At 42.6% G+C, this 144179-nt stretch overlaps 1 protein-coding gene across 1 annotated transcript; it reads left to right on the top strand.

Annotated features, from left to right (window-relative positions):
* Positions 1–13477: 13477 nt before the first annotated feature.
* CABCOCO1 (ciliary associated calcium binding coiled-coil 1) lies at positions 13478–113220 on the top strand. The gene is made up of 7 exons (XM_040437333.1): positions 13478–13540; positions 15924–16030; positions 30271–30440; positions 32270–32414; positions 33106–33178; positions 80964–81092; positions 113017–113220. The coding sequence occupies exons 1-7, from the start codon at positions 13505–13507 to the stop codon at positions 113089–113091; spliced, it is 735 nt and encodes a 244-aa protein (XP_040293267.1). The 5' UTR covers positions 13478–13504; the 3' UTR covers positions 113092–113220.
* Positions 113221–144179: the final 30959 nt, after the last annotated feature.

A 144179-nucleotide genomic window follows, 5' to 3' on the forward strand; every position in this document is an offset into this window, starting at 1 on the left:
GTCAATAAATACTTCAATTCCCACAGTTTTGGAGTCTAGCGCCACCTTGGCAGGCAGGAGAAATCGGGTACTACCAGCTAAAGACAAAAGGAATTTCTCAGATTCCCCACCCACACCACGAAGAGTGAGATGAGGACTAAAAACATTTTTTTCTCTTTTTCACCTTGACGTTTAACATAAGGACATACATTAACAAAATGTCCCCCTTTTTCACAGAAAAAGCAGAGTCTCATCTTAAGCCTAAAGTTCTTATTACCAGATCCAGGGGTAGCTCCCCCCAGCTACATTGGCTCATCACCAGACATGTGCTCAAGTATCTCTTTACCCAAAATGTCAGAAGAGGCCGCCAGCTTATATGATAGTACGTCCTGAGTGTGAGGAACCTTAGATCTCTCCCTCAAGCGTCTATCAATACTTACAGCAAGGGACATAGCCGCCTCCAATGACTCGGGATATTCATGAAACACCAATGCGTCCTTCAGGCCCTCGGATAGCCCTTGGCAGAATTGACTACAGAGAGCAGGATCATTCCACTCCGTATCCATAGCCCATCTCCTAAATTCAGAGCAAAAGGTCTCCGCAGAACGTCCTCCCTGCCGTAAGCCACGCAGACAAGCCCTAGAGCTCTGAAAAATTAATCTACCGACCAGAGGTACTGTGATCTGGTCGGCAACTAAAAAGCCCAAGACTGAGCGTCACCTTTTAGCAAAGAAATGATTATACCCACTCTTTGACTCTCGTCTACAGAAGAGGGTGGACGCAGTTTAAAATATAATTTGCATGACTCCATGAATCGACTAAAATTGTCACTTCCCCTGGAAAATCTGTCCGGAAGAGCCACCTTGGGTTCAGGGCAGACCTGGTTCCCGCTGTCGGAACCAGCCGCCTGTGGGATCTGTGAGACGTTCATGCAGAGGTCAGCTACCTCCAGAGACAACCCCTGGAGTTGTCCAAACAGTGCAGAAATAGGATCCATTGCAGCACTGATACAAACAAAATGGCAGTTATTTGGCGGTTGATAATGTCACGAATAATGGGAAGAGGTGGGACACCAGAAAGACAACATAAGGGAGAGGACAAAGAACTAGGTCTCCAGGCTAGGGAAAGGTCACCTCCTAGGAAACCCCTAGATATAGCCCTGACTCCTGTCAGTAGGTATGGGTGGAAAGGTGGGAAAATACATACGCCGGAACCTAAACCCTAGGAGCCCAGGTGAACAAACCAGCACCTCCCTGAGGCCTAGTAACAACAAGCACAAGGGAACAACCAAATACAAGAGCAGTACAACTTATCTGATAGAAAATGGATGAACAGGAACACAAGCAAGGTCCACACACCAACTCCTCCAAATCCAAGCAAAGAATATCAACCGCATGGTATGAAGTGTGAAACCAAACTAAATAGGGAAGCAGTAATGATCGCCAGATGCACCTGACAAGAGGTTTGGTAATTACAAAACAACAACACTGAGAATCAAGAGACTGTCAGTAAACCTCACGTGCAGTCAGTCTCTCTGATCTTCTAACCTCTGTAAAAAAATGTACCGTGACAACATCATTATCTACATTTGTTTGGTCGTCATCACTTGTGCCACCCTCACCTGTCTCTTGCGCACATTCCTGACCTCTCGCAACATGTACTCCCACCCAAATTAAATACAGGTGAGGGCACACAGGCAGTTCCTTGGCCATGCCAACTAAGCGTGGTGTCAGAGGAACCCACCGATTCCTGGCTGTGTTTATCTGTTGCAAGAAAATTTATACTAGCACATCCATAGTCACAGGTGCACATCCCGACACATGTTTGACCAAAAATGCGCGCAAAGATGTTTGCATGTGTAATGGTGTGCTGCCATACATGTGTGTATCTGTTGTCACTTAAGATTATGTTGAGATTATGTTGAAAAGCTAGTCAACCATTCCAGTACAGCTGGATTGTTGGTCAAAACACGACCACTGGATAACAGTGGCAGTTCTGGCCTGTTGCTGCGGCTGCTACCAACCCCACTTCTGCTGCTACTTGTGCCAGCTACAGCAACATTTTTGCACTGCATGTTCCTTTGGAGCGCCCAGGCAACTGTCTATTGGCCATAGTCTACAGTAACTGGATAAGTAATGTAAGAGATTAACTAAGAATGTGGCAGCAGTTGAGCAAGATAAACGTGGCAATATATTAGACCGCTCTTTAATACTGAGGCACAGTATGTCTATGTATAAACTAACAGATTAAGGGTCCATTCACACGTTCGTGTGTGTTTTGTGGATCCACGGATCCGCAAAACACGGACACCGGCAATGTGCGTTCCGCTGCACTGTCTTGGCAGCTCCCGATCCAACCAAATGTTTTCTTGTTCACACAGACGCTTCTATGTTTGGATTGGGGGCAGTGCTGAGCCAAATCAAGGCCGATGGTGGAGAACATCCCGTGGCTTACATAAGTCGGAAGCTGTTACCCAGAGAAGCTAAGCAGCTATCGAGAAGGAGTGCCTGGCTGTGGTGTGGGTCCTGAAAAAATTACAACCCTATTTGTATGAACAGCCCTTTTCTTTGCTCATGGATCACAACCCAATGGTCTGGCTAAACCGTGTGGCTGGGGACAATGCCCGGCTGCTGCGCTGGAGTTTGGCACTTCAGCCATTTGACTTCAACATCCAGTACCACCCGGGAAAACAAAACAAAAACACTGATGGGTTGTCAAGACAAACTGACTTCGAAAAATGATCCGTGAGCAACCCCGGACATCCCCAAGCCGATCCGTGATGGATCAGACTGTGTATGCCGGCTTGTAGGCAAGGGGGAGCAGTGTAGCGGATTGCATTTTACTACTATCCACTGTCCATAATCTTGGCAGTCCATAACGTTTATTGTTGCAATATTATGTTCAATTCCCTATCGTTCGTTACTTGTAAGGGAAAAAGTAATTAGTGACCTGCTGAGCATTCGTCTGGTTGTTTGGTAGAAACACAGTGGCTACAATGTATGTTTCAACTGTACTGTGGATTGGATTACTTCTCAGGCTGAGGGGAGGGGATGTGTGGGCTGTAACCAGTTTGTGATTGAAGAATGTATAATTTTGCATGGAGAGAGTTGATATAAGCAGGGTATGTGGCATTAAACAGGGTTCTGCTCCTAATATTGTGTGTCGTCCAGTTATTGGGAAAAGTGATGGGATATTCGTGGATGTTTTTTTTTTTACTACTGATGCTATTGTTCCTGTGCTAACTACTTGATCTCGAAGTAACCCTTGGAATACCGGCAGAGAAAGCCTATGTCGCAATAGTGCTCCGCTACAATAATATTATAGGTTATAGCTACTAGAGATGGGTTGTTGATCCAGGGAGTTATTCTAATTGCCCGATTGGAGTCGGGAAGAAATCTTTTTCCCCTAAAGTGAGGAAAATTAGCTTCTACCTTACAGTTTTTTTTCCCTCTGGATCAACTTGCAGGATAACAGGCTGAACTGGATGGACAGATGTAATTTTTATAAACTGTGTTACTATGTTATATATGACTATAACTCCTCTCATCCTTAGGAAAGCACCCATGTACTGCAGTGTATTATCCGCATATCTCCCCATAACAATGCGTCATCCGCAAATCCCCCCATAACAATGCATCATCCGCAGATTCCCCCATAACAATGCGTCATCCGCAGATCCCCCCATAACACTGTGTCATCCACAGATTCCCCATAACAGTGTGTTATCCACAGATCCCCCATAACAATATGAAATATTATTTTGTTATATAATTTAGCACACTTTTAAGTTCAAAATATTTTTTCTTTTTTTTCTCCTCTAAAACCTAGGTGTGTCTTATTATCAAGTGTATCTTATAAAGCAAAAAATACGGTATATGAAACAAAATTGACTGTTGCATGCCAAAACTATGACCTGTAAGGCTAAATTTTTTCAGCAGCTTCTGGCTGAAACTACAATCGTGTGGCACAATTTACCAAATACAGAAGATAATTTTCCGCTTCTTACAAGAAGCTCTGTTTTGTGCTCTCTATTTTTGATGATCTGCCAGTGTATTCTGGCGTGTTGATGATCAAATTGTTAGTCTGGACGACTGATCACATTCCGGGTAGAGATTAGTGATTTGATTCTAAATTAATAAAAATTTTCTTGATTTTCCCCACAATTCAGATTACATTAGAATCCAACTCTTCTACAATTTGATTTAGATGAATCTCTCAAAACACTGGCCACGGTTGTACAGGTCAGAAGAGAGAAAAGAAGACATCCACCACCAAAAAGAGATCATTTTTGGGTCTTTTTTTTATAAAAAATAAAAATAAAATAAAAATAAATGAATTTCTAGATTCTGGCCAATGAATTTCTAATTCTGGTTAATCATATGCTGATGTGCATGGAGGCCTTAAAGAGATGGTCTCATCTGAGAGATTGATAGGATACTGCTAGGACATGCCACCAATGTCAGATAGGTGAGGATCTGGCATACACTCCATTCAGTTATATGGAATTCCAACGATAACCTAGCGAACGCACTGGACTATTTTAAGAAGTCCCATAGGAATGAAAGAACACTGCACAAGTGCGTCCACCACTCCATTCGTTTCTATCGACTGCCGGAGATAGCAGTTGGGCTATTTTTTGTCAGTCCCATAGAAATGAATGAAGGACGGCCGTGCATGCGTGGCTGCTCTCTGGTTCTGTTCACATTAGGGGTCCTGTTCTGGAGATAGGTGCGGGTCTCAGAGGTGTCACCCACATATCTTACCTGCTAGTATATCTAAGTGATGTGCCACAGATGAGACAACCCCTTTAAGAATGAATTACATTTTACCCATACTTGCCACCTCTCCAGAAATGTCCAGGAGGATCCCAGAAAACAACGAGACCTCCTGTACTCCGGAAAAAGCTGGCAAATATTGCAGGAACAACACAGAGGGACGCTCTCTTCCATTAAGCACAAGTGAAGAAGGGGAGCAGTAACAAATAAAACTTAACTTTTAATATGTCTATTCTCCCTGGGTAGGGAATAAAAGACCCCTTACAAACAAAAAAACACACAATGACAGATGTAGATCCTGGGTTGGTGTGCCGCAAAAGTTGTCTTGCACACCAAATCAGGTGTCGTCCTCCCTAGGCCTACGAATGGTGTCGCAAAGGCCCATGGGACACCATTCGTAGGCCTAGGGAGGACGACACCTGATTTGGTGTGCAAGACAATTTTTGCGGCACACCAACCCAGGATCTACGTCTGTCATTGTGTTTTTTTGTTTGTAAGGGGTCTTTTATTCCCTACCCAGGGAGAATAGACATATTAAAAGTTAAGTTTTATTTGTTACTGCTCCCCTTCTTCACTTGTGCTTCACTCCTTCGAGCGGTATCCAGGAGAACTGCACCCGCAGTCACCTATCCTGGAAAGACACACACCATATATATTTTCTCTTCCATTAAGGCCTCCTGCACACAACAGTATTTTTTCACGGTCCGCAAAACGGGGTTCCGTTGGTCCGTGATCGTTTTTTGACCATGTGGAGCCAAACGGATCCGTCCTGACTTACAATGCAAGTCAATGGGGACGGATCCGTTTGACGTTGACACAATATGGTGCAATTGCAAACGGATCCGTCCCCCATTGACTTTCAATGTAAAGTCAGGAGTTAATATACCATAGGATCTGAGTTTTCTCCAATCCGATGGTATATTTTAACTTGAAGCGTCCCCATCACCATGGGAACGCCTCTATGTTAGAATATACCATCGGATTTGAGTTAGATCGTGAAACTCATATCCGACAGTATATTCTAACACAGAGGCGTTCCCATGGTGATGGGGACGCTTCAAGTTAGAATATCCAAGAACTGTGTACATGACTGCCCCCTGCTGCCTGGCAGCACCTGATCTCTTACAGGGGCTGTGATCAGCACAATTAACCCCTCAGGTGCCGCACCTGAAGGGGTTAATTGTGCTAATCATAGCCCCCTGTAAGAGATCAGGGGCTGCCAGGCAGCAGGGGGCAGACCCCCCTCCCTCCCCAGTTTGAATATAATTGGTGGCCAGTGTGCGGCCCCCTCCACCCCTCCCTCTATTGTTCTAATATCATTGGTGGCCAGTGTGCGGCCCCCCCCACCCCTCCCTCTATTGTTTTAATATCATTGGTGGCCAGTGTGCGGCCCCCCCACCCCTCCCTCTATTGTTTTAATATCATTGGTGGCCAGTGTGCGGCCCCCTCTATTGTTTTAATATCATTGGTGGCCAGTGTGCGGCCTCCCCTCTCCCCCCCCCCCCCCCCCCCCGAACATTGATGGCAGTGGAGAGTTCCGATCGGAGTCCCAGTTTAATCGCTGGGGCTCCGATCGGATCACGGATGCCAATCTTGTGTGCATCCGTGTTCTTTCACGTTCCCATTGACTTGAATGGGTCCGTGAACCGTTGTCCGTCAAAAAAATAGGACAGGTCATATTTTTTTGACGGACAGGAAACACGGATCACGGATGCGGCTGAAAAACGGTGCATTTTCCGATTTTTCCACGGACCCATTGAAAGTCAATGGGTCCGCGAAAAAAAAAACGGAAAACGGCACAACGGCCAAGGGTGCACACAACGCTCATGTGCAGGAGGCCTTAAGCAACCCTCCATGTACTTTAAATGTATACAGCCCATGTATAGAGGTGGCCTGACACTTTAACGCCTTCCCGACATATGACGTAAAAGTACGTCATGGCGGTAAGTGACTTGCTGCATTTTGAGAAACTATTACGTCATGGTGATCGGGCGGGCACCAGAGCTGTGCGCGCCTAATCACTGCAGGGGCCTGACAGTCCCTGATACAGCAATGCCGGCGGAACTCCTTCTATGACGCGGTCAGCGCTGATCGTGGCATAAAAGGTGCATGCGGCAGGTGAGGGAGCCCAGCAGCGTGGGGACCCAATGGGTGACTGACAAGGCATGCCATGCACAGGCTGCCCAAGGTGATGCCATGCACAGGCTGCCCAAAGCCTTGTGCGTCATCGGGACCTGCCTTCTACGGTGGCCGAGGAGATCCAGGCCCAGGCTTGCCTCCTAGGCAACCTGTTAGTGTATTACTCAGTGTAATACACTAACAGGTAATGCATTACAATACAGATGTATTGTAATGCATTGCAGAGGGGATCAGACCTCCAAAAGTTGAAGTCCCAGAGTGGCACAGAAACAATTTTTTTTTTTTTTTAAAGTGTTTTTAATAAAAAAAATAAAGTTTCAAGTAAAAAAGAAAAAAGCCCCTTTCCCCTGATTTTATAATAAAAAATAGAAAAAAAAGGAAAAAACACACATAATAGTTATCACTGCATCCGTAATGACTGGCTCTATAAATATATCACATGATCCACCCTGTCTGATAAACACCATAAAAAAAAAAATTGTAAAAAAAAGCCACTTTTGTCACCTTACATCACAAAAATTGCAACACCGAGCAATCAAAAAGGTGTATGCCCCCCAAAATAGTACCAATCGAAACGTCACCTCACCCCGCATAAAATGAGATCTACCTAAGACATATGATCAAAAAATTTAAAAACTATGACTCTTAGACAATGGAGACACTAAAATATGATTATTTTTGCTTCAAAACTGCTATTATTGTGTTGAAGTCAAATAAATAAAAAATAAGTAGATATATTAGGAATTGCCGTGTCCGTAACAACCTGCTCTATAAAAATATCACATGACCTAACCCCTCAGGTGAATACCGTAAAAAATAAAAACTGTGCCAAAAAAGTATTTTTTTGTCACCTAACATCACAAAAAGTGCAACACCAAGCAATCAAAAAGGCGTATGCCCCCCAAAATAGTACCAATGAAACCGTCACCTCATTCCGCCAAAAATTTGACCCTACCTAAGACAATCAGTCAAAAAATAAAAAAGCTGTGGCTCTCAGACTATGGAGACAATAAAACATAATTTTTTTGGTTTCAAAAATGCTATTATTGTGTAAACTTTAAAGGCGTAATTCCCATCACAGACAATGGAGGCATATCGCTAGGATATGCCCCCATTGTGTGATAGGCCACCAAAAATAGCCACCAAAAATAGCCGAGCGCTGGCTCGGCTATTTCCATCGGCCCCATAGAAATTAATGGGAGCAGGGGCCGCACGTGCACGGTGCGCTCCAATTTCACTTCTATGGGAGCAGCAGGGAGCAGCGCTTAGTGGTGAACGGACCCCGCGAAATCCAGGGTCCACAAGCCACAGCGCTCCCTCCGTTCTCGTTGTAGGTGCGGGTCCAAGAGGTGGGACCTGCACCTTTCAGACAATGGGGACATATCCTAGCGATATGCCTCCATTGTCTGTGATGGGAATACCCCTTTAACCCCTTAAGGACACAGCCTTTTTACACCTTAGGACCAGGCCATTTTTTGAAAATCTGACCAGAGTCCCTTTAAGTGCTGATAACTTTAAAACGCTTTGACTTATCCAGGCCGTTCTGAGATTGTTTTTTCGTCACATATTGTACTTCATGACACTGGTAAAACGGAGTAAAAAAAAAATTTTTTTTGCACCAAAAAATACCTAATTTAACAAAAATTTGGAAAAATTTGAAAATTTCAAAGTTTCAGTTTCTCTACTTCTGTAATACATAGTAATACCCCCAAAAATTGTGATGACTTTACATTCCCCATATGTCTACTTCATGTTTGAATTGTTTTGGGAATGATATTTTATTTTTTGGGGATGTTATAAGGCTTAGAAGTTTAGAAGCAAATCTTGAAATTTTTCAGAAATTTACAAAAACTCAATTTTTAGGGACCAGTTCAGGTCTCAAGTCACTTTGCGAGGCTTACATTATAGAAACCACCCAAAAATGACCCAATCTAAGAAACTACACCCCTCAAGGTATTCAAAACTGATTTTGCATATGTTGTTAACCCTTTAGGTGTTGCACAAGAGTTATTGGCAAATGGGGAGGAAATTTCATTTTTTTGTCTAATTTTTCATTTTAACCCATTTTTTCCACTAACAAACCAAGGGTTAACAGCCAAACAAGACTGTATCTTTATTGCCCTGACTCTGCCGTTTACAGAAACACCCAATCTGTGGCCGTAAACTACTGTACGGCCACACAGCGGGGCGTAGAGGGAAAGGTGCGCCGTATGGTTTTTGGAAGGCTGATTTTTATGGACTGGTTTATTTACACCATGTCCCATTTGAAGCCCCCTGATGCACCCCTAGAGGAGAAACTCCCTAAAAGTGACCCCATCTAAGAAACTACACCCCTCAAGGTATTCAAAACTGATTTTACATACGTCGTTAACCCTTTAGGTGTTGCACAAGAGTTATTGGCAAATGGCGATGAAATTTGAGAATTTCATTTTTTTGCCTAATTTTCCATTTTAACCCATTTTTTCCACTAACAAAGCAAGGGTTAACAGCCAAACAAGACTGTATCTTTATTGCCCTGACTCTGCTGTTTACAGAAACACCCCATATGTGGCCGTAAACTACTGTACGGCACACAGCAGGGCGTAGAGTGAAAGGTGCGCCGTTTGGTTTTTGGAGGGCTGATTTTGCTGGACTGTTTTTTTGGCACCATGTCCCATTTGAAGCCCCCCTGATGCACCCCTAGATTATAAACTCCATAAAAGTGACCCCATCTAAGAAACTACACCCCTCAAGGTATTCAAAACTGATTTTACAAACTTTGTTAACCCTTTAGGTGTTGCACAAGATTTAATGGAAAATAGAGATACAATTTCAAAATTTCACTTTTTGGGCAGATTTTCCATTTTAATATTTTTTTTCCAGTTACAAAGCAAGGGTTAACAGCCAAACAAAACTCATTATTTATGGCCCTAATTCTGTAGTTTACAGAAACACCCCATGGTGACGGTTTGATTGTTACAATTTTGGCGTACATGCGACTTTTTTGATCACTTTTATTACCTTTTTTGGGAAGTAAGGTGGGCAAAATTTCAATTTCATCATAGTTTTTTATTTTTTATTTTTATGGTGTTCACCGTTCGGGTAAAGTAACATGACCGTTTTATAGATCAGGTCGTTACGGACGCGGCGATACCAAACATGTGTAGGGAATTTTATTTTTTTCATTTTTTATCAGTGATAAATGTGTTTTTTGATTTTTACTTTTTTTTCACTTTTATTCACTTTTTTTTGACCCAGACCCACTTGGTTCTTGAAGATCCAGTGGGTTTGATGTCTGTATAATACAGTACAGAACAATATATATTGTACTGCACTGTATTTTACTTACACTGAACAGATCTATGCCTTTCAGCACAGATCTGTTCAGCACCATGGACAGCAGGACGCCTGAGAGGCGTCCTGTTGCCATGGGAACCTTCCCCGTCTGCTCAGAACTTCGCAGACGGGGAAGGGTAAGGAGGGGATCTCTCGGGGGGCTGTCTGGGGGCTCTCTCCCTCTCCATCGGGGGGCTGCAAAGGCACAGCAGCCCCCCGATGGGAGAGGGAGGGAGCTCCCTGCGCTGTTAACCTTTTCCATACAGCGGTCCGTACGGACCGCTGTATGGAAAGGGTTAAACGGCTGACATCGCATCTCAGATGTCAGCCGTTTATACCAGGGTGCCAGCAATGTGCTGGCACCCTGGTATACCCACTGAACACCAATGAATTTTCAAGGGGAGGCGGGCGGGGGATCGCGATCCCGCCTGCCGCACCGCCCGCCTCCCGCACCGCCCACACCGCCCGCAAACCTTCCCCTGCACCTCCCGCCACCATAAAAATCATTCGGGGGTGCAGGGGGGGTGAATAAAACTTTTTTTAGGCATATAAAGTTTCTGATCCCCGCGGTCAGGGACCGCGGGGACCAGAAACTGCAGAAATCGCAGCAAACCGCAGGTCTGAATTGACCTGCGGTTTGCCGCGATCGCCGACATGGGGGGGTCACGGGACCCCCCCGCGCATTTAGCCTAGGTGCCTGCTCAATGATTTGAGCAGGCACCGGGTTCCGATCACTGCCAGCCGCACGGCAGTGATCGAAAATACACAGGGCGTACATGTACGCCCTGTGTCCTTAAGTACCAGGGCACAAGGGCGTACCTGTACGCCCTATGTCCTTAAGAGGTTAAATAAATAAGAATAAGTATACATATTAGGTATTGCCACGTCCTTAACGACCTGCTCTATAAAAATGTCACGTGACCTAACCCCTCAACTCTTCCTGCAAAACACAAGCCCCTTCCCAAAGACGATCGGCAGAAAAATAAAAAAAATATTGCATTCAGAAAATGGAGACACAAAAACATAATTTTTTTCCCAAAAATGCTTTATTATGTAAAACTGAAACAAAGAAAGTAGACATATTTCATATCATTGCATCCGTAACAACCTGCTCTATAAAAATAGCACATGATCTACCCTGTCAGATGAATCTTGTAAAAAATAAAAACGGTCCAAAAACAGCAATTTTTTGGTTACTTTGCACAAAAAACTTAATATAGAGCAATTAAAAATCATATGTACCTGAAAATAGTACCAATAAAGCTGGCACCTTATCCCTAGTTTCCAAAATGTTGTCACTTTTTGGTAGTTTGTACTGTAAGGGTGCATCTGGGGGCTTCAAATGGGACATGGCATCTAAAAACCAGTCCAGCAAAATCTGCCTTCCAAAAACCATATGGCGCTCCTTTTCTTCTGCGCCCTGCCGTGTGCCCTTACATCAGTTTACAACCACATGTGGGGTGTTTCTGTAACCACAGAATCAGGGTAATAAATATTGAGTTTTGTTAACCCTCGATGTGTTTAAAAAAATAGATTAAAATGGAAAATCTGCCAAAAAAGTGAAATTTAAAAATTGAATCTCCATTTTCCTTTAATTCTTGTGGAACACCTAAAGGGTTAACAAAGTTTGTAAAATCAGTTTTGAGTAACTTGAGGGGTGAGGTTTCTACAATAGGGTCATTTATTGGGGGGGGGGGGTGACTATGTAAGCCCCACAAAGTGACTTCAGACCTGGTGCTTAAAGTGTGGGTTTTGGAAATATTTTTGAAAATTTTAAGGCGCCTTTCACACGGGCGAGAATTCCATGCGGGTGCAATGCGTGAGGTGAATGCATTGCACCCGCACTGAATCCGGACCCATTCACTTCAATCGGGCTGTGTACATGAGCGGTTACTTTCACGCATCACTTGTGCGTTGCGTCAAAATCGCAGCAAGCTCTATATTATGCGTTTTTCACGCAACGCAGGCCCCATAAAAGTGAATGGGGCTGCGTGAAAATCTCAAGCATGGTTGCTAGGAGACGATCGGGATGGGGACCCGATCTTTATTATTTTCACTTATAACATGGTTATAAGAGAAAATAATAGCATTCTTAATACAGAATGCTTAGTAAAATAGTGATGGAGGGGTTAAAAAATAAAAAAACAATTAATAAACTCACCTTAATCCACTTGAAAGCTCAGCCTGCCATGTCTTTTCTTTTTTGATGAAAAGTACCCGTGGTGACATCACTGCGCTCATGATGAGTGCAGTGACGTCATCAAAGGTCCTTTAGCCAGATCCTGAAGAAAGTAGAAAGAAGAGGAGATCCGCTAAGCGATCAAGTGGATGGGGTGAGTTAAATTTGTTTATTTTTTTTAATCGCTCAATGGACATTTTACTTTGCATTCTGTATTAAGAATGCTATTATTTTCCCTTATAACCATGTTATAAGGGGAAATAATAAAATCTGCACAACACCAATCCCCGAACTTCTGTGAAGAAGTTCCGGTCTGGGTACCAAACATGCCGATTTTTCTCACAAGCGTGCAAAACACATTAAAACGCTTTGCACTCGCGCCGAAAAATTGCGTATTTTCCCACAACGCACCCGCATCTTGTCTGGCCCTCACACGCGACGCCCGTGTGAAAGAGGCCTAATAATTGCTTCTAAAATTCTAGGCCTTCTAACATCCTAAAAAAAAAAAATGACATTTACAAAATGATGCCAACATAAAGTAGACATACGGGGAATATTAAGTAATAAATATTTTATGAGGCATCACTTTCTGTTTTAAAATGAAGAGAAATTGAAATTTTAAAAATTACAAATATTTCTACATTTTTGGTAATTTTTTTTTCATAATATAAAGGTGAAATATATTGACTCAAATTTATGACGATCATGAAGTACAATGTGTCACGAGAAAACAATCAGATTTGCAAAAAATGGCATGGGCAGGAGGGCGAAAACTGGCCAGGGGTAGAAGGGGTTAAAGAAGAGATTTATTTATTTATAGGCTTTATTTATTTGTTTATTTTGAAAGGATATCTCATTTAAAAGAAAACAAACCATAAAAGTAGCAGGAACTGTAGAAAAACGGCAGCTAACAAGTCGGACAATGTCCCTCAGCCGTCCAGGACCGGTCATGGCCCTTCTGCATCTTCATGACACCGGGCAGTGCAGCCACGAGCACGGACAGTTCCAGGTGGAGAGGACCACAACTTGAGGCGCTGCGAACGCGGCTCGTCACGTGACCAGTCACGTGGGCGGCGCCGTCTGGTCACTGTTGGCAACAGAACGCTAAACCGGGAACATGGCGACGCAGGAGGAGAACGTGTCCGAGAGGCAGGTAATGCTGGTCTATGACGGCTGCTGTCGGATCGTCTTCAGATATATTATAAAACTGTTGCTCGTGTGTGTCTTTATTCTTAGAGGATTGCGCCTCGCCCTATAATCTGCAGGAGATGCTGGAGTTTGTGACCCATCATCTGATGAGCTGTAGAATTATGTTCAAGGGGGTTTATATCTCTTAGTTTTCTCTGAAGTAAGGGCTTATTCACACATTGCAGACCAAGAACTTGCTTTTTGTCACCACAGGCCCACAATGCAGCCGCACTGGAGCGGTTTTATTGCACGTTTTTCCTTTTATGTTTTCTGACACAAATGTTGTTGTTCTGCTTAAATAAACCTCCACTCTACCCCCCCCCCCCCCAAAAAAAAGTGCAACTGAACCGCAGCATGTGAATGAACCACATATTCTGTTCACTGCTGTGATTGGTTTCTAATATGTGAATTTTGAAGCAGATTTCACCCTTTACAATGCAATGTATAAATCTTCAATAAATACAGAAGAGATCTAGGGGGCATGCTGTCTGTGTACCCTGTAATGCTGAGTTCACATCAGCGTTCAACCTTTCCGTTCTCCTGCTCCGTTATAGGAGCAGGAGAACGGAAAGGACAGATTCGGCACATAACTGAGCCTACAGACCTCATAGACTATAATGGGGTCCGTTAGGTTTCCGCTCAGAAGATGATTTTGGAGCAGAGACATAATTAGTTGTGCGCGCAGTACTTTTGTCTCCGCTCCATAATCATCTTCTGAGCGGAAACCTAACGGACCCCATTATAGTCTATGGGGTCCGTAGGCTCCGTTCGGCTCAGATTGTGCCGAATCCGTCCTTTCCGTTCTCCTGCTCCTATAACGGAGCAGGAGAACGGAAAGGCTGAACAGCCCCTGTTGATGAATGAAGGGGTGAAGTATCAGTCCATTGTACTGACGAGGCTAGCGTTGTATGAAACAGGCCCTCTTTAGAAGGGTAATGGACAAGAGCCTAATCCAGAAAACCATGGAGCAGGTGAAAGAAAATTTCCTGGCTGTGGTCACAATGACCAAAGAGAGGTGGCTGCCTGATGATGACTGGGCCACAGATAAGCCACAATGACCAGGCCACAGACTGGGACTACAATAAAACCACTGGGCAGGTCTATGACATTGACCAAAGTGGCCGGTGAGACACTGAGCTGCAGGAGAGAGAAGCAGCACCAGGGTTATTCCTGCCAGGCAGGCTCGGACTGGCCCACAGGGGAACAGGTGAATCCCCCAGAGGGCTCCTGATAAACGTGGGCCCCCAGTCCTTCAGCACAACAATCAAACTTTTCATAAATTCGCTCATCTCTAGGAGTGACAGACGGCCCAGGTAGTGACAAGCTGCAGGATACCCCAACCAAGACACCAACTATGTGGCTGTCTTGTCATTTACATAAACTTATGTGGGCTGTGTGACTGATGGGACTGTCTCCTACATGGATGGTGGCGTTTATATGGACTGTTTAAATGGTCCCCATTAGCGGGAAGAACTGATATGTGTAAATATGGCCACCATCTTGTAGGGAATGGACTAATAAATATAAGTGTGGTTATGATCGCCTCCATATGAGAGACTGCTAACCCTTTGGCTGTAAGACCTGTTGCATTGTTGAACTGTTTATGTGATGTTATAAGTGATGTGCCCTCTTGTGAAGAGAAGACATATATAATATGTACAGTAAAAACTTAGGGTCCATTCACACATCCGTGTGTGTTTTGTGGATCCTCAAAACACGGACACCGACAATGTGCGTTCCGCATTTCGCGGACCGCATATCGCCCGCACTTAATAGAAAATGCCTAATTGCGGACAAGAATAGGACATGTTCTATTTTTTGGGGGAACGGAATTGCGGACCCGGAAGTGCGGATCCGGGCAGCACATCATGCGGCCCCATAGAACTGAATTGGTCCGCAATTCCGTTCCGCAAAATGCGGAACAGAATTGCGGACGTGTGAATGAAGCCTTAAAGAGGTTGTTTGGCCTTGGAGCCAAGAACCTCATGGGTCCTAAACTGTAACCCTTAACATAAAAAAATGACTCACTGCGGTCCTGTCGCTACTCCATTCCCAACAGCTTCCGGTTCCCGCAGTAACTGCAATTGCATCTCAAGTGTTGACTCCGCCTACCATTTTCTGTACCATCAAAAGGACCTGGGGTTGCACGTCCGTCTCCCACAACTCTTATACCCTAAACTCATGAATGGGATTTTCTAACACTCCATTCACATGCATGATACTATACTCAGTAAGAAATCATCCCCTCCCCATTTTCATTTTGGCCTTTTGGTGTTTTCATTTAGTATTCTTTGTTTTTGTCTCTTGGATTTTTATTCAAGTGAAAGTTGTTTTCTCTTCTTGGTCAGGATGAAGTCCCTGCAGATCAGCTGGAGAATTTTTCAATAGGAGAGTTCCTGTCTCCTTCACAAATAAATGCTCTTATGGAGGTTGAAGATGTGGATGAAATACAAAGGTATAAATCTTTGCTATATTTGTTATGTAACTAATAAAAATTGTTATTAGTAATCTCCGTAAAAGGGTTCTCCAGTCCAAAAACTGTACTTTTGCCCTATAGACCTGTTTTTCATGTCATCAATTTCCTTCCCCTGTTCTTGGCATCACTGCATCCTGGGAGGTTGTTTACATGACTTCCTTCCTGTTTTCATCAACTTTCTCTTGGTTTTGCTAACCAAACCCAGCATGCCTTGCTCTGTAATGTTTCAGAGGGCTTTCTCCACCTAACATGGTGAGGGGAGGTGTAGAGAGCGTGACTACTGCCGAGGGAACAGTGTGGCAGGGGGAGCAAGCCCTGGGAAACATTACAGATCAAAGCATTTTGGTTTTGGTTAGAATACCCAGCAGAAAACTGATGAAAACCAGAATAAGGCCATGTAAAGATCCAGCCAGGATGCAGTGATGGCAAAAAAAAAAAACAGGGGAAGGAAAGCGCTGACATGAAGAACAAGTATATGGAGCAAAAATAAGCAGTGTTTTACACTGCTCATACCTGCCCTCCTCTCCTAATTCATCCTCCTCCTCTGGCCTAGATCTCGTGCGTGTGCCTGTCACCTCTTGGCCCGTGCGTGTGCCTGTCACCTCTTGGCCCGTGCGTGTGCCTGTCACCTCTTGGTCTGTGCATGTGCACTGCTCTGCCCACTATGCGCAGAGGCACTGATCTTAACAGTGCGCATGTGCAGGCCCGGTGTTGACCGGCGCGCGCACGAGATCTAAGCCAGAGGAGGAGGATGAATTAGGAGAGGAGGGCAGGTCAGAGGACCCCAAGGGGAGCGGTTATGCCAACATATCAGAGAGGGGCCTGGGCACTTATGGCCATAACACCGCCCCTGGGGATTTGCGGAATCTAATCTGCATATCTTTATAAAGTGTTTTCTTCAGCTTGTGGACGTGGGAAAGACACAATACAGGTACTATTTTTAGGTTGGGCAACTGTGCTATAACGTGATATGAGCAATCTAAAACGTTGGTCTTAGTAAATGACCCACTATGTGTTTATGACTTTGTAACTGCGACTTTTAAAAAAATTATTGTATCTCTCGTCTTTTACGCCACTTTTGGCACTTTATTTGAAGGGGTCGTGGCAAGGGTAGGAAGGGAGCGTGGTCAGCTACCACAACAAATTTATCTTTATTTATGAAGCCAGTGGCTGACCACCATGTTATAAGGGAAAATAATAATGATCAGGTCTCCATCCCATTCGTCGCCTAGAAACCATGCGTGAAAATCGCACCATATCCGCAGTTGCTTGCGGATGCTTTGCGATTTTCACGCAGCCCCATTCACTTCTATGGGGCCTGCGTTGCATGAAAAACGCACAATATAGAGCATGCTGTGATTTTCACGCAACGCACAAGTGACGCGTGAAAATCACCGCTCATGGGCACAGCCCCATAGAAATGAATGGGTCTGGATTCAGGGCGGGTGAAATGCGTTCTCCTGGGCATAAAATTTTCAATAGATGGTTCCGCAAAAACGGAACGGATACGGAAGACATACGGATGCATTCTGTATGCATTCTGTTTTTGCGGAACCATTGACTTGAATGGAGCCACGGAACGTGATTTGCGGCCAATAATAGAACATGTTATATCTTTGAACGGAAATGTGTAAATTCGGAAACGGAATGCATACAGAGTACCTTCCGTTGTTTTTGTGGACCCATTGAAGTGAATGGTTCCGCATACGGGCCACAAACGGAACACAAAAAAAACCAAACGGAAACGGAAAATAATATGCCTCTTGCACATGACTGTATGGTTTAGCGGTCCCTTTTAAATGGACCAGTTTTTCAGTTTCTTTTTTTTTCAGTAGTGTTTCCGTTCCGCTTCCGTTCCGTTTTTCCGTTTGGTTTCCGCTTGTGAACGGAAGCATGCAATAATGTTTAGACAGTAAGTACATAAAAAAATTGGGCTGGGCATACAATTTTCAATAGATGGTTCCGCAAAAACGGAATGGATACGGAAGACATACGGAGTACATTCCGTATACATTCCGTTTTTTTTTTGCAGAACCATTGACTTAAATGGAGCCACGGAACGTGATTTGCGGGCAATAATAGGACATGTCCTATCTTTGAACGGAAAGGAAATACGGAAACGGAATGCATGCGGAGTACCTTCCGTTGTTTTTGCAGACCCATTGAAGTGAATGGTTCCGCATATGGACCGCAAACAGAATCCGCATGAACGAAAGCGGAAAAAATAAACGTTCGTGTGCAAGAGGCCTAAGGCTGTATTACACAGATTTTTGGGCCGATAATCGCTAACGAGCTGTAATACTGCCGCCGATTGCCTGATGAACGAGCATGCTTAAAAATCAGAGCTTGCCGGCGGCAAATCGTGGTGTCTAATTACGGTCTGCCGTCGGCCAACCACTTGACAGCATGGGGACAAGCGATGGTATAAGCAATTGCTCCTCCCCATGCTGAGGAGAATATAGCTGCAGATAGCAGCTGTTTCCTCTGCTAGCTAGCAAGCGATTGCCGGCTGGGAACCCTTCCCTCCCGACAATCGCTTGCTCAATCGGCCTGTATAAATCAGGCTTTGAAGTCTCTGTGTGTATCAAATCCGTAAGGATCACTGTATTGATGGATACTCCTTTAATTGACAAAGATATGCATGGGCAGTGGCATCTATGAGAGAGAATCTGGAATGTGTTCATGAAGCCTGACAGACACTGAGGAATGACTGCTGGAGGTTTATGATCATCTAGTACATAATCCATAATTTATATAGTGTCTAGAGAAGCTTTCAAAAACCCAAAGCTTTGGGCACTTTATTGTGCCGGGAGCAGTTACAGCTCTGCTCATCTCATCATGCTTTATTTAGTTGTTGTACTTGATTTCATATGGTTGGATCTAACATGTTCATATTCACATTTGTTTTGTTTAACTTTAAAGGGAATGTGTCATCAGAAAATTACCAATCGCTTAAAAAAAAAAAAAAAATCACGTTTTTCTGTTAAGCGTAGTTTGTTAGAGATTTTCATATTTTTTTTTTTTTCAGTGCCAATGTCTATATTAATACTAGGGTTGTTGCGGGTATCGAAATTTCGATACCCAATCGATACTTTTGTCCCGGTATCGATACGATACCGGGATTTCCGTTTTTTCGATACTGGGCTGCGCTTCTGCGCAGTCTAGTATCTCTGAACATGAGCGCGCTGCTATCGGCGCGCTCATGTTCTCTCTCAGCAGCACGGGGAGAAGGAAGCTGTCCTCCCTCCCCCTGTGCTGCTGCCGCTGCCACCAATGAGAAGAGAGGGGCGGAGGAGGGGCGGCAATGAGAAGAGAGGGGCGGAGGAGGGGCGGCAATGAGAAGAGAGGGGGTGGAGGAGGGGCGGCAATGAGAAGAGAGGGGCGGAGGAGGGGCGGGCGCACTGCGCCACCAATGATAGGATTACTATCGGAGCGATGGGAGGAGACATCAGCTTCACTAGTGGGCGTTCCTTTTCCCTGCGCTGCGATTGGACAGCGCTACAGCCAGGGAGAAGGAACGCCCACTAGTGAAGCTGATGTCTCCTCCCATCGCTCCGATAGTAATCAGCAGCATGTGGAGCAGGAGAGGAGACAGTAATGGGGCACTGCGGGCGAACGGAGCGGCGCCCAGGACTAAATGGTGAGTGCTGAGACATCGCTGGGCGCCGCTCTGTGTGGCCTAATAGTGAAAGTCTGGACTCATATACAGTAGTCAGTCTTTAACACATACAGGAGGCGGGTGCCGGCAGCAGAATCGCATTGCCGGCACCCTGCCCCTGACAGGGAGCTGCGATCAGCGGCAGTTAACTGCCGCTGATCTGCTAGTACCCGCCTCCTGTATAAAGGGGTAAAATCATTGGTGGTGCAGTGTGCCCCCCCCCTCAATCCCCCCATCCCATTAAAATCATTGGTGGCACAGTGCGCCGGCCCCTCTCAACCCTCCAGTATTAAAATCATTGGTGGCAGTGGCCACAGGGACCTCTCCACTCCCCCTCATTGGTGGTGCAGTGGCAGCTTCTGATCGGAGCCCCAGCTGTGTAAGCCTGGGGCTCCGATCGGTTACCATGGCAGCCAGGACGCTACAGAAGCCCTGGTTGCCATGGTAACATCCCTGATGCTGTGTGCACAAAGCACAGAGCAGCAGGGACAGTGTGGAGTCCTATTCACCCTGAGATCTATCAGGGTGAATAGGAAAAGGGATGAAAGATCCCAGGTTCTAGCCCCTAAGGGGGGAAATAGTTATTAAATAAAAAGTGAAAAAAAACCCCCCACTAAAATATGAAGTATAAATCACCCCCCTTTTCCCAATTTCACATATAAAATATATAAATAAACATATTACATCGCCACGTCAGAAAAGTCCAAACTATTAAAATATAAAAAAAAAATCTAGGTGGTGAATGCCGGAACAGAAAAAATAAAATAAAAACTGCGCAATTCGCCATTTTTAAAAATGAGGAATGCACGTGGCTTTTTTTGTTTATTTTTTTCGCGTGGTATCGAATGGTATCGAGTATCGCAATACTTTTTCATGGTATCGAAACCGAATCAAAAATTTGGTATCGCAACAACTCTAATTAATACATGTATATAATCCTGCAATGTTCACACTGGTCACTTGGCCTAATAAAAGGTCATGGTTTCCGGTTCAGTAGAGGTAACTTTTCAGTAGCTATTAACATTATCACTGCAGGAAGAATTACAATGACAAGTAACACCTCTGTATAGATAGCACAAGGACCACCAGTCACAATAGGCGATATCACATCTTATCTGCTACCTCCTGACTTCTGCACAGGTCACAGAGCATGCCTAGAAAACTGTCCCATACAGTCAATGACGTCCCCTCCTGTCCAGTGTGTCTATGGTCCGTGTAGCTTCTCTCAAATACAGGAAGTCTTAACATACTGTAGCCTAGTGACCAGTGTGAAAATTGCAGGATTATATACAATTTAAAGAAATATAGATAATGACATGGAAACATAAAAAAAAAAAAATCACCCAAAAAAAGTTTAACATAAAAACGAAGTGATTTTCTGATAACACATTCCTTTTAAATGTAATAAAACCATCCAGACTCTCATAGAATCCCAGATTGTAATGAAATACCCAATAGCCTTAGGCTACTTTCACACCTGCGTTAGGTGCGGATCCGTCTGGTATCTGCAAACGCTGGTATCCGTTCAGAACGTATCCGTTTGCATTACCATGAACAAAAAAAAAAAAATGCGTTTTGGTGTCCGCCTCCAGAGCGGAATGGAGGCTGAACGTAGGCAAACTGATGCATTCTGAACGGATCCTTATCCATTCAGAATGCATTGGGGCTAAACTGATCCGTTTTGGGCCGCTTGCGAGAGCTCTGAAACGGATCTCACAGGCGGACCCAGAAACGCCAGTGTGAAAATAGCCCTAGGCCTCTTTCACACTACCGTATGGCTATTTCAGTGTTTTGCGGTCTGTTTTTCACGGATCCGTTGTTCCGTTTTTTTTGTTTCCGTTGTGTTTCAGTTTTCTGTGCTGTTTTTCCGTTCCGTTTTTCCGTATGGAATATACAGTATACAGTAATTACATAGAAATAATTGGGCTGGGCATAACATTTTTAATAGATGGTTCCTCAAAAACGGAATGGATACGGAAGACATACGGATGCATTTCTGTATGTGTTCAGTTTTTTTTGCGCACCCATTGACTCCATCTTTTAATGGAACGGAAATACAGAAACGGAATGCATATGGAGTACATTTAGTTTTTTTTTGCGGAACCATTGAAATGAGTGGTTCCGAAAAACGGACCGTATACGGAACGCAAAAAACGGCCCGCAAAACGGAAAAAAAAACGGTAGTGTGAAAGAGGCTTTATTGAATCTAAACTATGTCATCTACTACAACAACAATATATTGTGTAAGGCTACATGCACACGACCGTATGTGTTTTGTGGTCCGCAAATTCCGGATCCGCAAAGAAAACGGATGACATCCGTATGCCATCCATTTAGTTTTTTTCGGATCCATTGTAACAATGCCTAAAACGGACAAGAATAGGACATGTTCTATTTTTTTTGCGGGGCTACGGAACGGGCATACTGTTGCCGACAGCACACGGTGTGCTGTCCACATTTTTTGCGGACCCATTGAAACGAATGGGTCTGCATCCTATCCACAAAAAAAACGGTACGGAAACAAACAACGTTCGTGTGCATGTAGCTTAAAGCTGGCCATATATATTAAATGGGAATCACCTGAACCTGCAGAGTTTGGTGCATTCGTCCACCATCTAATGTGTATGGTGGCCTCCTGACTCTCTCCCCCAACCGCTGATGTTGGCATGGATAAGGATTGAGCACATTGGAATCACTTGCTCCTTTCTTTTGCTAGCGGGGTGTTAAAGAGCACCTGTCAGCAGGATCATCATACTGTTTGGTAGGATCAGTTCTGCTGATTAAAATGATACTTGTCTTGTGAAAATCAGTTGCAGTTTTTCAAAAAGACTTTTATTCTTTATGAAAATAAGCCCTTTAATTCAGGGGTGGGGCCTAGCCTCTCAGTGTACCTCACCCCCTCAGTTTTCTAGTGCTGGCCCCACCCTTCAGTGCTCCAAAGCCCTCATTTACATAAAAAATAAAGTATTTTCTTAAGGAACGCAACAACCAATTTTCTCAAGACAGGTATTATTTTAATCAGCAGGATTAACCCTACCCAGCAGCCTGCCTAGTTTAATAGGTTTGATCTTTAAACCACTACTGTAGGAGTCTGACATGCCAATACCTTTTAAATCCCAAATGTATGTCTAGAGGAGGTGACCTTTTCGCATATGTTTAGCCAGTAGATGAGAGGAACCTGCAGCCGCAGCTGTGTTGAAAGACACAGTCATCTGCATTGTTCAGTACATAAAATACCATGCAGTGTGCATTTTCTTAAGGGCAATAAGTAGCAGACATTTTCATCTGTATAGGCCTGGCCATACGTTTAGTGGGACCATCTCAAAGTGTCCAGCCGAATTTCGAACACTGTGTGAATTTAGCCTTTCTAAGTTTGGCATAACACACTCCTCCTTCTTGAATAAGTGTTTCAGGAGGCCTTAGAGGTTGCAGCCATAGATTCAATGTTACTACCATTATCTACCATGATATATACCGTACAATTTCAACTGACTTTTTTGTTGCCATCCATGAATTTCCTTCCATTGCCTGCTGCACTCTCCTAAATGGACTAGACATCTAACTGTAGTTCAGGTAAGGCCTGCTGAGCCAATCACTGGCCTTAGCTGTGACCCTTCTCACCAGCGATTGGCTGATTAGACCCTTCTCTGCACTTCTGGCGTGTCGGCGTACGGTATGGCAGGGGTACACAGTAACTGAACCGGTCCGATATCTGCACAGAAGAGGATGCAGCGGGGAGAAGCCTAGAAAGTAGTCATGTGAGTAAATCGCGTGACCACTACCATCCTGCTACCCATGGACGGGACGACCTAGGCCATAGACGGGCAGCCAGGGCCTTCTGACCAGCCACTGAGGGGATATACCAGCATTCCACCTCAGTGTGCCATAGCATGCAGTTTATTGGCATTTATGAAAAATTGTTAGGAAGTGGCCAACCCCTTAAAAGGGATTGTCTCACTTCAGCAAATGGCATTTGTGTATCATGTAGAGAAAGTTGAAGGGCATCTGTCAACAGATCTGTACCTATGAAACTGTCCGACCTGTTACATGTGCTCTTGGCAGCTGAAGACATCTGTGTTGGTCCCATGTTCATATGTGGCCGCTGTATTACTGGTTGGGGCGTGTCTCTGCCCTGTCTCACACTGTCCAATCAGTGTTGCTTGTGTCAGACTGTGTAAGGACACACCCCTTTGACAAGAAGAATGGTAACACCCAGGGTTGTCAATATTGATTTCTATGATTGGCCTATGACCTTAAGGTCCTTTTTGGGGGCAGCAATAAAGGCATACAACTCGTATGTCGTATGTAGCCTTCTGTATTCATTTTTACTGAAAAAGCCCAAATGACATTGCATAAAGATAAAGTTGAAATATGGATGCATACTCTAAAGTCGTTTTTAAACCTTTATTTAAATGAATCTCCGAGCTCTCCACTAATAATTATGTGTAGTATAATGATTTCATTGAATGAATCATGTTGATAAGGGAAATTAAACTCCAGCTGCAGCCAGGCTTTAATAATGTTTAAGTCATAATTTATTAATGCAGCCAAATGTTTAGATATTGATTTTTATTCAGGTTACAATTTACATTTCATTGAAATGCCATCTTCACAAACAATACGCTCAGTAGTTTAATAAATGTCATATTCCTTTCATGTCCATTAAAGTCTTCCTCCAATTACATTGCTGCCAAATCAGTTTTAATGCTCTAAAATAGAGGAAATAGTGTCTGTCTCTTCCACCAGTCTCACAGCCATTTGTCCTGTACGTTCTGTAGACCTCATGCACACGATTGTGATCGGCCCGGGAAACATGGTCCGTGTATCTGCTGGATTTCCTGGGCCAACAGCAGCTCCTCTGAACTGACTGTATCATAGTGTTTTATAAAGCAGTCAGTTCATATCTGATTGCGGATCTCTTGTACTGAATTCACAGGGGAGCCGCGGTCAGCCCAGGAAATCTGGCATACACATGGACCATGTTTCCCGAGGCGATCACTGTCATGTGCATGAGCCTTAGGGCTCATTCAGAAGGCTGTAGTGGGGTATGCGGTCTGTAAATTGCGGATCCACAAAACACGGATACCGGCACATGGCTGGCACTTTGAAAGAGATGGCTATTCTTGTCTGCCATTGCGGACAAGAATAGGACATGCTCTATCTTTATTCCGGGGCTGCGGAACAAAACTACGGATGTGACACCGTGTGCTGTCCGCATCTTTTGTCCGCATCTTTTACGGCCACATTGAAATGAATGGGTCTGCACCTGTTCCGCAAAATTCATACGGTCATCTGAATAAGCCCTTACTACAGCCATTGCTGTAAATGGGTGTGCATTTCTCTGTTGAGCGAGCCCCTGAGGAGCCGGTGCAGAGGTTGAGAGTGGTAGTGGCCCTGATGAGATGTTGTGTCACAGTGTGCTCCCTCAAGCCGTTGCTCCCTGGGGTTCGGTGTAGTAAATAAGTGATGTGATGGAACCAGGCAGAGATTATAGGACAAAGTACGTCTTTCTTTACTGAGTGCAACGACAAATAGCAGCAGTTCATACAAAATGCAATTTCTCCTCCCAGATAATGGGGTTTGGCGGTTGGCAATTGAGGAAAAGATGACACTCAAAAGTTTCCCTTCCCTATGGCTGTGCTCTGGCAATTGTGGCTGTAGGTGTCCACTGTATGATGCAGGCTTCTAGCTATGCATGTATTGAAATCCAGTGGTGGTGTCTTAGTCTGTTTCCCACCACCTTGCAGCAGAGTCTTGATAGCTTGATTGTGTGATCACTCTACTGACACAAATACACCATAGTTTACATAGCATCTGTAGCCTAGGACTCTGCATGCTTTCTGGGGCAGTGTTCCTCCTAGATGAGCTGTCTCTTCGATCCTCAGGGCCTGGAGGAGTCGGAGCTGAATTGCAGGCTCCCTCACTCCTCACTCTATACTTTCTAACTCTTCCCCTCCCTTGGCAGGAAGTCGGACCTGCCCACTCCTACTAAGAGGGGGACAAAATGGGTTGGTAAGTCACATTCCTGTCTCCAGACACTGCCAACCGTACCCTATCTGCTGGTGAACAATGTGTATAGCATGACATTACATTACCTTGCATTACACTACAAACCATTTACAATAGTAGTACCACCAGGTCTGGGGTACTACACTTGTGTGACGTTCAGTTCCCTTAGTTATCAAGCAATTCTGCTATTATGGGGTGTGGGGAGTACTTTATTGGTATTCTATGAAGAACACTGTTTGGCACTATATATGGTAGTACAACTAGCTTTGCTAGCATTAATTGTATTAGAATAATTGTAGCTGCATTACAGCTTGCAAACAGATATTTAGATTATGATATGGTGAGGATTGTATGCTTTCTCCATCTGATCTCTAGCAGTAAATAATGACATGCTAGCAACTGGGTTAGTGGTCTGGTTTCACAGAACAGAACCTCAGAAGTGATAGGGAGAAGAAACTTCCCTCCAGCAGCAAGAAGTTCGGACGCTGTTAGCCAGCCTCTCACAGCACTGGATATGGAAAGAGAAGGCGTGCAGGGGGTACAACTGAAGGTTTAGCCAACAACGGCAGGCTGCAGTTAAATAATTTAATAGGGAAAGTTGTACAGGATGACAATGCCTGTTTATTAGGCTGTTTAATAGTTTGAGTTACAGATATGTAGAAGTAGTGGATAAGTAGAACGCCTACTAGACTGAGCTAGCAGAACCAATATATTCATGTGAAATAACATGAGTTATCTCATCTACAGCCATCCTTTTTTTCACAGTCCACTCTCTTTTTATCATAGACCTCTTGTGTGACCCACCCCTCCCCCATGAATGTCTGTTTCGGTACTGGGGCTGAGTCTGATGGTGCAGCATCCCCATGCTACGGCTAAAGTTTATGGAGGACTGCTTTCCATATGTGGCTGTAACAAATGTTTAAAAGACTGTAAATGGAATTTCACCCATAGCAATCACCTGGGTACCACTGCTGTCTCCTGTTACTCAAATACCCGCAGAATTTATAATTGGGCTGAATTGTATAACAACCAGAGGGTCACAATAATAATAATATGACGCTTGTATCAACCCTGACAAGTAACAAATATATAGAAGTAGAAGCTCACTATTAGATGACAGGTATCAAATGATGATGGTAGAGGCATGATGGCTCAAATAGATGGAGGAGAGCAGAGGCGGACTGGGAACTTAAAGTGGCCCTGGAAAAAATACTAAAAGTGGCCCCGTTTTGTAGTTGGGTCCAAATTGATGGAAGGCAGGGCCAGCAATACCATATTGTGGCACATTATACCGCCCCAACAGAGCCAAATACCACAATGCATCATCAAATACTTCCCCAGGAGCACAAAATACATCCCCAAAAACTTCTACTGGCCGGCCATAAGGAGGGCCCAGGTGGCCCCCTGGACATCGGCCCACCAGGAAATTTCCCTGTAAGGTCCGTCTCTGGAGGAGGTCAGTCAGGTAATGAAGCCGAGAGATGAAGATAACCAAGAATAGCAAACAAGCATTAACTGACCCTGATTGTAGCTTTCTCTGAAACTTTCTATAAATCTATCTTAACTAAAACTTAGCATAGCTGAACAAGGAAAGGCTAAAACAAAAAAAACTACAAACTGCAAGAAAAAGGACTGGTTAGGAATACTCAACCCGACTACACAAGGAACTGGATACTAGAAATACACAAGGATTTACTGAATAGAAATGCACTGGAAACCCATGGCTGATGCGAAACAGTTTTAAAGAGAGGCTAAGGCTAGTTACTCACTAGCGTTTTCCATCTCTGGCAGACTGCCGGATGCTACATGGCCGCACCAGGCAAGCATGCTGAGATCTGGTTGTACAAGAACCGCTGCGTGCAATGGTTTTTGACATGCTGATTCTCAGCATATTTTCTGGGTTGCTGCTGGATTTCCGCCAGTCCCTATTATAGTTATTGAGGCCAGATGATGATGCAATAACTTATGGCAGTGGCGAATCCAGAGATCTCCGGCTGGCTGCTCCCTGCTGGAACAGCCTGCCTGAGATGGTAAATGCTAGTGTGAAACTAGCTTTACCAATCAGGAACTCATTCTAAATAAGGTCAGCTGAGCCCCAGTGATGCATAACATCTGCCCCAAACAAGCAACAACCCAATATTTTATTCACAGTAGATCATAGAACACATATCAGATGTTGACAGTGTGACATTTTACCATTTCACAAAAAATAACTCATTTAGAACTTGATGGCAGTAACGCATCTCAAAAAAGTTGGAATGGGCAGTACTAATAAAGAAGCACCGGGAGAAGCAATTTGCAACTTAAAGGTTAACTGTCATATTATTTATTTTTTATGTAATTGGATTGGTCTGACTAAGTTTACCTTAGTTCCCTAGTTAATACTTTTACTTTTGTATAGGTATTGAATTACCTAGTAATTGCAGCATGTTCTTTCCTCCCCCAGGCATTTCAGTGGTGCGGCTAAAACAGCGTTGCCTGGTGTCCTCTGTGTCTTATCTTCTATATACAGAAGACGGAGGACGTAGTAGTGGGCATTCCTGAACGCTGTGTGTGCGATCCCGTCGGACCGGGATAGTGCCGATATTCGCGATAAAAATTAGCGATTAGAATATTTGCGATCAAAATTCGCTATTAGAATATTCGCAATCAACTACTCAGGAGGAAGAGGGCGTGTTTAAGTATGGAGAAAGACGATTGGTTGGGGTGAGGCTGCACGTTCCCGAGATGAGCCAAATGAATTCTGGGTAGTTAGGGAGGGAGGTCTTAGCCTCAGGGTAAGGGCATATGCGGCCATGTTGAGAAGATAGTCAGAAAGAAGTCTTGTGAGGAGCGGTTGCTATGGACGGAATCTTATTAAACAAGTGGTATGTGAACATAATAATTAGTGATTATGGATTATCAACATAGCTGCAACAACATATATGAAAATTGAATTTTGTGTGAAAATATGACAGTTATCCTTTACATGAAGTGATTATCGTGTAAATTATCGTTAAATCAAGCAGAACTGCAAGATTATCGAGCAGTGTAAAAGCAATGAACGATAGAGCAACAACCAACAATCGGTAGATGTCACGTCGGTTCAATCGTTTGTGGGCACAAAAATCATCTTCGGACATTACCAATTTCATACGTGTGTAGGAATTGTTCACTGCACGCACAATCACAGACAATAACCATGCCACTCAAGTTATCTCTTTATGTAAATGCAACAGTTACAAACAATGGAATATGCAATCAAAATGACAATTTTGTGAACGATAATCGGCGCGTCTAAAGGATCATTGTTGAAATGTTCACTATACCAAGAAATGACTCGTTTGTCACTCACTTGTACCAATTACAGTATCTACTCGCACATGACTCAGTATAAAAAGAGCATGTCAGAGAGGAAGAGTCTCCCAGAAGCAAAGATGCGAGGAAGTTCACCAATCTGCAAAGAACTGTGTCTAGAAATTATAGAACAATTTCATAAAAATGTTCCTCAACATAAAATTGCAAAGACTTTGACTATCCCACCATCTACAGTACATAATATCGTCAAAAGATTCAGAGAATCTGTAGGAAACCATGTGCGCAAGGTCAATATTGAATGCTCGTTATCCACAGGACCTCAGGCGGCACTGCTTTAAAAACAGGTATGACTCAGTACTGGAAACAAGAAAGCAATGTGTTCATTTTTTTGCAGATTGCCGCAAAATTCCAGTTGAAATGAATGAAAGGCCTAAAAACCACATTAAGTACACTTCAAAAAAAAACAGACTCAATAGAAAACCGCATAATATTTTGATAAAGTATAAACGTACACTAAAGCTTCCTACCAACTTTCCAGCACTGGTTGGGTGAATGTGGGCTACACAAACAACGTAGCACAGTAAGCTACGCTGTTTCTGTAACTCCTGTAAGTTGCTGGAAACAGCATAGCTGGCTGTGCCACATTGTCTGCGTAGTTCCCATTAACTGCTGGGGGAATTATGGAAACAGTAGAGCACTGACTTCGGCAACTCCAGCCACCACTTACTATAGACTTCATGATCCATTTAGACAATTTCTGTAGGATTTGTAGCCAGCAATAAAGCGTGAAAAACGAAAACAACAAAAAAAATATATGCACCAGGAGCATTTATCTAGATGCATTGGCTACCGAAAAAGGGCTGATCATAAAGGTGTGACTTTGTATCTTCAATATGTTTGTTCTAGGCACCTGGATGTTTTTCCAAATTGCCAGAGCCATTCTCTTCAGATGAGCACGGGGGCAGTCCATGGATAAAACGGGCAAAGCCCTGTTCACATCTACACCATAGAGGTGTCCATCTTTTTTGCTATTTGCTTGCGCTATATATAACAATCGGTGATGAAGTCTACAGACAGATGTGAATATGAAAATAGTAGTTACTAAATACATGTGTTAGGGGGAGAGATTGTTTTCAGGGAGGGGTGCACCAATGTATTTGTATCAGGTTGTTGTGTATGCCTTATTTCTCTTTAGCACTTTGTGTTTTTTGGAATGATGTTTTCACATTACTTGTTTCTTCTTTATCTTTCTCAGGCTAATGGAAGGGTGTCTTAATGTTGAAGACCCTGAGATGAATTTGAAAGAAGCCGTCTTGGTAGATTATTATGTGTCTGGACTCTGCTGGGGAAAAGACAGAAACTTTAACTTACAGCAGTTGAGCGGTTTAATGGGACTATTACATTTACTAATGGAAAATCTTCAAGGTAAATGCTTATTAGGTGCAGTGTGTATACTGAGATCTATTCATCAGTAAATTACATATATTTTAATAATCGTAGACTAAATAATTGGTATTACACCACTGACGATAGCATATGGATAATATATGGTGCTCTTTATACTGGATTATATATTATATACAAAGGACAGTGATATGTGCACCTTCCAGTGATGCTTTCTGATCTTGGGGATAGAAACAACTCTTTTCCTCCTCAAGATGAGAAGGGCTGGACACCCTTTTTTGGGCTGCAGTAAATCACTCACATCCTGTCTGTACAGAAAATGCTGTAAAGATGTGATTATCTCTAATAGAACTATAGTTTTAAAAATCAGATACATATTTGTCCTCTTCCATATATAGCTATTATTTATTCAAACTATATGGTAATGTACACATCCACCGATTGCACATCCAGATTGTAAGATGTGCAATAGCACTCTAGATTAACGCCCACCACCTGGAAGCCTAAACGGTGTCTCCATCCGGCCCGTTGGAAATTTACTGGTACTACTCAGAGCAGATGCCACTTAAGCCCCCACAGTTGTAATCCTCCATTTCTAGTCCCAATCCCTACTTAGCCCCTACCTCCACTCACTGAAATTACTACTTTCTGCACGTCTGCTATAAGCTCTGCTCACTTAGCAGTGCTCAGAGACTGGACTACCTTCTCCTGTGGTGCTGCAGACAGTTGCTGTACACTGGAGTAGCGTTCAGTCTGATTTAGGCCTTGAGGAGTCATCGCCTACATCAGCGCACACGCACCCAGCACTCTTCTTATAGGCCGCAGGCCTGAGACAGCCTACGTTTAGTGCGCAGGCAGTAACTGAGTGAATGCCATTCACTCTGTCTCAGACAGTGCACTGCATACGTCCTGTTCAGTGAATCATTTAGTGAATGGCGATGGCGGGATGCGTGCAGTGTGTTACCTGCGACAGAGTGAATGGCATCGTCTGTAATTGTGCCTTGGCGGTGGGTGCTCCCTTGCCCCTCCACTTGTTACGGGTGCAAAACAGGAGATGTAGATGCTGTGGCCGGCGAATGGTGCTGGAGTCAGTAGCCAGGCCAATTGTAGAAAATAGACAAGTCTCTCTTTGCTAAAGTGCAGAATGGGAGTTGTAGTACATCCAACAGTATCAAACACAGTTCCAAACAATTTACAGTGCAAATCTTTCCCGATAGCAATATGGATATGAGCTATAATGGGGTTGTTGTACTCCTTCTTTCTGTCTTTTCCAAATCTCTTTCTCTGCAGAATATAAGGCTGGCAATAAGGTTCTTGCAAACTTGTTTGTAATTCCCTGATGAGGGGTACAGAATGAAGATACTGCTGCCCATGACCATGTCAAAGTGTGGAAGGGTGTATTAACAATGTCAGACAAACATCGAATACCTTACTGACTGACTCCAATTGTCAGCCATGCAGATTCTGGAATTTTTCGTTATTTCTTTCTTCCTCTCTCTGTACAATAGAGTACTGTAGAATAGAGATGGCTTTCTTGATGCAAGTATCTCAAAGATAGTGATTCTCTGAGACTTAGGTCTAGTCTTCTGAGGAGAGAGCACATGTAGCTAACACTAGACAGATAGTGGTGTATCTAGGTCCACCTCCTGGTCTTCTACAAGGGCAGAGTCAGAATTGTTAACCCTGACTGATCCATACAAAAGTATGCAGATACAATACAATGCATTATAACATTAATATTCTAACATTAATTTATATAATTAAATATCAATAAACAGTTTTGTAATTACCCTATTCTGGGGTACTGCATAACCACCAGTGTGCTAAGCTGTCTTTGTTCTATGTTTCAGATAGAAGGTTGTCACTTGAAGAGAACATATTACAGCTAACAAGAGCCTTGACAGGCATAGGGGATAGTATGCTTAAGGATAAAGGAAAATTAACAGTTTTGAATGTCGACCAAGCTAAAGATATTATCAGCTACTTTAAAATCAGGTATGTTTCTGTGCACCCTGAAGATACGATGCAAAATTATTAATTTGAAACTAGTAACTTGATACTTACCACCTATGTTGAAAACATTCCCTCTTAGACTAGACTGTGTAAAACTGATCCAGATGTATCACAGTGGCTGATGCTGATTGCACTATAGTCTTTTCTAATTTTAAACCAGTTATTAGTCCTATTTTATACCAGAATCTTGCAGCAAAGTTTTGTCACGTCTTAAGCCTTTTTCCTTTCTGGCAGGTCATGTCTTTTTCTTGCTGAGTCATGCCTCTTTGTCAGATGAAGCAGAAAAAAGTGTCTTAAAACACTTTTTTCGTGCATATTACACCAGAATTCTGGCACATTTTGATTAGTAAATGTTACCCTGTATGTCCCAACTGGAATGATTGCTAATAACCTAACATTTTCTACTAGATGACTACCTAGCATAGCACATGTACAGTAGATGGCGTAACTGATGCACCAGTTTTATCACAGTGGCTCATGGTAGATGATAAATGTGATGTATGACTAGACACTTTTGACTAACTTTACTAACTTGAGATGCATTTTACGCCAGAATTGTGGTGCACTTTTGGCACAAAGTGTTGCATAACTGTGTTTGCCTGTTAAATGTAATCTATCTTTCTCGATTTACATAATGATTTAATATTCTTCTTTCCTCTTTTTTACTTTTTAGTTTATTTCAGCATTATAGGCTTTATGAATGCATGTTCACTGTCCCAAGGGATCAAATTGTTGTAGGTGCAGAGGTAAGCAATAATATTCAAAGAATATTACAGTTTTCTTTATGTTTAGCAATTTTTGTCTGCAAACAAAAGCATATGCCTCTTTGAGTCCACCACCCAAATTTGCACAGAAAAATTGTCTTTTATGGGTGTGATCATCTCAATGAAAAATGTATACAGAATGAATTGGCTAATGGAGTGAGCAAATACGTACAATACACAAATAATAATAATGATGATGAATGACCCCACAATCATGTTGCTTATGCTTGGCATCTCATCAGCATATCAGAACCAGGCCCAGAACACACAGAACCAGGCCCAGGCTATGATTAATAAAACAGCTGGTGTGCTGTACACAAATCTACCCCAGCCCACATAATCATAGGTGCTCCTATCTTTCTCAGTCCCCATGATGACCCTTTCCTTTCCCAATTCAAGTGTCCCCATCATTCTTGGACCCCATCATGCCACCCATCCAATCCATAGTCCCTAGTATGGCTCCCTCTCTCCTTCTTGTATTCAGCATGGCTCCCCTCTTATTCTTGGATCCCAGTATGGGCCTTCTTGTTCCTGGTCCTAAGTATGGCTTCTCTTCTCATTCCTGGTCCACAGAATTACTCTTCCCCTTATTTCTGGTCCCCACCATGGCACCTCTCTCATTCCTGGTACTGACCATTGCTCCCCTCTCATTTCTAGTCTTCAACATGACTCTAACTCTCTTTCCTGATCCCCAGTATGGTTCTCTCTCTCATTCTTGGTCCCCTCCATGGTTTCTGATCTCACTAATGGTCCCCACCATGTCTCCCCTCTCATTCCTTGTTCCCAGCATGGCTCCTCCCTTATTCATAGCCCTCGGCATTTCTGTGTCTCTCATTCCTGCTCCCCAGCAAGGCTCCCCTCTTATTTACGGTCCCAACATTGCTATCCCTCTGTTTCTCAGACAGCCTCCACTTTGTGGTCTTTTCAGAGGTTCCCACTAGAGATGAGCGAATTTATTAAAAGTTCAATTCGGCTGATTCGCCGAATTTCACAAAAAAATTAGCTTTGTGGCGAATTACACAAGTCACAAAGCGCATTTTTTGTAAGAAGCAGGTGCAATGACAGGGAGCTGCGATAGCGCCACCCCGTCAATGTACCCCTCAGATGCCGTGTTCATACATGATATAAAATAAAAAAATGTAATCAAACTTACCGCCTCCATTTACTCGCGACGGGCCGTCCGCCACCATCTTGCTTCAAGATCTCGGCCGAAATCCTGTGCAGAGTGAGATTACGTCATAACGCCGGCTGGCGTGGTGACGTATGATGTCATCACGCCGGCCAGCCTGATGATGTAACCTCGCGCTGCATGAGATTTGGGCCAAGATCTTAATACCTGGCTATTATTCTTAAAGTTATATTTTTGATATTATATACTCATTGGATTAAAATAAGCACGTTTCCTAATAAAACACGCACTGCGAGGTGAAGCTGGACAATCTACTTTTTGTGAATTGGACTAAAATGGTTTCCTTATTGTGAAAGGGCACTTTACATGCTCATATTTTGGCTCCATCTTATGCCGAGCTTTAATAGGGCTGACAGAGGTGCATGAGCTCTCTACTGTACCTCCATATGCCACCATTTTATATGGATGTTTTTTTTCTGCTGGATTCTGTATGAACTTAAAATTGTGGCATGGGCCATCAGAGTCAGTATGTATAGAGAAATATGTCTATCCAAAACAGAGGTGGCATGAGGCTGCATGGCTCTGTACTGTCGTTAAGGTACAGTCCCAGTTGAGCTCTCAATATACTGCCTTTGTTAAGCATAAAGAAATGACTTCAGAAGCCATAAGGAATGGAGAGCGCTTTTTTATAGACCCAGGGAGGATTTTAATTCATTTTCAGTAATAGAGGAGCATTTATTAAACTAAATATGTATTACTCTCATACATATGAACACATGCTGTAAATGTCAAAAACAAAATGAAAAACAAAAGTATATGAAATATTATTTTATGCTTCATGGGTTAAACATAATAAAAACAAGAGACATCACCATATAAATCCCATGTAACTAACTTATGGAAGTATACCCACCATAATTTATCTTAATTATTTATTCTATTCATCTCAACTCAGCTTTTAAAAGTAAAAGTATTATTTTACATTTATATTCTTCTAAATTACATTTAAAGGCTCTGTACACTTTTGATGACATTTTTATTATTATATCATTGTACTTATTTTGAGCTAAAAATCATTTTGTCAGTTGGTCTTTATTAAAAAGTCTTTTGCAGCCTTGACTTTATCTAGTAGCAAGATCTACATTTTCACACTGTTCAATCAGGCAGCTCATGTGATGGGCTCCTTATTTCTTATACACTCATAGCTCAATTCTTATATTCCTGATAAAATAAGTGTTTATGTCCTTTTAGTAATTTAGAGACAAGGTTTAGTAGATGACTGGCACAAAATGAAAGTAAAAAGTACAATTCACACAGCTCGAAAAACTGTTAACCCTTTGTGACAGAACGGCTCAATATTTTTATAATAAAGACTAATTAAAAAAAAGATTTTTTAGCCCAAAATGAGTAAAATACAATCATAGAAAAAATTGCCCCTGAAGGTACAAACCGGATTCCAAAAAAGTTGGGACACTATACAAATCGTGAATTAAAACTGAATGCAATGATGTGGAGGTGCCAACTTCTAATATTTTATTCAGAATAGAACATAAATCACGGAACAAAAGTTTAAACTGAGAAAATGTACCATTTTGAGGGAATAATATGTTGAATCAGAATTTCATGGTGTCAACAAATCCCCAAAAAGTTGGGACAAGGCCATTTTCACCACTGTGTGGCATCTCTGTCACGGAACCATGAACCAGACGTACAACAAGAGATAAGAGAAAATAAGAAGGCTTTATTGAAAATAAAGCTGTAAAGCAAAAGTCCAAACGGATGGTGAAACCGAGCAGAGTCTTAGCGAAGCCAGAGGTCAGGAACCAGAAGGGTAGTCAGACGAAGCCAGGATCAGGAACCAGCAGGGTAGTCAGACGAAGCCAGGATCAGGAACCAGCAGGGTAGTCAGACGAAGCCAGGATCAGGAACCAGCAGGGTAGTCAGACGAAGCCAGGATCAGGAACCAGAAGCAGCAGCAGTCTTAGAAGCATGTGAACACAAGAGGACCAAGCAAGGAACTGAAGCCACAGACCTCCTATATATATGAGCTAGGCATCCAGCTCCTCCCAGTGGGAAGGAGGAGCCGCAGGGTGGAAGGCTACAAGAAACCCAGAAACCAAAATGGCCGCCAGCACATGTCAAACGAAGGAGAACAGCAAGAAGGTAAGACCATGACAGTAGCTCCCCCTCAAGGGCCCCTCCTCCGCGGAGCACAAAACGGTTTCTGAGGGAAGCGTGCGTGGAAGGCTCGGAGCAAGGCAGGAGCATGGACATCTGCGGAGGGAACCCAGGAACGCTCCTCTGGACCATAACCACGCCAATGGACCAAAAACTGCAACCGACCGCGGACCAGGCGTGAGTCCAGGATATTGCTCACCTCATATTCCTCACGATTGCCCACTTGGACCGGACGAGGCCGAGGAACCGAGGAAGTGAAACGATTACACACCAGTGGCTTCAACAGGGAGACATGAAACACGTTGGAGATCCGCATGCCAGGAGGAAGCGCAAGGGCATAGGCTACCGGGTTTACCCTGCGAAGCACTCGGAAGGGACCAACAAAGCGAGGCGCCAGCTTGAGAGTGGGCACTCGAAGGTTGAGGTTGCGGGTGGACAACCATACACGGTCTCCGACCTGGTAGGAAGGAGCAGGCGCTCGTCTGCGATCAGCCTGGAGTCTCTGGCGCTGCGCAGAGACCTCAAGGGACTTCTGGATCTGTACCCAAGAAGCACGTAGGACGGAAAGGTGATCCTCCACAGCCGGAATATCCTGGGGAGAGAATACCTCCGGTAACACGGCAGGTTGGAACCCATAATTGGCCATGAAGGGAGACGTCCCAGAGGAAGAGTTCACCGCCGTGTTCCTGGCAAACTCAGCCCAAGGCAGGAGGTCAACCCAATTGTCTTGGTGATCGGAGACATAGCAACGAAGGAATTGCTCCAAGGCCTGATTGGATCGTTCTGCGGCCCCATTGGACTGAGGGTGGTAGGCCGAGGAGAAGGAGAGATGAATCCCCAACTGGGAGCAAAAGGCGCGCCAGAACCTGGACACAAACTGACTCCCCCGATCCGACACAATCTCCTTGGGCAAACCGTGCAACCGGAAGACCTCCCTGGCAAAAATCGTGGCCAACTCTTGTGCAGAGGGTAACTTCTTGAGAGGAACACAGTGGCACATTTTGGAAAACCGATCCACAATCATGAGAATGACCGTATGGCCTCGGGATGCAGGGAGGTCCACAATGAAATCCATCCCCAGGTGTGACCATGGGCGCTCCCCGGTGGCTATGGGTTGCAGAAGGCCCAACGGAAGGTGCCGAGGGGACTTACTCTGGGCACAAACGGAGCATGCCGCTACATATGCGGCGATGTCGGAACGTAGGGAAGGCCACCAGAACAGACGTGAAACAGCCCAGGACAGCTGATTCTTTCCAGGATGCCCCGCGGTCTTGGAGTTATGGTAGGTTCGCAACAACCGAGTGCGCAACTCCTCAGGCACAAAACATCTGCCGTTGGGTCTCCCAGAGGGAGCACCAGATTGAGCCGCCAAAATCTGCTCACCCAGGGGAGAGGTCAGGCTGGTGCGAATGGCGGCCAGGATCTGATTCGGAGGTATGACCGAAGTCGGAATCGACTCCTCCCTGGACAGCTCGGAGTACTGCCGTGATAAGGCATCCGCCCTGATGTTCTTGGAACCGGGTAGGTAGGAGACCACGTAATTAAAACGTGACAAGAACAGAGCCCATCTGGCCTGACGTGGTGTCAATCTCTTGGCCTCAGAAAGGTAGGTCAGATTCTTGTGGTCCGTCAGGATGAGAACCGGAACCACCGAACCCTCGAGCAAGTGCCTCCATTCTTTAAGGGCCTGCACGATGGCCAATAACTCCCTGTCACCAATCTGATAGTTGCACTCCGCGGAAGACAGTTTCCGGGAGTAAAACCCACAAGGAAGCAGAGGACCCTCTGGTGTTCTACGCTGAGACAGAAGGGCGCCTACTCCCGTCTCAGACGCGTCCACCTCGAGGACAAAGGGCAACCCAGGGTTGGGATGCGACAGAATCGGAGCCGACACAAAGGCGGACTTTAGGGCCTCAAAAGCTCGGATGGCCTCGAGCGGCCAGACCTGGGAATTACTGCCCTTCCTGGTCAGATCCGTGAGAGGCTTGGCCAGCATGGAAAAGTCCCTGATGAACTTCCGATAATAATTGGCGAAGCCCAAAAAGCGCTGCAGGGAACGAAGACCACTGGGCTGGGGCCACTGTAAGACAGCCGAAACCTTCTCAGGATCCATGGAGAACCCCTCAGCGGAAATGATGTAACCTAAGAAGGTTACCTGGGATCGGTGAAATTCGCATTTCTCAAGCTTACCGAACAGCTTGTTCTCTCGTAACCGTTGCAACACAACTGACATCCAGAATGTGGGCCTCCATGGATTCAGAATATACCAAGATGTCATCCAAATAGACCACCACACACTGCTGCAACAGGTCACGGAAAACATCGTTGATGAATTCCTGAAAGACTGCGGGCGCATTGCACAACCCAAAGGGCATAACCAAGGATTCATAATGACCGGTACTGGTGTTAAACGCGGTCTTCCACTCATCGCCCGCCTTGATCCTTACCAGGTTATATGCCTCCCTCAGGTCGAGTTTGGTAAAGACCGTGGCCCCTTTAAGGCGATCGAACAGCTCGGAAATCAAGGGTATCGGGTAAGCGTTCTTGATCGTGATGCGATTGAGACCCCTGTAATCGATGCAAGGCCTCAACTCACCGCCCTTCTTTTTCACAAAGAAAAATCCAGCCCCTGCCGGGGACGAAGATTTGCGAATGTGTCCGCGTGAAAGCGCCTCCCTCACGTACTCCTCCATGGCCTCATTCTCCGCTACTGACAGTGGATAGACTTTGCCACGAGGAGGAACGGCACCAGATTGTAACTCTATGGCACAATCGTATGGGCGGTGCGGAGGTAGGGCAACCGCGCGCACCTTATCGAATACATCCCGGTACTCCTCGTATTCAGGAGGCAACAGAGAGTCCGAGGAAGTACACAGCAACTTGACAGACCCATGGATGCAACTAGCCCCACACTGCGGTGACCACGAGAGGATCTCGACCGATCTCCAATCGAAAGTCGGATTATGCTTCTGGAGCCAGGGGTACCCCAAGACCACCGAGTAGTGTGGAGACGAAATAACCTGGAGGCAGACCGACTCTCTGTGAACGGCCCCAATGGCTATCCCCACTGGAAGGGTCTCATGAGTCACGTGTGGCGGCAGAAGGGGTCTGCCGTCTATCGCCTCAAGAGCCAGTGGGGAACCTCGAGCCTGCAGAGGAATGGAATTGGCGGCAGCGAACACACTATCAATGAACAAACCACCAGCACCAGAGTCCACCAACGCCTGGGTTGTCACCGAGCCCCCGACCCAGGAGAGGACAACAGTGATCAGTGGTTTGTCAACACGGGAAACCGGGGACGAGGAGACTCCACCCAAGATCTGCCCCCGACAGGATCTCAGGTACGAGCGTTTTCCCGGACGGTTCGGACATGCCAACCGAAAATGCCCACCGAGACCACAGTACATGCATCGGCCCTCGCGTCTCCGGAGTGCCCTCTCCCCCTCGGACAGGCGAGCAAACCCCAGCTGCATGGGTTCACCCCCAGACAAGTCATCCCCAGGATGCGTGGGAGGAGAGGGAGGCACGGGTGGGACAGCAAACGTAGGCACCAATCTGTTAGAAGACCTCCGCAGGTTCTCCTTAAAGGAAGGTCTCTCCCTGAGTCTGGTGTCAATCAAAATCAGGAAAGAAATAAGAGACTCGAGCTCAACTGGTAGGTCCTTAGCTGCAACCTCATCCTTCAAGGCATCCGAGAGACCATGAGAGAAAGCAGCGACCAGAGCCTCATTATTCCAGCCCACCTCTGCTGCCAGGGTACGAAACTCAATGGCGTATTCAGCTACGGATCGTGAACCCTGTCTGATGGACATAAGGAGCTTCGCAGCAGAGGCAGCACGAGCCGGCACATCGAATACCTTCCGAAGAGAAGCAACAAAACCGGAAAACTCGGCAACCACCGGATTGTTGTTCTCCCATAAAGGGCTGGCCCAGGCCAAGGCCTTGTCCGAGAGCAGCGAGATCAAGAAGCCCACCTTTGATCTCTCAGTGGGAAAGGCATGTGGCAGCAACTCGAAATAAATGCCCACCTGGTTAAGGAAACCTCGGCACTGAGTTGGCTCTCCCCCAAAGCGCTGTGGAAGAGGGGCAGAACCGGTCATACCCCGAAACACCGCAGGCGCAACAACAGGTGTCGGGGTAGACTCTGGCGCAACAACCGGAGCGGCAGTAGGAGCGAGCCCAGGAGCGACAACCGACCCATCGGCAACGGGAGCGAAATGAGCCGTGCGTTCAAGCAGGGTTTGCAACGCCACAGCGAACCGACCCAACAGGTGATCCTGCTGATCAAGTCTGGCAACCAGCGTGGGTAGCGAGGATGGCCCTGTACCGTCAGAATTCATGGCTTGGTCCTAATGTCACGGAACCATGAACCAGACGTACAACAAGAGATAAGAGAAAATAAGAAGGCTTTATTGAAAATAAAGCTGTAAAGCAAAAGTCCAAACGGATGGTGAAACCGAGCAGAGTCTTAGCGAAGCCAGAGGTCAGGAACCAGAAGGGTAGTCAGACGAAGCCAGGATCAGGAACCAGCAGGGTAGTCAGACGAAGCCAGGATCAGGAACCAGCAGGGTAGTCAGACGAAGCCAGGATCAGGAACCAGCAGGGTAGTCAGACGAAGCCAGGATCAGGAACCAGAAGCAGCAGCAGTCTTAGAAGCATGTGAACACAAGAGGACCAAGCAAGGAACTGAAGCCACAGACCTCCTATATATATGAGCTAGGCATCCAGCTCCTCCCAGTGGGAAGGAGGAGCCGCAGGGTGGAAGGCTACAAGAAACCCAGAAACCAAGATGGCCGCCAGCACATGTCAAACGAAGGAGAACAGCAAGAAGGTAAGACCATGACAATCTCCCCTTCTTCTTACAACACTCAACAGACGTCTGGGGACCGAGGAGACCAGTTTCTCAAGTTTAGAAATAGGAATGCTCTCCCATTCTTGTCTAATACAGGCCTCTAACTGTTCAATCGTCTTGGGCCTTCTTTGTTGCACCTTCCTCTTTATGATGCGCCAAATGTTCTCTATAGGTGAAAGATCTGGACTGCAGACTGGCCATTTCAGTACCCGGATCCTTCTCCTACGCAGCCATGATGTTGTGATTGATGCAGAATGTGGTCTGGCATTATCTTGTTAAAAAATGCAGGGTCTTCCCTGAAAGAGATGACGTCTGGATGGGAGCATATGTTGTTCTAGAACCTGAATATATTTTTCTGCATTGATGGTGCCTTTCCAGACATGCAAGCTGCCCATGCCACACACACTCATGCAACCCCATACCATCAGAGATGCAGGCTTCTGAACTGAGCGTTGATAACAACTTGGGTTGTACTTGTCCTCTTTGGTCCGGATGACATGGCGTCCCAGATTTCCAAAAAGAACTTTGAATCGTGACTCGTCTGACCACAGAACAGTCTTCCATTTTGCCACACTCCATTTTAAATGAACCCTGGCCCAGTGAAAACGTCTGAGCTTGTGGATCTTGCTTAGAAATGGCTTCTTCTTTGCACTGTAGAGTTTCAGCTGGCAACGGCGGATGGCACGGTGGATTGTGTTCACTGACAATGGTTTCTGGAAGTATTCCTGAGCCCATTCTGTGATTTCCTTTACAGTAGCATTCCTGTTTGTGGTGCAGTGTCGTTTAAGGGCCCGGAGATCACGGGCATCCAGTATGGTTTTACGGCCTTGACCCTTACGCACAGAGATTGTTCCAGATTCTCTGAATCTTCGGATGATGTTATGCACAGTTGATGATAATAGATGCAAAGTCTTTGCAATTTTTCGCTGGGTAACAGCTGGGTTTCTGATATTGCTCCACTATCTTTCTGCGCAACATTGTGGGAATTGGTGATCCTCTACCCATCTTGGCTTCTGAGAGACACTGCCACTCTGAGAAGCTCTTTTTATACCCAATCATGTTGCCAATTGACCTAATTAGTGTTAATTGGTCTTCCAGCTCTTCGTTATGCTCAAATTTACTTTTTCCAGCCTCTTATTGCTACTTGTCCCAACTTTTTTGGGATTTGTTGACACCGTTAAAATTGGAATCAACGTATTTTTCCTTTAAAATGATACATTTACTCGGATTAAACGTTTGATCTGTCATCTACGTTCTATTACAAATAAAATATTGACATTTGCCATCTCCACATCATCGCATTCAGTTTTTATTCACAATTTGTTTAGTGTCCCAACTTTTTTGGAATCCGGTTTGTATACATAGCCTATAAAGTTTAAGTCCCATTATACCTAAATAGCATGTTATACATTTAAGAAGTTGTCATTAATGCAAACTTTGACCACCAACAATTGGTTGAATGAAATAGCAATCTCATAAGCAACCTCGACAAATGTTAATGGCGAATTGTCATTGGAATGCATTGTCTTCTATGATCCATTTGCATTGAAGCAGAAAAGCTTTCGGGCTTTATTAAGACCGGTGTCTAAAATGCTGGTCTTAATAAATGTGCCCCGTAGACCCTGATGTATCATGCCTTCACTCCAGAATTCTGGCTTCAAAAATTCACAAAAAGAGTTTTGAAATATGAGTGGGAAGTGAGAGTGGTTAACAGATTTATCTATGTGACTTTTTGTAAAAAGTCACAAAAAAAATCACAGTTGAGTAGGAAAAATGGAGTAGCTTTTGTATACAAAAGTGTTAGGTTTAAGGATAAGGCAAATTTGTCAAACAACATGTGACATTTGATAAAGTACGCCAACACAGACTCAAGCAAAACTGACTTCAAATATTCCTTTCATGATAAATTCCTCCCATTGATCTGATTGGTTGCTATAGTCTACCTGGTCCCTTGTTTTCAACATAAGCCCTCATAGCTTAAGCCATTGTATACCCAGGTCTGCTTTGGTTGATGAAACAGCTTATGGCATTTGTGAAAATATTAGAGGTCCAACCCATAATGTCCATTATGCTTGCTACTGCTGTGAATATTTAAAATTATAGCTTATTTAATGCATTTAGACTTGGAAGTTAATGTTACAATTAAGTAATGATACTGACACTTGAACAAATTTTAAAGCTATAATTATGTGAAAGCTGAGATCATAAAATGACCATTGTACACTCAGACCACACTCAGACCACAAACATTAATTAGATTTATAAAAGTTAACAAAGCTAACATTTAGGAAGCTCTGCTTGCCTTTGGACAATGTCATATTCCTATTTGCCTGTGACCATCACTGGGTCACCTTAAAGGTTATTTATCAATGCATCAAAGCTGCTAAACCCCTGTTAATTAAGTATATATCTTGCATCAGATTTATGGTTCATTAAAACCATATTGACTTTAGCAGATATGTTGATGAGATCATTGCTTGAAATTGCAATACATTTTCAGCAAAATTACACTGACAATGTAAGACATTGATATGTTGAAGGTCTGGTCAACCATGGTATTTTAAATATATATATTTTTTAATTAAGTTGAAGTGTTTCAAGTTGAAGTGTTTCTCTGGACAGAAACTGAAAATTTAATTAAATGTTTCTGGGAGCCATTGCATACCTCTCAAAACCACACTGAGGGTCCCTCGGCACCTGAGAAGAGTTATGTCATGAACTGCCCACTCCAGTATTTATTCTTTCCACTATCTGTAACCAGATAAATCTTCTTTTGCAGTCCAGGTACCAATAAAGTCTATGTAAAGGAAGAAAAAAGTAGCTTTACAGACACTGTTGTGTTTCTAGTCGTTAGAATAAAAACTCCTTTATGTGTGCCAGTTATTGCATTGATTATCGGGAATCAATGTTCATACAAATGCTCATTTACAATACTTGGCCATGTAAAGGTGCCTCTGATCACCTGATGAACAAGTAGTGTGATGATTTTTATGCAGGCACCAAAATCATCATTGCTAAGTAAACGGGGATCATACAGAGAAGATGGTTACTACATGTAAATGCAGCTCTCACCTCCTCTGATGAGCAGGCAATTATCAGGACCGAATGGTTAGTTCCCAAAAATTGCATACTGTGTCGGTCTGTGTAAAGGAACTTTTATAATACCATGATCAGATAACACATTTTATTTAAAGAAGGAAGGAAAGAAAGAAATTCTTCCATCTCAAGTATTGGAAGGGCTGAAGTCTGTTTATGCTGTGCGCATATATAGACTCTGTTTTACTTACTTCCAGATGCTGACTTCATCTTTCCCATGCATTTTTCTGTGTGCAGCTTCATTTATTATGTGTGTTTTATAAGTAGTCAATTATTTTCATCTGTTGCATAGTTATCCATGAGGAAGCTGTGTGTTAAAGGGGTTGTCTGGGTTTTTAGTATTGATAACCTTTCCTCAGGATAAGTCATCAATATCAGATCGGGGGGTTCCAACACCCAGCACCCCCCGCCAATCGGCTGTATGAGTAGACGGCGCGCGCAATGTGCACTTGCCGTCTCCCATCTCTCTTCCTGCTCTGCTGCTCTATGTCTATGGGACCGCAGCAGCAGACAGCAAGAGAGAAGGGAGATGGCACGGCATGGAAGTATTTTCTCACATATCTGTGATTTGCCATTGTGATTGTATTTATATATTTTATTGCACGTAGCACTTTATTAGTAGTTTGCACAGCATTCAGCACATTCGGAAAGTCTTCAGACCCTTTCATGTTTTACACATTTTGTTATATTGCGTACTTGTACTAAAATAAAATAAAAATCTAGCTTTCCCTCCATCAATCTACATTCAACACCCCATGAAGAGAAAGTGAAAAGTGAAATTTTGAAATTTTTTAATGTATTAAATGTATTAAAAAGAAAAAAAGAAAATTTGCATTGACGTAAGTATTCAGACCTTTTTGCTATGACACTTGAAATGTAGTTCTGGGGGCTTTTATGTTTTTTCTACACCTTTACCTGTGGTAAAATCAGTTGATTGGACATAATTTGGATAAGACCCCCCGTCTATATAAAGTCTCACAGAAGTAAATTTATATCAGAGCAAAAACCAAGCCATGCGGAGGAAAGACCTGCCTGTAGAGCTGAGAGACAGGATTGTGTGGAGGTACAGATCTGGATAAGGGTATAAAAAATGTTCTGCTGCATTGAAACTTGGTCTCTATAATGTTTAAGTGGGAGAATTTTGGAACAACCAGGGTTTTTCCTAGAGCTGGCTGCCCCACCAAACTGATCAATAAGGGGAGAAGGTCATTCCTGAGAGAAATGACCAAGAACCTAATGGTTACTGTGGCGGAGCTCCAAAGATCCTGTGTGCAGATGGGATAAACTTCAAGAAGGTCAACCATCTCTGCAGCACTCCACCAATCTGGGCTTTATGGCAGAGTGGCCAGAAAGAAGCCTCTCCTTAGTAAAAAGATACATTAAAGCCTGCCTGTAGTTTGCAAAAAAAGCAGCTAAAGGACTCTGCGACTATGAGAAACAAGATTCTCTGGTTTAAACTTTTTGGCCTCAAGCATAATATCTGAAGTAAACCAGGCACTTCCCATCTCTACAGTGAAGCATGGTGGTGGCAGCAGCATACTGTGGGGGTATTTTTCAGTGACTAGTACAGGCAGTTTAGTCAGTGCGGAATGGACAAAATATAGAGATATTCTTAATTAAAACCCTATCTAGAGTGCTCTAGACTTTAAACTAGGCTGAAGATTCACCTTCCAATATGACATTGACCCTAGGCACACAGTCAAGACAACACAGGAGTGGCTTAAGGACAACTCTGTGAATGTTCTTCAGTGGCCCATTCAACCTGACCGCTTGAGAGGATCTGTAGTAAAGAATTACATAAAATCCCCAAATCCAGATGTGCAAACCTTGTGGCATCATACTCAAGAAGACTGGAGGCCATACTCTCTGCCAAAGGTGCTTCAACTAAGTCCTAAGTAAGATAAGATAAGATAAGATGCCTTTATTGTCACTGTACAATACAATGTAATACAATCCTAGATGCCATGGACAGAGGAACAAGAACTGACATTTAAACTAAAGCATTACACTAGAAAAAAAAAAAAAAACATTGCACTAGAAAGCATTACTATTCACAGTTCACAGCATATATATATATATATATATATATATATATATATATATATATATATATATAGCAAGAGCAAAGTAGGAAGTGCTTATGAGTATATATACACACTGATTCAGACACCACTGCAGACAAGAGATCATCATGGGTTCATGAATGCAGCAGTCACTTTCAGTCTGTGGTAATTTCTATCCTAGGAAGGGGCAATAGTCTCTGAGCATTTAGGAGACTGATTGTTTTGGGGTAAAAGCTGTTCTTCAGCCTAGTGGTGCGGGCATGTGGGGCTCTAAGATGCCTACCAGAGGGTAGGGGAATGAAAAGGCTGTGGCCGGGGTGAGTTGGATCCCTGCAGATAATTTTTGCCCTGTTGCTGCAGCGAGCAGTGAAGATGTCATCCAGTGATGGTAACTGAGTACCAGTGATTCTGCCAGCCATTCTGATGATGCGCTTGAGGGTCTTCTTGTCCTCAGAAGAGCAGCCGGAGTACCACACTGTAATGGGTCTGAATACTTATACCCATACTCAGTCAAGATTTTAGTTTTTCCTTTTCAATAAATTAGCAAAGATTTGGAACATTCTGTTTTCACTTTCTCATAATGGAGTATTGAGTGCAGAATCTGGATTTTTATTTTATTTTAACACAAGGCTACAACATAACAAAATGTGAAAGTTAAAGGATCTGAAGATTTTCCAAATGCATTGTATATACACATGTCTTATGCTTTTTGATTTTATCTGGTAACTATACATTTGCGACTTTAAAGTTGGATGTATGGATTTATGAATTGTTGTACCATGTTGGCCCGGTGGTCTTTTTCCTTATCATAGGTGGGCACTCCTGTGGAGTATAATTATTGTTTCAGTGCACACTAGATTTTATTTGTATTTAATCATGTTGCTTGCTTGTATGTCTGTGTATCCTTATCCTTCGTTGTCTTTTTTTTATACATCCCTGCACAGTCTGACTCTGGAAGTGCTGATTGGATAGTATCTGACTGGTAACATCAACCTGACCTTCACTACAAACTGCTAGTAATTCATTCATAGCTTCTAGTTGCTAAAACAGACATGTCAGCAGAGATTACAGGTCCTCTTTGAGTATATGCACATTTTAGTCTAACTAAATTACACACAGTAAAATATTTTAATACATATCGTTATTGTTCAGAAGAGCAAAGAGGCTACAGAGTTATGGATTTTACTTTGAACAGGACTGAGCGGCCTGAGCTGTATGTGTATACATGTATGCTGTAAAAGACAGATGCTTGAGAAATTTTAATTAAAACTCATTACAAAAATGTGTTTTATCATATAATAGAGGCTATTCAATAACAAAAGGATGCAAAGGTGCCCATTCAAACTTGCTGATAGCAGAGGACATAGATCTTTGTTTAACAGGTAGTAGGGGTTAAGTATGCACATATTTTAGACCGTTGTTTCTTTAATTAAATTACTCACAGGAAAAGATTTTTTTACATATCATTACCTCGGCTCCTAAATCTTTCTAAAACAAGACAGGAATTATAATAGCAGTATCGTTTAATTGGTAAAAGTACCTTTCTTTTTAATTTACAGCAGGCACAATATTTGGCCTTCTTTAATCTTTTGATATCTGTCTTGTTCAAGAGATTACTTCTTTATTGGTTTAGAAATGAATTCAGTCAATTACTTCAGCGCTCTCGGGGGAGTTATATACAGCCTGAATAATTTGAACACATCTATCTTTATTAAGCATTCAATAATGTGTTCCTTTTACATCCTCACAGTATTTCTGCTGCTTTTGTCATTTAATGATTTTTGTGTTAGGTGAGCATTTTGCTTTGACCTCTTTTTTGCTCTGAAACTTCTTACTAGTATTTTGATTTATATATTTCACGGACTCCATTGTTGAGTAGTTTTAGAGTGTTTTTTTTTTTTATATATCTTTGTGCCAATTTGTGTAATTTTAATGTGTTATTACTATGTCATAGCACAGAGGGAACATTGTTACCTGTGACAGTTTTCTATTTGCAAGCATTGAAACAATTCTGGTCCTCAATAGCTGGCCGCTTTCATTTTATTACCTTGGCTCAGAACTTTGGAAAGATTTAGGCAAGCTGTGAAATACATGGGACAACTCTCCTCTTAGAAAAGAGGATTTATTGACGTTCTGCTTCAGTGAGGAAAAAAATATTTTCCAGACTCACACCAGGATTTTACAATGAAAATAATAGGATTATTTAATTTACAAACAACAGGCTACTATAAAAATAGATGACGGTCTGCTGTAATGATAATGAGAATTCTATATTGGAAAGGAGAATAATGGAAATCAGGGGAGAGAGCACATTTAATATCATCTCTGTGAAATTACTCATCTGAGACATAAAACTGACTCTGTTATAACATAGATAGGAAAGTTCATTCCTTAAAAATGATAAGAACACAGATCATTTTATGGAAAAATGATATTTGTTAGTTTATACATCTTCAAAAAAGTATTTCTTTTCCCCACACAGATATAGTAGTGTATTCTGCAAAGAAGATTGATAGCCTTCAAAAAAACATTTTTTTTTATTGGGTTATATGGTATATTGTGTTTAACTGAAAGTAAATGTGTGACATATTAAACTGTTTTCGAATAGTACCAAAGGGCTGTAAAATAAAAAAAACGTACTGATCCCCAGACGCTTACGGTCTGTCACGAGTTGGAGGTCCCAGGAGAGACCTCCGCGTTGTCGAGCAAAAACATACAGCAATACAGTACAGTCAAAACAGAGTTTATTGCACAAACAGAATCCAAGGAGGGAAACACAGGGAAATTGAGAGCTCTATGTACCGTCCGCACAGTGGGAGGAAAACCCCCACTGCGCCACTGTCTAGTAATACTCCAGAGGGGCGTGACTAAGCAACTCCTGGTATTCACTAGGGCCCCAGATGGTAGGGTTAGGCTTTGCCGCAGGAAGTTTCCAGGGTCCACTCTGGAGCATGAACTAGACAGTGACAACAGGAGCAAACGGACAACAGGTACCAAAAGGTACCGACGGTACATAGACAAACATAACATACAGGCAAATACAAGCAGGCAACGAAAAACACAAACAGGAGTTCACGCAAGGGAACAGGAGTGGCAATGAGCAGAGAAGGACTAGCTCCACCAGTGGTATACTGCGTGGCCTTGCCCATAGCACTCTGCAGCAAGGCACGCTGCAGCAAGGGCTTGCTGAACAGAGACATGAATACACACAAGGTGACTAAAACATAACAGGCAGAACAGATAACAGAAACACAGGAAAGAGGACGTCAATGAACAAGTAGGGAAACCCACAGAGCACAGACAGACACAGATCCCATGTGTCAACAGCATGGGAGAGTGGGTACAAACAAGGAGAGCTGACACAGAACTGAGGAAACCTCAGCCTTATATACAGGTTCCATGGGTGCAGCAGAGAGGCCATACCCATGGAGCAGACAGGATTAACTCCTAATAGGCACACAGGGGAGTTAACCCATAAAGAACCACAAATACACAGGAACGGAGCTGCAGCGAGAGCATAGACAGAAGGTCACAGCCAGAGGTAACGACTGTGACACGGTCTTTACCTCTTGGTCCTTCTCAACATATAGGAAATGACCAATCAGCCAATCACTACCTGCACCAGAGACCCGACTCAGTAAGTGATTGACTGTGGGGTACTCTCCTGAACTTTTCTAAACCTTTTTTTTCATTGAATCAGCTGGTCAACCCATTTAAACTTTTCACCTACTTTTTGAAATACTTAAGTAGTTTTCCGGGATTTTCATATTGATGGAATATCCTTAAGAGAGGTCATCAATATGAAATCCGCGAGGGTCCTACTTCCGCGACAACCACCAATCAGCTGTATGAAGAGGCTGCAGTACTCTGTTTACACAGCACGATCTGCTGCTCAGAAATGATTGCTGCATAAAAGATGATTTCACCCAATGAACAAGTGTTTTGCTCATTTATTAGGAAATCGTCAGTACATTTACACATTTACATGGGCCAGTTATCGGCAATGAATGTTCCTTCCCTGCAATCGGCTTGGCAATTGGGCTGTGTAACTTCAGCATTAGATAATGTTATCAGATCAAAGGTGGATTGTAACATCAATAGGGGAAAATCAAGCTGACAGCAGTTACATCAGGCCATTCTTCATTTCAGGCTGCAATATTAATCAGATTTTTGGAGTCAGAGTTGGAGATAATTTGTCCTGCGAGATAGACTTCATTTGACTCATTTGACTCTGTAGATGTGTGGCACATTATAGCCAGTAATAGCTTTCAGTTGCGTGCTCACTGTGCAGTTGACCACATGCACCAACCAGTACCCCCATAAGTTTGCCACAAGCTCATGCTGCCATTGGTTACCATAAATGGACGTGGCTTGCCCATTTTTCGGCAAGATAAACTGATGGGTTTGACCCTTACTGTACTCATACGCGCAAGATAAATGTCAGTGGATCCCACTAAGTTGTAGAGGACCAACTGCCCAGGAGATAAGGATGTGACTGGCAATGTCATTTCTCCCTCTGCCTATTATAGTAATCTGAACATGCATAAGGCAAGATAGCTGTTGGTGCATACCTGTGCAATGCCAGCTTAAATAATCTAATAATGTGAATGTGAAAAAGCTTCATGGAACAATCTCAACACTATAGAGTGAAAACATTGGAAAAGAACAGAGAGAATCAATATTAGCCAATCATGAGACTATAGACATGTGTTCAGACTACCACAGACCTTATTTGCAGTTTTGTCTTGAAACATTGTGATTACTGGTCCCCGTTTTTGGTTAGTAGGTTAGATGAGTATTTGGTGCCTTATACGTAATCTTTGCCTAAAAAGATCTTCATGCAGCAAAAACTTTAAATAGTTAAGAATTAGATTCAGTTGCAAAAAATGGACTGTGGCAATATTGCTTTGTGTATGCCAAACAACATTATAGTAGTTAAATCTCAAAACTGACTTGCAAGATCTCAATCCCATATTCACATTTGACACACCATTAAGCAGTGTAGTATTCATAGAAAGTGCGTATTCTCTCAGAGCTGGAACATGTCTTCTTTCCAGTATTATTGTTACTTTTGTAAGACCACAATCCCGTCTGCTGATAATTCTGTGTGTTCTCTTAATAGAATATGTTTGTGATGTTCATTTAATCAAGAAAGACGTCACATAGTAGATATTACTAATCCTTTGACGTGGCCATAGTCCGACAAGCAGATGCAGTTGTCTCTTTTAAGAAAGTCGATGTATCTGTCATTTTTATTAATGGCTTTAAGCTTGAGTTCCAGCAGAAAGCAGAGTCTCTCCAGCAATTGATTGCTATGAACAGAATTAACCCATAAAAATGTATTTAAAGGGGTTATCCAAGTTATATTTATTGATGACCTATCCTCAGGATAGGTCATCAATATCAGATCGGCGGGGGTCCGACACCCGGCACCCCCTCCGATCAGCTGTTTGAAGAGAAGGCATGTGCGGTGTCAGCGCTGCCTCCTCCTCACTGTTTACCTTCTAGCCGTTGCATCTGCAGTGGTGAGCAGGTGTAATTACACCCAAGCCTTCCTATTGAAATGAATGGGACGGCTTGGGTGTAATTACTCCTGCTCACCACTGCAGATGCAACGGCTAGAAGGTAAACAGTGAGGAGGAGGCAGCGCTGACACCGCACATGCCTTCTCTTCAAACAGCTGATCGGAGGGGGTGCTGGGTGTCGGACCCCCGCCGATCTGATATTGATGACCTATCCTGAGGATAGGTCATCAATAAATATAACTTGGATAACCCCTTTAAATGAAATAATGTATATCTAGGTGTCAACCAAACTTTAGCCAGTATTGTGCCACTGTTTATCTTTACGACATGTACTGTGCTGCTATCTACCTGTATTACATGTTGCTTAATGCTTTCTACCTGTACTACGTGTACTGTACTATTTTTTCTACATGTTCTATATGCACTGCACAGCTTTTTACCCATATTTTATGTATTGTACTGCTGTCTTCATGTATTACATGTCCTGCTGTATTTTTACATGTGCTAAATGCTCTGTACCTGTGCTACATGTACAGTATGGCTCTCGACCTGTACTATGTATACTGTGCTGCTGTGTACCTATACTAAATGTACTGTACTGTTATCTATCTGTGCTATACGTACTGTCCGCTATCTCTTTTTATTAAATGTTCTGTACTGTTTTGTACCTGTACCAAATGCTCTGTGCTGTTCTAGACCTGGCTACATATACTGTAGTGCTCTCTTTTTGTACTACATGTACTATACTGCTCTACCTGTACCACATGTACTGTACGGCCACCTCCCAGGATTACATATGATTCTGATCCTTTAGACACCAGGTGAGGCAGATCTATTTCATAGTCACTGGTTCCCAGAGCTCTCATTCTGACTTTTATATATTAGGATATGCTTTAACTGTATTAGTTATGATTAGGGATGACCAAACTTGCTAAAATTCATCTTGGTCCAGTTCGTCAAATCGGCTAAGAAATTTGATTCGGGTACAAATCAATTCGACACAAATCAAAAGTGCTATGAATACCTGGAAAATAGTCTCTCTCTCTTCTTCTCTCTCTAGAAATTCTGATTCTTCTAATATCAGATTCGCTCCTCTCTAGTAGTTAGGATCTTATTTTTCTGTGACCTTATTTCCTATAATCTGATGTTTTAATATATTCAAGTTACAAAGGTGAACCAAGAACAAATCAGTATTATAACTTGATGTCAAGCTGTATTGCATAGATAAATTGTTTGAGACCACTTACTCTGAGAACCAGCAGGAGGTGCAAGTGTGAAGGCTCTTAATTCGTCTTCTATAGATTAATCTACATTTTAAGAGCAGTTAAAGTTTGTTCTATGAGTGGAAACATATAACCGCAGCGAGTGGAGCAGTTGTAAATATAATTGTTGTTAGTTGTGGGACCATACCATTTGTGCTCATTGTCTTTGTGTTAGGGTAATGCTTAGAATGTTTTTTTTTTTTTGTTTTGTAATAGTTCCGAATTCTCAAGTTGGCTTCAGGTTTCAACGGAAAGATTCCAGCACAGAGTGTCACAGTTCAGTTGATTATTTTATCTACACATGTTTTTAAGCTCAAGAAAAAAAAAAAAAACACATCTTTAAACTACTTTTATATGCAGAGTAGGCATTATTTTATCTTTTCTTTCCACAGTCAGGAGAACAGTAGAATATGCTGTATTTTAATTTGATCTTTGGCTTTGCCATGTTAAGCAACTGCCAGCTATGAGGTCAGAATGACTAATGTGAGTTCAAACCACTAAACCACTTTATTCTGGGCAAAACTGGCTTCAGTAAGTATGAAACAGATGATACATGGCTTATATGACTATATTACTAATGGTAATAGAGTGAGATTATTATGAACATAATAACATTTCTTCTGTATTTGTTTCCTGCTCTAGTATACCCTAGTATACTCTAATTAAATAAATACAAGTACATTGCATTTCAATAAGAATATTATATAAACATGTAATTACATCTTAAAATTACCACAGCCTTCAAATACTCTAAATATACAGTATTTTCTATCTCAGATCTGTATCTTATTATTTCTATCTTGTAGCATAGCTGTCTACTCTATAAGAAAATTATGTACAAAAACATATATACACATCCATTCCTTTTGTTCTCCTTGAGCAACCCCCCAACCATAGACGAGAGGAAAAATAACTACCACAAATTCATGATAATCCCACCATATATTCCAGAACTTCTTATAAGACCTTTGCTTCTAATCAACCACAATAATGTTAGAGAAATAATGTTTCCATCCATTTAAAGGAGGATCTTAACTTGCCATCAAGTCTTTTATGATAATCTTTTTAGCAAAAATATACTACGGTAAAAGAATTCCTCTTCAGCAGGGATAAATCACCCAATAAACATAATTTCACATCAAGTGTAATCTGAATGTTTCGATTTTGATATGTAGCCATACAGTGTTCCTGTTAAGCTGCACGGGTGTGTGGCTACGCAGCTTTTAGACCTTCTCTACTCAGTTGGGCTGACACAGCTGCAGTGTTGTTGGTGCTTGAGGACCATCATTCCTAAGTTCTCAGCTACAGCGGCATATAATGCTGCTTTGGAGTCCAAGCAACATTTAGCAGCTTGGACTGTAGCAGCACAGAGCTCCTATTTCACTGGCTGCTGCCACCAATCGGAACGTTTGGAAGGGAGGGAGGAGAAAGGGGATGGGTTGTCTCAGCACCCTCTATGTTTACACAGACTATCATTTCGGCTCTCATCATAGTTCATTGAGCCCACATGTCCTCAGAGCCATATAAGGGGTCGCAGGCTGCACATCCTGTGTTCACAAATGCAAATTACTTGTTATTGCAATACTGCCTATGAAGCTAATGATATGGCTACTGAAAAGTAACTTGTACTGAACAGATTATTAGGCCTAGTGGTCATTGCAAAAACTGCAGAATTGACTGTTTAGTCGACCAAGGGGAGGGCTGAGTGAACTGTGATGACTGTGTGAAGATCAAAGCTTTAGGACTTAATGTCTGAGGAGAGTGAATGAATGTCGTTGAGCAGATTAAAAGGAATGTATCAAAAATGACCCAGTGATCAAATCAATTTTTTTTTTGGTAAACATATTTTGTTTAGAATATTTAGTGATTTTTTTTTCCATGTCACTATATTTTTTAAATACAATTCTGCAGTTTTTGCAATGACCACTAGGCCTAATAATCTTTACAGTACAAGTTACTTTTCAGTAGCCATATTATTATCTTAATAGGCAGTATTGCAATAACAAGTAGCACCTCTATATAGATAACACAGGATCCACCATTAACAGTAGGTGAAACCACGGCTTATCTTATTTGCAATGGTCACAGAGCATGCCTAAAAAAATGTCTCATAGAAGTAAAAAGTAAAGTCAGCTCCAGTCTATTGTGCCTATGGTCCGTGCGGCTGCTCTCTAAGAATAGGAAGTCTTGGCATTGAGAAGCTTAATGGCCAGTGTGAAAGCTGCATGTTTTCTTTTTATATAGATAGTGACAGGGAAAAATTAAGGAAAAACATTATACATTTTTTTTACAAATATGTATCCGTTTAACATCAAAACAATAGGTCATTTTCTGATTACACATTCCCATTAGCTACAGAACAGACCTTACATTAGTAAGTTCCTGTTAACACATAATAACCCCTTCCACCATATATGTACAGTGAAAGTCTGGTCTTCTAACATGGTGCCTTCTCAGAAGTGGAATGGATGCCATAGCCCCCGGGAGTCTGCTGTTTTACACAACAGGCACCTGGAGGCAATGTCCTTGATTGGCGATAATGCCGATCATGGACATTTAAACATTTAAAATATCAGTTGCTGTGGTCGAGGGAAACATTCAGTTGCTGTGGCACCCTCTGGCCTTCTGAATGCTCTGAGGCCTTCCACAGTGATGTGGCAGGGCTCCATAGGACCATAGCAAATCTCCCATAGTCTGCAGTAGTAACTCATTGCATTCTATGGGATCAGCAATCAAATGATCTCATGTTCAAGTTACCCAGGGGAACTTAATAAAAAAAGTTAAAAAATAAAGCTTTTGAAAAATATGAATGAAATATAAAAATCCACCCCATTTTCCCCATATTAAAAATGAATATAAACAAGTAGTATTAAAATATAAACATATTTATCCCGTATGACGGTGGAACAGGGGGAAAAAAAAGTCAAAATAGGCAATTTGCCTTTTTTATCGCTCCACCTTTCAAACATAGATTTTTTTTTTCAGACAGTTTCTGCTATTTGTTCCAGCAAGTGCACCCTGATCTATAAATGTACATTCTTTTTTGATCCATAAATTTCACAAATCGTTTCATGTTTGCACTTTGCACTAGTTGTCTTTTCACCACCTAAGGTTTATGGTTACCTTAAAAGGGTAATACAGTTTCAGTTGTCATGCATTTTTGCTAGATCTCTATTAGATCTCTGCTGTCACTAAATAAAATCATCATCTATTTTCAGGGCGTAAAAATCTTTTCTGAACAAGTGATAGACACACAGGTGCATGGGTTATTGCAGAACATAGATCTGATGACTGTACTGTAAAGGCGCACATACATTTAAGGCATGATTTGATCACACTCATTCATTTTATATATGTGAAGAATTTTTCCAGATCCTTCCAGGTACCTGATGGTCTTATTACCTTTTCCCCATTGATAAAAACGATGCACTCTTGGCTGACAGTTTTTTAATAACTGTGGCCACTAGGACTCTCATAAGCCCTGAAACATAACCAGGACAAGGATTTTTATCCACAGGAAGTAATCAGTGTAGGTTCTCATTGAATGTCAAGAGAACATGAAAACTGTGGGAAACTGATTCAGAATTTTTGAAAATTATAAAACTTATAACTCATAATACAATAAATTACCTTTATTTGCTGAAACTGTAATACCCCTTAAAGTTTAGCATTGATGCAGTACAATAATTTGTCAGATGGATCAGTTACAGATACCAAAGGGTTAAACAGTCAAACAAATATGTTAAAGGAATCCAATTCAGAGCAGGGATGAAAGTCCTAGAAAATATGTCCAAAGGTATCAGTGAACACAAGGAACATGATTGTCTAGGCTATGGTCTTTTCTGTGGCACCCTATGGATATTGGATATAAAAGGTATTGATGTTTTGGCCTGCGTTGTTAGAGAACACTTTGTGAATACTGAGGGCAGCAAAGACTTCAAGTGACTTAATGAAAACCTATCGATGTTCATTGTGAACATATGATAGCATCTAGGTCATTGGAAATTTTTTTTTTTAGTATTCATACAGGTGCCAAGAGTCTTAATAAACTTGATGGCAAAGAATACGATTAACAGTAATATAATTACACCCCCCCCCCATCACACAAACACTTATGTGAATGGAAAATATAGCAGTATAATGTGTTTATTATATCATGAAAAAATGACAATCAACAATACTTCCATACAGTGACTGAATATCAGAATCATACAGAGGTCAAGTACAGTGCTCTCATGTATACACCATTTCAGTACATGATATTGACACAACTCCTAGGCTACAAATTGAACATAAATCAGACCCAAAACATAGCCGAGACCCAAATTCACTATACGCCAAAAGGCAGTACTTTTAAGCTAAACATTCTTGAACTCTTTAATGACCAGTCCTGAAAAGGGCTTAATGACCAGACACAATTGTGTGATTTAGCACATGTGGTGGTTTAACGGCTGTAACTTTTTTATTTGTTAGGCTGCCGATGTTTGCAAATTTTTTTTTTTTTACGTGTCACATTGGGCTTTTTAGTAATATATTTTTACAATATGTAAACCGACACCAAAATAAATGATTAAAATGGGTTCCCTATTTTGAGTCCGTCATTTGGTCCGCAAGAAGTAACTAAAAGACCTCTGGGGGACACTGACACATTTTTTTTTTGGTATTTAGCTTTTTTTTTCTCCTGTAACTGGGAGAACCAAAGTAGTCCCAGTTTTAGGGGAAAACAGCTCTCCCTGTGGAGGCATTATACAGATACAGTGCTGATCGGGCTTTTCTAATACCCGGCAGCCCAAAACACCTGGCCACTGTCTCAATTCACTGTAAAACTCATTGAGTGCAATCCACCCAGGCCAGGAAAGGGGAAAGTTAGAAAACAACAGTCACAGAAAACACATAGATTTGCGTTCACATTTAGTGATCCTATGTGATGGAAAGAACCCTATATAGTGACATACCCACTCAGTGTACATAAGAATACACGAACAAAGGATAAACTGAGACTAGACGGGTATAGTAGCAAAATGTACATATACTTTATTAGACAATACATAAAAAAGTATTAATTTATATGTGATATATCACATCAGATAAAAAGGTGGACTACACCTGAGGGGACATAACATAATTACATACAAAAAGGGCAAGGAGGTCAACACTCAGCTAAGACTCAGCCAAGACTCACAAATATCCAAGAAAGTGCAAATGCATATCTCAAGGTTTGTACACATATATACACACACATAGGACCTATTTCACATCCACAAATTTTGCTGATATACACGTATGTATCTCCGCTGCCAGTACATCAAGCTGGGAAACTCACGTGTATAGCACCTGGATAAACACAAGGACCCATCCCCTTGTGGAAAAAAAGGACTAATGCCTTAATCTCAGCAAAAAAGTGCATATGTGCATATTATCATCCATTATAAAAAATATAGATACAAAAACAGAGTCCCATAAAGATGTGTGAACATATGTGCATGTATCACCCTAGAGGCGGATGAAATTGCTACCAGTGCCCCAAAGGTAGAACCATATGCGGGCATGCATATGCAAATATATGTGCACAGGAATAGATTGACTAAATAACTATATCTAAATAGATAAAATCAAAAAATCACAAAGATCGATCCCTGCACCAAATATAAGAGTAACTGAATTATGCTACAGCGTCATCGGCTATCAGAGCAAAGAGTAGCCTCACACTTTGAAATTACATACCCATATGATAGGAACAGTCCAAACTAAGGAGAGCCACATACCCCTGTATAGATATTTGTGATACATAAAAAACTTTTTGCATGTGAAATAGGTCCTATGTGTGTGTATATATGTGTACAAACCTTGAGATATGCATATAGTCTTAGCTGAGTGTTGACCTCCTTGCCCTTTTTGTATGTAATTATGTTATGTCCCCTCAGATGTAGTCCACCTTTTTATCTGATGTGATATATCACATATAAATGTATAATTTTTTATGTATTGTCTAATAAAGTATATGTACATTTTGCTACTATACCCGTCTAGTCTCAGTTTATCCTTTGTTCGTGCAGGAAAGGGGAAAGCAGAAGCGCTAATGAACTGCTGCTGTCTTCTGCTCGGAGTCCCCGGCTGTTACTGACAACCAGGGACCCAACCTGCTCCTGTTAGATTGCAAGAGCTTTAATCCTGCACTGTACATACAATGATCAACATCAGAGCCCTATAACAAGTGCTGTACATGGACGGTGCATGATTGCAATGAGGTTAAAACACTATGGATTTTTTTTTACTGCATACAAGGACTAATGTATTCAAGTTTTAGGCTTTAATAGAAAAGGTACAGTGCTTACAAAAGTAGAAAAGAGACAAAATATACTCACGTCACCTTTTCATTACTAGTGCCATACATAGATTAAGTAACACTGCCATACAGTATGCTGGGTATCATCGCAATGCAGACTTGACAAAAATATATAGTAGTGATCGGGCAATCAGTCTAACAAAACTATCTACAAATAAAGGGGCTGGCTTAGGTCTTGTGTCAAGACCAAGCCTCAAATGGAAGTGTAAGAACCGGGGCTAACATTGGGAAATTAGTAGACCTTTGAGCTATAAAGTATATGGTGAAAACATTTTCAGACCCTTTCATTATTTTTTTTACAATTTGTTGTGTTGCAGCCTTGTGCTAATATATAAAAAATAAATTAGACCCTATGTTATAACACTTGAAATTTAAAGCTGGGGGTCTTTCATTTGTTTTGATTATCTTTGAGATGTTTCTACGTCTTGATTGGATTCCACCTGTGTAAATTCAGTTGATTGGACATGATTTGTAAAGATATAACCTTGCCAGGGGCGTAGCTAAAGGCTCACGGACCCTGGTGCAAGAGTTCATCTTGGGCTCCCCTTCCCTCAGGGCTTTGTGGTCAAGGGCAGGGAAGCACATAGCCCTCCTGCTGCCTGAGGTGAAAATTGAAACAGCACCCCCCCCATGTAAAATTGTTGACCTAACCCCTTCCGTCCAGCCAGAGGTGAAACCTGACCAGCATGCACTTTCTATAATACAGGTGTCTTCTTATGTAGCATAATGGTCTTTGGGCCCCCTCAGGATCCTGGGCCCGGTAGCGACTGCTACCTCTGCACCCCCTATAGCTACGCCACTGAACCTCGCCTATGTAAGGTCTCACAGCTGACAATGCACATCAGAGTAAAAACCAAGCCATGAGGAGGAAAGAACTGCCTGTAGAGCTAAGAGACAGGATTGTGTTAAGGAACAGAGCTGGAAAAGGGTACAAATAGTTCCAGAGATCTTTTGTGCAGATGGGATAAACTTACAGAAAGTCAACCATCACTACAACACCACCTATATGAGCTTTTAGGACTCTCAGACTGCGAGAAACAAGATTCTCTGGTCTTATGAAACCAAGATTGAACTTTTTGGCCTCAATTCTAAGCGTCATGTCTGGAGAAAACCAGGCACTGCTCATCAACTGCCCAATACCATCCCTACAGTGAAGCATGGTGGTGGTGGTAGCATCATGTCTTCGGAGTGTTTTTCAGTGACTGGGACAGGGAGACTGTTCAGGGTTAAGGTAAACCTGAATAGAGCAAAGTACATTGATATACCTTATTCCTAATAGAAACATGACCCTTATTTTGGGGTATTGAGTTCAGAACAAGGCTGCAATACAACAAAATGTGGAAAAAAGTAAAAGGATCTGAAGACTTGCCGAATGCACTGTACATTTTTACAGTGAAAATCACTTTTTCCTGCCAAATAACCCCTTTACTGGTATGATCAATAAGCAGCTTCTTTAAACTAGAGGCTTACAGATTCTAAACAAGAACCGGCTGGTGCATTTCATATATTTGATGTATTCGAGACATTAAATATGCTTATGAATCATGTTTTCTATTCATTAGCTAATTTTGTAAAGAGTATTTATCTTTATGGAAGTGTAGATTTATGAATTATGATGGCCTTTTGCTATGAAACTTGAGAAATACAACTCATCCCTCTTTGATCAAACAAAGCAGCAGAAAATGTGCTCACAAGAACATAAGGCAATGGAGCACTTAGACAATGTTGTTTACTGTACCAGTCATTGTTGTTAGACAGGAATAAATGCCTCTAAAAAGAAAGTCTCCTGAGTGGGTTATATAAAAATGTAAATCAAGCAATAGTGTGTGTAAAATATCGCAAAAGTAATCTGGATACTGGAAAACAACACCTGCTGTTTTATTGCATATTGAACCTGAAGTAAAATAGATTAGCAGACTTTTTACAGTTTCAAACTTTTGCACTAATTGCTGCAATGGCAGATAAAACATGGTAAATACATTTATCTCTTTTTTTATTAAGTTTGTTTATGATTATTTCATAAAGTATAAAAATAAACTACACCAGATAAGGATTACCAAATGCAATAGACATAATTTACAGTCTTATTCCACCACCCCTCCCGCCCAACTCATTCATCCTGGGATAAAGAGAAGGCAAAAGGAGGAACCCATAGAGATAGAAGATAAAACCACGATTTCCACATCTGATTAAATCTATAATTTACCCTTATTCTGATATATAATTTTTTCAATTTTTTACCATATTATGCCTTTTTCCATTGCATCAATAATCGTGGTTCCGTTGCTTTCCATTTTTTTTTTTTATTATTTTGAGTCTGACCTGAAAAAGCCTTACATATTGCTTGTGCAATGGCCGGGTTTGGGGTGGCCCGGGTCCCCCGAACACAGTCAAGGTGTTCACCACATGTTGCTGCTCTACGGAAGGGGTGGTAAGGTGTGGTGCACCCCAATGGGAAATAAGACCAGAGAGTCAGTGTCTGCAGTAAACCAGGGTGCTTCTTTACTGGAGTAAATTCAATTACAAAACAATACAGGCGGGGCATAGGGCTGACTTCTCTAGTCTCCTCCCTGGCAGAAAAAAGCTTTGATACTGAGGAAAGGCCTGAGCTAGTTGTCCCTCTCTATCTCAGAAGGCTGGTACCCTGGTCCAAGGCTGGAGGCCTGCAATCTGTAGCTCAGTAGTCCGGATGGCTCCTTGGTTGCAGGGCTAGTGACCCATGGTCTGTGGTCAGCGTCCCCATTTCAGCATCTTCTAGTCCCTCATGGTGACTGGCACTGGTCCCTAACTGCAGAACACTAGGGGCTCTGAATACCCTACTTATATGCCATCTCTAGCTAGACTGCAACCTTCTAGTGGGAGAGGTGGAGTGGAGAAGCTCAGCACAAACAATTTCAAAGTTACCACTCCCGTCTGGTATAGACTTACGTTAGAGCTTCTATGATACTCAATGGCAATGACACGGCAGTTTTTCCAGACAAAAACAAGTTTCCAGGCATAATAACAGAGCTAAAACCAGACATTCAAAAGGTCAGAATGTCTGGGTTTGGTGGTAAACAACGTCTGGCTTTTACCTATAAAAAAAACATGCTTTTCTTTAAACTCTATGGCAGCTGTGGAAAATTACCAGCTTCTCATTCAAAGTCCTAACAGTCTCTCAGTATTCGTTAACCCTTTCCACAGAGCCTTGAATATATATATATATATATATATATATATATATCACATCATATAGCAGGCAGTTACATAGTGATAAACAGTATAAGTTAATCCTTTCAAGAGAGATAAAGTAAGAAGTTTTAATTTTGCATAGGGGTAATAGGCAAATGTCCACAAATGTCTAAACTTCAAAGTACCCTCTGCTCCAGGGCACTACACTTGTCTCTTAATACTTTGTAAATCCAAATGTTTCTTACCCCCCAATACACATACAATTGCACTCCATAAATCTTATTGATCTTTAATCATACCTCCAACCAGTATCTAAATAGTTTCAGGCATCTCCATAGTAAATGCACCAACTCTGCATACTCTTCTCCACACCTAGGGCATTAATCTGTGTCTTTTAGCCCATTTTTTTTTAAGAGTCCAGGTGAACGGTATAACTTGTGTAAAAGAAAAAATGGGAGACCCTGTATGAGGCTCTTAGTGACATCATCAACAGACTCCTTACTGTATTCCCCCATAACTGTCATTATCCCAATATCCCTTTCCCATTTTACTCTAGAGCTCAATTTCATACTGCACTGTTTTTCTATCAAACAAAAACGTATGGCAGCACACCATTACACATGCAAACAATAGAACTAAGAATTAGGGATTATTCTGGATTAAAGTGGTACAATATCTACTATACATTAAAAAAAATGGAAGCTCTGCACACATTTTTGATTAAACGTGTGTCGGGACCATCTTCCCATTTTCTTGCAGATTGTTTTTCTATCAATAATACCTTATACATCAAACATGTATCTAATTTTTGGTGGCATTCTGTACTCAGGAATCAGACTCACAATTTTGACAGGATTTGTGCAGGTTTATGAAAACCCTGCCTAAAAGTGGGTGTTTTGGTGATGTTCCTGATCATTTTGAGGGTGTTCCCTGCACAGAACTTAAATGTCTCTATTTTGGAACTTTAACAGGGTAATTTTTTCCAAACTGGTGTAAAGTAGAACTGGCTTAATTACCCATAGTAACCAATCAGATTCCACCTTTCATTTGCCAAAGGAGCTGTCAAAAATTAAAGGTGAAATCTGATTGGTTGCTATGGGCAACTAATTCAGTTCTACACCAGTTCGATAAATGATCCATAAATGATTCTAAGTATGTATGTGCCGTTTTGTGGCATCCATTACACACAGCAATGTAAATACTGGCATACCATCTGGCATTGTTCTGCTGTTGGTGAATGGTCACAGTTGTGATAGTAGCCTATTCTGGTGACTAAATAAATACACTTGTTTATGAATATGCATCAAAACAGCAAATGGGGAATCAATGAACAGTGGAAGCAATATGGGAAATTTAAAACCAGCCTGCTGTCGGGACCAAAGCATCTAAGAAATTGAGAATCATAGCTTAGGCACAAATAATGCAGACCTTACCAAAAGGATGTTTTTGGCTCAGTAGTATGTGTGGCTGCCTTCTTAAAGATAATAGAAGCAAAAAGGCATATACTTTGGAACATTAGCTATTACTGGCTCACGTGGGTCAACAAGCTTGGTGGTTACAGCAGTCTGATAAGAGGCGGCAGGCATATGGGCTACAGGCATATGTGGAGCAACAAGCTTATGGTTCAAAATGTATCTCTCAATGAGGGCACCGTCTTAGTCTGACTTAGCTTCCTGAAGAGGCACTCACCTTTCTCTCACTAGGAGTGAGTTTCTCCTAGCTTCCCTGGGTCTTGACACTCTGGATGAAGCCTCCTCTGGCTTGGCAGCAATGAAGATGGATTCATCTGCTTATTGGCCATGTCACATCTTATGGTGGTTCTGAATTATCTACACTGGCACTTTTAGATCACGCTATCTACTTTCTCTGGCTCTACAGGTCAAGATTTTTTCTTGTGACACACCCAGGTTGTGCACTATACAGACATCTCACATGCAGTGTTATGGCAGCTGGTTGCTGTCTGTATCCAGACCTGGCTGCTGCAAAGGTCTCTGGCTGCTCCATAGAGCGAGGGCTAGGAAGTCTCTGGCTGCCCTTATGGTCCAGGCTACCCACTCTACCGCAATGCTCAGCTGCTTCATTTTCCCTAACTAGCCGCTAAAGTGGTACACCTTTTTACTTTGTAACTCACCTCTACTTGCTAGCTTGCCACATGCAAGACTTGTATTGTCTAACAATTCTCTTCAGCTCTCCTACATCTGATTCTGACACAAGTCTCTGCACTTACTTCTATTTATGTCCGCTGAGGAGCGTTCTCACAAACACAAGCAGGATGCCAGTGAGACCTTCATGTTAACTTCTGTCTCAGCTCTCCCTATGCCAAGTAACCAGATAGTTAAGCATTAACTGCCATTAATGTACAGGGCATTGCCCACTAAGTTACAGTGTGTTTCTCACAATAGAACTGCATTTCACAAAATAAACAGTGCCATAGTTTGCAGTAACAATGAACATTCTGCCCAAACTATATGAATCCCAGTGTATCAGAATGATGTCACTGACTACCGTATATGCCGGTGTATAAGACGACTGGGCGTATAAGACGACCCCCAACTTTTACACTGAAAATATAGAGTTTGGGATATACTCGCCGTATAAGACTACCCCTTTTTCAACACACACCAAAGAAAAATTTAAAAAGCATTAGATCTGATTTCAATATGGTAATTTTAATTCAAATAAGTATGACATGCTGTTTGCATGCCATCCCTGCATCCCACCGCCATCCCTAGGTACCACCGCCATCCCATGGTATCACCACCATCCCTGCATCCCACCACCTTCCTTGTCCTCCCTCCCTGCCTCCCAGACCCTAAACATGTGTCACCTATACCCTGAACATGTTTTTGTTATGTTATTCTTCATATTCACATTCACATATGCACATCTGCGCCGCACTTAGATACGCCGCACGGAGATCTCGCACATGAGCGAGCGGCCGTGAGGATCCCGTGTATCCACGCTCGCCGCATGAAATCTCGCACATGCGTAGGAGCGAGATGCGAGCGGCCGGGAGGATGGCGGTACAAGGAGCATACAAGGTACAGAGCAGGGGGGAGGCATACAAGGTACAGAGCAGGGGGCGGTATACAAGGTACAGCGCAGGGGGGGCGTATGCCGTGGGTTACATCGCAGCTCTCAGCTGCTGGGGATACAAGGCAATAGCCCGGGCTCTCTCTGTTGATAATTCGGGCGTCCCGGCACTGCAGCGCCCGCCATACCCGGCGTCAGGGCCGGCCTTAGGTGTTCAGGCGCCCTGTGCGAGCTAACCTTGTGGCGCCCCCCCCCCCCCCCAAAAAAAAAAAAAAAACACTGCTTGTTGCTGGCTGACTATCCAACCAAGTAGTTACCAGCCCACACACCCCAAAGGCCGGTGTAATGTTATACTTCCCTACTTCGTGAGATTTCCCTACCCTCGTCACTTCCGGTCGCACCGGACATGACGTGAGGAGGTGTGAAGCGCCGCGCAGGCGCACAACGACAGGTTAGGGAAATTTCACAGCAGAGTGCGCATGCGCCAGGAGCCTCGCTGGTGGTTAGGGTAGGGAAAAACTATGGGCCAATGCGCAGGCGCAGTGATCGGATGGATGTTCTCAGCTGAACACCGGCCGACACTGCGCATGCACCGGGAGCCTCACCAGCGGTTAGGGAAGGGAAAAATGACGTACGGGCCAGTGCTTTTTCCCTACCCTAACCGCTGGTGAGGCTCCCAGCGCATGCGCAGTGTCGGCCGGTGTCCAGCTGAGAAAATTTGTTTCCAATGTAGTATTAATAACTAAACAATTAAATAATAAACATATTGCATTGTCTACTTACCACCAGGACAATAAGATGATCTGGACTCTGGCTGCAGTCTGGCTCTGGGGACTCCATTGTCACTCTCTTCTCCCCCCCTCCCTCCCCCCCTCTCCCTTGTCACTCTCATTATTCCCCCCCTCTCCCTTGTCACTCTCATTATTCCCCCCCCCTCTCCCTTGTCACTCTCATTATTCCACCCCCCTCCCTTGTCACTCTCATTATTCCCCCCCCCCTCTCCCTTGTCACTCTCAATATTTCCCTCCCCTTGTCACTCTCATTATTCCCCTCTCTCCCTCCCCCCTTGTCACTCTCATTATTTCCACTAAGTGAGCACTTCCTGTCAGTCCGGCCGGGTACAGGAAACAAAAGCTCCTGTACCGCGGATCGAACAGAGCTCGGCCACGCTACATTAACAGCACACAGCAGGCGCAGGCAGGATTCTTTAGAGCGGCAAGCGCTCAGCCTCAGCCGCTCAGGCGGAGCAGCATGAGGGGCACCGCCGGCCGCCCGAACTTATATAAGCAACTTTTTTTTTTTTAAACCGCAACGGGCGCCGGGCGCCCCCTGCTAAATACAGGGGAGGGGGAGATGGAGGGGGCGGGGGTCCCGCTACGAGGGAGAACACAAGTGCCGCCTCGCCTGCCGCATATTACATTGCGAGCTGTCGGCCGCCCGGCGCCCCTGTTGCTATGGCGCCCTGTGCGGCCGCACAGCCCGCACACCCCAAAGGCCGGCCCTGCCCGGCGTATAAGATGACCCCCCACTCTAGAAAATATTTTCTAGGGCTCAAAAGTCATCTTATACGCCGGTATATACGGTACTTATGTCTTCAGCAATACACATCCCACCATGATATCATGGCATACAGGACACATCATATCAGGCTACCCCAATGGTGTTTTTCAGCAGCATAAAGTACATATGTGTGGCATCACAGCATGGTGTATCAAATATGGGTGCAGTTACACAGCACATAAGTTATAATAGCATGCATAAACATAACATAAGCTTCCATGCCCACAGCAATAGTCACAAACAATTAAGCAGTTCAAATTGGGTGGTATTTGTCACATCAGAATGGTCAACGGTAAACCATAGCAATAAACTATTGAAAAGGATACAAATTTCTTTGTAAGATATGACTATGGAATCCCAGCTTAAAGTATAACTGTCATATATATATATTTTGGAGTATTGGATTGTGGTGATTAATATCACCTTGGTGGCCCTATTTAAAATTTTCACTGTGTATTCAATTACCCCTTAATTCCACATTTTTGTTCCCTGTACTGCCTACTTTTAGGGCTCTTTCACACTTGCGTTATTGTCTTCCGGCATAGAGTTCCGTCGTCGGGACTCTATGCCGGAAGAATACTGATCAGGATTATCCTAATGCATTCTGAATGGAGAGTAATCCGTTCAGGATGCATCAGGATGTCTTCAGTTCCGGTACGGAACGTTTTTTGGCCGGAGAAAATACCGCAGCATGCTGCGCTTTTTGCTCCGGCCAAAAATCCTGAAGACTTGCCGCAAGGCCGGATCCGGGATCAATGCCCATTGAAAGGCATTGATCCGGATCCGGCCTTAAGCTAAACGTCGTTTCGGCGCATTGCCGGACCCGACGTTTAGCTTTTTCTGAATAGTTACCATGGCTACCGGGACGCTAAAGTCCTGACAGCCATGGTAAGTGTAGCGGGGAGCGGGGGAGCAGTATACTTACCGTCCGTGCGGCTCCCCGGGCGCTCCAGAGTGACGTCAGGGCGCCCCAAGCGCATGGATCACGTGATCACATGGATCACGTCATCCATGCGCATGGGGCGCTCTGACGTCATTCTGGAGCGCCCGGGGAGCCGCACGGACTGTAAGTATACCGCTCCCCCGCTCCCCGCTACTACTATGGCAACCAGGACTTTAATAGCGTCCTGGGTGCCATAGTAACACTGAAAGCATTTGGAAGACGGTTCCGTCTTCAAATGCTTTCAGTACACTTGCGTTGTTACGGATCCGGCAGGCACCTCCGGCAACGGAAGTGCATGCCGGATCCCAACAACGCAAGTGTGAAAGAGGCCTTACTTGTGCTTAAAATAGGGTTGCTAGGCATGGTCCGTCTATCTGTTGAAGGACGGAGCACGCAGAAGCAGGCTGCGTGCAAGGTCACATTACTGGCAGCCAGGGACTGTAAGTAAATGATTAAAGCCAGGTCCTCCCCAGCAGCTGGTAACAGTGCCTGGGCTGTGTGCACTTCTCCCTGTACCTGCGCTTGGCAGATGCTCCCTCACTCAGCAGAGCTGGACAATGCAGAGTTGAACCAGCGCACAACAGGGAAGGGAGATCTGCCATCTGCTCAGTGTATAAATGAAAGCAACATGTGGTAAGAGGACCCCTTGGTCCACAACTAAGAGCTGAATCGAGGTCACTAACACTCAACAAGTACACACATCCACAGCATACACACAAATATATAGCATATACATACATACAGTGTACAGCATTTGCAAACACACATATATAGCATATACACATAGCATATACACACGTATGTAGCATATACACATACAGTATACAGAGTATATAAACACACATATAGACAGCATACACACACCATCATTCACACACACACACTATTTTTCAATAGTTACATGAGCTAGCTTCCGAAAGCACAGAATGTGTGTTACGTAATACACTATGCCATCCACTTACATACACCACAGACATCACTAACTTAATCACAGATAGTGATCACAACTCCGTTATCACACCTCAGAATGAATTTAGACCCAAGACCAGACACAAACCCCACAGTAAATACAGACTGCAGACAACAAAATAAGGACAGTCGCTAAAATAAACACAAAATAAATCCCAGCAGGCGTATCGTTTTTTCTTCAATGCTTTATTGATCCATACACAGATTGATCCATACACAGGACGCGTTTCAGCCCGTCCAGCCTTCCTCAACTTCCATCAAACGCATCCTGTGTATGGATCAATCTGTGTATAGATGAAAAATCGATACGCCTGCTGGGATTTATTTAGATTTTATAGTGGGAGCGATCCCTTCCCGTGCAAGCGATTTTACAAGGTAGTGAGCTGTCTTTCTTTTCTAGCTAAAATAAACGCAGACTAGAACCTGTCCATGGGTTGACATCCTATTCTATTTTTTTCTGGACAACTGATGGCCTAAATTTTTTATAGGCATACACCTGACACCACTTACAGCTTCAACATAATGCATTAAATCACAAAGATCCCAAGATTAAAGATGCTAGCCAGGGAAAAACAGAAACTGGCATCAGCTTGTTAAAAACTCCTGGTCAGTCTATTTAATTCAGACCCCTTCCTCAGAGCCCTGGTTGCAGAAAAGGTGGAACACCAGGTTTGCACAGTGCAATATATATTGGTATATGCATAGTGGAAGCTGGAAAAAAATGAATCAAGGGCTGCGTTTTTTATTCTGTCAGACACTACAGAGGACAGGAAAAAAACGTCCAATTGTGAACTGTAAATTTACAGATGGTTGGCAACCATGCTGTGCAGTGTCCATATATACAGAATAAGAGCAGATACTGAGGATTACACCCAGTATACAGGACAGGAGAAGTGGTACTGTGCAGTGTCCATGTATACAGAATAAGAGCAGATACTGAGAATCACACCCAGTATACAGGACAGGAGAAGTGGTACTGTGCAGTGTCCATATATACAGAATAAGAGCAGATACTGAGGATTACACCCAGTATACAGGACAGGAGAAGTGGTACTGTGCAGTGTCCATGTATACAGAATAAGAGCAGATACTGAGAATCACACCCAGTATACAGGACAGGAGAAGTGGTACTGTGCAGTGTATATATATACAGAATAAGAGCAGATATTGAGAATTACACCCAGTATACAGGACAGGAGAAGCAGTACTGTGCAGTGTCCATGTATACAGATTAAGAGCAGATATTGAGAATTACACCCAGTATACAGAACAGGAGAAGCGGTACTGTGCAGTGTCCATATATACAGAATAAGAGCAGATACTGAGGATTACACCCAGTATACAGGACAGGAGAAGCGGTACTGTGCAGTGTCCATATATACAGAATAAGAGCAGATACTGAGGATTACACCCAGTATACAGGACAGGAGAAGTGGTACTGTGCAGTGTCCATGTATACAGAATAAGAGCAGATGCTGAGAATTACACCCAGTATACAGGACAGAAGAAGTGGTACTGTGCAGTGTCCATATATACAGAATAAGAGCAGATACTGAGAATTACACCCAGTATACAGGACAGGAGAAGTGGTACTGTGCAGTGTTCACACACACAGAATAAGAGCAGATACTGAGAATTGCACTCAGTATACAGGACAGGAGAAGTGGTACTGTGCAGTGTCTCTCTCTCTCTCTCTCTCTCTCTCTCTCTCTATATATATATATATATATATATATATATATATATATATATATATTCTTTATCCCTGCATTGCCCTGAATACCGTTTTGTGACATAACTGTATTCAGGACTATGCCAGGAGTGCAAGGTTTGAGGCTAATTTGTCACCCGCTGCAGTCCTAGCAGAGTACAGTCCGAGTCCACCTATTCCCTTTGCCTCAAATGGCCCCTGCCCATTTGATTATGTGCCATGATTCATTGTTGACCCCATTTCATGATTTCAAGGGAGGGCAAATAGGAGTCTGCTCAGTTGAAGCATTTCTATCTACTTATTTAGCAAGAAGTTATTTGAAAAGATCTGTGATGGTGACAGATTTACTTTAAATCCACAACATGTTAAATGTTTTTTAATGTGCTTAACATATTTTTTGTTTTTTACATTGTTAATAGATTGCTTGAGTTAAATAAAGTAATTGAAAGCTGTAACCCAGAATTTCTGGGAAAACAGCACAAATGGTTGATTTAATTTGGCTATCTGAGCTATTCCCAAACCCCAGTACATTGGCAGCAAACAACACGAATTTAAATGATGCTGATCCTGTCTGCACTTTCTTTATTTAAATAAAACTTCCTGCAGTGAAATACTGTTTTAATCATGCTGGCACATGAACTATACCAGAGACAGATTGTGAGAACAAATAGAAAAGCATTCAATTCTAAACTAATATTAATGAATATGAATTAATACAAGTTCAGAGTCCCACACACCGCCTCATACTGACTCTCTTTTGTCTTAAGTGTCTGATTTTAAGCTGAATTCAAATAACAAAGAATGTGATTCAATTGTGTATTTTATATTTTGTAGCAATACAATATACCTGTATTATAAAGTATTGTTTGCCCAAAAACATTTTTTCATGTCTCTTTAGCATTTTGCAAATAGTATGAAGCCTTATGATAATATTGTTGTTTTACCTAAGTTATTAAGCATTTAGCTGGCAAGTCTCAGACATTGGGGCAGATTTATTAAAGCAACTCTTTGGTTTAAAAAAGTTACATATTACCAGTATATACAGTAACCTGCAATTTTTTACACCATAATTTGTGACTTTACACTTCTCACCATGTTTGAAAAGTGACTGTAAAAGGGGAGAGGCATAACATAAGAGGGCCTGGCCTCCCACTGACCACCGGATTTACTATAATTTACACCAGTAGCTGGCGTAATTGTATACCTGCACCATTTCCTAGCTGGCAGAGAATTCAAATTTGGCTAAGTAATAAAAATTTAAAATATAAAAAAGTAAGAAAAAGATGCATGACAACACAATAATGACAACACAATATTTTCAGAAATTGTCACAGTTCTGTTAATGCTGTAAATTTAACAGAATTTGCAGTTGACTCTGTGTCACAACACCAGAAGTCATTTACCAGCAAAGTTATATTTTTCTAAAACCTTTTAGCCTGTTTTGCAGAAAAGTATCTGACCCAATCCATATTTCACTGTTTAAAATAGTAAAAGTTTTTGTTGTTGTTGAAAAAAGCATTTATCTGAAGTGGTTGGCTTTCTTTGTAGACCACATCAGCTGGGCTGGCCATATCTGGAAATGTCCTGCTCTATGTAAGGGCAGCATAATAGCTGTGGGTCTGTACTCCTAGTTGTCAAAGCGCCACAATAAAATGTTGACCTATTTCTCTTCTTGGAGCACATAAAGAATACACAGGACAAATAATTCATGAATGTATTTATATGTAGATCAATGTGCCAATTTAACCACTAGGACTATGAATCAGCAGCTGTAAAGCTATTAAGTGGACAGATCTGCTTTAATGCCATAAGACAAGGCAAATGAACATCATCATTTTTGAATATGTTCTCGACTTATATGGGATGTCTACGTTATTTCCCTTGAGAATGAAGTAATCACAGGGCACCCTGCTGCTAGAACACAATGTACCTGTGGGAAAATCCAATAATTTTTCAATATTCCTGCAGTGCCACTGCAAGACAAATGAAGCATTACATGGTGCCCACTGAACTCAGTTGCTTGTACATTTCTTGCACAGACATTTTGGATCCTCCAGAGCAGGGTTGCCAACTGATTGTAAATTCACAGACAGTCCTTAAAAAATAGATTCCATTCATAGTGTCCATCAGAAAAAACCTTGTCCATGATTTTTGTTGTTGTATGCACTGTACATGAACAAACAGGACTTCTTGAGGCAAAAAGAGGTTGCCATGCTGAATGGACAGCTTTGACCTCCACCCATATTATCTTCTATGAATTATCAGAATTAGTTGCACGTTTGCATCGACTGATGAAGAGCATCTAATAGAATATACAAACAATTGTATTTTTCGCACAGTAATTCTTATAACATGGTTTAAAGACCTTTGCATTTACACAATTTTACTAGACCAGAAAAGGACAAAAAAAATCGCCAGTAAGAGAGGGCAGTGATTAAACTCTCACGGGTGGGACATCCTCATCAAACATTTATGTCGTATCTTGTGTATCTCTAATGTGGGACTATCCATTTAATGCCTCATTCACACATCAGTGTTTTGGTCAGTGATTTTGAGCCAAAACCAGGTGCGGCTCTAAACACTGAACAGGTGCAGATCTTTCCCTTATACCTTATGTCTGTGGAGGCTCCAATCCTGGTTTTGGTTCACAATCACTGATGGAAATCACTAACCAAAACACTGACGTGTGAATGAGGCATAACCCTGGTGTCTGTCTTAATTAATCTTGGGAATTGAGGTCTTTTGAGTTAGGTTTATTTTGGGGTATGGCTTATATAAATGGGTTAGGTATACATGATTTTTGGTTCAGTTGTCCAGCAAAAAGTCAAAGAGTAGGTTGCCCTGAAAGGAAACGCCCTCACGGTTACCTAAGAATTTCCACCAAAAATGGATATTTGAAAATGAGTTTTCTTACTGGAACAATACTTTTCTATTAAAATATCAGTACACAGTAAACAATAGCAATGCTCAGAACCTAGCAGGACGCCTTTATCCTTCTCAGACTCCAGTTCAGTAGTGATTCTGATTTAAGCTATAGACCCTAGTAGTATAACAGACTATTTGTAAAGAATGTGCTGCCTAACAACCCAACTGAAAAGACAGTGGGGCAGATTTACTATTGAAAATGTGCTTTGCATCACATTTCCCAACTGTTTTACACAAAGTTTTTTATGCCCCGTTCCATAACGGAGTCTGACTTCACAAGAAAGAGGCGTAGCTTCACTGGGAAGGAGGCATGACCTAAATTCAATTCGGTGTGGCAATAGGTATAGGTATGAAATTAGTCTGGACAGGTTTTTTTTTCATGCAAGGACACGTTTTTAGCACACTGTATTTTTGCCACACAGACAAAGCTCTGGCACAAGGACAAATTTTTGGCGCATGGATGGAATTCTAATGTAACTCTGGCACAGGATTTACAATACTCCAAATTTATAAAGGTCCATGTGCCAAAATAGTAAATTTGTCTAATATTTAAGGGGTTGTGCCATAAACAACTTTTTCCACTGAAGTGTATTTTAATTAATTACCCTAGCTTTTCTTTTTGGACAGTTTATTTATTTTTTCTTCTAATTTACCTCATTTGCAGTTTTCTCTTACCTCATAGTGGAACAACCCCTTTAGGACTGTGATTCACTTTCCTAGTGTAAAGTGTGACATTATTAGTAGACATCTCACTGTCCATCTCAAAGCTGGGTTTGCACCATGTTGATGTTAAAGAGAGAGAAAAGCAGATTAGCAGCATTCACCTGATACCATTCTTCATCCCAGTCTGCACTATTAATTAGATTTTTCTTAAAATACAGTGCCTTGCAAAAGTATTCACCCCTTGACTTTTTTCATATTTTGTTACATTACAGCCTTAAGTTCAATGTTTTGTTAATCTGAATTTTATGTGATGGATCAGAACACAATAGTCTAAGTTGGTAAGTGAAATGAGAAAAATATATAAAGAAAACTATTGTTTAGAAATAGAAAACAGAAAATTTGCATGTGCGTATGTATTCATCCCCTTTGTTAGGAAGCCCATAAAAAGCTCTAGTGCAATCAATTACCTTCAGAAGTCACATAATTAGTGAAATGATGTCCACCTGTGTGCAATCTAAGTGTCACATGATCTGTCATTACATATACACACCTTTTTTGAAAGGCCCCAGAGGCTGCAACACCTAAGCAAGAGGCATCACTAACCAAACACTGCCGTGAAGACCAAGGAGCTCTCCAAACAAGGGACAATGTTGTTGAGAAGTACAAGTCAGGGTTAGGTTATAAAAAAATATCCAAATCTTACATGATCCCCAGGAGCATCATCAAATCTATCATAACCAAATGTAAAGAACATGGCACAACAGCTAACCTGCAAAGAGACGGCCGCCCACCAAAACTCACGGACCAGGCAAGGAGGGCATTCATCTGAGAGGCAGCGCAGAGACCTAAGCTAACCCTGGAGGAGCTGCAGAGTTCCATAGCAGAGACTGGAGTATCTGTACATAGGACAACAATCAGCCGTACGCTCCATAGAGTTGGGGTTTATGGCAGAGTTGCCAGAAGAAAGCCATTACTTTCAGCTAAAAACAAGAAGGCACATTGTGAGTTTGCGAAAAAGGCATGTGGGAGACTCCCAAAATGTATAGAGGAAGGTGCTCTGGTCTGATAAGACTAAAATTGAACTTTTCGGCCATCAAAGAAAACGCTATGTCTGGTGCAAACCTAACACATCACATCACCCAAAGAACACTATCCCCACAGTGAAACATAGTGGTGGCAGCATCATGCGGTGGGGATGTTTTTCAGCAGCCGGGACTGTGAAACTGGTCAGAGTTGAGGGAAAGATGAATGGTGCTAAATGCAGGGATATTCTTGAGCAAAACCTGTACCACTCTGTGCGTGATTTGAGGCTAGGACGGAGAGAGACATAATAGAAGTGCATGTACCTTTACGATAGAAAAAGTGACCTCTCCCCAAAGAGGTGGCAGTATCAAAAGAATACTAGTGCAAAGAGAGGCATACTGGATTTTTAGATTAAAAACCAGATATCCCAGAGGCTTAAATTATAAGAAGGAATTGATGCACTTCTACTAACTCTCTTGTTTTCGGGTGCTATAGAATTACATTGATGTCACTATTCTTTGTTGTTTTTCCCTGCTCCCTGCTTTATGTCATGAAGTTTTTTGGTTGCCTCACATCAGGCTTTGTACACATGACACAGTCTCTCGGACTACTGAATTGGCACACGGCTTAAATCAGTTCTCCGATATTATAGATTGTATTGTTAATATGCATACAAGCATATATGTTTTTCTTTCCTTTTGTGTTTGATGCACTTTCACTATTAAAATCGTGGTTTCAATTTATCACATGTTAAGAGGCTTCAGTCACCATGTGGACTTCTGATCCAGCTTGATTACTTGGGCACCTGAGTTGTCTCCCCCCATTTAGGGGAGGAACCTTTCCTCCAGGTGCCTATATATACTTCCACGGATCAGAGTCTTACATGGAGTCATGAATAAAAACCAGAGAGTTCGAAACGCGTACACTGGGAATTACACTAATGGAGGTTGCACTACTGTACGAATAACTTATCACCGCAATAAAGGAACCGACGGCTCAAAATTGCTTTGGAGTGCTGGATTGCTTTTTCCTTTTTTTCTCCTGGTTTAAGGGGAAACCTGTTAATGTGTTGGAATGACCCAGTCAAAGCCCAGATCTCAATCCAATAGAAAATCTGTGGTCAGACTTAAAGATTGCTATTCACAAGTGCAAACCATCCAACTTGAAGGAGCTGGAGAAGTTCTGCAAGGAGAAATGGGCAAAAATCCCAGTGGTAAGATGTGGCAAGCTCATAGAGACTTATCCAAAGTGACTTGGAGCTGTGATTGCCGCAAAAGGTGGCTCTACAAAGTATTGACTTTAGGGGGGTGAATAGTTATGCACATTGACTTTTTCTGTTATTTTGTCCTATTTGTTGTTTGCTTCACAAAAAATAAATCTTCAAAGTTGTGGGCATGTTCTGTAAATTAAATTATGCAAATCCTCAAACAATCCATGTTAATTCCAGGTTGTGAGTCACCAAAATATGAAAAAAGTCAAGGGGGGTGAATACTTTTGCAAGGCACTATTGATTATAATAATTATAATAATAATTGATATAGTTATATATTACAATTTTTTTTAATTATGACAATCTCCCTTCTTAACGGAATTGTTTTTTTCATCATTAATTAATAATTACCAACATTTTTATTCTATAAGAAACATCCAATCTACTTTTCCAGCTGAACAAATTATGTTAAATCCCATATTAGTATTTGCTGGAGGAACCGTAATCCAGAATTAATTTTATAATGCTTTAAATAACAGTAATTTTCCACTATGTACATATAATGAACAGTGCTGGCATTTTACACAAAGCTAATTTCTTATAATACTGTGCCAGGGGAAACAAAAATCTTTACAGTATATGAGTAACTTTATGCAAAGTCATTTCTTCCTACAGCAATCACATCTGTAGATTTCATTCATTATGCAGTCATCAATCAGCTCATTTTCCTGTTCTGATCTTCCAAAATAATTCTTCTGCTCTTACATTATTTATTATGTGGTTTGGTCATAAGGCAGAATAATTATCTGCAGCAATGCAAACAGCAAAAATACTGAAACACAAAATACTGGGTATGCTTCTTTTTTCACAGTTAAATACATTTTGGATTTGTGACAATATTACTCTTTAGTAAATGTAATAATTATTACATAATTATAATCCATTAATCTATTAAAAAGATGAAATTGATGACAGCTAATTAAAACATGCTAAGCAGACATGGTCTAAAATTTACATAAATGGAGGGCACACAACTTTCATGGGACTTCATATTATTTAATTGGTTTCATATTTAACCTTCACGTTTCAATGATTCTTTTTCTTAGATTCGGTCTGGAAAAGCAGTTTCTTCTAAAGACAGATGCACATGCTTTTAAAAACTGAAACTCCAATTGGGAGCCATAAAAAAAATAAAAGTAGCTAATCATAGGGTTTACCAGGCCCAGGAGTCAGAGGCTATATGTGGTTACTAAGATTAGCCAAAGTGGACGGTTTTAACAGTCCATTTTTCATGCTGAATACTTTCCCTTTTGACTCCATTAGTTGGTCTAAACTGTCTGAGATATGTTGATAGAAGTCACCTGGTGAGGGATTGTGTCTATACCTTATTTTCTGTTCTTGTTGCCCGCATATATAGTTAATTTAGTTAGCTAAATTAACAATGCTAGAATGCTTTGATCTAACAATTTGAAAGCATGCATAGGACAACCACATTTTATGAAGCACAGGCCACTGTCTAGGGTACCACATGGTTGACAGTTGCCTTTACATTTGTTCCTAACTCTAATTAGAAAGTTGTGGCTGATAATGTTGTATGACTAGAGATAAGTCCATTTCTTAAAATTTGACCTGGCCTCGGACACCTGATTTAGGTGGGGACAGGGCACTTTATAAATGGAATGTATTATTTGTTTTTATGCTTTTATTAGAATTTTTGCTATTTTTCTTACCGGCAGAGGGAACATTTATTGTCTGAAAAGATCTTCGTAGTGGGACCCCGAATAACTAGTATTGTGGGTGAGAGAGATTGGCATTCTCTCGCCAAAACTGAATTTTCTTAACAGACATTCCATAACAAATTATGTCCAACATTAGCATATTAAAAGTGGTCAGAAGTAGCTGTTATTGATTTTTCACACAATTTCATAAAATTTATGTGTGAGTTTAGGAAGTTGTTAGTTATAAGTTGTATTATTTTTCACAATAATAAAATATAGGCTAATAATAAAATACACAATAATAAAAGACATGCTAATATAAATAATTGTTTGCATAAAAATGTTTCACATGGTTTAATATAACAGATTGATGTTATAGAGAAATGTATGGATTACAGATGTCATGTGAAATGCTTCAAAACAAAGAGATTGTCTTAGATTGTAAAACCTTCAGGTCATGTGATGGATGTCTTAAATGTCTGACCCTTGTAGCCCATGTGGTAAATATGAGGGTTTTAGTATTAAAATTCTAGTTGCTATTTCAGATGTTTATTCTGGGAAAGCAGCTGACTGGAGAAACTAAGTTCACACATTGTCTAAGTCTTTCTCTTTATATAATGTAATCTTTCATAAATAATTTAGATAGGACCAGTAGACTGAATAGTCTAAATGCAGGTCAGATTGGTGATATTGAAGTGGGCACCTTTTAGACATCACACAATATTTACATTGATTTTCTTTGCAAATTATTAATAAAACATGAAAAGATAATTATTTTACAATTTTTAAAGCCAATGTGTAAGATGTAATTAAGTAAATACTTAAAAGGGTTTACCAGGATTTTACATTAGTGGCTTATATTTAAGATACGCTTTTAATGTGAGTTGAGGATAAGCAGAACATATGAGCAGTGGTTCCCACCATTGTGCAAATCACATAGCAAAACACACCCTTGCATCTGTGTCTGTGGAGTGGTATAGTTTATGTGTTACTGTCGCTTCATTCACTCTCAGTGGTCAGATCCCTACCAATCAGATACTTATACGTATCTGATTGCTTCTTATAAGGTCTTATAGTAGAACAATCGACAGTATTATATCTCCATAGGAGAATGACTATCGAGCATTGTGACATGTTACACAGCAAACTCAGCATTTGCTAAAATGATTCCTGCCAAAGCAAGAATTGGTCCAAAGGTTGCATACTTGTGAAATTTTAGTCCATTCTAACAAATTGCGGTACAAGACCGATTCAAGGGCATGCTACAGATTTTCAAATCTTGTGTAGTTGCAGTGACTTTCCACCACTCATATACTGTACATGGACTTACAGTAGACACTCCAGTTCTCAAACAGTATACAAGTAGGTCATCAGAGATAAATTACCAAAATATTTAAACAGTGATGAAAACAGAAGCCTTTAAAATCTTTTGATTTTAGCATGTATTTGGCTGTTTGTTAATGAGTAATACAATTTCAGAATTGTTTGTTGCTTTGGTTTTCAAACAAACTAAGAAGCAACATACCTTGGCCTCTATCAAGAAGTTTAAGTAAAATAGCAGCTTTTCAGTGTTTTTCTTTAGACTGATGTTGTAGCTATAAAAGTACATATTGTAGAGTAGAGGATAAAGGGCATAGTCAAGGATCAAAAGAACTCAGCAGAGACACAATAAATCACAGAATCAAGTTGAATCTTTGTTTCTTTCATACTGTGTGTTTTTTCTGCCTTATAAGACAAAATGTTCTTTTTGTTACTCTTAGATACCACTGCTGCTCTAAGAGAAAATTAAGATGTTCGTAGATTCTCAGAACCTTTTTTTTTTTTAATGTGTTTTCTACAGTAAAAGGCAATTAATGCAACCGATGTAGTACATTATGTTCCTGAGTGAAAGCAGGCATTACCATACTTTCTGTTTAATCTGGCTGAAAATGTATTTTCTAAAAATATTTATTTGCATTAAATTACAGGTTTAGCTATAATGAATTTTCGAAAAGTTATCATTTTGAGAGAATCTTGGAAATATATTTTGTTCGGATTCAAAACATATCAGGGCAAGAGCTACATAGAATTTCATGCTCTTAGGAGACACTCTCAATATCCCACACTTACTAATGTGATTGCGCCTATAATTTGTTGTATTTTTGGTGCAAAATATCACATCAAAATGTTATACCTAATTTTGAAGCAAATGTGGCAAAAAAAAAATCCACCACCCCTTGCTCAACAGAATGAAAAGAAGTGGTGCTTAGGAGAAAGGGGAAGATACAAGGGATAATGACTAAGTGTTGTTTTGTCAGATGGAGGCAGTATTGGAACAATAGCTAACGGGGGAATCTTAATTAATATATTACAATATTACAATCTGTTAAATGAATTGTCTTCTTCTGCAGCAAATAATAGAGATTGCTAAACCAGCACAAGCACCTTTCCCAGTACCACTTGAAGAAGGGATACCCTGTGAAATATATTCCAAATTCCTATCACCACCAGTTCCTAAAGAAGACACAGAACCAGTTGAGGTATGCTTTATTTGTGTTACTTGTGTTACATATGAGCTGTCTATCGTATATCTGTAAAGCAAAGTGTTTTGAACTTGTGAGGGTTATTTCCAATAACATTATGTTCTAATACAAAGTTTACAAGCTCTCTGTACATATGCTTTTAGGATATCAGATGAATAGTGGACTTGGGTTGCCCATTCTTCATATATACTGAACAAATGGAAGTGCAATTTTAGAGGAGTCTACCCATCATATCAAGTGATGGCATACCAATAGCATATACCATTATGTATTAATCATGGGGGTCTAAGTGCTGGAGCTGCTTCACCATGTTTCCCTGCTTCCATGCCCCTTTCACTTCAATGCTGATGTGTGTCAGTTTGCTGCACATTGGTACCTAGGATGATGCCATAAAATTGTGTGCTGTCAATTCATATTTAATTGACATTGGAAATATACTTCCAAAAATATTTTATGTATCAATAGTACAAGAAGAATAAACAGAAAGAAGAAACTTTGTAATATATCTTATTACAGGAAAATGCCTCTTTTTCAACTTATAAAATACTTCTTCTCCATCCTGCCTCCTGCACTGATAATTCACTCTCAATTCACTGGTAAAAATCTGTCATGAGAGAGGCACAGGCACGGCGGGACTGAGGACAAGTGAGTGTTTATTTTTTTAAAGGGCCACAATCTAGGAACATTAGGGTTTTCAGCTCCTAGGCCGGACAACCCCATAAAATGTTAATTTTTCATTCACTGAGACTTAATGTAATCACTTAGGATTTCATATGTTTAAAATTAATGAAAGAAAAGAATAAGTGAATCAAATCTTCTATAATATACAGCTTAAATCCTAATTATTCTATGAGTTGCAGCACAGCGCTACAGCAGATAGAATTTTACAGTGTGTCAAATGGTGTAATTATTCAGGCAACCTTTATTACCCCCAATTTAGATGTCTTTTCTTTATATTTCATAAATGGACTTTTATGTGATAAAGGTTAACACCGACAGAATAAGACAGAAATACAAAGGAAATTACCGACATGTCAGTTATGAGTGTAAAAATAATCAGAATACATCTGCAGGCATTTGGCTTATTTAATACAAATGTGTATATTATGTATACAAATGCAGTCAAGTAAAAAAACTAAAATATTTTTCCGAAAAATAAAGTGAAGTGAATAGTTGCTATCGGCTGAGGAATGTTTATTTAAAGGGACATTCTTTACATGTTAGAAAGTTCCCTTGACAATGAGCTGATCATAAAGTGATCCCCCAGGGATTCAGTTGTAATCTGTGAGGAAACCTTGAAGTAGGTGTTCAATATTCCTGCACTGCCACCACAGGGGAAATTTATGCAATATCATTCACATCAATAGTCTGTGTGTGTAATGCTATTAATTTCTTTCTTCAGTCTCCTGTCTACCTTGTAGGTCTACTCCAAAGGGGGAAGTTCATAGGTATAATAAGTTTTGCTGCACAAGGTGCCATCTTGCTCACACATCAAAAACCATAACTAAATGCATGTGGTTCAATTAAAGAGAAGCAATTTCTACAACACTAGAAGAGCGGTTAAAAAAAAAAAAACTGCTCCAACTTGCTCACTTCACTGGCGATTGTCATCTTCAAACGGTTTAAAAATTGTAAATCCTACTGCGAAGAGCTTTATATTGTAGGACCCAGACCTACATTTTGATGCATAGTATGTCTCTGAAATATTAAAAACTAAGGCACAGTCGCAGTTTAGAAATTGCCCTTCAAATTTGAGGTGGCTAGAGTGGAGTTTTAATGAATGTCAATGGGCGGCGTGAGTTGCAAACAAATGGTCATATTGTGAAAACTATCAGGACTATGGCTTAGTCGTGGACATTTTTAGTGGCAGCAGGGATAGCTGAATGTATTGATATAAGATTTTGTATAGGTGTGCTTGAAAATGAGGGAGTGGTGGCAGTTTACATATCATGTCCTGATTTTTCAGCTCACACTCTAGCTTTTGTCAGCTCCAACTCTAGTTTTGAACATTCCGCCATTCATTCCTATAGGACCAATTTCACCACAAAAACGCTGATATTTTGTGAACCATTTGGCGAAACGTTCCACAAAGTAATAGCACACCAATCGGGAACAATCTGCACGTTTCGGTATATTACTGTCTATGTAGTGTAAAAACTGTGGGAGCAGTTAGGGTGGTAAATTTGGCTATAATAAGAATATATATGTGAGATAACAGTAAGTGGTCTTGCCATGCAAGAACATTTAACAATGAATAGGGAGATCTCTGGATTCATGTGAGGTACAGAGCTGGTTCTAGCTTTATTAGATAAGGTTGTCATGTACTAGATTATGTAACATTTAAATTTTTTACATTATCCATGGCATAACCCCTTTAAGGAAAATCTGCCTCAAAACCTCCTCAAAAAACAAAATGGGAACCTATCCTAACTATACATGTAACTGTAGAAAACTGCTTGGTGACACTGCAACTTTTGTAGGGCTACAAATTAATTTAAACTTTTAATTGATCTACAGTTCCAACAATACATTAGGTTTAATGCAATCTTGTTGACTGTGACTGTCATTTAATAGTTTAAAACAATTAGTGGTGTTACAAAAAATTACAGTGTAGCTCAGGCTTTAAAAGGGTTTTCCAAGATTTAAACACTGATAATTAGAGTTGAGCGAACACCTAGATGTTCGGGTTCGAGAAGTTCGGCCGAACTTCCCGGAAATGTTCGGGTTCGGGATCCGAACCCGATCCGAACTTCGTTCCGAACCCCATTGAAGTCAATGGGGACCCGAACTTTTGGGCACTAAAAAGGCTGTAAAACAGCCCAGGAAAGAGCTAGAGGGCTGCAAAAGGCAGCAACATGTAGGTAAATCCCCTGCAAACAAATGTGGATAGGGAAATTAATTAAAATAAAAATTAAAAAAATAAAAATGAACCAATATCAATTGGACAGAGGTCCCATAGCAGAGAATCTGGCTTCACGTCAGCAGAGAATCAGTCTCTTCATGCCATAGCAAAAAATCTGGCTTCATGTCAGCAGAGAATCAGTCTCTTTATGCCATAGCAGAGAATCTGGCTTCATGTCAGCGCAGAATCAGTCTTCATGTCATAGCAGAGAATCAGGCTTCACGTCACCCACCACTGGAACAGGCCACTGTCACACATTTAGGCCCCGGCACCCAGACAGAGGAGAGGTTCATTCAACTTTGGGTTGCCCCGCAATATAATGGTAAAATGAAATTAAAAATAGTATTGAATGAGGAAGTGCCCTGGAGTAGAATAATATATTGTTAAGGGGAGGTAGTTAATATCTAATCTGCACAAGGGATGGACAGGTCCTGTGGGATCCATGCCTGGTTCATTTTTATGAACGTCAGCTTGTCCACATTGGCTGTAGACAGGCGGCTGCGTTTGTCTGTAATAACGCCCCCTGCCGTGCTGAATACACGTTCAGACAAAACGCTGGCCGCCGGGCAGGCCAGCACCTCCAAGGCATAAAAGGCTAGCTCTGGCCACGTGGACAATTTGAAGACCCAGAAGTTGAATGGGGCCGAACCATCAGTCAGTACGTGGAGGGGTGTGCACAGGTACTGTTCCACCATGTTAGTGAAATGTTGCCTCCTGCTAACACGTTCCGTATCAGGTGGTGGTGCAGTTAGCTGTGGCGTGGTGACAAAACTTTTCCACATCTCTGCCATGCTAACCCTGCCCTCAGAGGAGCTGGCCGTGACACAGCTGCGTTGGCGACCTCTTGCTCCTCCTCTGACTTCGCCTTGGGCTTCCACTGGTTCCCCTGTGACATTTGGGAATGCTCTCAGTAGCGCGTCTACCAACGTGCGCTTGTACTCGCGCATCTTCCTATCACGCTCCAGTGTAGGAAGTAAGGTGGGCACATTGTCTTTGTACCGGGGATCCAGCAGGGTGGCAACCCAGTATTCCGCACACGTTAAAATGTGGGCAACTCTGCTGTCGTTGCGCAGGCACTGCAGCATGTAGTCGCTCATGTGTGCCAGGCTGCCCAGAGGTAAGGACAAGCTGTCCTCTGTGGGAGGCGTATCGTCATCGTCCTGTGTTTCCCCCCAGCCACGCACCAGTGATGGGCCCGAGCTGCTTTGGGTGCCACCCCGCTGTGAACATGCTTCATCCTCATCCTCCTCCACCTCCTCCTCATCCTCGTCCTCCTCGTCCTCTAGTAGTGGGCCCTGTCTGGCCACATTTGTACCTGGCCTCTGGTGTTGCAAAAAACTTCCCTCTGAGTCACTTCGAAGAGACTGGCCTGAAAGTGCTAAAAATGACCCCTCTTCCTCCTCTTCCTCCTGGGCCACCTCCTCTTCCATCATCGCCCTAAGTGTTTTCTCAAGGAGACATAGAAGTGGTATTGTAACGCTGATAACGGCGTCATCGCCACTGGCCATGTTGGTGGAGTACTCGAAACAGCGCAACAGGGCACACAGGTCTCGCATGGAGGCCCAGTCATTGGTGGTGAAGTGTGTCTGATCCGCAGTGCGACTGACCCGTGCATGCTGCAGCTGAAACTCCACTATGGCCTGCTGCTGCTCGCACAGTCTGTCCAGCATATGCAAGGTGGAGTTCCACCTGGTGGGTATGTCGCATATGAGGCGGTGAGCGGGAAGGCCGAAGTTACGCTGTAGCGCAGACAGGCGAGCAGCGGCAGGGTGTGAACGCCGGAAGCGCGAACAGACGGCCCGCACTTTATGCAGCAGCTCTGACTTGTCGGGGTAGTTGCGAATGAACTTCTGCACCACCAAATTCAGCACATGCGCCAGGCAAGGGATGTGCGTCAAACCGGCTAGTCCCAGAGCTGCAACGAGATTTCGCCCATTATCACACACCACCAGGCCGGGCTTGAGGCTCACCGGCAGCAACCACTCGTCGGTCTGTTGTTCTATACCCCTCCACAACTCCTGTGCGGTGTGGGGCCTGTCCCCCAAACATATGAGTTTCAGAATGGCCTGCTGACGTTTACCCCGTGCTGTGCTGAAGTTGGTGGTGAAGGTGTGTGGCTGACTGGATGAGCAGGTGGAAGAAGAGGAGGAGGAAGCTGAGTAGGAGGCAGGAGGCAAAGAATGTTGCCCTGCGATCCTTGGCGGCGGAAGGACGTGCGCCAAACAGCTCTCCGCCTGGGGCCCAGCCGCCACTACATTTACCCAGTGTGCAGTTAGGGAGATATAGCGTCCCTGGCCGTGCTTACTGGTCTATGTATCTGTGGTTAGGTGGACCTTGCCACAGATGGCGTTGCGCAGTGCACACTTGATTTTATCGGACACTTGTTTGTGCAGGGAAAGCACGGCTCTCTTGGAGAAGTAGTGGCGGCTGGGAACAACATACTGTGGGACAGCATACGACATGAGCTGTTTGAAGCTGTGTGTGTCCACCAGCCTAAATGACAGCATTTCATAGGCCAGTAGTTTAGAAATGCTGGCATTCAGGGCCAGGGATCGAGGGTGGCTAGGTGGGAATTTACGCTTTCTCTCAAATGTTTGTGAGATGGAGAGCTGAACGCTGCCGTGTGACATGGTTGAGATGCTTGATGACGCAGGTGGTGGTGTTGGTGGTACATCCCATGTTTGCTGGGCAGCAGGTGCCAACGTTCCTCCAGAGGCGGAGGAAGAGGCCGAGGCGGCGGCAGCAGCAGAAGAGGCCGAGGCAGCAGCAGCAGAAGAGGTAGCAGGGGGAGCCTGAGTGACTTCTTTGTTTTTAAGGTGTTTACTCCACTGCAGTTCATGCTTTGCATGCAGGTGCCTGGTCATGCAGGTTGTGCTAAGGTTCAGAACGTTAATGCCTCGCTTCAGGCTCTGATGGCACAGCGTGCAAACCACTCGGGTCTTGTCGTCAGCACATTGTTTGAAGAAGTGCCATGCCAGGGAACTCCTTGAAGCTGCCTTTGGGGTGCTCGGTCCCAGATGGCGGCGGTCAGTAGCAGGCGGAGTCTCTTGGCGGCGGGTGTTCTGATTTTGCCCACTGCTCCCTCTTTTGCTACGCTGTTGGCTCGGTCTCACCACTGCCTCTTCCTCCGAACTGTGAAAGTCAGTGGCACGACCTTTATTCCATGTGGGGTCTAGGACCTCATCGTCCCCTGCATCGTCTTCCACCCAGTCTTGATCCCTGACCTCCTGTTCAGTCTGCACACTGCAGAAAGACGCAGCAGTTGGCACCTGTGTTTCGTCATCATCAGAGACGTGCTGAGGTGGTATTCCCATGTCCTCATCATCAGGAAAAATAAGTGGTTGTGCGTTAGTGCATTCTATCTCTTCCACCCCTGGGGAAGGGCTAGGTGGATGCCCTTGGGAAACCCTGGCAGCAGAGTCTTCAAACAGCATAAGAGACTGCTGCATAACTTGAGGCTCAGACAGTTTCCCTGATATGCATGGGGGTGATGTGACAGACCGATGGGCTTGGTTTTCATGCGCCATCTGTGCGCTTTCTGCAGAAGACTGGGTGGGAGATAATGTGAACGTGCTGGATCCACTGTCGGCCACCCAATTGACTAATGCCTGCACCTGCTCAGGCCTTACCATCCTTAGAACGGCATTGGGCCCCACCAAATATCGCTGTAAATTCTGCTGGCTACTGGGACCTGAGGTAGTTGGTTCACTAGGACGTGTGGCTGTGGCAGAACGGCCACGTCCTCTCCCAGCACCAGAGGGTCCACTAACACCACCACGACCATGTCCACGTCCGCGTCCCTTATTAGATGTTTTCCTCATTGTTCCCGTTCACCACAATTTTGAGAATGGCAAATTTGGGAATGGTTTTTCAACCCAGAAAAAAAAAGTGTGCTTTTACGGTCACTACAAATAACTTGACCAGCTAAAACAGTACAGATTTGGTTAAATAGAGATGTGAGGCCTGTTTTTTTTTGCGCTGTGTGACAGGTATAGGTTTATTCACAGAATCAGACTTCTATCAGCACGCTAGCGTGTGTCTTAGGTTTTTCTGAATGACACTATCACTAGCTTCAATGTAAGATATTCTTTTTGGGATAGATTTCAAGTAGGCCTCAAATACCAGAAACTAGTTATTTTGAGAATGGCAAATTTGGGAATGGTTTTTCAACCCAGAAAAAAAAGTGTGCTTTTACGGTCACTACAAATAACTTGACCAGCTAAAACAGTACAGATTTGGTTAAATAGAGATGTGAGGCCTGTTTTTTTTTTGCGCTGTGTGACAGGTATAGGTTTAATCACAGAATCAGATTTCTATCAGCACGCTAGCGTGTGTCTTAGGTTTTTCTGAATGACACTATCAGTACCTTCAATGTAAGATATTCTTTTTGGGATAGATTTCAAGTAGGCCTCAAATACCAGAAACTAGTTATTTTGAGAATGGCAAATTTGGGAATGGTTTTTCAACCCAGAAAAAAAAGTGTGCTTTTACGGTCACTACAAATAACTTGACCAGCTAAAACAGTACAGATTTGGTTAAATAGAGATGTGAGGCCTGTTTTTTTTTTTGCGCTGTGTGACAGGTATAGGTTTAATCACAGAATCAGACTTCTATCTGCACGCTAGCGTGTGTCTTAGGTTTTTCTGAATGACACTATCACTAGCTTCAATGTAAGATATTCTTTTTGGGATAGATTTCAAGTAGGCCTCAAATACCAGAAACTAGTTAGTTATTTTGAGAATGGCAAATTTGGGAATGGTTTTTCAACCCAGAAAAAAAAGTGTGCTTTTACGGTCACTACAAATAACTTGACCAGCTAAAACAGTACAGATTTGGTTAAATAGAGATGTGAGGCCTGTTTTTTTTTGCGCTGTGTGACAGGTATAGGTTTAATCACAGAATCAGACTTCTATCTGCACGCTAGCGTGTGTCTTAGGTTTTTCTGAATGACACTATCACTAGCTTCAATGTAAGATATTCTTTTTGGGATAGATTTCAAGTAGGCCTCAAATACCAGAAACTAGTTATTTTGAGAATGGCAAATTTGGGAATGGTTTTTCAACCCAGAAAAAAAAGTGTGCTTTTACGGTCACTACAAATAACTTGACCAGCTAAAACAGTACAGATTTGGTTAAATAGAGATGTGAGGCCTGTTTTTTTTTTGCGCTGTGTGACAGGTATAGGTTTAATCACAGAATCAGACTTCTATCTGCACGCTAGCGTGTGTCTTAGGTTTTTCTGAATGACACTATCACTAGCTTCAATGTAAGATATTCTTTTTGGGATAGATTTCAAGTAGGCCTCAAATACCAGAAACTAGTTAGTTATTTTGAGAATGGCAAATTTGGGAATGGTTTTTCAACCCAGAAAAAAAAGTGTGCTTTTACGGTCACTACAAATAACTTGACCAGCTAAAACAGTACAGATTTGGTTAAATAGAGATGTGAGGCCTGTTTTTTTTTGCGCTGTGTGACAGGTATAGGTTTAATCACAGAATCAGACTTCTATCTGCACGCTAGCGTCTGTCTTAGGTTTTTCTGAATGACACTATCAGTACCTTCAATGTAAGATATTCTTTTTGGGATAGATTTCAAGTAGGCCTCAAATACCAGAAACTAGTTATTTTGAGAATGGCAAATTTGGGAATGGTTTTTCAACCCAGAAAAAAAAGTGTGCTTTTACGGTCACTACAAATAACTTGACCAGCTAAAACAGTACAGATTTGGTTAAATAGAGATGTGAGGCCTGTTTTTTTTGCGCTGTGTGACAGGTATAGGTTTAATCACAGAATCAGATTTCTATCAGCACGCTAGCGTGTGTCTTAGGTTTTTCTGAATGACACTATCACTAGCTTCAATGTAAGATATTCTTTTTGGGATAGATTTCAAGTAGGCCTCAAATACCAGAAACTAGTTATTTTGAGAATGGCAAATTTGGGAATAGTTTTTCAACCCAAAAAAAAAGTGTGCTTTTACGGTCACTACAAATAACTTGACCAGCTAAAACAGTACAGATTTGGTTGAATAGAAATGTCAGGTCTATTTTTTAGGCGCTGGGTGACAGGCTCAACTTGCCCCTGATGTAATATATGGCCAAAAAATAACCACACTGTTGATGGTTAAATGCACTTGGGTGACACAGGCTCAGCCTGCACCAGATGTAGTATATGGCCAAAAAATAATCAGACTGTCGATGGTTATATGCACTTCGGTGACACAGGCTCAGCCTGCAGCTGATGTAGTATATGGCCAAAAAATAACTAGACTGTTGATGGTTAAATGCACTTCGGTGACACAGGCTCAGCCTGCAGCTGATGTAGGATATAGCACAAAATAACCACACTATCGATGGTTAAATACACTTGGTGATAGCTTGTGCTGGCGCACCACAAGTCACAAAATGGCCGCCGATCACCCCAGAAAAAAAGTGATCTAAAAACGCTCTGGGCAGCCTCAAAAAAGTGAGCAAGTCAATAATAGCACTTCAATGATCCACAGCTGCAGATCGATCACAGAATGAAGTCTTTTGGAGGAGTTAATCTGCCTAATCTCACCCTAACGTCGCAGCTGCAACCTCTCCCTATACTGATCATAGCAGAGTGACGTGCGGCGCTACGTGACTCCAGCTTAAATAGAGGCTGGGTCACATGCTGCACTGGCCAATCACAGCCATGCCAATAGTAGGCATGGCTGTGATGGCCTCTTGGGGCAAGTAGTATGACGCTTGTTGATTGGCTGCTCTGCAGCCTTTCAAAAAGCGCCAAGAAAGCACCGAACCCGAACCCGGACTTTTACGAAAATGTTCGGGTTCGAGTCCGTGTCACGGACACCCCAAAATTCTGTAAGAACCCGAACTATACAGTTTGGGTTCGCTCATCCCTACTGATGATCTATCCTCTGATGAACCAGATGATAGTTCATCAGTATTAAAGTCTCAGAAAACTCCTATAATCACAAGTTTAATCATTTATCACAAAACTATATCTTAATCTGCTCCGCGTCTTCTTCTCTATATCATGCAGTCTGCAAATTACACTTGACAGTGTATGGCTGCCATGTCAGCCGCATGCCATGAGGAGCACATGGATTAGCTTGAAAAAGGGTCATGTATAATATTGACACGAAACATTGCTAAATCAACACTGCACCTCATATGGCTGAATAAAGAAATGCATATTTGAAAACCCAAAGTTGGTGTGTCATCTAAAGTTGTTTTTATGATATATTTTCCCTGTGGGTGGAGAGGAACCTTAAAGAGGGACGAGCACCCATCAGAAGCATCTCTTGGATCATTGTTGTGGCCAGGAATTGTTTCTATAGTACCCTATAGATAGGTCATCAATATGGAAGTCCTGGAAATCCCCTTTACACGGATCCAAGGTTCAGGATATAAATATCATGGATGAATGTTCATCCAAACACTTGTTCCCAATAATTGCTCCATGTAAAGGAGGGTGAGCCAAATGCTCATTTATGGAGTGATCACATTTTTTGTAGAACATAAAATCCTACTTCTACACTGCCCTGCGTAAATTCAGATGTGCTGTCAAAAAATCTGTATAACTGTATAGGGATGAATGATTATTCATCCCCATATGTCCATGATAATTGCTGCATGTAAATGCAGCTAATTAGCTGGTAGTGATTAGATGCCCATTTGTTAGCAAATTTAATAGGGCCTTAAAGTGTTTGGCTGGTTAATTTTAGGTTGGATCTAGATATCAACCCAGTACCTGTACTGAGTGAAAGATTTTACTTATGGGGAAGAGATCCCCAATGATTATATTGATCTTTGTGACATATGAAAGGAACTTAAAGAGGTTTTCCGAAATATTTTTACTGATGACCAATCTTCTGGATAGGTCATCATTATCTGATCGGTGAATCAGCTGTTTGAGAAGGCTTTGGTGCTCGCAGTAGTGCCACGGCCTTCTCACAACTTTTCCTAGGACATGTGACGTTGCTTTCATCGGTCTCGTTATCAAATGGACAGTGCTGTGTTTGGTGAGCAGAGAGAAGGCCACAGCTCTATTGCAAGCATCAGTGCCTTCTCCAACAGCTGATTAGTAAGGGTCCTTGGTGTCGGACCCCCACTGATGACTTTTCCAGAAGATAGTGAAAACAATGCAGTAACGAGCAGCACCCACGGGCCTAAATGACCTTTACAGAATGCAACAGCCAAACCACAACCACAGTTCCTCAGCAGTCCATAGAATAATGATCAAATAACAGATGATGGCAGCATCTCCAGAAATTCCTCTTTATTCTTCGCACTTGCAAACAGAGCAAAAAATGCAACGTTTCGGCTACAAGGTAGCCTTTGTTAAGCATAATAACCAGTGCTAGATCACAAACCTATATAGTGCATGTAACACCTCCCAATACTACGAAGAGGCCAATCAAGCAAATTGCACAATGCCCCATAATTAAAAACCTCCAATACCATAGTGGTCTTAATCAGATATGTATTACTTACAATTGTGTTCAATTAAAAGGACGTGTATTACCTCACTGAGGGCGGGAGCCAATGGAGCATATCCACCAAGTACCTCGGTTCAACATTGACGTGCATCTAGTATAGCTCCCCCTGCTCAAAACATCATCACAAGGCACCGCACATATCACACAGCGTGCGTCAGCGCGTCACTCATTACCTAATAGATCACGTGATGGTCACCTGACTTCTACGTCATCTCACCGCATCTATCAGATCGGATAAGTGTCTCCATCACCATGGAGATCAACTCTGTAATAAATACGGGGTACAATCTATCCATGTCATTGTGACTATAACCAATCCAAGTGGCGCCACCAGTATTCGGGGCAACCCATAATGTTGGGGACTCCAGATAACGTGCGATCACACAATAAGAAGGTATATTGTTATCCGATTTCTAAAAATAATACTTCTGCGGGCAAAAAAAATACACATTAAATACCGGTGCCCAATGATGTGTCAATAGCTGAAACTGGGACTTGGATTGCCCCAATCGGCTCCGCCCTCCATCTATAAAAGATAGTGAGAAAATAGTGACATGTTAAGATAAAAACATTAATACTTAAAAACATGATCAACAAATGCTCTATACTGTTGAGGACATATAAGGTATAGCGTCATCCACTCACCTATCGGACCTAATCTAGGCCACACACATTGAAATCAATATTGAGTCCATGCAGTTGTAATGCCCACAGATCCATTTCAATTCTTTCCTCCTAAGGATTTTCTCTCTATCATCACATTCTCTATCACATTCATAAGAAGCTTGCAGACCCTCCTGGCAGACCGATTATGTCTGGCAGGGGGTCTGTCTTTAGCATGATTTCCATTTTTCTTGATAGATTGCTCCATGTCCATGCTGTAGGTGCCCCTTCCTATATCCGGGATACTAGTCATTTCCTGAAAGACATAAATTTACCTGCCCAGTTTTTCTTTGTTAGTTTTGATATAGTATCGTTATACACATCTATTGATCATGAGTATGGTTTGAGGGTCGTTGATGTGGTGCTTACCAGCAGGGGACTTTCTGCGGATGCGGTTCAGTTTGTTCTCGAGCTTCTGTAAGTGGTCCTCAGGAGGAATTATTTCCTCTTTGGGGACACTTTTTACCAACAGCAGCAAGGTGTGGCAATGGGGTCGAGTGTGGCCCCAACAGATGCCAACATCTTCATGGCAGGGGTGGAGGATAGGCTAGTATATCAGTCCGCATACATGGAGAGAGTCCTGTGCTAGTGGCGCTACATCAATGACACCTTCATGATTTGGAGTGGGAATATGGAGGATTTGGACAGTTTTCACCAGCATTTGAATAGAGGTGTCCCCGGGTTGCAATTTACAATAACAACTTCTCAAAAGGAATTACAGCTACTTGATGTCAAGGTATATGTGGAAAATGAAGATATTAAAATTGATTTGTACCAAAAACCTACAGATAGGAATATCCTTCTGAGGTATGACAGCAATCACCCCCGACGTATGATGGAGTCACTCCCATGGAGCCAACTCCTGAAAGTCAGGAGGGTGGTATCGGATGATGTGAAATTTCAAGATAGGGTGAATGAGATGTGTAATACGTTCTCTAAAAGAGGCTATCCCCATAGATTGTTGCATAATACCAGTAGGAGAGTCTTTGCGATGGATAGAGAGACCACATTGCACAGGACCCCGGTTGTGAAGGAAACCAATAGAATTCAATTTGTATCCACATATGGAAGACATAGTGGAAAGATTGCTGATATTCTTAGGAAGAAGTGGCACATCCTCCATAAAGGATTACCATCTATAAGGGAATTTGAGAGTCCTCCACTTATGGCATATAAAAAGAATGCCAATTTGCAAGATAGATTGGTGAAAAATGACCTAGGGTGTACACAAAAAGATAAACAGAGATATCTAGCTCCCTGAAAAATGGGCAATTTTCCCTGCTTGGGACATGATCAAGGGAAATACATTTGTACATCTCTATACAGGACAAACATACAACATCAGAGGGTTCTACACATGTAGATCTAGGACTGTTATATGCATGACACAATGCCCTTACAGTTTAATATATGTGGGTGAGATGACTATGGAAATTAGGGAAAGAATAAACAAACATAAGAGTGCAATCAGGAAGAAGATGTTGGACAAACCGATGGCCAAACATTTTGTGCAGTGTGGTCACTATATCAATCAGTTGAGATTCCGAGTTATTGATTCAGTTGGTATGTTGAGAAGAGGTGGTGATAGAGATAAAATCCTGAGGAGGAAGGAATTGAAATGGATCTTCACCTTGCGGGCATTACAACCGCATGGACTCAATATTAAGTTCAATGTGTGTGGCCCAGATTAGGTCCGAGTGAATGACGCTATACCTTATATGTCCTCAACAGTATAGAGCATTTGTTGATCATGTTTTTAAGTATTAATGTTTTTATCTTTACATGGCCCTATTTTCTCACTATCTTTTATAGATGGAGGGCGGAGCAGATTTGGGCAATCCTAGCGCCCGGTTTCAACTATCGACACATTATTGGTCACCGGTATTTAATGTATATATATTTTTTTTGCCCGCAGAAGTATTATTTTTAGAAATCGGATAACAATATACCTTCTTATTGTGTGATCGCACAGTATCTGGAGTCCCCAAATACTAGTGGCGCCATTTGGATTGGTTATAGTCACAATGACATGGATAGATTGTACCCTGTATTTATTACAGAGTTGATCTCCATGGTGATGGAGACACTTATCCGATCTGATGCACGCCAATGTTGAACCGAGGTACTTGGTGGATATGATCCATTGGCTCCCACCCTCCATGAGGTAATACATGTCCTTTTAATTGAACACAATTGTAAGTAATACATATCTGATTAAGACCACTATGGTACTGTAGGTTTTTAATTATGGGGTGTTGTGCAATTTGCTTGATTGGCCTCTTCGTAGTATTGGGAGGTGTTACATGCACTATATATGTTTGTGATCCTAGCACTGGTTATTATGCTTGACAAAGGCTACCTTGTAGCCGAAATGTTGCATTTTTTGCTCTGTTTGTACACATTTCTGTAAGTACGAAGAATAAAGAGAAATTTCTGGAGATGCTGCCATCATCTGTTATTTGATCACTTTCCAGAGGATAGGTCATCAGTGAAAATATGTCGGAAAACCCTTTTAACCACCTCAGCCCCCAGTGCTTAAACACCCTGAAAGACCAGGCCACTTTTTACACTTCTGACCTACACTACTTTCACCGTTTATTGCTCGGTCATGCAACTTACCACCCAAATGAATTTTACCTCCTTTTCTTCTCACTAATAGAGCTTTCATTTGGTGGTATTTCATTGCTGCTGACATTTTTACTTTTTTTGTTATTAATCGAAATTTAACGATTTTTTTTGCAAAAAAATGACATTTTTCACTTTCAGTTGTAAAATTTTGCAAAAAAAAACGAGATCCATATAGAAATTTTGCTCTAAATTTATAGTTCTACATGTCTTTGATAAAAAAAAAATGTTTGGGTAAAAAAAAAATGGTTTGGGTAAAAGTTATAGCGTTTACAAACTATGGTACAAAAATGTGAATTTCCGCTTTTTGAAGCCGCTCTGACTTTCTGAGCACCTGTCATGTTTCCTGAGGTTCTACAATGCCCAGACAGTACAAACACCCCACAAATGACCCCATTTCTGAAAGTACACGCCCTAAGGTATTCGCTGATGGGCATAGTGAGTTCATAGAACTTTTTATTTTTTGTCACAAGTTAGCGGAAAATGATGATTTTTTTTTTTTTTTTTTTTTTCTTACAAAGTCTCATATTCCACTAACTTGTGACAAAAAATAAAAAGTTCTATGAACTCACTATGCCCATCAGCGAATACCTTGGGGTCTCTTCTTTCCAAAATGGGGTCACTTGTGGGGTAGTTATACTGCCCTGGCATTCTAGGGGCCCAAATGTGTGGTAAGGAGTTTGAAATCAAATTCAGTAAAAAATGACCTGTGAAATCCGAAAGGTGCTCTTTGGAATATGGGCCCCTTTGCCCACCTAGGCTGCAAAAAAGTGTCACACATCTGGTATCTCCGTACTCAGGAGAAGGTGGGGAATGTGTTTTGGGGTGTCATTTTATATATACCCATGCTGGGTGAGAGAAATATCTTGGCAAAAGACAACTTTTCCCATTTTTTTATACAAAGTTGTCATTTGACCAAGATATTTATCTCACCCAGTATGGGTATATGTAAAAAGACACCCCAAAACACATTCCTCAACTTCTCCTGAGTACGGGGATACCAGATGTGTGACGCTTTTTTGCAGCCTAGGTGGGCAAAGGGGCCCATATTCCAAAGAGCACCTTTCGGATTTCACTCCTCATTTTTTCCTGAATTTGATTTCAAACTCCTTACCACACATTTGGGCCCCTAGAATACCAGGGCAGTATAACTACCCCACAAGTGACCCCATTTTGGAAAGAAGACACCCCAAGGTATTCCGTGAGGGGCATGGCGAGTTCCTAGAATTTTTTATTTTTTGTCACAAGTTAGTGGAAAATGATGATTTTTTTTTTTTTTTTTTTTTTTCATACAAAGTCTCATATTCCACAAACTTGTGACAAAAAATAAAAACTTCCATGAACTCACTATGCCCATCAGCGAATACCTTGGGGTCTCTTCTTTCCAAAATGGGGTCACTTGTGGGGTAGTTATACTGCCCTGGCATTCTAGGGGCCCAAATGTGTGGTAAGTAGGTAAATGACCTGTGAAATCCGAAAGGTGCTCTTTGGAATGTGGGCCCCTTTGCCCCCCTAGGCTGCAAAAAAGTGTCACACATCTGGTATCTCCGTACTCAGGAGAAGTTGAGGAATGTGTTTTGGGGTGTCTTTTTACATATACCCATGCTGGGTGAGATAAATATCTTGGTCAAATGCCAACTTTGTATAAAAAAATGGGAAAAGTTGTCTTTTGCCAAGATATTTCTCTCACCCAGCATGGGTATATGTAAAATGACACCCCAAAACACATTCCCCAACTTCTCCCGATTACGGAGATACCAGATGTGTGACACTTTTTTGCAGCCTAGGTGGGCAAAGGGGCCCATATTCAAAAGAGCACCTTTCGGATTTCAAAGGTCATTTTTTACAGAATTTGATTTCAAACTCCTTACCACACATTTGGGCCCCTAGAATGCCAGGGCAGTATAACTACCCCACAAGTGACCCCATTTTGGAAAGAAGAGACCCCAAGGTATTCGCTGATGGGCATAGTGAGTTCATGGAACTTTTTATTTTTTGTCACAAGTTAGTGGAATATGAGACTTTGTATGAAAAAAAAAAAAAAAAAAAAAATAAGCATTTTCCACTAACTTGTGACAAAAAATAAAAAATTCTAGGAACTCGCCATGCCCCTCACGGAATACCTTGGGGTGTCTTCTTTCCAAAATGGGGTCACTTGTGGGGTAGTTATACTGCCCTGGCATTTTCCAGGGGCCCTAATGTGTGGTAAGTAGGTAAATGACCTGTGAAATCCTAAAGGTGCTCTTTGGAATATGGGCCCCTTTGCCCACCTAGGCTGCAAAAAAGTGTCACACATGTGGTATCTCCGTATTCAGGAGACGTTGGGGAATGTGTTTTGGGGTGTCATTTTACATATACCCATGCTGGGTGAGAGAAATATCTTGGCAAAAGACAACTTTTCCCATTTTTTTATACAAAGTTGGCATTTGACCAAGATATTTCTCTCACCCAGCATGGGTATATGTAAAATGACACCCCAAAACACATTCCCCAACGTCTCCTGAATACGGAGATACCACATGTGTGACACTTTTTTGCAGCCTAGGTGGGCAAAGGTGCCCAAATTCCTTTTAGGAGGGCATTTTTAGACATTTGGATACCAGACTTCTTCTCACGCTTTGGGGCCCCTAGAATGCCAGGGCAGTATAAATACCCCACATGTGACCCCATTTTGGAAAGAAGACACCCCAAGGTATTCAATGAGGGGCATGGCGAGTTCATAGAAATTTTTTTTTTTGGCACAAGTTAGCGGAAATTGATATTTTTTATTTTTTTCTCACAAAGTCTCCCGTTCCGCTAACTTGGGACAAAAATTTCAATCTTTCATGGACTCAATATGCCCCTCACGGAATACCTGGGGGTGTCTTCTTTCCGAAATGGGGTCACATGTGGGGTATTTATACTGCCCTGGCATTCTAGGGGCCCTAAAGCGTGAGAAGAAGTCTGGAATATAAATGTCTAAAAAATTTTACGCATTTGGATTCCGTGAGGGGTATGGTGAGTTCATGTGAGATTTTATTTTTTGACACAAGTTAGTGGAATATGAGACTTTGTAAGAAAAAAAAAAAAAAATTCCGCTAACTTGGGCCAAAAAAATATCTGAATGGAGCCTTACAGAGGGGTGATCAATGACAGGGGGGTTGATCAATGACAGGGGGGTTGATCAATGACAGGGGGGTGATCAATGACAGGGGGGTGATCAATGACAGGGGGGTGATCAATGACAGGGGGGTGATCAGGGAGTCTATATGGGGTGATAACCACAGTCATTGATCACGCCCGTGTAAGGCTTCATTCAGACGTCCGGATGCGTTTTGCGGATCCGATCCATCTATCAGTGCATCCGTAAAAATCATGCGGACATCTGAATGGAGCTTTACAGGGGGGTAATCAATGACAGGGGGGTAATCAATGACAGGGGGGTGATCAGGGAGTCTATATGGGGTGATCACCACAGTCATTGATCACGCCCCTGTAAGGCTTCATTCAGACGTCCGGATGCGTTTTGCGGATCCGATCCATCTATCAGTGCATCCGTAAAAATCATGCGGACGTCTGAATGGAGCTTTACAGGGGGGTAATCAATGACAGGGGTGTAATCAATGACAGGGGGGTGATCAGGGAGTCTATATGGGGTGATCACCACAGTCATTGATCACGCCCCTGTAAGGCTTCATTCAGACGTCCGGATGCGTTTTGCGGATCCGATCCATCTATCAGTGCATCCGTAAAAATCATGCGGACGTCTGAATGGAGCTTTACAGGGGGGTAATCAATGACAGGGGGGTGATCAGGGAGTCTATATGGGGTGATCACCACAGTCATTGATCACGCCCCTGTAAGGCTTCATTCAGACGTCCGGATGCGTTTTGCGGATCCGATCCATCTATCAGTGCATCCGTAAAAATCATGCGGACGTCTGAATGGAGCTTTACAGGGGGGTAATCAATGACAGGGGGGTAATCAATGACAGGGGGGTGATCAGGGAGTCTATATGGGGTGATCACCACAGTCATTGATCATGCCCCTGTAAGGCTTCATTCAGACGTCCGGATGCGTTTTGCGGATCCGATCCATCTATCAGTGCATCCGTAAAAATCATGCGGACATCTGAATGGAGCTTTACAGGGGGGTAATCAATGACAGGGGGGTGATCACCACAGTCATTGATCATGCCCCTGTAAGGCTTCATTCAGACGACCGGATGCGTTTTGCGGATCCGATCCATGTATCAGTGCATCCGTAAAAATCATGCGGACATCTGAATGGCGCTTTACAGGGGGGTGATCAGGGAGTCTATATGGGGTGATCACCACAGTCATTGATCATGCCCCTGTAAGGCTTCATTCAGACGTCCGGATGCGTTTTGCGGATCCGATCCATCTATCAGTGGATCCGTAAAAATCATGCGGACGTCTGAATGGAGCTTTACAGGGGGGTAATCAATGACAGGGGGGTAATCAATGACAGGGGGGTGATCAGGGATTCTATATGGGGTGATCACCACAGTCATTGATCACGCCCCTGTAAGGCTTCATTCAGACGTCCGGATGCGTTTTGCGGATCCGATCCATCTATCAGTGGATCCGTAAAAATCATGCGGACGTCTGAATGGAGCTTTACAGGGGGTTGATCAATGACAGGGGGGTAATCAATGACAGGGGGGTGATCAGGGAGTCTATATGGGGTGATCAGGGGTGATTAGGGGTGATCAGGGGCTAATAAGGGGTTAATAAGTGACGGGGGGGGGGGTGTAGTGTAGTGTAGTGGTGCTTGGTGCTACTTTACTGAGCTACCTGTGTCCTCTGGTGGTCGATCCAAACAAAGGGGACCACCAGAGGACCAGGTAGCAGGTATATTAGACGCTGTTATCAAAACAGCGTCTAATATACCTGTTAGGGGTTAAAAAAAACACATCTCCAGCCTGCCAGCGAACGATCGCCGCTGGCAGGCTGGAGATCAACTCTCTTACCTTCCGTTCCTGTGAGCGCGCGCGCCTGTGTGCGCGCGTTCACAGGAAATCTCGCGTCTCGCGAGATGACGCGTATATGCGTGACTGTGCGCAGGGCTGCCACCTCCGGAACGCGATCCTGCGTTAGGCGGTCCGGAGGTGGTTAAGAATCACCAGACATATAGAAACATAGAAACATAGAATGTGTCGACAGATAAGAACCATTTGGCCCATCTAGTCTGCCCAATATACTGAGTACTATGGATAGCCCGTGGCCCTATCTTATATAAAGGAAGGCCTTATGCCTATCCCATGCATGCTTAAACTCCTTCACTGTATTTGCAGCTACCACTTCTGCAGGAAGGCTATTCCATGCATCCACTACTCTCTCAGTAAAGTAATACTTCCTGATATTACTTTTAAACCTTTGCCCCTCTAATTTAAAACTATGTCCTCTTGTAGCAGTTTTTCTTCTTTTAAATATTCTCTCCTCTTTTACCTTGTTGATTCCCTTTATGTATTTAAAAGTTTCTATCATATCCCCTCTGTCTCGTCTTTCTTCCAAGCTATACATGTTAAGGTCCTTTAATCTTTCCTGGTAAGTTTTATCCTGCAATCCATGTACCAGTTTAGTAGCTCTTCTCTGAACTCTCTCCAAAGTATCAATATCCTTCTGGAGATATGGTCTCCAGTACTGAGCACAATACTCCAAATGAGGTCTCACTTAGTGCTCTTTAGAGCGGCATGAGCACCTCCCTCTTTCTACTAGTAATGCCTCTCCCTATACACCCCAGCATTCTGCTAGCATTTCCTGCTGCTCTATGACATTGTCTGCCTGCCTTTAAGTCTTCTGAAATAATGACCACATTAAATTTTAGTTGCCAGATTTTTGACCATTCCTCTAGTTTTCCTAAATCCTATGAATTTTCCTCTAGTTTTCCTAAATCCTATGAATATCACCTGATATCCGCAGATGATGTGATTTTATAGTTATTATATACATATAATCATGCTAGTACATTCAGTTCAAATTTGTCTAACTTGAAATTGCTTTTAAAGAATGTAGTAATTATTGGAGAAATATTTATTTTTTTGGCTAAAAATCATAATTTTAGAATATTCAGTTGTATTTAGAAGATTCTTTTCTTCCAAGCTGTTCTTATTTCAATGTAGCTTCGGGGGTGGTGAGTGGATGGAATCTATTATTCTAATTGTTTCCTGAAATAGAAATATAACTGTAAAAAAATGCAGTATGACATTAAATGTAACTGTTATTTCCAATAAGCCTGCTTTTACGTGGCTGTCTTCTCTCTCAGGTTATTTTAGATGCTATATCCTTCTATAATATAAATAACTATTCCTGAACTTCACTTTACGATATTTAAATTCTACATATAACAGATGGCAGAATCTTAACATAACCATTAAAAATTCACATAAAATATCACATGTCATTCCTGGTTGCCTTGGCCTTTACAGGCCTGCAGTTACTCATGGAAAAGTAAATCTTACATTATGCAGAATGGGTCACTTGGTGTAACTGTTCTTTTATTAATTACATTAAGACTAAGAAATAAGTTAAGAACCATAAATCTCAAAAAAAAAATATGTTGCTCACCTTTCAGATTTTCCACCACCCCTGGTGGTCCCCATTGCTCTTTGCTTCTTTACCTGCAGCAATGATGTGCAGTACATACACATGACCATTGAAGCCAGTCACTGGCTTGAGTGGTATTGTACAGTGCATGCTAGTATTAATGCTAAGACCAGTGGTTGGTGCAGTGGTTGCATAGAGGTTTTCTGACAGGATACCTTAAGGTAGAATGGTGGAAAAAAAAGCATTAAGCATTACTCACCTTACAGATTTTTGACCAGGTTCCTGCTGGCTTCTGCATCCTGGTATGGGCTCAACACATTGAAAATCGCAGGAGATGCCTGCTCAGGCAGTCACTGACATCTTCTGGTATTTCCTTGTTGGTGAGCAGGGACCAGATATTGGAGAGCAGCCGGGACATAATAAGCATCAGAATGGCAGCGGCAGCAGGTGAGGCGGTAGGTAAATGCTTCTTCTAGGCTTAGCTGCAATACCACACAGAACCTGTTGACAGGTGTGGTGCTGTTTGTAGGAGACAGCAGCCATGCTTTTCTAAGGGTGAGCAACCCATTTAACTTCTGTTACCTTCTTATCCTGTAAGTTGAGATATGGGGAGATGTTTAGCATGAAGAGGTTGTAGACACCAGTGACATTCTGGACACAGCTCGTATACCGTGTAGGCCCTACACGGTATACGAGCTGTGTCCAGAATGTCACTGTAGGGTCTAAAAAGGCAGTGCATAACTCAGGGATCCGACCACTAAACTCTAAATGCTTATAATGTGCACCACACCCTTGCAGTAGCCGTAACATTATATCAGTTCTGCAGTTCCTGTGCATGCTATTGGTGATATATAGGGAAATGTAGTAAATTATTACGTTTTTCAAACTTTTTGCTAACAAGAGGTCAATTGGGATTCCAGACTCACTGGAATTCGGGGCTGGCGGGTGCCAGGTTATAGGATTTTAATTGAATAACATTTCTTTGCAATTTTTTTTTATATTATTATAAAAAAAAGTTTTAGTCATAAGCAGATCAAGCAAACATGTAAGAGATGGAGTTTATCCTTCACAAAGTCGATTTCAGGTTTTATTAACTTTAAAAAAAAGTAGCACAATAAACATTTAAGATAGGCATTATAGAACATTTAAGTTCCTCTTTGCAAAAAAAAAAAAAAAAATGTCCATGTTTCATGGAGTAGTACTTGTATTAATCTTCATACAATTCAAAGCAGATGCAGGTTATATAGTCTAAAAGTACAAGTACTTACATCAATTTGGTCTGGAAAATAAATTACTTCTGTCTCTGTTTATAAGATTGTAAAATGTAGACTAGCCTTGGAAAATGCATTTTAAAGTACATCTCAAGGGAACACCTAATATCCAAATGCTTGGGACTATGTAAAGTTCTATATAGAAAAAGCAGTCGTAGCCAACGCAGAGGTCTCCATGATCTATCATTTTAGTTACAGAAATTTTCTATAATTTTATGCATTTTTACCATTGCTTGTAAGCAATCCTGATTAGTCATAAGATCTTTTGACCATTGTTCATAGGAGCTTTTAACCCCTTAAGCACTCAGTTAATTTTTTTACCTTGAGAGTGCAAAAAATTTTTTCTTCTCTCATTGCATTAATGGAGCCATAACTTTTTTTTTTTTTTTACATTGCTATATGAAGTCTTGTTTTTTCACTTTGAGCTTTTTTTCTGTGTAATTCCTCACCACCTAAAAGTTAAGAGTTTGTTTATATATATTTTTTTATTGTAATGCACATTTTCCTTTTTCTGTATTTGCCCAAACGGCTTAGATTATGTTTTAACCCCTTCCGGACCTACACCGTACAAAAGATGGTGCCTGCTTGCAAGCACAGAGGCGCCACAACTGCCGGGTTTCTGCTGTTTTCAACCCCTCAGATGCCATAGTCAAATGTGACCATGGCATCTGGGAGCGATATAACCAGAAGCTGCACACTTCCCAGCACGGACTACCTTCCCGTGGCTGAGAACAGGGAAGGTGGACTAGTAATAGGCCTGAGCCTGTACAAAGCTCCCAGGCCGATTACTAGTATATTCCAATGCTGGCCTGTAGGTGGCAGCACAGCATTAGAATATACTGAATCCTGTTTTCTGTAATGGAAAGAAATGCATTACAGAATACACATTGCAATCTACTGATTGCATGTTATAGTCACCTATGATGACTTTAATAAGTAAAATAAAAGTTTGAAAAAATATAAAAATTGAAATCGCTCCCCTTTCCCTAGAATAACAAAAAATAAATAATCAAAAAGTTAAACATCATAGGCATCGCACATCCAAAAACGGCCATACTATTAAAATATTAAAATATAAATCCCACACGGTGAACAGTGTAATGGAAAAAGAAGTCAAAATAACCAATTCACCATTTTTTCATCACCTCCCAAAAAAGAAGAATAAAAATTCAAAAAGTCATACACAATCCATAATGGTATCAGTAAAAACTAACACTCCCAAAAAAATTAGCCCTCATGCAGTTCTGTTAACTATAAAAAAAAGTTATGGGGTTCAGAATATGGAGATGATAATAAAAAATATTTTTTTTTCAGTATTAAAACACAAGAAAAACTATATAAATATGGTATCATTGTAATCATACTGACTGAAAAAATGATCAACACAGGTCAGCTTTACTGCATAGTGAACATCCTAAAAGCAAAACCCATATACAATAGTAAATGGTGCCATGAGAAAGTACAACTTGTCCCACAAAAAACAATTCCCCATACGATTATGTGAATGAAAAAATAAAAAGTTATGGCTGTGGGAAGGCAGGAAGTAAAAAACAAAAACGCAAAAACAGAAAATCACAAGGTCCTGAAGTTGTTAAAGTGTGACTGTCATTCTATTTTTATTTTCATAATGTGTAGGGAGAAGTGATACAAAGCATTTCTGTAATACACTTTAATTACTGAAATCGTACATTTCTATTAGAAAAATTGCTCTAGAGTGGCCCATTTTGAGCCTTAGCAACGCTCCTCTGTCTTTTGTTTACATAACACAGTCAGTGTTGAGCAAGTCTCCACTGTTACTTACTATGTAAACAGAAGACAGAGGAGCGTTGCTAAGGCTCAATATGGGCCACTTTAGAGCTATTTTTCTAATAGAAATGTACAATTAAAGTATATTACTGAAATGCTTAGTATCACTTCCCCCTACACATTAGGAAAAAAAAAAATATGACAGTCACACTTTAAAGTTATTGTATGGTGTGTTACGATGAAAAGACTACATAATATAATGTATATATTTTTATATTTTATTACTTTTGTTTGGTTTTATTTATTTTAATCATTGTGTATTCCTTATTTATAAGGAGACATTAATTTTTTTTACTTCTTTTTATTATAATGCATAATACCTACCGTATTTTTCGCCCTATAAGACGCATCGGCCCATAAGACGCACCTAGGTTTTTGAGGAGGAAAATAAGAAAAAATATATTTTTAACCAAAAGGTGTGCTTTTGGTGGGTTTTGAACTAATGGTGGTCTGTGCATGACACTACTATAGGGGATCTGTGGATAGCACTGTTATGGGGGGGATCTGTGGGTGGCACTGTTATGGGGGGATCTGTAGATGGCACTGTTATGGGGGGATCTGTGGATGGCACTGTTATGGGGGGATCTGTGGATGGCACTGTTATGGGGGGGATCTGAGGGGGCACTGTTATGGGGGGATCTGTGGATGGCACTGTTATGGGGGGTGATCTGTGGATGGCACTGTTATGGGGGTGATCTGTGGATGGCACTGTTATGGAGGGTGATCTGTGGATGGCACTGTTATGGGGGGTGGATCTGTGGATGGCACTGCTATATATGTGTCACCCTAAGATCCCCCACCCCATAAAAGTGCCATCCACATATCCCCCACCCCATAATAGTGGCATCCACAGATGCCCTAATATACCAGAGCTAAACCTGTGGGAGGGGGAGGGAGGAGGGGCCGGTGCATGCAAATGCGGCGGGGCCGGTTCGGTCACTGTACTCCGGCCCAGCCGCTCACTCACTGCTTTATTGCCTAAACCTTTTATAATAATAACTTTAATTGAAGTTCCGATCCCCAGCCCCATCTGTACTACTTACTAAATGTCCTGTAGCAGGCAGAGCAGGGCGGGCGGCCGGCCTACTTCATTCAGTGCGTCTTATGGGGCGAAAAATACGGTATGTATTTCAATGCATTACTGCCTGTCCATTTCAAATGTTCAGGCAGCTGTCAGAGAGTACCTTAGTTTCACTTAGGAGCAGGTTTAGATGTGCCCTCACCAACATTAATGTACTATAATGCTTAGTATAATATAAAAAACATATAAAAAGGAGTATAAGATACACAGTGGTTTTATGTTACACAAAAATGGATTGTACCGTCATTGCAGGAAGTGGATTTATCTCATGAATAGCTTGTTAACTTGTCTGAACATTGACTTTGATATATAAGCAAGCTTACTACAGTTATTGTAAGGAAGTGTGCAGACTGGACTGTGACATTTTGTGAAGCTGAAGCGTAGATTAGTTTATGTTTGTTCTAGATATAGAAATGTAAGGGGTGTAGTAATGTTTTCTTTAGAACAGACGGCCGTGCTTGCCAAAAAGTATTTCTGACTTTAGTCAGAACAACATGAGCATCTTGTTGCAAACAGAACCCCCCCCCCCCCCCCCCTTACACACACACATATATACACACATATACACACAAACATACATACATACATACATACATACATACATACATACATATATACACACACATATACACACACATACACACAATTATGAATATGTAGACAGAGCACAGAGACAATGGATCCTGAGATATTTCTATGTTTGGAAATATTTTGGATTTCCAAATAATAGCAGCCAATATAGCACCAATATAATGATGTTAACCATAGAAGCCATATATAATAGGTGCAGCCACAGTAGCAACATAATAATAGCAGTTAAAGAGCAAATATAGTAGTGTCAGCTACAGCAGTTGCAAAAAAACTTTTTTAAATATCTTATTAAGGAATCTAGAGTTTAAGAGAATCAGTCACCAGGAAATTCACAGTAAGGGTCCATTCACACGTCCGTAATTTGGGTCCGCATTCGTTCCACAATTTGCGGACCCATTCACTTTCAATGGGGCTGGAACGGATGCAAATCCACATTTCCTGGATCCGCATCCGTTTTTTCGGGATCCGTTTTTTCGGGATCCGCAATTTTGTTCCTGGAAAAAATAGAACATGTCCTATTCTTGTCCGCAATTGCGGACCAGAAAAGGCATTTTCTATTAGTGTCTGTGATGTGCGGATCCGCAAATTGCGGATCGCACATTGCAGGTGTCTGTGTTTTGCGGATCCGCAAAACATTTACGGACGTGTGAATGGACCCTAAACCAGGCACAATGTCTTGTAGGACTAGCTCAACTAAATGTAATGATACCTTTCATTTAGTGGTCTGTTTCTTCATTCTGGAGGAAAAGTACTTTTAATCCATATGCAAATGAGCAATTAAGTGCATTGAGGGTGGGCACAAGACACTCTATGCACTCTCTCTTGCTTCTTTTACTTCCTCTGCCTGGCCCCTCTCCTTCCTGACTGACAGAGTCATGTTCCTGCATTGTTATCTCACCTGGCTCCATAAATCATGAAGGAGAGGGAGAGGAAGGAGGAGGAGCAAGTGTGCACAGACTATCTTGGGCTCTCCCTCAGTGCACTTAATAGCTTTTTTGAGTAAAAGTAAAAGTATGTTTTCACTAGAATGAAGCAATTGATCATTAAGTGAAAGGTATCTTTACATTCAGTTGAGCTAGCCCTACGAGGCATTGTGCCTGCTCTAACTGTGGATTTGCAAGAATCCATCTTGTATTTTGATGCCATGTTTATAATTATTGTGTATTGACATCACTGTGATCTTTTGCCCCACAGATGTGACATCACTTTGTTTAGTATCCTTGCTCTGTGACATCACTAGTTATTTCCCTTAGTGGCATCATTAAGGGAAATAACTAGTGATAAGCGATGTTATGAAAACGTTTATTTGGCTGCTTCATCGAATTTCTCAAATAAATTTGATTTCATAATGAGTTATTTTGCAACGAAGCACATTCCTTTGTATGTAGCAGGCACAATGACATGGAACGGCAATCGCACCCCCCCTCCCCATGATTGAACCCCTCAGTTGATTGCTGATCATGGCATCTGATGCTATAATTGAGGTCTTTCAGTGGTTAATCAGGTTAAAAAAAAAACATACTCACTTTATCCATTTGCTCGCTTGAGTCAAGAAACCACATGTCATCACTGATGACGTCACCACGCCTGACCAGTGCACTGAAGTCTTCAGTCTAGATGGCCGCAATGGCCTCTCTGTGAGCAAATGGATGAGGTGCGTATGTTTTTTCTTTTACCACCATTTCAGGAAAAAAAGTTACCACGAAGTGCGAGGATATTCAGCTTCACGGCGAATCAAATTTTTCCTGAAACTTTGGCTCTAAGTCAGTTAATTTGGTTTTGATTCGCTCAACACTAGAAATAACCATTTACAGTGATTTTATATGCTATAAATTTACAGTTTTTTCCTGTACTGTGACATCACTATCTTTGTGCAGATGTATTGTTTTTTTAATCTCTGTATTGTATCACAGTGTTTATTATTCCCATATTGTAACAATAATGTGTATATTTCCCAGTGATGAGATATCACTGTGTGCATTATCCAGGGTCTGTGACATAATTGTCTGAATTATTCTTGTGAAGTGAAATCAATTGTGCGTTTTCAGGTTGCAGTTAGACCTGGGAACTGGTGCCTGAGGTGCCCCTGTGGTCCTATCACATAAGAAGATATCAGTACAATAAATTAAATTTAAAGTTGGGAAAGTGGACTGCTACACATTTTGCATCAAGCCCTAGAAACTGTTACAGTTCCTGCTAAAGTACCCTATTATAGCACTGTCTCTAAAAAGTTAGTCACACTGCTGGTCACTAGAAGCCATCTATATGGAGATATGCATCTGATTTGCTGTAGGTTCCCATATATCTGTTATTTGAGACATGGCTGCAGTGTAGTCATATAGTGAGGATCATGTTGCAGACCTCTGTCTTTCAATCTCTGCTGTAACCTGTGTTTAGACCTTCAAAGTGCAGCACAGAGAAATACAAGTGATGTTTCATGAATTGGAAGGTAACAACCACACTAAATTAGTACTACTGTATGCTATACTACAGCTGTAAGATATGCGCAGGTAACATGTTCATAAAAAGATTAATTAAGAAAATATAATGGAAAGCGTTAACCCAAAAACCTATTACTTTGTTAGCACCTTATTTCTCATTTATTAGTGCTCAACATCGTCTCCTTTGCTAACACTCTCCAGTTGTGGAAAAAAACTGCCAAGATTAGTGTTCTGTACTAAAGGTGCCAAGAACCATTGCCTTCTGAATGCACTTTAAATTAGGGGTGCACCGAAATTCCGGCAGCCGAAAATATCGGCCGAAAATGCGCCTAATCCACTTCGGCCGATATTGTTACATATCGGCCGAAAATATGGGGTGTGGGATTTGTCACCCACCATCTGTGGGCGGGCGCCGGGCGGGCGGTTTACTTTGTCACTGCATCTTTATTTTACCTTACAATCGTGACGCTCCAGTAACTAACAACTCTGCAGGCAGAGCGGAGGCCGGCGTAACGTCACTTACTCACGTGACGCGCCTGCTCCGCCTCCTTCATTCATAAAGTGGGCGGAGCAGGTGCGTCACGTGAGTAAGTGACGTTACGCTGCCCTCCGCTCTGCCTGCAGAGTTGTTACCGGAGCGTCACGATTGTAAGGTAAAATAAAGATGCAGTGAGTGATGCTGTGAGCAGCAGGGCCGGGGCTGTTATGGGTAGGGGGATCGGTCTATGGCACTGCTATGGGGAGGGGGGATCTGTGCACTGTTATGGGGAAAGGGATCTGTGCACTGTTATGGGGAAAGGGATCTGTGCACTGTTATGCCCATAACAGTGCACATATCCCCTTTCCATAACAGTGCACAGATCCCCCTCTCCATAACAGCGCCACCCACAGATCCCCCTCTCCATAACAGCGCCACCCACAGATCCCCCTCTCCATAACAGAGCCACCCACAGATCCCCCTCTCCATAACAGCGCCACCCACAGATCTCCCTCTCCATAACAGCGCCACCCACAGATCCCCCTCTCCATAACAGCGCCACCCACAGATCCCCCTCTCCATAACAGCGCCACCCACAGATCCCCCTCTCTATAACAGCACCACCCACAGATCCCCCTCTCCATAACAGAGCCACCCACAGATCCCCCTCTCCATAACAGAGCCACCCACAGATCCCCCTCTCCATAACAGCGCCACCCACAGATCCCCCTCTCCATAACAGCGCCACCCACAGATCCCCCTCTCCATAACAGCGCCACCCACAGATCCCCCTCTCCATAACAGCGCCACCCACAGATCCCCCTCTCCATAACAGCGCCACCCACAGATCCCCCTCTCCATAACAGCGCCACCCACAGATCCCCCTCTCCATAACAGCGCCACCCACAGATCCCCCTCTCCATAACAGCGCCACCCACAGATCCCCCTCTCCATAACAGCGCCACCCACAGATGAATTTCATTCATGAAAAAGAATTATTAATAAAATCATTAAAAAAAAAGTATTTTAAAAGTATTTGGGCAAAAAGGCAGTTTCGGTTTTCGGTCAAGGGCATCCTGAATTTTCGGTTTCGGACCAGAATTTTCATTTCGGTGCACCCCTACTTTAAATGTTGCTGATTTATTTTTATTTTTTTATATATTGTATCAGTAGGCAAAAAATCCTACTGATTATTGGATAAATTGTTCAGAAAAAAATATATATTAATAATTAGGTTGGCAACCCTGCCTTCCTTACTTTTTCTCTCAGCTTGACATATTATCCTGGGATGAGTGGTGCAAGATGACCAACTTTGAAACAAAAAAAAATAATAATACATGATTTTTCAATACTCTGTCAAGACTTGTTTACACACTATGTCTGTCGCTATGTGGCCACCCAGTGGTTATAATCTAAATTTCAGCCTGTTGATGGTTTTACTAGCATGTCACCATAATATGTTCAATTTGTATTGTGAAAAAATGAAGTCCTTACAGGTTGTCCAGGGTTCCAAAAACGTGGCTGCTTTAACCAAGAAACAACAGCACCCCTGTCCACAGGTTGTGTGCGTTATTGCAGCTCTACAATGTTGATTCCAGTGGAGCTGAGCTGCAATACTAGACACAACCCATGGGCAGGGGTGGTGGTCTTTTTGGAAGAAGTTAACCATGTTTTTCTAATCCTGGACATCCCCTTTGAGAAAAATCAAGGGAAGGGATAAGTGGGCACCTTTGAATATGCGAACAACGCAGTTGAAAAGAAAAAAATCTATTATTTATAAATGTATTGATTGTTTTTTATGCAATCATAGTTGTTAACAATAATATGAAACAAATTATCCACCAAATACAAGATGTGTGAATCATTTTAATACCATAAGGTAAAAGGAGTCAGAGCTCTGTCTATCTCATACCAAGGGCCAAATTCCCTGCATTCCCTACAGAGACAATAGTGTAATGCAGAGGCAGGAAACTGCAAAATGTGCGCAACACCCTTGCTCTCTGAAGTTAAGCATTTGACATGGGCAATGATAATTCTATGTCCTGATGCGCCCCTTTATTACTTATCCCTACAATGCACAATACTTGCTCTGGTCAATCACTCTACAGTAGGCTCCTGTCATACAGTGAAAGTCTGTTCCTGTATGATAGGTGTCATTCCTTCTCTAAAGTACTACAGGAACAAGCAGATTGTAACCTGGCAGCGTTGTGTTGTTATTGTTTAATCCATAAATTACAGCCCCCTTCTTTTAATGGTACTCTAGACTTTTGTGCAAAATGTAAAAATTAAGACGTCTAATGGAGTCCGATAAGGCTAATTTCATGCCTGCGTTAAATACATCCGGAAGGCTGTTCCTACAGAGGAGTTCACGGCCTAGCCTGATACTGCTGTGCACCCCCAGAGTCCATTGACTATAGTTTGATCCAGCAGGATTTTGGTGCTTGCACGCACCATTTTTCAGCTCACGCTCTCATGCCGGGCTGGGCTCTTAAGGTGCCGGAAGAGCTGCTGGATAGATTTACGCCAAGTGTGGAACAAGCCTAAGTGGTCCAAGGTAAGGATGGATTTACTATATACTGACTCCATTACATAGGACTCATATTCACCTTGCACCCTCCAGTTTAGAATGACCTGCAGGACCAGACCTAGATGGGGGAAACAGAGCATGGGAAGAGGGTTAGTATAGAGAACAAGCTAAATAAAAAGTCTGAAAGCAAGAAATTGACGTTTAAAATGACACCAGTAATTAAAAAAATTGTGAATATTACCCAGATTTTGAATGTTGATTTAAATAAATAATTTTCCGTAACATATATTACATAATAGGCTATGTGCCTTATTACAAATGTAATCCCTATTATGTCCACTAATATGATAACTGTTATCACTTGAAGGCAGGCTTGTAGTGCTTGTAAAACAGGAAGGCATGTGAAGTGTAACCTCAATGTAAAGGCTAGATGGATATGTCAGACCTAGAAAGACAAAGTACAGCGGAGGGCAGCTTTTCCCTAAATCCTTTTTCATTCTCTCTGCAGGTCGAGATAAATGAACAGTTAAGGGTTCAGGAAGAGGCCTTCACTTCAAAAATAGAAAACCTGCAAAAGCCATGACATTCTCAGCAAGCTGGTTGGAACTTCAAAAATCACAGTATCACAAAATGGAAAAAAAAGTTAATTGTTTTCTATGCAACCTACCCTCAAGCACGTGAAGTTGTTTTCAACGGCATTATTATAATTTTTAAGTCATAAAATCATAGTAGATACCGATTGTATATGTCTAGCAAATAGGTTTAGCTTGTGGCTTGACCTTAATGGATGATAAATAAATGCATAGGTTAATACCAGTCTCAATTTTTGTTACAGCATTTTCCAGCATTAAAGAATTTTAAATTCTGTTCTGATTAGATTCTTAAATGTTTTTTATGTATATGTCTAAACAAATCAACACAAAATTTTGAACCTATATAGATAAAAATTTTAATTGCTTCATCATTCCCCTTTTGCCCTCTTTGGCGTAAAAAGAGTTGAAAATCCACCAGATTTGTGACTTTTTATTGCACTTGCGATTTTTCTCTAGTTGTAATCTGCATTTTACGCGAACAGGGGGTATGGTGAGGGCGAAGTGAGAGCATTGGAAGGGGGGACCATCGGCCCCGGCAAATTCTTCATTATTTATGCCAGAAACTGACTTAAATATTGACTGAAATCTACGGTAGGTAATTTATGATGAGGCGTGCGTAGCACATGCCAGCTTTGATAAATCAAGGTCAGTTTCCAGCTACTAAACAACTGTTTCTATTTCACACATACGCATTTTATACTTGTAAAGTATGTATATAATTTACACCAAAAGAATACACTAGCTCCCAGCTAAGTAGTTGCTGTGTATAACAAAATCTGATTCACCACACCAAGGCAAAAATACACAGCATATCGTAAATCTGAATAAATATTTTATTAATTACATATCAGACAACATTTAAAAATCAGTAGCAGCAGCATTCATATACAGGAAAAAAAGAACCACAGTTAATGTGTCATATGCCAAAAACAAGACCCATTGATGAGTAGTATTAATATATGGTATCCATCACCATCATTAAAAGGGGTTGGAAAAGTACATAAAATTGCAAAGTGCAACCCTTTCATGCAAATAAGCCCAAATACATTTAAAAGGAAAAAGTCCCATTCCTACATTAAATATATCCAAGCGAAGTGCCTAGTGCAATACATCATATATATAGAATTCATCAAGGAGTACATAATGAACTAAGTAATACCGACCAGTGTGGTTCTGACCCCGACGCGTGTTTCGCACTGGTCGGTATTACTTAGTTCATTATGTACTCCTTGATGAATTCTATATATGATGTATTGCACTAGGCACTTCGCTTGGATATATTTAATGTAAGAATGTGACTTTTCCTTCTAAATGTATTTGGGTTTATTTGAATGAAAGGGTTGCACTTTGCAATTTTAGGTATTTTTCCAATCCCTTTTAATGATGTACTACTCATCAATGGGTCTTGTTTTTGGCATATGACACATTAACTGTGGTTCTTTTTTTTTTCCTGTATATGTATGCCACTTCTACTGGTTTTTAAATGTTGTCTGATATGTAATTGATAAAATATTTATTCAGATTAACTATATGCTGTGTATTTTTGCCTTGGTGTGGTGAATATGTATATGTATATATATATATATATATATAACATGTACAGCGCTATGGAATGAATGGCGCTTTAATAATAAATAATAATAATAATATATATATATATATATATATATAACCTATGCCATTATGCCTCTTTTAATGAGCTATATATTTTTAGCCTGCAATAATTGGAGAATACTCTCAATTTTACTTTACAATGTTAAAGGGAACCTGTCACCGGGATTTTGTGTATAGAGCTGAGGACATGGGTTGCTAGATGGCCGCTAGCACATCCGCAATACCCAGTCCCCATAAATTACCATAGTGAATAAAACATTTAATTGCGTTGCCGAATTACGATTTCTAGCTTTCAAGGTACAAAACTGGTCTAATAATGAAGCGTATGTAGAAAATGATCATAGCTTTCTACCCAATGCAAGTATCAGTCATAATTGTAAGTGGTCTACACATTGTTCTGCTTCACAAAAAGTCTATATTTGCTCAAACACAATTCTGTTATAGTTTAAATGAGCACACGAAGCATACTTTTTCAAGTACATTTGAAAATTCTCGCAGATTTTATTATTTAGTTAAATGCCAAGATTTAACAATTTGGGAGTCAGATGAACAAAAAAAAAAAAAAAAAAGGATCCTCTTTTCTGAATTTCACTCATGCATTAGGATGGGCCACTAATTTATAATGATCTGTACGAGTTCTCACTTTCAGCAGACCTTCTTAATACGCAATTTATATAACCTGTCAAGGGAATGGGTGATGGGAAGTGTCGAATTCTCAGAGCATATTTCTGGATCAAAAAAGTGGTTGTCACTTGTCACGCCCACACAATTAATGGCCTGAGAAACTAATACAATATTAGATTGTTTTTATCAACCAGTAGCCATCAGTTTAGAATATGAAGAATATCAATAGAACTAAAGTAACAGAATCTTAGGTAAAGAAAGTGAGCAATCAATCTGAGATGACAGCTGTCCCTGAAGTGGCAAGAAATATCTCAAATGTCTCTGTGGACTTTGTCTCTGATGGACTGAGGGGAAAGTGCACCTTTCTGATTAGTTAAGTAACTGCAAGCTAAACAAGAACACTACATTCACTTGGTACATGGCTAATCAGAGAGGACTATCCTTCCACTCAATCATGTACAAAGTACTGGAAGTTAATTTTGCCTATTTGTAAGCAATCATGGAGAAGTCCCAATCCTGCAGTCAATCAGTGACAGGGTGGTGCTGGTGGACATAAGGATATATCACTTCACTGCCATTATGTTGTAAATTATGTGAGTGTAAAAATGTTAGTGAAATTATGTAATTCTAAATGGGAGTAAGTCTCAGAAGTAACACTACCAATCATTATTAAAACCTACTTCAGATAAAAAGAAAGCATCACATTTTTTTTCACAGGATAGGTGATAAATATTGAAATGACGATGGGTCCATCGATATAGACAGCGCCCCGTCTGTCCCATTAAAGTGAATGGAGCTATGGACCTATGTGTATACTACTGCTACATTCAGAGTGGGAGCCCCCACTCTTGGGATCACTGGGGGTCCCAGTACAGTCAGACCTCCTGCTATACCATATTTATCACCTATACTGTTGATAGATGATAAATACTTTACATGGGATAACCCTTTCAACTGAAGACACATACCGAAACATTTTTTGTCATATCTAAAAACATGTATTTTATGATTGTGGCCCTTTTTTATTTTTTTGTACATTATTATGGGGACAGCTATTTGGCCTGAACTGAGCAGCAGCTCAATAGTTCAGAGATATGCTTTACAGCAGCCACATGTAACTGAGATCTGGAGATGACTAATAAGGGAGTGTTCTAGGCATGCCTTGTGACCTATCCAGAGGACATTGTGCAGGGAGGGCGAGGAAGTGAACAGTGTCCATGACCTATTGTCAGGGATATTATACATCTAGATCCTATAGTAATGGGATAACTGCTAAGTGATCTCTGCTGGACAGGAAGAGTCAGTCTATTGTGGACAGAAAACTGCAAGATTTCTAGAATATTTTTATATGGCACGTCTCCGCTGAGCCAGTCACTGTTCACATCAATATATGGCGTGAGACTGATGAGAACAGTGACAGTCACGTGCCATATACGTACAGTAACTGCACATCTCCATTGCTGCCTTTTCAACAGACAGCAAAAGGATCTCAACCGAACTTGGTATATTTTTTTTCTTCATGATCCAACTCAGGGTCTGTCAAGTCCAACCGACTGGGTTCTGGAAGTAATGTGTTCATGATGCAGCATGCATTAAAATGTATACACTGATGTAACTGTAACTGCTGGAGCACTGCTTCTCACTCTACCTCTAATCTCCCCTGCATTTGAGCCAGCCTCTCATCTCCCTACATGTGTTGTCTACAATACAAGCTGTTGTTTGCCCATAGCAACTAATCACAGAACAGCTTTCATTTTACTACATCGCTTCCTACAATACTATAGACCTATGTTTACCAACCTGTAGCTCTCCAGCTGTTGCAATATTTGTCTAGACACAGGTCAGTATCAGAAATGGAAACATGGAATTCTAAGGAATTAGGGAACATGGTCCATATTAAATAAAGCTGACACCCAGCGAGAGATCCTCTTTAAACTAATGTTTTGTTTTTTTTTGCTTATACAGTGTGCACTGTTTTCAGTTTCCAGAGCTTTCCGCATCTTTAAGGATAACATTTTTGTATCCACACATTTTACAGAATATGTCATTGTGTGATGACTTTCCAAGCAGCACTGTATCATTAGGTGATATTCAAACACAAGTAATATTGAACCTAACCCTGGGTGTCTTATGTCCTCTCTATGAACAGTTCACTTCAAAACTGAGGTATTTTCAGTTCACATAGTTCACTGCTAATTTGCACATTGGCAGCCAAGTCAGACATGCTGTTAAGGCAAAGATTGGTAATTAAAATAAGGAATGTGTGTAAGCCGGGAAAAAATATATTTCTTAAATATATGTTGCAGACAAAAAATAGTAGTAAAACAAACTTGTCTGTACTAGAATATAACACTGGTAATTATAGTTTTTAGTATAACCTAAAAGCTAATTACTGTATATCAGCATCTGACTGACATCCTATAAAGAAGTGTTCTTTATTTATTTATGCTCAAGGGTCCATTCACATATCCACAAATCCGTTCCGCATTTTGTGGAACGAAATTGCGGACCTATTCATTTCTATGGGTCCGCAATTCCGATCCCGAAAAAAATAGAACATGTCTTATTCTTGTCCGCAATAGCGGACAAGAATAGGCATATTCTATTAGTGCGGGCAGAACGCACATTGCTGGTTTCCGTGTTTTGCGGATCCGCAAAACACACACGGATGTGTGATTGGACCCTAAAGCACCATTAAATTCTGGCCCACAGAAGTGTCAGTCTGATTCAAATGCGTCCGTCCATTTTGCTTTTTTTGTCAGTTTTTATCTTCAAACATAGTAGTAAACAAAAATCGAAAATCAAGCTTTAATTAAAATGGGATTTATAGTCAATGGCTCAATGCATGACAATGAGTTGTGTCTGCTTTTTCTCCAGAAACAGTACCACTTGAGTCTATGGACTATATCTGAAATTGTCCCATTCATATAAAAAAAACATTCACAGCATAAGGATGTATGCAGTCGATGTGAAGTCCCTCTACAAAGAGTGCCAGGCTTGAAAGGGATGAAGCCAAAAATGACCTGATGCTCAAGATATCTACTAGTACAAAAACACCCTGTGGGCACTGAACAATTATCAAGTCCAATAAATTTCTATGGCCCTATAATCATTTGGTGTGTGTACTGGCTGTTTTTGCACTGGTAAATGTCCCGACCATCCAGTCACTCTTGGCTTTATACCTGCCAATTAGAGATGAGCGAATCGAAGTTGACGAAGTGGAATTCAATCCGAATTTCAGGAAAAATTCGATTCGCACTGAAGCTGAATTTCCTTACACTTCATGGTAACGAATTGCATTTTCTCCTAAAATGGCTGCTGGACATGTTAGGACATGGAGCAAAGAACTCTGGGAACGAGGGACCACCCACAATGCCATGCATGTAGCCAATCAGCAGCCAGCTAGCCCCTGTGATGTCACAGCCCTATAAATAGCCTCAACCATCTTGGATTCTACCATTTTCCAGTGTAAGTGCAGGGAGAGATGTGACAGGCGCTAGGGACAGTGCTAGGAAAGACTTCATTATGCTGAAAAAAAGATTTGAAAGTTCAGAGAAAAATAATTCATAGTGTGGTGAAAGGATAGGGAGGCAGTATCTACACTATAAAAGGAGAACAGGGTCCAATAGGGGAGTATACAGCCTGGGTAATAGGAGCGATTCTATAACACCTTGCTGCACTAACTGGGGATCCAAATTGCACTAAATGATAGCTCAGTAATTCCAGCAAACCTTGCTTGTTCTGGGGGGGGGGGGCAAGTGCTGTGTCATACAGCCATTTACGGGGTGTATTAATAGGAAATATACGTACGTCCTATTAGCCGTTCTGCTGTGAATTTTGATTGTTTTATTTAGTTTTTTGGGGGGTGTATTAATAGGAATAAGAATATGTCTTAATTGCCGTTGTGCAGTGAAGTTACATTGTACTACAGCCATTTACCTGGTGTATTAATAGGAAAGATACGTACGTCCAATTAGCTGTTCTGCAGTGAATGTTGATTGTTATATTTTTTTTGGGGGGTGTATTAATAGGAAACAGAATACGTCTTTATTGTCGTTCTGCTGTGAAGTTACATTGTACCACAGCCATTTATGGGGTGTATTAATAGGAAAGATACGTACATCCTATTAGCTTTTCTGCAGTGAATTTTGATTGTTATATTTTTTTGGGGGGTGTATTAATAGGAAACAGAATACGTCTTAATTGCCATTCTGCGGTGAAGTTGCATTGTACTACAGCCATTTACAGGGTGTATTATTAGGAAAGATATGTACGTCCTATTAGCTGTTCTGCGGTGAATTTTGATTGTTATATCTTTTTTGGGGGGTGTATTAATAGGAAAAAAAATACGTCTTAATTGTCGTTCTGCTGTGAAGTTAAATTGTACTACAGCCATTTATGGGGTGTATTAATAGGAAAGATAAGTACGTCCTATTAGCTTTTCTGTAGTGAATTTTAATTGTTATATTTTTTTGGGGGGGTGTATTAATAGGAAACAGAATACGTCTTAATTGCCATTCTGCGGTGAAGTTAAATTGTACTACAGCCATTTCCGGGGTGTATTAATAGAAAAGATACGTACGTCCTATTAGCCATTCTGCGGTGAATACATTTTTTGGGGGGGGTGTATTAATAGTAAAAAGAATACGTCTTAATTGTCGTTCTGCTTCGTGAAGTTAAATTGTACTACAGCCATTTATGGGGTGTATTAATAGGAAAGATACGTGCACCCTATTAGCTTTTCTGTAGTGAAATTTGATTGTTATATTTTTTTTGGGGGGTGTATTAATAGAAAACAGAATACGTCTTAATTGCCATTCTGCGGTGAAGTTACATTGTACTACAGCCATTTACGGGCTGTATTAATAGGAAAGATACGTACGTCCTATTAGCTGCTCTGCGGTGAATTTTGATTGTTATATTTTTTTGGGGGGGTGTATTAATATGAAAAGAACACGTCTTAATTGTTGTTCTGTGATGAAGTTACATTGTACTACAGCCCTTTATGGGGTGTATTATTAGGAAAGATACGTACGTCCTATTAGCCGTTCTGCAGTAATTTTTTTATGTTTTTTTTGGGGGTGTATTAATAGGAAACAATACGTCTTAATTGCCATTCTGTGGTGAAGTTACATTGTACTACAACCATTTACGGGGTGTGTTAATAGGAAAGATTCGAACATTCTATTAGCCGTTCTGCAGTGAATTTTGATTGTTATATTTTTTTTTGGGGGGTGTATTAATAAGAAAAAGAATACGTCTTAATTGCCATTCTGCAGTGAAGTTACATTGTACTACAGCCATTTATAGGTGTATTAATAGGAAAGATACGTACGTCCTATTAGCCGTTCTGCTGTGAATTTTAATTGTTATATATTTTTGGGGGTGGGTGTATTAATATGAAAAAGAATACATCTTAATTGCTGTTCTGCAGTGAAGTTACCTTGTACTACAGCCTTTTTTGGGTATAATATTTAAATTTAATTATTTTATTATGCAGTCAGACAGACTAGTGACAGGCCCTTCAAAGGGAATGGGCAGTGGCCAAAATGTTTCTGTTGCAGGCAGAAGTAGCAGAAAAAGGGGGGGGGGTGGCAGCAGGAGTCGCAACGAGAGGCCTGAGCTCCCAGGGTCATCTAACAGTCATGTCTTGACCAGCAACCCAGCGGTGCTTGAATGGTTGACTTAGTCTTTGACTTCATCGGAAATGACATCAGACACCCCCAGCCAAGAGTCGGGGGTTCCTCTGACACGAAGCTTAGTTGGCATGGCCCGGGAGCAGGCCCTATGCCCCCAACTGTCCTCAACCTGCCTCTGTCATATTCTGTTCCCTCAGAGCGAGAAGTATTATATACCATAGGCTCGGATCCGCTTCTCAGCAAGAACGAGCTACTAGAGGACAGTCAGCAGCTTCTGCGCAGCCAAGATATGGAGGAGACATCTGCCGCTTCCTCCGGTACGGGGCAAGTAGTGATGATGAGAGATGCATGGGAGCAGGTGTTGCTAGCAGTCAGGCTCCTGCCCCTGAGACCGCTGAGGGGGACCTCAGTGACGTGCAGACAGTAGTGGATGATGATGATGTAGCCGATCGCACTTGGGAGCCACGTGAAGAAAGGGCTTCACCATCATAAGGAGAAGAGGGTGTCAGCTTGCGCGTGAGGCAGTGACTGAGCCAGCAAAGTGGTAGCGTGACTGTGAGTCAGCAGTGGGAGGTTGGGAGCCAAACATGCCCGGGGTAGACCACCCGCTTTGCAGGTGCCTACCTGCGGTGATTTTTTTTTTGGGGGGGGGTGTATTAATATGAAAAACAATACGTCTTAATTGCCGTTCTGCAGTGAAGTTACATTGTACTATAACCATTTACGGGCTCTATTAATAGGAAAGATACGTACATCCTATTACCTGCTATGCAGTGAATTTTGATTGTGACTGAGCCAGCAAAGTGGTAGCGTGACTGTGAGTCAGCAGTGGGAGGTCGGGAGCCAAATATGGCCGGGGTAGACCACCCGCTTTGCAGGTACCTACCTGCGGTGATTTTTTTTTGGGGGGGGTGTATTAATATGAAAAACAATACGTCTTAATTGCCGTTCTGCAGGGAAGTTACATTGTACTACAGCCATTTACTGGGTGTATTAATAGGAAACATACGTATGTCCTATTATCCTTTCTGTGGTGAATTTTGATTGTTATACTTCTTTTTGGGAGGTGTATTAATAGTTAAAAGAATACGTCTTAATTGCCATTCTGCGGTGAAGTTACATTGTACAACAACCATTTACGGGGTGTATTAATAGGAAAAATATGTACGTCTTATTAGCTGTTCTGCTGTGAATTTTGATTGTTATATTTTTTTTTGTCGTGTACTAATAGGAAAAAGAATACATTTTAATTGCCATTCTGCGGTGAAGTTACATTGTACTACAGCCACTTACGGGGTGTATTATTAGGAAAGATACGTATGTCCTATTAGCCGTTCTGCGGGGAATTCTGATTGTTATATTTTTTTGGGGGGGGTGTATTAATAGGAAAAATAATACGTCTTAATTGCCGTTCTGCTGTGAAATTACATTGTACTACAACCTTTTACGGGGTGTATTAATAGGAAAGATATGTATGTTCTATTAGCCGTTCTGTGGTGAATTTTGATTGTTATATATTTTTTTGGGGGGTGTATTAATAGGAAAAAGAATACGTCTTAATTGCCGTTGTGCGGTGAAGTTGCATTTCATTATAGCCATTTATGGGGTGTATTAATAGGAAAGATACGTACGTCCTATTAACCGTTCTGCAGTGAATTTTGATTGTTATATATTTTTGGGATGGGTGTATTTATAGGAAATAGAATACGTCTTAAATTGCTGTTCTGCTGTGAAGTTACCTTGTACTACAGCCTTTCTGGGGGTGTAATATTTTAATTTTAATTAAATTCTTTTATTATACAGTATGTCAGACTGACAAGTGACAGGCCCTTCAAAGGGAATAGGCAGTGGCCAAAATGTTTCTGTTGCAGGCAGAAGTAGCAGCAGAAAAAGGGGGGAAGGGGTTGACAGCAGGCGTCACAACGAGAGGCCTGAGCTCCCAGTGTCATCTAACAGTCATGTCTTGACCAGCAACCCAGCGGTGCTTGAATGGTTGACTTAGTCTTTGACTTCGTCTGAAGTGACATCAGACACCCCCAGCCAAGTGTTAGGGGGTTCCTCTGACACAAAGCTTAGTTAGCATGGCCCGGGAGCAGGCCCTATGCCCCCAACTGTCCTCAACCTGCCTCTGTCATTTTCTGTTCTCTCAGCGCGAGAAGTATTATATGCCATAGGCTTGGCTCCACTTCTCAGCAAGGACGAGCTACTAGAGGACAGTCAGCAGCTACTGCCCAGTCAAGATATAGAGGAGACAACGCAATTCCACTGATTCCTCCGGTACGGGGGCAAGTAGTGATGATGAGAGATGCATGGGAGCAGGTGTTGCTAGCGGTCAGGCTCCTGCCCCTGAGACCGCTGAGGGGGACATCAGTGACGTGCAGACAGTAGTGGATTATGATTTAGCCAATCGCACTTGGGAGCCGAGTGAAGAAAGGACTTCACCATCATCAGGACTAGAGGGTGGCAACTTGCGCGCGAGGCAGTGGCTGAGCCAGCAAAGTGGTAGCGTGGCTGTGAGTCAGCAGGATGGCAGCAGTGGGAGGTTGGGAGCCAAACGTGCCCGGGGTAGACCACCCACTTTGCAGGAGCCTACCTGCCCGGAAAGTAGCGGTGCAGGGGTTAATGGAGGCAGTGGTAGCAGGGGGGGGGGGAATACTCAACAGTGTGGAAATTTTTTGTTAAGCCGCGGGAGGAGGTGAACATGGCCGTTTGACAAATTTGTCGGCAGAAGGTGATGTGTCGGCAGAGTGCCAATGTTGGCACCACGGCCCTGCATCAACATGTGCAGCGACACCATAAAGTGGTCTAGGAGAACCGTGGCTCCATGTGGTGGTCTAGCTTGCTGCATCACCCAGTGGCACGCACCCGATTTCATGCAGTCAAGGCTCCACCACCTCAGCCGAAGGGAGCTGTCTGTCCTTCCCATCATCTACTGGTCCTGATGCTCCTGCTCCTCATCCTCCTACTCCTACTCCTACATTTTGTCAGAAATTGATTACCGAAGCGATTGCCAAGAGACAACAGTATGCATGCACTTATCCTACGGCACAGAAGCTAAACGTCCTCCTTTACAAATGGTGGACTCTGCACCTATCAGATTACTGATGGCTTGTGCCAAGCCTATGTGGAGAGTCCCAAGCCATCATTTCTTTATATAAAAGGCAGTACCTCTGTGGTCTCCTCATGCTGCTGCCACCTCACCACTGTGGTCTCCTCATGTTGCTGCCAGCTCACCACTATGTCACTGGGCCACTCTGTGGTCTCTCCTCATGCTGTTTTCACCTCATGTCACGGATGGTGTACAGGAAACAAGACAATACCATATAAACAATGTCTCTCTGGATCCACAACTAAGGAACAAAGGGAGACCCCTGCAATAGACCTGCCGCTCTCCCTCACTGCTCAGCCTATGCGAACACCCCAAAGGTGGATGGCCGCATATCCACGTTCCTCGGCTATCTATTACCTGAAGACCCTACAATAGTGAAGGGACACGACCACCGGCTCCCTACACTGACACGGAGGGAGTCAGGGTCACCTGGATCCAGAAAAGACAAAATCATAAATACATAAACAGCACTTATCTTGCAGACAACTGGGAACAGCATGCACACACACTCCAGGAAGTTGTATCAGCCGCACACTACTGCATTATGGGGAGGAACTTAAAGGGTAGCGATCAGTCCAACTGCATGACAGCTGAGATAGACTAACCAGATGAGAAACTAAACCAAAACAAAGAAATTCAAAGAGGAGGATCTGAGAAGCTCCTGTGAGCGCTTCTCAGCTGTCTGGCTGTGACAGTACCCCTCCCTCTAGGAGTGGACTCCGGACACTCAGGGCCCACCTTCTCAGGATGGGACCTATGGAAAGCCCTGATGAGACGAGAGGCCTTAATGTCCGTCACTGGGACCCACATCCTCTCCTCAGGACCATAACCCTCCCAATGAACGAGGTACTGGAGGGAACCGCGGACAAGACGAGAATCCACAATCCTAGAGACCTGAAATTCAAGATTTCCATCAACCATAATCGGAGGAGGAGGCAAAGGCGAGGGTTCAATAGGTTGAACATAAGGTTTCAATAAGGACTTATGAAAAACATTATGGATCTTCCAAGTCTGAGGAAGATCAAGACGGTAGGCAACAGGATTGATGACAGACAGGATCTTGTAAGGCCCAATAAACCTAGGACCCAACTTCCAGGAGGGAACCTTCAATTTGATATTCTTGGTAGACAACCACACCAGATCACCAACATTCAGGTCCGGACCAGGCACACGTCTCTTATCCGCCACACGCTTATATCTCTCACTCATGCTCTTTAGATTATCCTGAATCTTTTGCCAAATAGATGACAAAGACGAGGAGAATCTGTCCTCATCAGGCAAACCAGAAGAGCCCTCTCCCGAGAAAGTCCCAAACTGCGGATGGAACCCATATGCACCAAAAAATGGTGACTTATCAGAGGACTCCTGACGACGGTTATTTAAAGCAAACTCAGCAAGGGACAAAAAAGAACACCAATCCTCCTGATTCTCCGCCACAAAACAGCGCAGATATGTCTCCAGATTCTGATTGACGCGCTCTGTATGGCCATTCGACTGCGGATGGAAAGCATTAGAGAATGACAACCGAACCCCCAAGCGAGAACAGAAAGCCTTCCAGAATCTGGAAACAAACTGCGTGCCCCTATCAGAGACTATGTCTGAAGGAATCCCATGCAATTTGACAATGTGGTCAATAAATGCCTGCGCCAGCGTCTTAGCATTGGGCAAACCAGGAAAAGGGATAAAATGCCCCATTTTGCTAAAACGGTCCACCACCACCAGAATCACAGACTTCCCCGAGGAACGAGGCAAGTCCGTTATGAAGTCCATGGACAGATGTGTCCAAGGACGGGAAGGAATGGGCAAAGGTAGGAGAGGACCTGATGGCCGTGAATGAGGGACCTTGGCACAAGCGCAAGTCTCGCAAGCTGCCACAAAACCCTCAACCGACTTACGAAGCGCAGGCCACCAGAATCTCCGAGCGATGAGATCCAGTGTGGCTCTTGCCCCCGGGTGCCCAGCAAGGACCGTGTCGTGGTGTTCTTTAAAAATCTTGTGTCTCAAAGCGAGAGGCACAAACAACCTCCCAGGAGGACAAAGATCAGGAGCTTCTGACTGGGCTGCCTGCACCTCTGCCTCCAATTCAGGAAAAAGAGCAGAGACCACCACACCTTCAGCCAAAATGGGACCCGGGTCTTCAAAATTCCCACCTCCCGGAAAACAACGTGACAGGGCATCTGCCTTCATATTCTTAACCCCAGGGCGGAACTTAACAACAAAATTAAACCTTGAAAAGAACAAAGACCATCTGGCCTGTCTCGGGTTCAGACGCTTGGCTGACTCCAAGTAGGCCAGATTTTTATGGTCAGTAAACACGGTAATAGGGTGTCTGGCTCCCTCTAGCCAATGGCGCCATTCCTCAAAAGCCAACTTGATGGCCAACAATTCCCTATCTCCCACATCATAATTTCTCTCTGCGGAGGAGAGTTTCTTTGAGAAAAAGGCACACGGTTGCCATTTGGCAGGAGAGGAACCCTGAGACAAGACCGCACCCACCCCTACCTCAGAAGCATCAACCTCAACTATGAAGGGTAACGAAATATCAGGTTGTACTAGGATGGGAGCGGAAGCAAAACTCTCCTTGATATTAGAAAAGGCCTTACGCGCCTCTACCGACCAGGAAGAAAAATCTACCCCCTTTCTGGTCATATCAGTGAGTGGTTTAACAACAGAGGAATAATTCAAAATAAATTTCCTGTAATAATTGGCAAAGCCCAAAAAACGCATCAGCGCCTTCTGATTCTCAGGAAGCTCCCACTCAAGCACAGCGCGGACCTTCTCGGGGTCCATGCGAAAACCAGAAGCGGAGACAAGAAACCCCAGAAATTGGATTTCTGGAACCGCAAACACACATTTTTCCAATTTCGCGTATAATTTATTCTCCCGCAGGATGAGCAAGACCTGACGTAAGTGTTCCTTATGAGTCTTGAAATCAGGAGAAAAAATCAAAATGTCATCCAAATACACTAATACAAATTTTCCCATTAAATGATAAAAAATGCTGTTGACGAAATGCTGAAAAACGGCTGGGGCTTTCATCAAACCAAAAGGCATAACCAAATTCTCAAAATGGCCCTCAGGGGTATTGAAAGCCGTCTTCCATTCGTCTCCTTCTCTGACCCTAACCAGGTTGTATGCCCCTCTTAGGTCTAATTTGGAAAAGACTTTAGCCCCAACAACCTGGTTAAACAGGTCCGGGATCAGAGGAAGCGGATAAGGATCACGAATAGTGATACTGTTCAGCTCCCTGAAATCCAGACAAGGTCTTAAAGAACCATCTTTTTTCTTAACAAAGAAAAAACCAGCGGCAACAGGTGACTTCGAGGGTCGTATGTGTCCTTTTCTCAGACTCTCAGAGATATAAGCCCGCATAGCGACCCTCTCAGGTTGGGAGAGATTGTATAAACGAGATTTAGGCAGCTTGGCGCCTGGGATGAGATTAATAGGGCAATCATACTCCCTGTGCGGAGGTAAACCCTGAACTCCACTCTCAGAGAAGACATCCAAAAATTCAGAGAGGAAAGGTGGTACAGTCTTAGTAGAAACCTCAGAAACAGATGTTATGAGGCAATTCTCTCTGCAAAAGTTACTCCAACCATTTATTTGCCTCGCTTGCCAATCAATGGTGGGGTTATGTTTAGTGAGCCAGGGTAGCCCCAACACTAGAGGAGTAGGCAAACCGCTAAGGACGAAACATGACACATCCTCAACATGAGCATCACTCACAATTAAACGGATATTGTGAACTATGCCCTTTAATGATTTCTGAGAAAGTGGAGCTGAATCAATAGCAAAAACAGGAATATCTTTTCCCAAAGTGCATACCTGGAAACCATGAGTTACCGCAAATTGACTATCAATGAGGTTGACAGCTGCTCCACTATCCACAAAAATCTCACAAAAAATGCTCTTGCTCTCTAGCGCCACCCTAGCAGGCAGGACAAAACGGGAACTACAAGCAAACGGAAAACCTTCAATTTCCGCCTCAACCCTGCCAATAGTAACAGACGGAACATTTTTAAAAGATTTTTTCCTTTTTGTCTCTTTATTACTCCCAGAAAACTGAATCTCTTAGAGGGACAAACATTTGCCAGATGATTTATACCTCCAAAACAAAAACAAACCCTCCCTTGCGGGCTGAATCTTCTATTGTCAGAGGCAATCAACCCCAGCTGCATGGACTCCTGCTCAGAAGGGGCTGACAGCGACTGAGACCCCTGTGCACAGAATGAGACCGCTGCACTGTCCCGGGACTGAGTATGACAGGAAGGAGAGATCTCTCCTCTCTCTCTAAGACGCCTGTCAATACGAACAGCCTGAGACATAGCAGAATCCAAGGAGGTAGGTCTTTCATGAAAGGCAAATGCATCTTTCAATCCCTCTGAAAGACCATAGCAAAATTGACTTTGGAGTGCAGCATCATTCCAACCCGTATCTGCTGCCCATCTCCGAAATTCTGAACAGTATATCTCTGCGGATTGTTTACCCTGGCATAACAGACGTAGTCTAGACTCAGCCAGAGCAATACGATCCGGATCATCATATATCTGACCCAGGGCTAAAAAGAATTCATCCACTGAACGAAGGGGCCATGCCTCCTCCGGCAGCGAAAATGCCCAGGACTGAGCGTTACCCCTGAGCAGCGATATAATGATCCCCACCCTCCGTTCTTCATCACCAGAAGAATGGGGAAGAAGGCGAAAATGAATTTTGCAAGCCTCTCTAAAACGCACAAAATTCTCACTACCCCCGGAGAACGTATCCGGGAGCGAGATCTTAGGCTCAGCACAAACTCCATGAACGCAAGCTGAACCGGTCACTTGAAACTGAGAAAAAGTCTTACGGAGATCAGCTACCTCCAAAGAAAGACCCTGAAAGCGTTCAGCCAAAAGTGAAACCGGATCCATGCTTGAGACGGTTTTGGCGGCTGATAATGTCACGGATGGTGTACAGGAAACAAGACAATACCATATAAACAATGTCTCTCTGGATCCACAACTAAGGAACAAAGGGAGACCCCTGCAATAGACCTGCCGCTCTCCCTCACTGCTCAGCCTATGCGAACACCCCAAAGGTCGATGGCCGCATATCCACGTTCCTCGGCTATCTATTACCTGAAGACCCTACAATAGTGAAGGGACACGACCACCGGCTCCCTACACTGACACGGAGGGAGTCAGGGTCACCTGGATCCAGAAAAGACAAAATCATAAATACATAAACAGCACTTATCTTGCAGACGAATGACGACTGGGAACTGGGAACAGCATGCACACACATTCCAGGAAGTTGTATCAGCCGCACACTACTGCATTATGGGGAGGAACTTAAAGGGTAGCGATCAGTCCAACTGCATGACAGCTGAGATAGACTAACGAGATGAGAAACTAAACCAAAACAAAGAAATTCAAGGAGGAGGATCTGAGAAGCTCCTATGAGCGCTTCTCAGCTGTCTGGCTGTGACACCTCACCACTCTGTGATCTCCTCATTCCGCTTCCACCTCACCACTCTGTGGTCTCCTCATGCTGCTTCTACCTTAACACTCTGTCAATGGGCTACTCTGTGGTCTCCTCATGCTGCTGCCTTCTCTCCACTCTGTTGTCTCCTCATGCTGCTGCCAGCTCACAACTATGTCACTAGGCCACTCTGTTGTTTCCACATGGTTATGCCACCTCACCACTCTTTTACTGGGCCACTCTGTGGTCTCCTCATGTCTCTGCCACCTAACCATTTTATGGTCTCCTCATGCTGCTGCCACCTTCCCCCACTCTGTTATTGCGCCACTTTGTCGTCTCCTCATGCTGATGCCACCTCAACACTCTGTGGTCTCCTCATGATTCTGCCAGCTTACCACTATTTCACTGGGCCACTCTATGATCTCCTCATGTTGCTTTTACCTCACCACTCTGTGGTCTCCTCATGCTGCTGCCACCTCCCCACTCTCATTTGACCACTTTTTGGTCTCTTCATGCTGCTGCCACTTAAACACTATATCACTGGGCCACTCTGTGGTCTCCTCATGGTGCCTCCACCTCACCACTCTGTGGTCTCCTCATGCTGCTGTCACCTCAGCACTCTGTGTTCTCCTCATGCTGCTGCCACCTCACAACTCTGTGGTCTCCCCATGCTGCTGCCAGCTCGCCTCTCTGTCACTGGGCTACTGTGTGGTCTCCTTATGCTGCTGGCAGCTCACCACTCTGTCACTGGGCCACTCTGTGGTCTCCACTTGCTGCTGCCTCCTAATTACTTTGTGGTTTCCTCATGCTGCTACCAGATCTCCACTATGTCACTGGGCCACTCTGTGATATCCTCTTTCATCTTCCACCTCACCACTCTGTGGTCTACTCATGCGGCTGCCACCTCACCACTCTGTGGTCTTCTCATGCTTCTGCCACCTCCCCTCTCTGTCACTGGGCCACTCTTTGTTCTCTGCATGCCTCTGCCACCTTCCTACTCTGTGGCCTCCTCATGCTACTGCCAGCTCACCACTCTGTCACTGGGCTACTCTGTGGTCTATTCATGCTGCTACCATCTCATTACTATGTCATTGGGCCACTTTGTGGTCTCCTCATGCTGCTGCCACTTCACCACTCTGTGGTCTCCTTATGCTTCTGCCATCTAACCAATATGTCACTGGGCCACTTTGTGGTCTCCTCTTGCTGCTGCCACCTCAACAATCTGTGGTCTCCTCATGTTGCTGCCTGCTCACCACTATGTCACTGGGCCACTCTGAGGTCTCCTCATGCTGCTGCTAGCTCAACACTATCTCAATGGGTCACTCTGTGGTCTCCTCATGGTGGGCCTGCTCACCACTCTGTCACTGGGACACTCTATGATCTCCTCATGCTACTGTTACCTCACCACTATGTCAATTGGCCACTCTATGGTCTCCTCATGCTGCTGTTACCTCACCACTGTTTGGTCTCCTCATGCGGCTGCCACTTCACCACTATGGTCTCCTCATGTTGCTGCCAGCTCATCACTATGTCACTGGGCCACTTTGTGGTCTTCTCATACTACTGCTATCTCACCACTCTGTGGTCTCCTCATTCTGCTGCCTCCTCACCACTCTGTGCTCTCCTCATGCTGCTGCCAGCTCACCACTATGTCACTGGGCCACTCTGTGGTTTCCTTATGCTGTTTCCACCTCACCACTCTGTCATTGGGCCACTTTGTTGTCTTTTCATGCTGTTGCCACCTCACCACTCTGTGTTCTCCTCATGCTGCTGCCTCCTCAGCACTCTGTGGTCTCCTCATGCTGCTGCCAGTTAAATACTATGTCACTGGGCCACTCTGTGGTCTCCTCATGCTTATGCCACCTCACCACTCTGTCACTGCACCACTTTGTGGTCTCCTCATGCTGATGCCCCTTCACCACTCTGTGGTCTCCTTATGCTTCTGCCAGCTCACCAATTTGTCACCGGGCCACTCTATGGTCTCCTTATGCTGATGCCACCTCCCACTATGTCAGTGGGCCACTTTCTGGTCTCCTCATGCTGCTGCCACTTCAACACTCTGTGGTCTCCTCATGCTGCTGCCACCTCCCTACTCTGTCATTGGGCTACTTTGTGGTCTCCTCATCACCTCTCTGTAGTCTCCTCATGCTGCTGCCAGCTCACCTCTCTGTCACTGGGCTACTGTGTGGTCTCCTCATCCTGCTGGCAGCTTACCACTTTGTCACTGGGCCACTCTGTGGTCTCCACTTGCTGCCACCTCCTAACCGCTTTGTGGTCTCCTTATGCTGCTACCAGCTCTCCACTATGTCACTGGGCCACTCTGTGATCTCCTCATCTTCTTCCACCTCACCACTCTGTGGTCTCCTCGTGATGCTGCCACCTTAACACTCTGTCATTGGGCCACTTTGTGGTCTTCTCATGCTGCTGCCTCCTCAACAAACTGTGGTCTCATGTTGCTGCATGCTCACCACTATGTCACTGGGCCACTCTGAGGTCTCCTCATGCTACTGCTAGCTCACCACTATTTTAATGGGTCACTCTGTGGTCTCCTCATGGTGGGCCAACTCACCACTCTTTCACTGGGACACTCTATGATCTCCTCATGCTGCTGCCACCTCCCCACTTTGTCATTGGGCCACTCTGTTGTCTCCTCATGCTGCTGCCACCTCAACACTCTGTCACTGGGCCACTCTGTGGTCTCCTCATGCTGCTTCAGTCATCACTCTTTGGTCTCCTCATGCTGCTGCCCCTCCCCACTCTTTCATTGGGCCACTTTGTGGTCTCCTCATGCTGCTGCCACCTCAACACACTGTGGTCTCCTTATGCTGCTTCCACCTCACCAATATATCACTTTGCCACTCTGTGGTTTCCTCATGCTGCTGCCACCTCACCACTGTTAGGTATCCTCATGCTGCTGCCACCTCACCACTCTGTATTGTCCTCATACTGATACCAGCTCATTACTATTTTACTGCGCAACTCTGTGGTCTCCTCATGCTGCTGCCAACTGACGACTCTGTCATTGGGCCACTTTATGGTCCCCTCATGCTGCTGCCACCTCAACACTCTGTGGTCTCCTCATGCTGCTGCCAACTCACCATTATGTTGCTGGGCCACTCTGTGGTCTCCTCATGCTGTTTCCACCCCACTCTATGGTCTCCTCATGCTGCTGTCAACTCCCCATTCTGTCATTGGGCCACTTTGTGGTCTCCTCATGTTGCTGCCACCTTACCACTCTGTGGTCTCCTCATGCTGCTGCCAACTCACCATTATGTTGCTGGGCCATTTTGTGTTCTTCTCATGCTGCTGCCACCTCACAACTGTATGGTCTCCTCATGTAGCTGCCAGCTTTTTTTTTTGGGCTTCAGTAATACTGATGGATTACTGACCAAATGCTGACCGATTGAAGGCGGATGCTAAACAGACAGGATACGTTTTTTGGGAGTTATTGTTCTGACGGATCCGAGGAAGGGAAAATTAATCAGTGATGTCAACACAAACTTACTGCTGAAACCCTCTTCACTCTTTCAGGGGGGCTCTACTCAGTGGCATTCTGCCAATATCGACAGACCATGCCATTGCTATGGGGCCCGCAGCACAGAGGGGCCCAGGGCACATGGAAGGCTATGTCTATGTTATCTCTACAAAAGAGTCTACAGACACTTTACTCATGGCCCGCCCACTTGTGTTCTTCTGTCCTCCGGCAAGAACTGGTTGCCCCCCACTGCACCTTGGTTAATGCGCACGTGACCCCTCCCTCCTTGTCTGACCTCTATCTGATCCGAGCTGCGGGCTGCCTCCTGCATCTGCTGCATTTTCACATTGGCCTATCTGCTTTTAGCATCACAAAGATCCCGCTGCTGATCAGCAAGGGTATCGCTGGCAGGCAGCAGGAGCAGGCGCCGCTCAAGCACACACAGAGGTGCGCACCCTCCATGGCAGTTCTCTTTTGCACTCGCATGCTGCCTGCCATCTGCCTCAACTTAAAGTTATCAACCAGTGAGTGCAGCCCCCCCCCCCCCAGCAGACTTCATAAAAAGTTAATATATGGTTAGTTGGATATGGGTATTATTCTTGATGGGGGGAAGTGCCGTGTGTTTGGAGAGACCTGGAAACTGCTGACATCACTGCCCCCACGTGACCGCAGCCAAGCACTATTCTGCCATCATAACCCAAAGGAACATTCATCTACCCAGTAACTGACTTGTACTCTGTGTAATCCTGTTTGTACCATATTACTTGTATTTGTAACCTCAGACCACTGTATATATTCCTTGTGTATATTGTGTTCTCTAGTGTGCCCTTAAGGCAATTAAATATATAATTTAATTTTGTGCTGCCTTGTATCTCGATCACAAATCCATGTTTCAGCCTAGTTATAAGCTACCGCGGGTTGGTTTCTCACCCTATATAATCCTGTTAGCGGAACGGGCTTATATGAAACGAGAAGCTGGTGGCAGATTTCCCGGGCTGAGGAAGTGGGGCAGTGACCAGGCTCCCTCAGCTTGTTGCCTCTCTGTGCCTGTGTTGACAGGAGGAGTCGATGTAAACTGTACCAAGCTGACCTTACATGCTCCTTCGGGAGGGCGTAACGTCATGTCTTGGTAACCAGTGACCATACCGCGACTCGTGAGCTCGATGTAGTTGACATCCGGCGTCACCTGGGGTACGGTATTTGTAACATATTTCCCCCCCCTTCCCTCTTCTCCTCCCTTCCCACAGAAGGACTCAGGGAAGCACACTGTTCTCCTGAGTCCTCTATGAGCCTACATGACTGGCAGATGAAAACATCCAGCGACATGGGGGCAGTCAATAGCAGGTCACGATGGGAACCAACCTCCCTAGCATAGCAGGGAACTCTAGGGACGCTCATTTCCGAAGCGGACTGCTATTGGCTGCACCCCCCATTGGGCATAAGTATTATCTGTATGCGGTGCCTGGGCATTTTGGGGGCATAATAGGTGTTAGATAGCCCCTTTAACCCTTAGGTTTTTTTACTTTTGCATTATCTTTATTCTTCCCTACCTTCCTTGAACCATAACTTTTTATTTTTTCGTTCACATAGATGGACTCATGTATACATTTCTTTATTGGCAAATAGGGGTGTGGCTGGGGAGGAGCCAGAACAGATGGGATGGGCCAGGGGTGGGTAGTGGGTGGGGTTAGGGGGCCCAATTCAGATTCTTGCTATGGGGCCCAGTGATTTCTATGTACGCCCCTGGCTCTACTTGTATAAGCATTTAATAGAACAGGTTCTATAGAAATCTATGTGGAATCAGCTGATGATGGTGTAAAAGGAGTGCTCTCTTTCACGCTACAGTAAGATCTTGGGCCTCTGCGCGGTTCTTTATACCTGGTGCTAACATTGACCTGTAAGGCTGATTTCACACTTGAGTTATTTGGTCAATTTTGGACCCATAAAGTGTGCAGTGATTCTAAGAGCGACGTCTGTCATCTGCGTGTCATACTGACTCACAGTATTGTTTTACTACCACAGCAGACTCCCTAAGCGTGTTTTTGCAAGGCAGAGTGTTCTTCACCACTATACAGGCTCTGTACAGCCAGGAAATAGCTGTTTTTCCTTTTTGGAAAATTTGGCGAACCAACCGAATCAAATTTTTGAGAAATTCGCTCATCTATACTGGCAATAACAGCTGATCGTTGGGGTTGTCAGCAACTGCTCTTTGCTACCTCCTGGCTCTAAGGTGAAACCGAGAGAACACTGAAGCCGTCAGATACACAATTTTTCAACAACATTTCATAACTACAAATTCACCTCACTATGCAGCTCAAAAAACCATAGGGCATATCCTCAGTGTAGACTTTATATCTAACACTCAAGTCAAATTGGTAATTTATATATACAGTTGTGTTCAAAATTATTCAACCCCCACTGAAATTGAGTGTTTTGGCCAGTTTGACATTGATTTTGATCATTTCAGTCATCTTGTTTACAATTAAATCAAAGAGGCACTTGTAAGTCAGAAAAATATAACATAACATTTATAATGAAATAACCACAAATGTCTTTTCTGTGCTCACATCATTATCAGTTTTATTCAACCCCCAAGTGACATTCAATCTTAGTACTTAGTACAACATCCTTTTCCAGTTATAACAGCTTTTAAACGTGAAGCATAGCTTGACACAAGTGTCTTGCAGCGATCTACAGGTATCTTCGCCCATTCTTCATGGGCAAAAGCCTCCAGTTCAGTCACATTCTTAGGCTTGCGCGCTGCAACTGCTTTCTTTAAGTCCCACCAGAGGTTCTCAATCGGATTTAAGTCTGGTGACTGCGATGGCCACTTCAAAATGTTCCAGCCTTTAATCTGCAACCATGCTCTAGTGGACTTGGAGGTATGCTTGGGATCATTGTCCTGTTGAAAGGTCCAACGTCTCCCAAGCCTCAGGTTTGTGACGGACTGCATCACATTTTCATCCAATATCTCCTGGTACTGAAGAGAATTCATGGTACCTTGCACATGCTGAAAACAGCCCCAAAGCATGATTGACCCCCCACCATGCTTCACAGTAGGCAAGGTGTTCTTTTCTTCATAGGCCTTGTTCTTCCTCCTCCAAACATAGCATTGATCCATGGGCCCAAACAATTCTAATTTTGTTTCATCAGTCCACAGAACACTATTGTGGTTTGTCCACATGACTTTTGGCATACTGCAGTCGACTCTTCTTATTCTTTGGAGACAGCAAGGGGGTGCGCCTGGGAGTTCTGGCATGGAGGCCTTCATTACGCAGTGTGCGCCTTATTGTCTGAGCTGAAACTTCAGTACCCACATCTGACAAATCTTTTTTCAGTTCCTCAGCAGTCACACGGGGACTTTTCTCCACTTTGCGCTTCAGGTAGCGCACAGCAGTCGAAGTCAGCATCTTCTTTCTGCCACGACCAGGTAGCGTTTCAACAGTGCCCTTTGCCTTGAATTTGTGAATGATGCTTCCTATGGTGTCTCTTGGTATGTTTAACATCTTTGCAATCTTCTTATAGCCATTGCCCTTCCTGTAAAGAGAAATCACCTCTTCTTTTGTCTTTCTGGACCATTCTCTTGACTTCACCATGTTTGTAAACACACCAGTAAATGTCTAGAAGGAGCTGAGTATCACAGTCCTTTTAAATCTGCCTAATTGGTGCTTATTATGCTTGATTGCTGCTCCTTGACATCCACAGGTGTTTTCAATACCTGATCGAAAACACTTGAATGAACCTCTGTTCTTAAGAGTGGTAGTCTTTAAGGGGTTGAATAATTGTGTCAATGAAGAAATCACAAAAAAAAACATTTAATACTGTATTACAAAAACAATTGATGTCATTTTAGTTGCATTTGGTTCTTTAAAAAGTCCTTGTAAGATTTCATTCTGAACACAATTACAAATGTACACTAAATTCCCTAAAACCCTTTACAGCATTGGGGGTTGAATAATTTTGAACACAACTGTATAGCTTGATGTATCATCAGAAAACATTCTTCACATCAAGTTTTTATTTTAAACAAATTTCTTAGAAATGTTTGGTGTTTTTCATTTGTTTCCATGTCAATATCTATATTTCAAAATAATTATGAAATCTTTCAGTTTTCATACTGACCACTGAGCCTCATAACAGACTGACAATTTCTGTTCTGTAGCAGTGTAAAAACACATTAATACTACATGCTTTCCTTAACCCCTTAGGATACAGTGTTGATCATAATTGATCATGGCAATCAATCAGCTGGAATCTACTTTTATCGTGTACTAATTCTCATAAATGTCCTTCATTACTGTATTTCTTCCAGTAATTTATTAAATTTGAGCAATAGAAAGTTCCTTCTCCCTGTGCTGAAGCCAATTGCATGACAAAACTAGTCACCCCAGGAATGAAGCTCAGAGAACGGTTTTCAATTTTTCGCATTGTCCTGTTGCTAGACAATGGTCCAAACATGAAAACAGAATTCTTAAAAGGAATTCATCACTATTAGGTATAATACTGCATGTATAGTACTGCTACAGATGGCTCCAAATCTAAAGATAAGCAAACCAGTCGAGATTAGTTTCAGGTCCGGTTCTCTGAATTTTTGAAAAAGTTCGGTTCGGACCCAAATCGATTCGGGCTGAACCAAAGTTGCTCCAATTGCCCTGAAAGTTGGTATATAACTCTCTCTAGCCTCCTAGGACTCATATTTTTTTTTTTTGAAAACTTGTTATCTCTTTTGGTTTATTTCTTAGGATTTCCCCCCCAAGCTCTGGCACTCAATGACAACAATAGTAAATGATGTCTAAGTGACACTAAAATGCATAGCTATGGGTAAACTCACATTTGATGGCATTAATATACAGTGTATTTAAAAAGACACCGTGCCAGCACATGTCTCACGCTTTTCATATTCCAAAGCTTCCAAAAGTTGTTCCTGACCAGGGGAAGATGATATTTAAACACACACGGATTAAAAAATAAATAAAAATGGCTTGAGGGAACGTGGTGATTGGCAAATGGCATTAGTGGCATGATTCAGGCCACAGCAGCAGCCATACAGAATGTCATGGTATGTAGGCAGACAGACAGCAAGAGTGGGAAGATGGGGTACCGGCAGCAAGGAGAGGTCTATTGATAGCATTCAGCCTGCCTGGACTGTGGGGAAATTTCTGTATTGATGCAGTAATCACATGCATTTATGCTGTGACTTAAATAAATGTAACCCCCCAAGAAAAATTTAAAATTTCAACCACACGGAAAGTGACTATTGAGGCATTTTCCTGAATCCAGGCTTGGTTCATTTTGACAAAAGTGATGTTTGAGACACTGGCAGAGTGTCAACACCTCCCCTTCCCACTGCACTGCAAACCCTCTCTGAGATGACACTGGAAACAGGGTAAGAAAGAAGATAGAGAGCATGTGCCAGTTTGGGCTACTGTTTCAGTCTGCCTGCCCAGAAATCCAGGGGTCAGGGAACTTGGTATGCAAGAGAGATTGGTTATAGTTTAGGTAGGCCTGAACCTGGGCATTGAGGCGGGAGCTGTTGGCTTGCTGACTGGACTCAGCTAGCCGTGGCATGTGGAAAAACTGCTCCATCATGTTGAGAAGACTGAAATGGCTGCTGCTGCTACTGCTACTACTGCTGTGGCTTCTGCTGCTCATGGTGGCAGGAGAGGGCTGACTCTATGGGGAGCGGAGGGGGACCTCCCTTTCAGACACACTGGCGGCAGATGTCTGCGCGTGGTAACCTGTGGCAAGCTGCATGCACAGTGTTTCCTTTTAGCAATGTAATTTGTCCTCCCTTTCTGGCAGAGGAAAACATTCCCCATTTTGCCTTAGTTGGAAGGGTCTAAAAGCATGGCTATACAGTAATCATCAGACTGCTTGATGTCAACGATACATTTGTCACTGCCTAAGCAAGACAAGATACAGGTGGCTATTCTGCTGGCCAGTATGCTTGAGGAGCCACTTCTTTCTTGCTACTCCCCCCACTGAGATGATTGGGTGTCTTGGCCGGTGCCATTGCCCTGTTGCTCCTCCTCTTGCTGCAGTGGCAGCTTCTCATCCTCATCTTCGTCATCCTCCTCCTCCATGGAAGATTCCCTTTCTGTGTCCCCAACAGCTATAGGGCAGACAGCAAGATGTGTCAGCTGCTCTTCCTCCGCAGTGGTCTCCTGCTGCATGAGTGCCAGCATCTGTTCTAAGATAAATATGAGAGGGATGACATCGCTCATGCTGTAGTTTTCCCTGCTGACAAACTTTGTGGCCTCTTCAAAGTGCTTCAGCACCGACAGACGTCTTGGATGAGCTGTCACTGCCTGACTTCGAAGCAACACATGTTGCCTGCTGCTCCGACTGTCTGGTGCATGACAAAACAATTCATGGCTTTCCACTGCTCGTAGAGATGTTCAAGAATGTGCGTTGTGAAAAAAAACGGTGTAGCAGCTGTTCTGTTGCTACAGGTCCAGGAGAGCGTTCCTTGCCAAATAAAAGTTGCTGAGGTGGTTGGACAGTCTCCTGGACCTTGCCAGCACCTTTGTGCAAACCAGTGTACTTGAAAGTGCTGCACCACTAGGTTGATGACATGCATCATGCAGGGTTCCTGTGCATAGAATTCATTGAAAGGGGTTCCATTGTCGCTGACCACCTTGCCCAGTTGGAGTTGGCGAGGTGAGAGTCATCGGGATGTTTGCTGCTTGATGTACTTGAGCAACTGCTTGCCGGTGTGGCTACTCTTTTCCAGGCTCATCAGCTCCAACACGGCATAGCAACGCTTGATCAGACACATGTGATAGAAAGGAGGGGTAGTACGAGTGACCCTGTACCCAGCTGCTGTTGGGGACAGGAACGTGTCCATGGAGGAGGAGGCTGATACTTGGCCAGGTGGGAATTAAGCTTGCGCACCAGGAGATGGCTGGGCGTGTAGAGTTGTTTCCTAGCCATGCCGTCTGTTATCGATGGCTGACAATGGAGCCGAGGAGGAGTCTGAGAAAGAGAAGCAAAAAGGGATGATGACCATACTGCTCATGGATGCGATCTGACTGCTGCAAGCTGGTAGGAGGAAACTCCTGCTGCAGTGGCTGGCTGCCAGCTCTGTTTGCCCATGGAATGGGGAGATGCCGCTTCATGTGGTTTAATAGAGCTATGGTGCCAAGTTTGTGTTTGCCTACCGACATTTTATTTTGCTCTTGCACAGCTTGCACAAGGCAATTCTTTTGTCTTCTGGCAGCATGGAGAAAAACTATCAAACTCTTGCAGTGGTAGAGGCAGCTGAGCTGGGCTTAACTCTGGCACATTTTGGGTCTAACCAACCCACTGTGTCAGCGGCATCACCAGATCCTGAAGCAGACATGGCCCTGGATGTTCTTTTGTATTTTTGCAAAAAAAAAAAAAAAGAATGCGGACCTCTGTATCAGCTGTGAAGCAGATGCAGAAGACACTGAATCTAATCTTGCAAATCCAATTTACAAGTTACACAACTAACTGTTTTTGTATGCTATTGACCTGCTGATGGAAGCACATAGCTTCTGAAACGCATTGTCTAGAAGCAAAATAAATTGGATTTCCAAGATTACATCCACTGTCTTCTGCATCTGGTTTAGCACCAATACAGAAGTCCCTATTATTCTCTATTTCTGTAAAAAAGTTGTACCGGACCCCGCTAGTGGAACTCCAGATGAAGACCCGGCAGATAATCAGTAGGGAGAAAAACTGGTGGCCTACCCAAGATTATCATAAGCTGCTGTGAGCATCCTGTTGTACTTTATACACATCTAATTGTTTACTTACGTTATCATATTAGAGGCGCTGTCTCTGTCCTTTTTGTTTTCTTTGCCATACCTGGCTGTTCTTTGGGAGGTATGTGGCCTCTGATCTTTATTGCTGCCACCATCACCCTCCTCCTCTGATGTTGCCTCCTCCTCAGCACCCTGATCTAGCTCTCAGGTTCTGTCCAGCACACAATGACTGTGGGACAGTGACTGTCCCTGATTGATTTTTCACTTTCCCTTTCTCCCTAAGATTGTTTTCCTGGCAGACACTGTAAGACCCAACTACCCTTTTTCACAGCCCAGCACAGAATTACGTTCTTTTCATTCTGCTAGGGCACCACCCTGCCTGCTACAGCATTGATTGGCTCACCCAGGCTGTCTGTCAGCCTGGGAGCCAATCAGGAAAAACCCTCTGCCCCACTTCCTCTCAGTGTGATGTGAGAACCTTTCTTCTTCCTCCCTAGTGCTTTTTTCCCACCAACATGCACCAAAATGGCGCTATGCAAAGTTTGGACCGAACTCAGTTCAGTCCGTAGTGGTTCGCTCATCAAGATCAATAATTTGTATATCTCTACTTCCCTGTTCTCCCAATGTGCCTAGAATTCATTGAGAGGACTTCCCTGCAGTCCTCTCCATTATGTGCGTGTGCTCAATGTGCCCCGATTTGCTGACACATAACGGAGCAATGGGGGTTAGTGTCGACATACAAATTACTTATTTGGAATTGTCAACAGCAGTACTATTTATATATTACTGTACTAAATAGGACTTGCTCCTGAGAAGAGGGGGATCATTTCAGATTGGTCATGTTCCCATGGGTCTGCAGACAGAGCACAGGATATGGTCTATACAGGAATTGTAATATTAGCAAACAAGTGAATGCAAATCAGTACGTATGAAAATGGCATGTTGGGTGGTTAGGGATGGGTGGTATCAACCTAATTTTTATCATCGCTGTGGGGGTCACACCATATTTGGGAGTTTCTTTTTCAGCCAGAAAACATTATTAATATGATTTACTTCATGTTTAATGTCCGCATTTGATTCATATTTTCAGCCAAAGTATAATTATAATGAGAAACAATAATAGATTCACAAAAGAATAACTGAAATTTGATGGAACACTCATTCAGATTAACTAAGTAATCATCTTGAATACAGACGAGAGGTTTAGAAAAATTATCAATTATTTCCTCTTATCTCAATCAGTTTTATTGATTACAGTGCAATATGTTTAGCGCAGAGAAACAGCCTGCTAAAAGTGACAATGGTAAAGGCTCTTTAAATTACTAAAACAACTGATGCAAAACCACTTTGTAGCTTTGTGTTTAGATTGAAACTAGAATGAAACTTCAGCTTGGCAATCATCCCATGTAAAAAGTGCTTTCAAACTGTGAAAATCGAATTGCATATATACAGATGCAGTGTGATGCCTTAACTACAGGCATACAGTTAAACACTTGCCAAGCTACAGCGTGTTTTCTCAAAATGTTTGCAAAAAAATACCCTTACAAGCACAATACATGAATTTGTATTAGGTTTTGACACTGTATAAAACATCTCCCTTTACTTCATCAGTTTAAATGTGTGACATCCATTCACAGTACATTTTATTTTATTTTTAACATAAAGCAATATACTGTCTTTGTCAGCCATAATAACTGCTATGGGGCCCATGACCCAAGCAGGTCTAGACTGGAGGTGGCATGGCCAGGTTGAGTAAATAGGTTGAATTAGTCCATTTGATAATGTGCGGCACAGCACTATTCATATTCACATTACCAAATATTGAACAGTCAGCTAATTTGTAACGAAACACATAAAATATCAGAAGAGTGAGTGCTGGCTTTTTACTTTTTCTTTTAAAAAAAGAGGATATTACTCAAAACAAAGCTCTTTACGATTAATTGTAGAAATTACAGTGACTGGGGGAGGTCTGGTAGCTGGAACTCTCGCTAACAGAAAAAGTAATTAACGTAAATTACCTAAATCTCGAAGCTTTTCAGTTGGAAGTCCCCTTAATTCCTATACATCTCATTGAAGAGTAACCATGCATGGTATATCTTTACTGAGAGTCTGGACCAGCACATTCTCAGGATTAGAGATGTCCCGAACTATTCGCCGGTGAATAGTTCCCGGCGAACATCGCTTGTTCGCGTTCGCCGCGGCGGGCGAACATATGCGATGTTCGGTCCGCCCCCTATTCATCATCATTGTGTAAACTTTGACCCTGTACCTCACAGTCAGCAGACACATTCCAGTAAATCAGCATCATACCCTCCCTCCCAGACCCTCCCACCTCCTGGACAGCATCCATTTTAGATTCATTCGGAAGCTGCAGTGTCACAAATTTGACTAAGTTGTAATCGCAATGCGATTAATACAGGTTATATTAATCGCATTGCAAATTCAACTTTGCTGGGTTCCTAATGGTTGGCGTTGCTATGGCTGGCGCGGTAGAAAATGGTGTCACCCCTGCCCCCCCTTCCCCCCCGAAGCCATAATAAAGAGATAAAGAGAAAAAAAAAGAAGTCACTAAGTCAGCTCCAATCAGATATCTGCATAGACCCAGAGTCTTGGTCTATGTGCAGATATCTGATTGGAGCTGACTTCTTATTTTCTGTTTTGCACATAAACATTTAAACTATATTCCTTAGTAAAAATGACCAGTCCACACCATGTGGGTCTATATTTATGAGGGCCCCCCTGAGCAAAGATTAGTAAATATGGCCGGGTGGCCCCAGCCCACAGTTCAACCCAACCCCTTATGTCTCCTGGCCCGGGGCCGTTAATAATCCACCAGTAATTTATGAATGGGGTTAGGTTATTAACTTATTATTATTGGGGTATTATTAAAATAATTTGGTCTATAAAGTCAGAGGCGCTCTACCTACCTCCTCCTCCTGGCACCAGAGACTCCTGCAGGGTAGCTGCCGTGGCGCCCCACCACTCACCAGGCTGCAGTGAGTCACACCACCATCCCCCTTTACCACGTGACGGCGCGACGTGCTTGCTTGCTTGCGAAGTTTAGAAGTTGAACTTGTGAGTGAGAACTCCTGAGCCGGCGGGCCGTGGGTGACACCCCATCAGACTGGTGTCACCCGGTGCGGCCCATACCCACCGCACCCCCCTCGCAACGCCACTGGATCTAAGTTGTAATCGCAATGCAATTAATACAGGTTATATTAATCGCATTGCGATTACAACTTAGATCTGAGTTCCTAATGGTTGTATTGCTAGAATATAACGAAGATTGAGAATATAGTGCTATATTCGCTATATCCTTCAATTCTAGCAATACAACCATTAGGAACTCAGATCTAAGTTGTAATCGCAATGCGATTAATATAACCTGTATTAATCGCATTGCGATTACAACTTAGATATGAGTTGACGAATA

Source organism: Bufo bufo, chromosome 6 (genome assembly GCF_905171765.1).
Source record: "Bufo bufo chromosome 6, aBufBuf1.1, whole genome shotgun sequence".
Lineage (NCBI taxonomy): Eukaryota > Metazoa > Chordata > Amphibia > Anura > Bufonidae > Bufo > Bufo bufo.

What these genes read in the sequence shown, in the direction of transcription:
- CABCOCO1 (XM_040437333.1), top strand. Translation starts at nt 13,505, where the DNA reads ATGGCGACGCAGGAGGAGAACGTGTCCGAGAGGCAG. An exon ending in AGAACGTGTCCGAGAGGCAG is followed by an intron (nt 13,541 to 15,923) that starts GTAATGCTGGTC and finishes CTTCTTGGTCAG; the next exon opens with GATGAAGTCCCTGCAGATCA. An exon ending in ATCAGCTACTTTAAAATCAG is followed by an intron (nt 32,415 to 33,105) that starts GTATGTTTCTGT and finishes TTTACTTTTTAG; the next exon opens with TTTATTTCAGCATTATAGGC.